This window comes from Melanaphis sacchari, unplaced genomic scaffold (genome assembly GCF_002803265.2).
Source record: "Melanaphis sacchari strain LSU unplaced genomic scaffold, SCAv2.0 Contig108_pilon_pilon, whole genome shotgun sequence".
NCBI classification, from domain to species: Eukaryota; Metazoa; Arthropoda; class Insecta; order Hemiptera; family Aphididae; genus Melanaphis; species Melanaphis sacchari.
Genome location: NW_020270415.1, coordinates 104,609 through 248,787, shown reverse-complemented (window position 1 = coordinate 248,787; position 144,179 = coordinate 104,609). Strand labels below are relative to the sequence as shown.

Genomic DNA, 144,179 nt, shown 5'->3' with positions numbered 1-144,179 from the left:
CTATGTATATATAACATGTACGTACGTATACGTGAAATGCATAAAATATATTGTAATGTATTGTAAATGTTGTAATGTTGCGTGTCAGATACTCGGTTAACAGTACAAAATATTGCAGTGCATATATATATATATAATATAGATTATAATATTACGGTTGTAGAATAGGACATAAAAACATTGTATAGTTTAAATAATGAGCTAATATAGCGAATTACATTTTTGGTGAGTTTACAGGTTAAGAAGAAACGGATGTCGATACTTTATATTATTCTGCAGTTTCCAACGAGAATGTAAAAATTTGTGTGAATAATGACATTTTAAAATGTAGGTATAAAACTCTTGGCATTCATTTCATATTTTTCAAGATAATGAGTTAGATAAAATTTAATTTGTGAAAACAAACGTATTAATATAGTATAATGATATAGTCATGCTACTAAGTTGTAACTGAATTAAATATAATGTGAATATATTATTACTATATTATAAATTCAGTCTAAATATACATAGAAATAGTGGATAACATACCTACCTACCTATTCTATGGAGCCTAAATAGCTTATTTTAACTTTATAATAATATATGTATAGATAAATTGACTTAATTAAACAAGTGTTTTTTTTTTTTTTTTTTACTGCAGTAAGCAATACCGAAAGAGTTAGATTTGTATGCGTGGAATATATTATTTAGTCTATGTCTCGATTGCACTATTCCTTCCTCGCGATTATTTTAAAAATATTTCTCAGTTGTGATAATTTATTTTAAACACGATAATATAAAATAACATAGCAATAAATATCCTTCTTAAATAAGTTGAATTGTATTATATACAATACGTTTTAAGATTTGTTAGTTATAATTTTAATATTTTATGATAATCGTGTATTGTTATTTGTTATTTTGACACACAACTCACTTCCGTCTGAAATAATATTATTTTCCAGATAGGTACACTCGTACATACACACAAATCGGTCACATCCAAAAATACTAAACCTTATCTTTTCTTAAATTATTTTTGTAATATTTCCATCTCAAATAAATAATCATATGAATGTACCTATATAATACCATTTGGAGTTACTCATTAGTCATTACACATAATTTAAATCATTATAAATCGGAAAAATTCGTTAAATTAAATAAAAACTTAGCAATTTGTTAATATTAAAATATTATGTTATATATATATATATAACATCCGACATGAAAAATATTATACGTACCAAGTATAAAAAAAATTCTCTTACTATGCATATTAATAGTTCAATGTGGATAACAATCGATGTTTACGAATTTCGGAAATCAAATAATGTGTTTCTGAAAATAATATTCAATATTCTTTGAACAATTAATTAATAATACTTATACAATATGATTTATCGGTTTATGGTATCACATTATACACAATTCGTCCGTAATTTATTGCTTCTGTAAGTTTGGGTATTGAGAAAATAATGTACAAAATGTTGCCTTATTCTTATCACAAAAACATGTATAAATATATATTAATATCTCCAATGTTTTAAACTAGTGATGTTCAACATTTTTTTTTTCGATGGGCCACTTTTATTCACAATTATTTTCGAAAAATGATAGAAATCGTTTAATAACTTGTTTGTTATTTGGAAATCATATGATTTTATTTCAAACATGACTGAATAATTTACCAAAAAAAAAAAAAAAAATATGTGAAATAATTAGTTTTAAATTTAAATATATACATATAATCAATTATTAGGTACATTATGAGCAGTTAATGAATTTCAAATGTAAATATTATTATAAACGTATTAAATTTAATGTTAACATTGTATTATAATAGTAAGAATTATTAAGAAACATAACATGTTTCTTATTATATTATATTGCAACTGGTGTAAACATTTTTAAATTATTTTAAATGAAAAAAAAAAATGTATTTTAAATATATTTTAACAGTTAAAGAATTTTTTTTTTAAATTTAGAAGGACAATTAACGATCTGTATACGATAATTAATAAGAGAATATTATGAGATTTTTTTCTCTAGAGCGTATTATTGGATCTCATGATTTTAAAATCTTTTAAAACCTAAAAATCTGCTCTCTGATTATAATACTCAGTACACGCAGTCCTCTATACTATAATACATAACGAGAACACGTACATAAGTGTTTGCGGGCGATCGGGCTATGAAGCATACACACACACACACACACTGAGTTACTCACATGCACATTCACTACATAACATAAAGTCGTATGATAATAACAGTCATACAGAAAGAAAAACGCGATTCGGCGGCAAGACGATAGTCGTTTAAAAATATTTTCGGTACTTCGGGCGCGAACGGTAGCGCCGCCTCCGCGCATAAGTAGAAGGCTTACTCCGGCTATATAATATAATTTACCGTGAACTATATATGTATATTATACGACAGACGGACTACCGGGCAATCGTAAAATTAACACGTCACCGGCGGTACCAATATATAGTCTGCGAGGCGGCGGCGGTAGAACCGTGTGAACTGGACGCGACGACTGCACTACACACACACGACCTGCTGCGACGTTTATGCGTTATACGTATATACATATTTAATGTAATAGTTTCTATTTTTTATACTCTTTCGCCGGACAAAACCAAATTACAGGGTACCACTGCAGTGCCTACACATCCGTCCGTATACACACGTACTGTTGCTGCAGTGCTTTTGCGGGGCGCGCGCCCGCTCGCGCGAGAGAGATCGTTTCTTAAATATATACGTCGTGCGTGCAGTTCGTTTTATATAATATTATTATATGGTTTTGTGTGAATACTTGCGCGGCGGCGGCGGCGGCGATGACTTCGAGCTCGGGTACCTGTGTGCCTATACCGTCGAATTTCCCAAGAAAATGCGTACAATATGCACACACACACACACACGCGCGCGCGCGACGCAGCTATACCATTATAATATACCGACTGCCGTTTTTTAAGTACATATTATATTATAGATCGAGCAAAATCGTCCATTCCGCCATATTATTTTATGACCCACGGGCCACGACTCTGTGTTGTATTATCGTATGCGTATTATCTAATAATAATAATAATAATAATAATAATAATATGTCATTATGTTGAAATACACTCGTTATACTGGAGTATTTACTGGGGTAATCCACTTTTCGTTTTCAAACGGTAAATCGTGTGAGCGCCGTTTTTCGATGATTACAAACTCAAAAATAGAATTGCGGAAAAGCCTGAGATCGCATAACGCACAAAGTATCGGCCATCAATATCGGGTCATATCAGTCGGGCGTATATAATAACATCAGGAACGACTTTTATATTAACGTACCTATAGACAACTTTCCATTCACTCGAGTATAATATTATATTATATTATATTAATATGTTCTTCCCAGATACGGGAATACTGCATATTATAATATTCACACTATATTATATTGTTATCCGTATGTATTATTATTATTATTAGCTCTTCCCGTCTTCCGGCGATCAAACATTTATCGTAGCAAAATGGCGAAAACGTTTTGAAATTCACTGGTCTGAAAAATCTGTGGAAATATCGTCGACGGCCGTGATTGTTACAGAATAAAGATAATGTTATACCGATGCATCCCGATGTCATAAGATTCGTATTGAATATTATTTATATTTATGTATATGTATATTACAGTAAGACGGTATGTTTGTATACAAACGTCGCTGAAGTCATCAGATATATTTGAACACGTATAAACATAAATATATGATTAAAATAACGAAGATAAACAATTACCACCCACCCAGCACCACCCCGATTCGCAGGGTTGGCAAAATTTCGATAAATTTCAACATAACATAATGTGTAAAATATTATGTAACAAAATACTATTAGAGCATTATTTACATGTTAATTATAATTTTATTTTACATGAGTATAATATTACGAATAATTACGATATGTTTGCCAACTTATGTAGGGAAAATGATGACACGATTTTTTTTTTTTTTATCCTAGTTCCGATACAAGAGCAATATTTTAATAACATTGTCGATTTGTGTTGTTATTCTGCCATTCCGTAAAATCTTGTCACATTGCAGTGATTTATTGTAATATTTTTAAAAGTGCCCGCGTGGAGACTCAAGGGGGGTACTTACTGAACTACTAGCAGTCTACTGCATAAGCACGCGATTTTAATAATTTGTCATAAACTTTCACGTAAGCGTCCATCGCGCCACCACAGCCCACACATTATTATTATTAAATTTTGCGGCTAATAATAAATCGTATATATATATATATATACATTGTACGTAGTTAATAATAATATTATTATTGTTTTTTTTTCTTTTTAATAAATATATTGAGCTATAGACATAAACGCGGTAAATGTCATGTTGTCTGTATATATATAATATTATATTATAAGAATCTTATGATTCTGTCACTACAGTAAATATACAATAATTTATACTGCGTGTACAATGTGTATAGTATAATACTAGTACAGATAGTATGTGTATTATAGTAGTGTGATATATTGATATAGTCGAGTTTACTGTTTGACATGAATTTATTTTAGAGCGCTGACACGTAGTAATTATTTTTATACCTAAATCTTCTCCTGGATAAAACATCTTTTGACGTGATGTGTAGAACGAAAATTTTCAACGAAATGTTACTTGCTGATTAAACAAAAAAAAGAACACAAAATCAATTTGAGGTGCGTGTTATTGTAACAGCATGAATCTAAGTATAATATTTTAATCTAGAATAAATTGATGGAGTTTGTAGAATTTTTTGATGCATTTAAGATTCTAAGCGAAGCAAAAAATTTATTGATTTTACACTGATATATGTGTGTGGTTTTTGTCTGTTAAGTTTTTCATCAGAGTCTTTTTCGTAGTTATGCATAATACTTTTATCAACAATTATTATATTTAAATTATTTATTTTTAAATACAACTTTCATGTTCTTTGTTCACATGTCCAACGGTTAATGGCGTCTGCCAATTTTTTTTTAAATCCAAATTTATAACTTTCTAATACGAGTAGTTTTTTATTTTTTTCATTATACATAAATTCTATATTTGCACAAATTTAACACTATATACGTTAACTCAACGGTTATTGCGATGTTGCGATGTTGCGATGTATTAGTGTATTACTAAATGTTATACCGACTTACGAGTAATGACTATCCATTCATATCGATAATGTAACAACGATTTTATCACGGTTTTTATCTTAATGACAATCTATTTCATGTTATACACTTATACTGATGGGAAGTATATGTTAAAATAATATTAAATATTTCATTTATATTATAATATCGTATTTTGTTTTTTAGAAAGTCTTTATTGGGAACCAATTCGAATGTCAATTTTCAAGTATGGGAACCGATTCGGATGCATCCGAACTTTAGTTATTTTGTTATAATTTAAAAGTATTATTCAGGGGTACTTGAAACTCTTAACGTAGGTACTCATATATCATTATGTTTTATTTACACAATTGAATTTTCAAATAAAAAAAAAAATGAATGAAATTCAACCTACCGCGTATTACTCTAATTGTAAAATATATTACTTAAATATCTATAAACAAATATGTGGGCATCGTTCGTAAAATACACTTAGCAATGACATGGCAGATCAATTATAGACAGTCCTTCGTTCGCATATACGGTTTTCGTGTGCAATGATTTATCACTAAATTTAATTTTGACACATACATTACAATAATTACCGATTCCTCGGTGATGAGATATATAGGTACACCCCGACGACACCTACCGTGTACTACCAGTAGACACTAACTTTCCACGATTATTTTTATTTTTCATCGAAATCCGAGCACTAATAGTATACGTCAGCACATTTGTCTTGCTGACCGTTTTCGCGAACCTGTAAGCGAACTTCAATATTTTTCATAGACGGGTGGAGTATGACGTGTCTCACGTATGCGCTCTGCGCGTAAAAACCGGATAAACGATTAGTCGCGTTCACTGTTAACTGATATATATCGCCCCGCACGTATGTGCGTATACAACAACAATAATAATAATAATAATAATAATATATACCATACGTATAGGTACGGATGTCGGGATGTATACCTCTATACCTACTATGCGTTGTGTACGACATGTCGCGCGGCGGACGTACGCGACGGTTATTAATTCTACAAATCGCAATAATTAGCCGCTCGCGGAACGTGCTTACGCCCGCAAAGGGGTTTTGAGACGTACAAGAATAACACATAAAACGAGTATACCAGAGTAAACTAGTTAACACACGTACAATAAATTATATACGTATATATATAATATATATATTTATGTGTGTATACAATATCATCGCACACACATGCACACGCACTTGTACGCGCAGACGATGACCGTCGAGCGATATAGTTAACGACACACGCGTAACTCGCACAGGTACATTACCTGCATTATTACCTATATTTATTGTTTGCGCGTACTGCAGCGGTATACAGCTAGGTATGCGTCCGTGTACATCATCTCTCGTCTGCCGCCTCCGCCACCGTGACGAGGGTATTTATTAAACGACGCTCCGCGAAAACGGCATCAATATATCGTGTGTGTGTGTGTGTGTGTGCTTATACAATACGCAATACTACGATATTTATATATATTAAATACCTACGTGGCATTAATAATAATAATAACGCGTACCTATAATATTATGTATTATATTATTGCGATGACACGATGGGATGACGACGGGCGGTTGATTTTTTTTCTCTACGTTTTTTTTTTTTTAATACGCATAATCTCTGCCCGTACACGCCAGTTTAGACTTCCGCTTTCTGTCCGAATTTCGTACAAATTATATTCCGTTTTTTAAATTAATACGTTATTATAATTTAACTTCGAAAGCTGTGCATTCGTGCAATGCCCGAACACCACGGGGGTGTTATACGCCCATAATATAATACCTAGGTATATAATATTATAATATATTATTATTATTATTAATATTATTATCACCGCCGCGACGGCGGCGGCGGAAATAAATTATGAATTAATTTCGTAGCCCGGTAAAATCGATTCGAAATATAAATTAATTTTTTTTCCCCAATATTGCATACACGTGCGAGAGACGCCGTGTAAATATTTATTCAAATATACGATGTTCACCCGAAGGTCGCTGTCGTATATTTATACATTACAACCCATCCGCCGCCATCGCGTATGGATATGACGTATGAAATTGAATATTAAATCGAATTAAAACGATAAATTCAATCGACCAATATATAATCATATTTATAATAATAATATGAAATTATATTATGATTATTTATTTTTATTCGAGACATTTAGTCTTATATGTATACGAGCACATGTATAATATATTCTTGAACACTTGAGTGTGATATTATTGTATTCGGTAAACATTTTGTTTATGACTTACGAAAAATGTCCGAGTCGTTTAATCATTTTTAATGAAAAAAAAACCTCTTGTGCCTGGTTCAGTATTCATCTACATCATATTTCTCGTGTCCTTTCTGCTGCTGAGACAGATATAATATATATAGTGCCGATGATGAGTATTAGATTATAAGTAGGTATGTATCGATATAATAATTTTACGACCAGACCGAGTCCGTTGCGCGTAACCGTAGCTTTCGTTTAAATCACCGGGGGGTATACCCCAAGTCTTGATCCCACGATTTAAGTGCTCCACATAACACCGCGGCCTCAACGTTAACCACTGTAATAGTGTATAGATATAAGTCATAATACCATGGTTTAAGTCGTCATACGATATTTAGTGTGTACCGCAGTAGTATATAAACCGATATTTAAATTTGAACGTGTATGCATCAGCATCTCAACGGCACCGACCTTGGCATTTCTAAACGTTTATTATACGATGGAAGCCCATAAATCAATCGATTTATCTATGTATACATACAGCACAGTTAAGTAGGAAACAGCTGAAGACTGTTGAAAAATTATTTTGTTTTTAAATATGATTAACTTTTCCACTCCAAACAATTAGAATCAATATAATTATTGACCATATTATACATGCAAATAGTTAACACTATCGATAATAATGACATCGGTTCAGCGACGAATACATCCTATAGTATTGTTGAAACTAGTGAAATCATTTGTAACTATTATAGAAACCCGTTTTTCAGATAGTAATAATTTTGTTTGTAAGTACCTACAATGATCCTCAATTTTCAAATTGAAATTCATAAAATACATTATTGAACCAATAAGTTATTCCTTTTTTCAAACATTCTATACTTGGATTTCGCGACTTTTTTAGAAAAATCAATATCGTTATTCCTCTTTACCATTTGTCATACTCATGTGAAATTGTTCAACTTTCAGCTACACAATAAATCTTAGTACAATTCTCCAAACTCAAAATATTGATTTGATCTCGGAACATTTAAATATGTAGATAGCGTGAAAAAAACATTAAAAATCCATCGATCCATAAACACGCGGTACCTAATAATATTTGATCACGAAATATTGTATTGATTCCATCTGAAGACGATATCTGTTGTTGCTGCGGCAGCACCGAATCTAAGGAGGGGGCAATCCGGGGCACGTGCCCTGGGCGCTAGTCATAAAGGGGTACAAATTTCTATATACATATAATAAGTAAAAAAAAAAGGTTATTGATATAAAAGGGCACCAATTTCATATTTTGCCCTGGGTTAAAAAAATGTCAGATCCGGCACTATTGCTGCCTACTCCAAGGGTTTTTTTTCGAATCCAAACAGCTAGACTGAAAACGAATGGCAGTAGTTGGTTTGTAATCTGCATTGATGAAATAGAAGCTCTAGCAGTAAACGTAAACACCATCCATTTCCATATGGAATCGGACAAAAAAATGCAACGCATATAGTTCCAGCGTTTCCTGCATTGTTTCAACATACGTAATTTAATAACGAGCAATCCCTAAGCCTCTAGCCCGTTTACCCATTTCCAGGGAATAAACCTTTATCAATTATTTTAATCCTTAAAAAAAAATATTATAAACCGGATTAAGTGTTAATTTGTTTTAATATTTAGATGCATGATTATTCAAATGTACTTATATTGTGTACAAAATCACATAAATAAGTCTCCGACACCGTGCGACACTGATCACTGCAACGCATACCTCACATAGTTGCTTATAAAATATAAACTATCTGGTTGTGTATAGGATGTTAGGCTTATAAAATATACTTTAACCCTTTTCAGAGGTTTTATCACGGTTTTTTGAATTCCAACAGAATCTTTTTTTGAGACTTTTAAATGAACAACATAATATATTTTAAGCAATCCGTATTAATTATACGTTTACCTAATAATATATATAGGTACAGAATAATTTAAAAAAATAATGTGTTTTAATATCGTGTCCGGTACTAAATGAAATCGAATGAGCAGTTTTTTGTTGGTACTCTTTTAATATACATGTAGTGTTATTTACCATATTTTTTTATAATGATATTATTCGTTCTAAAACTTAGTATGCATTGCTTATTAAAAAAAAATCGTATACCTTTTCATGAAATACAATAATATTCCCTGTTTATTATTACATTGACTCAAACAATTATAACAGTTTATATTACTATAATAACTAATATAAATATTGTAGATATGCATATATATATATATAGTAGATATTTAAATAAGAACTATTTTAATATTGCAACCGATAAAATAAAATAAATTGGGGGCGCTTAAATAAAATTTATAGGTACCTAGTATTTTCAAACATCTCACTATAGTTTCGCAAATGGCGGTGGTAATGTACGAAAGCCATAGCGACTTATAAGAAGTATAAAAGTATATGAAACCCACAAATTGCGGTACCGTGCCAGTCTCTTGGCTTTTCCACGGGCGGTCGTTGGTCCCGACCCGAGTAACCAGGTATAACATAATAATGGTATAGCAGGTATGATATTATATGTTCGAATATGTATATTGTATATATTTATATGTTATATATACATTACACGATTTCGGCGTGCGGTACTGTCTCACCGGCTCTCTCGTGTGTGGGTGGAAGCGCGCGTCCCCCGTGGCGCGATAAAAGAAATAATAATAATAATAATAATAATAATAATACAAAAAAAAAAAAATAATAAAGAAGAGAGCCGTGCGCGCGAGACTCAACCGGCTTTTATACATTATAATATATTATATAAAATGTAGATCGGTGCCTCGGGTGGTATAGTTTTGTTGGAATATACTCGCGCGCGCTCGCAGATAACTAATTTACATCCAATAATCGTGTTAACACGACGACAATACGCTCGCACACACACACCACACACACACACACACCACAAACACACACAGGTAGTCGGTCGGTTGATTCTCATTCACGTCTAGTTTTTTTTTTTTTTTTTATTATTATTATTATAATTATTATCATTGCACAATCTTTTGATCTCGTTTCGTACGCGCGCGCCGCACAGTCAGTCAGTCAGTCAGACGTGTAGATACCTGTATAGTGTACAGCATTTATACGCGCTTCATCCCCACCCCCTTCGTATAAAGTGATGCTCTTTTTGTACTGTCGGTAGACGAACAATAACGCACAAAAGCGCAACATCTGCTCTCTGATCTGTGTGTGTGTGTTTGTGAACCATAATCGATTGTCTAAAATCTAAATCCATCTATACACCTATGTACGTTATACTATTGTTACAATATTCTTTGCTCTCCGCATTTCGACTTTTCATTTGTTTCTTCTTTTCTCGCATGAACATAATATATAATATATAGTAGACATTATTAAATATCATAAGTTTAAAGACCTCTCACCCAAATTTCGTCGTCCGCACACACACGCTGATAATAATATATAAATATATATGTATATTAATATCATCCATACTGCTATATAGGTGATTCGCATTGTTGGAATGCGATACAAATCGTTCAATATAATATATAACTTATTTTGTTTCGATTCACTCATTCGTTCTGTCTCGCCTACTCTTCGAAACGCGGTAGGTCGTAGGTACAAACGGTTGCAAAAACGTCGACCAATTCAGGGTGATCAGTATCTATATTTAGTCTAAAATACAATAATACATACGTACTCTATTGTATTTAGTCTTATTTTTATAAAAATTAACAAATATTTTTCAGTTTTCAACAAAACTAAAACAATAAACTACTTTTATTTCATTAGAAACTATACTATTCTTTCTTTCATTTTAGATGTTGCTGAAACGCCGTAGGCAACTGAATAAGTGTTTTGAGCCAACTAATTTTAAGTTAAACAATACAAAATGTTTTACAGTTAAACATTATAAGGACAATAATCTTACCAATAAATAAAATGATGTAAACTGCAAACTTCTAAAATATATTAACATTAGATGTATAAGATATAAATCTATATATTATTATTTCGTTCAACTTATTTAATGACTAATGAGTAATAGCTCCATGTCTATATATATATATATAAATATATAAAAGCCTTAGAAAGAAAATAAAATCGCATAATTGAATTATGCGTCATACTAATACTGCTTGATATAGGCCAACAGCATCTACTATTTACTAAATTAAAACCAGACTATTCCACGACTGAAAAAAAAACTGTATTGATTTAACATGTATTTATTAATCTATACATTTCAATACGCAACTAGCTCATGCAATTACGCATGATGTGTAAAGTTCGAGTATATTAATAAAATATTGCACAGAATAGCATACATTTAATATGTATATATAAAATATACAATAATTATTGTATTAACAACTCAAAAAACTAAGAAAGATAGATCCTCCCCGTTGACTAGTTTCATTATTCTAACGATTAATGTGATTGAACAAATAATTGCAATTGCTATAAGGAATAGGAAAATATAAAAGGACCATAGAACTAAAATCTAGACTCCAGAAGTTAACTCTAGATAATTGGACAGGGATATTAATTTCACCGTCAATAGTTTTAGAAATTAAATTGAAATTACCCTGTTTTCATTACTTACCGGGGTAGATAGCAACGATATTGGCACATACTTGTGGGATGCGCATTCATTATTGAACACATATTTTTGATATGGAATGTAAATATAAGCATAATATTTTATGTTTTTCCACTATGGAAATAATTTACAATTAATTAAAATTTAATATCAGCCTGCTATCGGAACATATATAAACATTAAACATATACAGACACGAAAAATTACGTTAAATATTAATTTTGAACCACTTAACTGTCGACGCCCCTAAAATATGTTTCTCTAGACCAGGGCCTATATTTAAATATACTTAATTGGTATAATGCGCCACTGCGCGTGTAATATATATCGTATACATGTTTCATTGTTTCAGCATGCGTGTGCATACGTATATATCTATAATATACGCTATCTAAAAAACATAAACACTCGGAAACTTTATCCGTCGACCACTCGCCTCTGCCTGTAATCTCGACACTTGATCGAAATTATTCATAACCGACCGCAATTATAACTACATCTATGTAATATAGTCTCTATCAGACAGCTTTCCGCGCGCGCGCGTGTCAGTACTAACGTAAATAATACGAGTAAAAAAATGAGGTGAATTGACGGAATTATGTAAACGTGTACCTCTATACCTGTACTGTATATATATAAATATATAGCTGTTACCCATTTGTTGCTCCGGTTAACCTTGAAAGACGTAACGTTGAGTGCTATATCTAAGGAGAAAAATATGATAATACAACGTTGTTACTTTTTACAAATTATTCGATCGCGATTACTATTAAAATAAGATTTGATTAAATCGATGCCCGTGTTAGTAATACATATTAATGTAACATTAACGTACGTATAAGTCTAGATATTACACCGAGAAACACTATATTATTATTATATACCTGCAGGTGCAGTTGTAACAGTTCGTTCAGTGCATTGATAAGTAATATACGCTTGTCTGCCTCGTATGTAAAACGTCTTAATTACATAAGGATAATGATGCGCGTTTCAAGTATCAGATATGTGAATAATGCATTGTTACCCAATCGTTCAAAAAAAAAAAAAAAAACAGGCAAACTTTTTATAATTTTTTTATATTAATTACCACACAGAAACTCATTAAGAACAGTTGTTTATTTTTTTTTTTTAATCGAAGGTACCTATGTTCAATATACCACTGGAAGCACATAGATTAAAACCCTCGTCTCTCATATATAGGTACATTTAAACCGATTTAATCCTTTCCTAATTAGGAACCTTTTCTACGTCATCATTCATACCTGTCGCGGCACACGTTTACCTGTAGCCCAAATACGCAATATAATTAAAAAGCGACCTTTTGTTTTTCTTCTTGTCCGTGTACATCCACTCCATCAACACACGATATTTCTGTGTAGGTACAGGTATAGTGTAGTTCATATTAAAATATAATCACACTCGTTTTGTACTATTAACAATACGCATACGTCAAAAGTTTTTTCTTCGTAAACGGTGAAAAAACTGTCTGTTTCTCTTTAGATATGTGTTCATATGTATCTCATATCAATATATTGTAACAAATAGCAATTATGTAACATGACATTACACAACTAACTGCTGACTGATACAATTACATGTTCAAACACAATTAATTGTAAAGCCTTTGCCAATTCACACCATGTAAAAAAAACAATTCGTTGAATACATTAGACACACCATAAACCGATCACCATAAGACTACGATAAAGACACGTATACAATTGTAAAACTTAGAAGTTACATATTTGTAAGCAGTGATTATTATAAGTATTTTCAGGAGATATAATAATAATTACTGCCATTGAATTATGGTTATTTATATATATATTAGATTATTTATCTCTTGCTACCCCCGGTCACGGTAATTATATCCACAGATTACCATGACTCTCCCTGGATATCTTATATATTTAACTGGTTGCTCTCAAAACCATATTATAATACAATATAATATTGATTATTGCATATGTTTGTAGAGATTTTATTGTAACAGAAATCTATTTTTTTATTCAACTCATCTAAGACTTGTCGGTATATATAGATAAATCAAGTTGTGGATATTAAAGTCTCCAAACGTGCAGGTTTACATTACCATTATTATTTTATTATAATATTGTTGTTACACCGTGTGTGTGCTGAACGACGTTTGGTTTATATATATATGGTGTGTATGTGGTTTTTGTTTTTGGTAAAACATCACCGTTAGTATTATTTAGGTGAATAGACATAATTAGGATCCACTTGTTAAAATGTTGACGTCTCGGTGTCTAGACATAAATTCATCAAGATTTTTAAATGAAATTACCTCATGGTGAAAGGATTGCCGCTTCGTATATTTTTATAATAAGGTTTTCGTCCAGTTTCTATATTCAATTTAAGTAAAAAAATAAATAATACCTGACGGTATTCGTTTAATATTTTAATAAATAAGTAAAATAAGTTAATAAATTATGATTATTCAAGAACTTCTTTCGTACGTTTTCGTTAATCGTTATAATATATAATTATATTACTGTGTGTGTATATAGTATATATACACAAGTATATTAGTTATTTATAATAATAGAATCGCGTATTTTGTGGATTATACAGTGTAGTTTTGTAGGTATAGATATACCGCATGCGATATTATAAATATATTGCTGCATTAGTGCATCGTGTGCGACATCGGTTCGTTTTATTGCCATAATGACACATATAGAACATAACATTATGTGTGCATTTTTAATATTTTTTTTTTTATAAATTCAAAATGATATTACACTAATAACGTGAAATATTAAAGAGCTATATAACTAATGCGTTAATAAATTTTATATTCTTACAACATTATGCAATGTTGAACGTAAATTAAATATATATACGTATATACTATATACAGGACCGAATTTGAGTGTCGGTGCATCCGAATTGCATACCAAAAAAATAAACATAAATTGGAATGTCCAAATTGCATTCCGTGTATCCACAAGTTTATCTTTATTAATCACGTACTTATATCAGTTATATCATATATGCACATTGCACAACTTCATTCCAAATTACTTCATCATCCAAATCCTCTGCAAACCAACACTCAGCCACAATTCCAAATAACCTCCCTCGTCGCCTCAAAAGACGTTGGTGTCGCAACCTCCTAAACTGAAACACCTCTCCCTGTCTTAATTGTCACAACTCAAAAGGGTCCTATCACTGGATAGCTTCCCTTCACAAGTCTTCAAAGTCACTATTATAATTGTTAACCTATTTGCTTATTGTATTTTATATGTATAGATTGTAAATGTTATTTGTTAATAAAAATAAAAATAAAAAAAAACCTTTATTTTTGATATTTTGATTTTTTTTTTTTTAACGCATGAATAGAAACTGATTAGTTCAAGATTGAAATGTTTCTATATCTGAGTAAAAATTTTACCAAATTATAGAAGATGACACTATGAATATTAAATAAAACTATTGTAGTTTTAGGTAATCAATAGTAAATGTATATTTTACATTTTTACATGGCATTTCAAATAAATAGAATCATAAAATTTAGTAAAGTTTTTGACAATATACGATATAATATCATTTTTTTTTTAAATTAAAAAATACAAAGATAAAGTTTAAGTTGTTCACATATGTAGGTGCATTATAAATAAAGATAAACTTGTGGGTACATGGTATGTAATTTGGACATATCCCTTTAAATAAGTCAAAACGTAATTGATTCGTAATTGGAAAACAACCATCGATTTGCTTTTTTTAACTTAACTAAAAATATTATTCCTAAATTGCCCATGTCTAAAATTTCAATGTACGTTTTGTCAATGACAGTTGTAATGACCGATGTCACGGAAAACGCATGTACAAGTGGTTATTAAAAAAAAGAATAGGTATACGCAAATAGGTGAATAAATCTATTCGAAATGTCTAGAATATTATGTAAAAATATGCAAAGTACAATTTAGTATGCCGTCTTATATGACATTGTATCTCACTTAGAATAATATATAGTTTCTATGATAATATTTAAAAAATATTCGTGGTCATAAACATCGTGGTAGCAAATTACCGGTTAGGAGATTATCACCGCGACTGAAAATTACCAAACCAATTTTTCATCGTTCCTAAATACTCTGATGTTCAGTTTAATATATACAGTATTACAACAGTGTATACATACAACGCAAAACCTCGAGAACTCGAAATCGAAAATCACATGGCACCCGAAAGGTCTTTAAGCGGACTAATATATCTGCATGTCTTATGAAATCTGATGTCGTTGACAGTTTACAAATCGAAAATTATGCGTCTTAATACGATGATAATAATGATACACGGTCTGTATACGGGGGACGTGCATAACATCGTTAGTACAAATTTTCAAAACACATCCTACGCAACAATGTTTAAACAGGCGCGTTAGACATTGATGGAATACATTTCTTAAATTTGACGGAGCACTCCTTTTTAACAGATATACAATATGATTTACACTTTGTTCTTCACGTGGTGACAATAAAATTTCAATCAATACCGTTCGGAAATCTTCCAACAGTGTTCGTAATCGTAACGGACTTTACTAATATAACGAATTGTGTATACATTTTGCGACGTCCGTCGCACGGCGACCAATAATACTATTGTCGGTTACAGCAGCTTATAATATGGTCGATTGAAAATAAAACGCGCGTCCACCACTCGAGACGAATCGCGTGCGAATAACGACTGTAATTATTTATAAGCAACACGTATACAATACACACGTTCGTAGGAATCTATAGGCGCATGGTGCGCACGCCGCGCAGGAATATATTCTGTGTATAATAATAATAAATACGTGTTTTGTAAAATCGCCATCGATCGTTCGATCTACGTACCTATGTGTGGCGTACGACCGGCGGATAACGCAACGAAAAATAAAACAAACAAAACCGATCGCGTCTCTTGGGCGCGGGGAGGTGAACGTCGTGCGAAATTCGTTACGATTCCTGCAAATCTCTATCAGATTTCCATCGGCGTCCGCCCGCAATCCCTGCGCCGACTCCGCTATCCGTTCTTCAATTATTGTGTTATGCCGATCGTCGGACGACGGGAACTATATATATTTGTGCATGTATTTATAATAAACGCCACGAGCGTACTATGTAGGTATATAGGTGATACCTCTCTATACATACACGCGCACTCGGGGCAGATTGTAATGCTGCGAGTAACGAGTTCACGTTCGAGTGGAGGAGGTCTTGTTATATATACTGCGTGTGTGTGTGTGTGTATGTGTCGGTTGGCGAATTTCTTACGTACACATGCACACCGCAAAACCACGCCAGATAATTGGATATGGCATTTCGGTCGATTCGACCGAGTCATAAATTAGATCACGATCTATACACACACACACACACACACTCCGGCAGCATTCCTATACATATAGGTAAGGAAAAAAGAGCATATAATTATAATCTGCAACGGTGGTGAGAATCGTTTTGACACACTGCGCACGCGGTGGTATACAGGGGGGTGTGGAGGAAAAATATATCGAAAACAATCTGTATCATCCGCCGCCGCCACATTATAGGTGAAATTTAAACCGGTTCCCCTACCCTCTCCTCCGCGGAGATGGTAATTTATGCGCCGTCGGGTTTATTATAATATATTTATATATTATACGTTGTTATTTTTTTTTTCCACTAAATTTCTTCTTTTTCTATATTTATTCAAATTTTAATTATTATGTCATGCGACGACACGCGACGTCGCCGTTTTGAACGACCGCGACATTTCGATATATATGATCAGTTTAACACGATAGTGCGTGTATGCATGACTGGCACGACGGAATTTCGAAATATTTCGATGGTTATTATACGCGAGTACAGGTATAGGTACGCGCCACCGTACCGCCGCGTATAAACAGTTTTATTATTACACACTGTGCAGAGGCACTGATATTAATACATAATATAATATAATATGTATATGTATACGACTTCACTGCAGTGTCGGTATAGGATGAGATTCGTCGAGCTTACACTGCGCTGCTTTCGGATAGACTCGTTTTCGTCATCGACTTCGAGACAAACCGCGGTTGCCGCCATCCCGTATACGTCGCGATGTACTGTTTAATAATATTATTATTATATAATATAGCTATACGTATTATTAAAATATATATGTCTATAACTATTACTTTAATCTTCGTGTTCGGTTCTTCGAAGGTTGATAGGTCTCGTACTTATAAACATATTATACACTATCGTGTTCATGCAATACGCCTATACGTACGAGTATTTATGATCCGGCCGACTTGAAAATTAAAACGGTAAGGTGCATAGAGATAGATTATAATATAGAAGATCTAATAATAGATACATTATGTCTTATATGCATTATAATATTGTGTGTGCTGTGTGTCAATTATGAATGTTGTGTATTATCTAAGACCTAAGTACGAGAGTCGGAACCTTGGGGGGTATTCAAAAACTTCATCCGGAGTTCAAAATCTTAAGTCATCAAAGAGAATGTCAGCGATTTAATAGTGTCTTTGCAACCTATAATTCATGTATTTATAGTGGAGTATTACGGCTTTAGGCTAGGGTGCTAAATTTATTAACAAAACAAAATTTTATTTCTAAAAACATATCTCCAAAATTTTATAATTGTTATTTTTCTTTTTAACGATATTTTGGAGCTAATACCAAGACAATACACCTATGCAAAGAACACGTTTCATGTTTAATACGTATTACTGACAAGTTATACTGTTCGTCGTCATTCAATGCTCAGTACGCAAAAACTTTTGTTTATTAGTTATAATTTTATTTTTGCGTTAAAAATTTTACCAATTAGGCGTCCGAACTAGGCTTTCAGGCCTACTCTCAGATATAAGCACCATACGCAAAAAAACTTGTATAATAATATGGGGACGACGAAACTGTCTATTAAAAAACGTATCGGTCGAAGTTGGTCAGGAAAAAGGGGATATGGTGCTCAAAATCTGCAACTTAATAGTTATAAAAATATTATTGGTCACAATACCTTCTATAAAATAATTAAGAGTTTAGCCCTAATTATTATTTACAAAAATGAGGGTAGCAGACACAGTAAGTTTGTAAACAGCGCGGGGGCGCGAGAACTCCAAATTCACATCGAGTACGCAATAATACCGTGTTGTAGTGGTAATATTGATCGTGGTTGAACTTACGGTCTATATTTTACATCTCAAAGTGACATACTATTTCGGTGGTCTTAGATTTCGATTTACCGCCGACTAAGACGGCGACGACGGTGGAAATTCGGTGTGTTGCGCGTGGTACGCAGCAAGAGACTAGATTTTTTTTTTACGCGTATAGTGTGTTTTTTTTTTCGAACGCCTCTCTTCGCGCCGCGGTCCGATTATAATAATTATAATTATATACAGTTTTAGCGATGAGCATTAATAAAACCGCCGCCGCCAAGACGTCCCGCGCGTACTATGTGCATGTACCTATATAATAATAATTACATTATTATACATCCGTTTCCCGATCATCATTATTAATGAAGCGTTCGCGTCGCGTCTTTCTCTCTACGCGCGTCTATGTACAAAAAAAAACCCTTTTTTTCCCAAGACAATAATTAATCATAATTCGAAACACGGGTTCGCGCGCGTGTTAGCGTGTGTGTAGTGTGTGTGTGTGTTTAATAGTGTGCGAGATGCGTTTTATATTGTTATTATATTCTAACCTAGCGCGCATATAATCTAATCTATTTATAATAATAGCAACAACAACATATCTCACCTGAACTGAACCGCCGCCTTTGATGGATGATGGTCAACCGGTCGGTCGGTCGCGCGCGCTCCCCGGCGACTGTAATCGATTTGGAAAACGATTTTTTAAAACCGTACACCACAATAATGGTACGGCGGCGGGGTCGAGGGAATATCATTACTTGAACGTGCATGTAGGTGAAAATCGCTACGCTTACACCTAGTAAAACATATGTATAAGAACACGAGCTAGTCATACGTGACGCAACATAGTTATAAAATATTTTGTATTGTACGCGATTATCAAATTAAAAAAAAAAACGGCAGGCACGACCGTCCCGTTGAATCCATTGGTCTCCCAAGTCCAGAAAATCGAGATAACGAGTCTTTTGGTTTATTACAAAATCTATGTTACATATTATGTGTATGACATGGTATCGCTACGTGACATATATATATATCTGTGTTATTTAATATTTTAAAATTTTTCTCGATTTTAAGAATAATTTGTCGGATGACTTAAAAAAAATAATGTATTCAACTTCTAAATTCTATGACGATAACGTTATTAATCATAAGATTTTTTTCCTGCAGGTAGCCATTATCCTATTCATATTGCATTTAGTACTATATGATACATGATACATAATATTGGAATTACAATTTGGTTTCTTAATATCTGTGTAAATGTATCGGATTGTTATCGAGTAAAATTGTATTAATTAACACATGAACCTTCATACGAATAAAATGACAAAATAATATTTAACTGTTTCATTTTTATTCATTCTTCGTGAAAATAATAGGCCTCCGCCAAACATATTGTTCAGTTTGTAAATATGTTAAACGTGAATATTGTACGAAAAGTTAATTGAAGTTCAATCAAATATGCATATATTTTTTTAATCGATCATAGTCACTACAATTTTAAACTAATGACTTAATAACAATATTATAACTTGTATCTAATACAATGTAACTACTGTTATTAGTATACTAGTAATTTGTTATTACTTATTATATTTATATTTTATTCTGTATGTGTCGCTAAAGCACTGTATACGATAAGTATAGCTATAAATATTTAATCAACTTTCTTTCCTCGCCACGTTTCCTCATTCTACACTTAATTGGTAATAATACGAATTATTATTAGGTTAATGCATTATATTTCTTATGGTGACTAGGGGACCATCCACTAGCCTCCAAAATATTTTTCATTAAATAGGTACGTGCATTATTTTAGACATGTACCTATACATAAACAAAAGTTCACAACACATTTTGGTAACTTAACTGTATTAAATAACATATACAGACACACGGTACACATATAATAATATTATGTATATTTTTATTGTTATTACTTACTATATTATACTATTCGTAAGCCGGGCACGGGGTCTGCCACCGGTTTTCGCGATACCATCGTCGTGTGATAAACAGGTTTGTTGTTTTTGTTTTTTTAGACACTTGTATCGCTCAAATGTATCATTGTCGTATTTTAATTTATAATTGCGCAGTTTTCACCGTCTCTCTTGCGCGCGAGCTAAACCCTATTTTTACGCTCGGCGACGTTAATACGCCGATTACAACGTATTTACGCACGTTGGCTACTAGTTTTTCTGTATATATTATGATATAGGCACGTCAACAGCATGACAAATGTGCACGCGCCCGCAGTTCATTTTTTTTCCCTTAAATTTTTAATCACCTACAATATTATAAACTCGTAAATATATTTTTACAGTGGCCCATCGATGAATAACGTAAAATATTTTACACACTAGTATTCGCATCTAATGATAATAATGTGACAATATTTTATCTACTTTCAAAAATGCACGCTTGTAACGATCAATTTTTGGGTATACGTAAAAGTTTATATATCTCAAGTGTGGATATTATATTTTATCTAGCTGAGTTTAAAGAGGATTGAGTTTAACACAATATATTAAAACTGATGTCTGACGGTATTCATTTAAAACGTTGATATACCGGAATCTGGAACTTGCAATTTATACCATTGATTTAAACGATGTTTTCGATAATATAATCTTTTTCGTTAACTACAATATCACACCACGGTTGTTAACGAATTACGGAATGCCTACAATGTTTTAAAATTTAGAAAATACCGAGTTATCGGTAATCAACCCTGAAATATACTAGTATATTTTACCCATTCACGTGGAATAAAAGTGTTATTTCCGCTTTCGATTTGTCGGATGAAGGGTAGAACAATGAGAACTCAAACCGTGTAAAATGGCGTCTGCACGCACATCAAATGAGATAAAAGTGAACGTTTTAAAATAATACATTACCTTTTTCTCGTGATGTATGCGATACAAACCGTATTCGGTCTGCAACGGTTGAAGTAGTTTATATACAAACGAGAGACGTTAGGTTTATGTTTTATGCATTAGAGTGTGGTGTATTGTTTCTGTATTAATGCTATACTGTTATAGTAAGACTACAAGAGTCAAGGAGTGTTCTCATAATATATGTTTTAATAAATATTATGAATCACGTTAAAACGTGTATAAATCTTATTTAATATAGTAATTATTAAAACCACACTTTTATTATAAATGTTATAAATTATTGTAATCACGCGTTTAATTTGTATATTGTCGACGACGTTTTTTGATGATAAATACATATATATATATAGCAGCGTTATACATTTATTTATTATAAATTCGTGATATACAAATCAAACTCCAATGTACCATATTAAAAATATGTAATAAATTTCATTAAAATTCATTCTGTGTGAATGCATATGGTATATTATATGCATTAGTTATTAAAACAAAATAAAAATATCTAAATTATCTGCGTGATTTAAAAATTTGATGTATTTTATTTGTAATTGTTTATCAAGAAATCAATTCATAGACTATTTTGTCTATGTTTTAATTATAAGCGTAACGATGAATGTATAATTTTATAATGATGATTGATTTTTAAATTGATTTTTGTGTGTGTGTGAGCTTGAAGAACTTATTCTAGTAGATAAAATGCTCTAATCATCAATTCTGATGGAGAATTTTTGTAACAAATTAGTTTAAGTTTGCACTTTTGGAAGGTAAGAAATTAAAACTAAAAATTCTCAGTAATTTTAAAAGTAATTAGAAAAAACTAAAAAAAAAAAATCACGGATACTTATTATAATTTTAATACAATTAAAATTTAATATGATAGTTATATCGTCTTTGTTAAAAATTATTTTTCATTACATAGGTACTACGATTTCATATTAAAGTCAAATTTAAAACATAATGTCTATTCAATAACGAAGTACTTACACTCAAATACTTGACTACAAAGTACTAATGCACTGCAGCTGAGGAGTTAGCTATACTTTTCTACTTTTCAGTTTTCTTGTTAATATTTAAATAAATCTACTGTTTAAATATACACTAATATCTGAAGTGCTGTTGATCACTGATCAGTAACTTCTGCTAACCTGTAAAATTAATTCACTCAATGTTACTAATATTATCTTTTAATAAAGTATAGTGGTTAAGTACAATCCGCGGGCCAAATTTAACTCGTGAAAATTTATTATTCGGTCCGTCAAAGTAATTAAAATTGAAAAAATATATATTATGTTCTAAAAAATTAACGTTTGTATAATTAATATAAATGATTATTTATATTAAAATACATAACAATAATAAATATTAATATTTATTTATAAGTACTTAATATTTATATTTAATTTTATAACAATCAATATATTATAATACATTTTCTATAAACTTATACTCTGGTTAAAATATCAATTTCAAAATCTGATCAATTAGGATTGTTTATAATCGGATTAAAATATTTATTATCGTCCCTAATAAGCTAAAAAGTATACTGCATTCAGGCAGTTATTTTCTGTACTGTATAATAATAATATTTATAATTTGTGCACATCTAATTTTGGATAAGTTCTACAACTTTAATTAGGTATTATATTTTACCACCACTATTCATCATCATTTTCACTGTATTACACATATAATATTTGTAGGTTTTTTTATGTAAGTATACCTATAAATTTACGTGGTTTAAGCAATTTGATGTGCCATTACAACACAATATGTAGTTTACGACGACGTGCGATGGCTGCATCGAGCAAATGTCAGCGTATATTATTGTGTCACATGTGACTCATAATTATAACGTCTCTTCTGTTTAGTTCAACTCATATTTTTAGTGATAAAAACATCATTGTATATTTGCATTATAAAATATATGTGCCTGCCCGTTAGTCGCGTCGTTTAAGAATATCGTGGGTAACATCGCGACGAAATATTATTCAAACCACTATATATTATTATGTGCTATAATAATAAATTGTAGTCATTAATTTTCTCATCCTCGTTTCAAGTTGAAATACATGTATATATTATAACACATACCAATATACTAAATATTTATAATTTTATAAATATTCAAATCTGAGGAAAGTTGCAACCGAGAGTCGAACATCATCTAATTTATATAACGTACAAACTGCAATGGCTATTATTTCGTTATTTAGTATAGGCGAAGATAGATAAATTTAAAAAAATAAGTTAGTAAATTATAATATTTTACATTTACAAGAATACTTGACCCGTCGAAGTAACATTTTGTGCTAAAATATCAAATGAAGAATAATCTTCATTATATAGCCGACTTACCGGTAGTTGGTCATTTCAAAGCAAAACGTTTTGTTCAGAATAAATTAAAATATGATTATATATGTCACGCAGTAATGCAGTGTTATATATATTATATATAATATATTGAGTATATGTACACTTGACACCTGTAGGTTCCGATGCTGGTTTGTACACCGGTGTTGACTTATTTAAATTTTAAATACTTTTTGTGATAACTGTCTAAAAAAAAAAAAAAAATCTATCAACGACAATAAATTTAAATGGTCAATTAGAAAAATGCTTTTACACTCAACAATAATTTTTGAATGTTTTAATGACATCGAACGCGTGCATTGTGATAAATATAGTTATACTATCATTCATCGATCGTCGATACGATTTACGTTTATTAGAACCTTGGACATAATCGATATTATATTTAATTGATCATTATTATAAGCTCTATGAAATTAATTGTGATTATAGGTTAATTCACATTTCACGCGTATTTATAGGTATCTATTTAATAATATAATTATATTAAGATCATAACATATGGACCTTGTCAGTTGTCCGTTGAAAAACACGTCCAATATATTCGTTGCAGCGTTCGTTTTATTTAATATTCAAACGAAATCAATATATTATATTCTGCAGCAAAACGTATAATAATATAATCAATTATTTAATCATAAATAACTTCCTATATAAATTTATATAAGTACACAGCTAATTTTATCAAACTTAACCTTGTACTTTATTTTAACTTATATTATAAAATGCTATAAGCTTGATGCTCATATACCTAAACTAATTACTGTTTAATATAAAAAAATAATTGAGTTTTTATGGTATAGCATTTCTCTAAATAATGGAAATCGAGTTTAAATTTTACTGTTAACAGGATTGTACTTCTTATAATAGTTTTCTATAAACCTGTTTTTATCAAAATCTTTACCATTTTTGGATATAAACTCAACTCTGTTTGAACTATTTTTTACGTCAACGACAATTTATCACTGCTTTCAAATTTATGAAAGATACCCGCTACTGTGGCCCACCCATATCACGAACCTTTTTTTATATAATATGCAGATGATGTTACTACGTTATAAAGTCAGGTCTTAATATCGTTCTTTCCTCACGAAAGTTATAAATCTCAAACATATTATTTACCAACATGAATATTGTGTACTTGTATATACCTATATGGTCACCATATCGCCTATATCTCAGCAAAAGTAGGTATATACAAAAAAATTATATCGAAGCGAGTGAAAAAATGTCTGTGTTACATTATTATTAGTATGAAAATGTCCACATCACTGGGATAAACATATATATATATATATATATATATATATATATATGTATATATATATATAACCGTTATCTTGTCATCGGAGATACGTTGTAATTGTGACAAAAAAATAATATAAAAATATATTGAAAATTATATATGTATACGGTATACCTATATAGATGAATCGGATATAGTGACAGTATATCAGTATATTATACAAATAATATAGAGAATGGTTTTTAACACAAAGCACCCATCATCTTAATGAAAAAAATATTTTAATAAACATAATTTAAAGTTATTTAAATTCTACACTAAAAATAAATATTTTTATTTTCTATTTAACAGTAGTTTTTTAAGTTTAAACAATATCTACAATTATATTTAAAAAAAATAATAATAATCTTACACTAAAGACTGAAAGGTATACCTACTGTATAAAATCATCCTGTATATAGGTATACTAGCTAGTATAACCGTATACCTACCTATATGTAATTTATATACGATAAAATCTGTCTTTGATTTATTTCGTGATGTTTAACATTTAATTAGGTCGAATGTCTTTAAGACACTGCAACACTCTTATTATTATACATGCCATGTTAGAGTAAATACTGCAGTAAAAGAAGCAATGTATACTTTTGATACTTTTATACATAATAATAATATAATATATATTATAATGCGGTCAACGGATTTTAATCAATTTTTGGTAAATTTAACTGATGTGATACAATATAAGTGTGAATATGTTATAAAGATATACCTACCTACTTAATTCCGGTTTTCGGTATTTTTTTTTCAAAACTCTTCTGTTTTGGGAGTAAGTATATAGAATAATAATATAATAAATATTATTTACATTTATATATATATATTTTTTTTAATGGTATTTACCCTTAATAATGAAGCAAACAGAACACATTTTAACATGCAACGGTACAGACGTACATAATAATAATATGTATATTATAGTTCATGTATACACATATACATAAACTTGTACACGTTTACGTTCAACTGTACACATTATTATATCGTGCACTAAACACCAAAATAAGAAGTCGTTTTATTTATGTTAAAGACAAAAATATTGTATATAGCTGTATACGTTTTCAAACTCGTTTTGTTCTATACAATTTAAATATCAAACATTACCCAAATGTGACATAAAATAAATTATATGCAAACACTCAATGAAATTTATATATTAGCCTTATTAAATAAATAGTGCTAAAAGTATATCATATGATGCTATTATTATGTATTAAATTATATTCATTTAAAAACGGTGTTGGTGCATTGAAATGTGAGAATGTTTATTAAAAATATACTATTTATAAGCTAAGTTTTGGATTAAGAATAAGTATAATTAAGTGAAAAATAATCTACGATAAACAAATTGCTATTAAGATTTATTTACTGTTGTCTACTTAATCATTTTCTATTTTAAATTTGATAAATTAAATTTTTGATTTTGTATAAATATGTGCACATTTTTACAAACATTTCGTTAAATTTTTTAAATTATTTCATTAATCTCAACAGCAATAGAAACCGTTCAACTTTGTAAAATGTTGAAAGAAAAAAACGAAACGTAGGCCATGAGTTATTTAAAAAATGTCTGTACAATAAAAACATTTTTTCATATTCATTAATAATAATAATAGTAAAATAAACTTATTATGTAATTGTTCATTAACTTAATATACAAATTTTATTTACATAAATTGTATACATTTATTAATATTTTTCATTTATTTTACTAAATTAAAGTCCTAAACTTATAAAATTGAATTAGGTACTTAACAGTTTTAAATTTAAATGTAACTTTTATCATTTCTGAGTTATATTTAAGAAAATCTTTAATTACTCAAAAAGACAATCAGAAATAATATTTCTGTAATTGGTAAAGAGATAGTCTTTTGTTCAAATGACAGGGTTTCTGCAACCGGATGTTAGACCAGTACATATTAATATAATTATTTATTACTTATCATAAGACAATCGCTATTTCACTGAAAAATATCGATAGTGATTTCAATTTATTCTATATATGGTATGCTCAACTCGACTTATGTCGATAGTCAGTATAGGTATTATAATATACAGGTATAATACATAGATAAATCGAAATGATTTATCCGAATCTATGGGGTGCAGAGAAAATAAGTCGCTATATTTGCATTATTTCGTTTGAGAGCATATTATAATAATGAAATGTCGTATTAATGGAATATTTGGTATACCTCAAATTTGTGATATGGATGTAGTTATTTAATATATCATTGGCGTAATGTAATTTTGCTCGGTCGACGGATTTTCAACTTATCGGAGCGGCGTACTCGTATGTTTAAAATATTAAATGACAAGAAATGTATTTACACACTTTCGTGTGTATATTATTATAAGAAATAGGAAAATAATTTTATATATTATTTGAAAACAAAATCCAAGGAAATTAATGGTAGTACAACGCAATAATATTATATATTATAAATGATAATACTGTATGACGTATATAATAGAGTATATTATATCCTGTGTGCGGTAAATCGTCGCCCGTTGTGGGCGGTCGAAAACAATATAGTCATATCATATATATATATATAGGTAATACGCGCGTAATGGGTCGGCAGAAAACATACGTAAACGCGAGCCAGTATATATATATATATATACTAAACGCTACACAAGCAGTAAAGAGCAAATACAAGCACACACACACACTCACACATCGTACTTACATTTCTATACATAAATATACGTATATATGCATAATATTGTGTGTGAATACAAGTAGGTATACTACCTAAACGCATTTATATATACCTAATATTAATGGGTGCAGTCAGCGACGGCGGCCTTCCATTTATAAACAAATATTGAAAAAGAATATTGATGAGCCCCTTAACAGGCGTGTTATTTGAAACGCTTTGTGCTCTTGCGTATATATTTAATATACGTTTAGTAAACCAACAATATACTGAAAACCGTAAACTCTTTAAAGACTAAGAAAACGATTGGCGGGCGGCGCGTTCGGTTTGCCAATATATAATACATTAATACATATTTATGTATATATAATACACGCCGCACGAGAAGTCTCATTTGTATAGGTACACGTATATGTACTAATGCTATAATAATATTATGTATAATACGTGTGTAATATGCTCAAGGGCATTGACGAGTTAATAAGTTAAAGTTGAGTTATTTTTAACTTGTATTACAGCTTAACGAGTTATTTTGTTTTACGTATTATTAGGCACTCCACGACTTGATCGAGTACACAAATAGACTAAATAAATAACGTGTCTAATGATATTTGTTGAAATCATATTACGTATGTTCAATGCAGTTATTTTTATTTTTTATAAAAGTCGTAGGTACCATTATCTCAATTTTTTTAATTGATTTTATAAAAGTTTTAAAATTTGAAATGATATTTAAATTGTATTCTTATTTAAAACATGAGATTCAGTATAATAATAAAATGTATGTAACTTACCATAAATCTAATTACATGTTAACACTTATGCTTTATGTCATGACGTGGGTGTATCTGTATAATATATTTTACATACAATTATAGTGAGTGGATGTAAAAATAAATACTGCTTCGTGTACTCATCTTGACGTCAAAACCAAAAGTTAACGTCAATTTGACATAATAACATATTCAAGACTGCAAAGACTGCAATATCGAAAAATATATTTTAATTATAGAATATTCAAATATTGTACGTGAAAAAAATTAAATAAAGAAAACTATGCTTAAACTCTCAATGGTTATTGACTATTATGACAGATCTGTGTAAAAAAAATGTCTATATCTCTATATGTACATTACACTAGCCCCCCTCATGTTTTTTTTATAAATTACTCGTAAAAAAGTGTCATGCAAATTCAAAAATTAGTCGTGCAAATCCATGCTAATTAGTGACCTAGTTTTTTTAAAAAAGTTCAATGAGGGGGACCAATGTAATGTACGTATTCTTTACAAATTATTAAATATTATAGATAGTTAAAGCATCAGATTTTGATTAATTAATAAAAGGACAACCGTACCTGCATGTATGATGCCACCGTCTTACTAATATATTAAAAGCATAATTAGCAATTTCAAATTTAATAGCTCAAATATTTAAGTGATTAAACTGAATCCTATTATCAAATTTAAAGGTAACTAATTACTAAAGTAAGTAAGAATATTATTGTTGTTATTATTATGTGTTCTCTTGTTGCTTGTTACGACTATATGAGTACCTAAGCAATCAATATTTAAAAATTAGTTTAACTTATTTAAAAACTAAAATATTGTAAAAAATCAACGAAAAAGCACAAACAATGTTCTTACTTATAAATTTAATAATATCAAATCAAATTATTACAATCACTAGTTTTTAATCTTAAATGCCAAAATATAAAATTGAAACAGCTGGACTTTATGTTGTTGTCTAGTTGTAAGTTGGAGACAATACTCATGTGGGTGTGACATACCTATTCAACTATAATTAATACTTAATAGTAAATACCTAGTTATAACTTACTGTATTATAATTTATAACTTTAAGTATTACTACACAAATTCGACTATCTATCGAAGGTGAAAATTACTCTTTTTTATAGTTTTAATCCACTTCTACAAATTTATTGGTTGTAATTTTATAAATGCATTTATTTCGTTGTTGAGTTTTTTTTCAGAATGACTATTTATATATTTTAATGATATCACAAACGATTATTTTTTCTATTGCGTTGTCAGTAATACATTTTAGTACACAAGGACTTTGCAGTTAGTTAGAAATAAATTTTATTAAATACCATGATTAATAAATAGCGCTTTAAGTTTTTTTTATTTACCTCATTTACGTGTTAATCATTACAGCTGAAGAATAATATTAATAATGGATTGGTTGGCGGGTGATTATAGGTATAAATGTGTAATATTACCGCACGACACTATTACTAAAATTTATAATATATTATCAGTCATTATTAGAGTTAGCAAGCATTATATATTATATTATTAAAATATGTATGCTGTATAAGTATGTATAATATACTTTCCATGGGATTAAGTTTATCTTACACGTACGACGACGGCGACGGACGTGGCTTAACATAACTTTCAATCGACAGTTTTAACGATCATTACAACACGTTCAATGTCATAAGTATTTGAATATTTACGGTGGATATAAATTTTTTCATATAAATTTATATTATCAGTTGTCACGTGAATATAGAATTATGTGGAAACATTATGGTATAGAGTATAGACCACAGACGCGATGACGACGATGACGTAGGACGCACAATATATTATATGTGTATTTATGTTATTTATACATACAATAAAGCAAGATACCTGCATATCCATAAAACTGCAGCGCATATTAGTCCTATATGTTAAACACTATATAATATATACAATATAAGAGTACATATTATATAAATACGCGTAATGTTTAGTGATAAAATCTTTCGCACAATCTTGTGAAACCATATGCGATATAATAGGTGTAGGTATTTATGTATAATTATTGTGTATACGAGTAAATATAACAGGACGCAGGACGCAGATTGCAGTGGCAAAATTCGAACGAGTGTTATATTGTTTTATTATTATTATATTTATAAACTTACAAATACACGAGTATTTCTATATTATACCTTTTTGTTTTATATAACCATAATAACCATCGCGAACGGTGAAACCATAATTTATTCCTCCGCATAAACGTTAGGTACCTATTATATATATATATATATATATATATTATCTACACGTGTGTGCATTTAAATTTGGCAGTAAAACCGTTCGGGTACGACGTTAATTAATTTTGCGCAACGTTCGAAATTCGTGATATTTGTGGGTGGATTTTATAATAATGCTGTAATAATTTTTTTTTTTTGATTTTTGTTTCCGATGTGGCCATGCGGGTCGTCGTAATCGCGTCCTCGCACAATATAATATGTAATACTATTATACATTATTATCATGATACGGTTAAACGACGGTAATTATTATTATAAACGCAATTAACTGTATGCGTTTCGGTACATATTATAATTATTATTATTATTATTCATTAAAATATTAAACACACACATATTATTATGTATAACTGAACGGTTTTCCGAAGACGGATGCAGTGTGGGTGCCTCGGTAGTTTCATATATATATATATAATATATATATATAGGTACCTCACAACATGCAAACACATCATACATGATATTATTAGCAGCAACCACATTAATATACCTACTGGTTTATATGTATATAAGTTTCAGCCGTTACAGGTTCGCGCGATATATGCTTGATACATAATATTATAATATGTCTTTATCGGCTTGACATTGAGAGACGCGCACATAATATGCATATACATATAGTATATATACTTTTCCGGATATTGGTATGCTGTAGATAATAAATTCCTTTTAAAGCTATATATTAATTTAAATATATTATATGATATCATGACAAGCATGCGTTCTTGATTCGCAGAGTAGTCAAAAAAATAATTCGTTCTGCTTGTCTAATCACGGAATCATGTTAAGTAGATATAATATAATATATTTATATGTCGAACATATAGACTTATTCGAAACACAAGTTCAGGGCCCCATAGGCGCAACTAGACCTTTAAAATGTGGGGTGCTAAAACTGTTAATACCTCACAGAGCCATGGTATCTCACTAAAACAATAATAATTAAGTATAAGAATATAAGGGATACTAAGTTTGAACTAGGGGTGCTAAAGATCCTTTTTTATCCCCCTAGTTGTGTTAGTGAAGGGCCGGTCTTAAGGGTGGACGAGCTGGGCAATAGAATAGGGCGCCGATATATCATGGGCCTTGGGTACCTTCAAAGTTCAGATATTAGTTTTTTAATAATAATTTTTGTAATTCAATTTTTTTTTAATAATTCGAGTAAAATTATCACAACAATGTATAGAAAAAATTAAGTTATTTCGAAAAAAACTATAGCTGTTATAGACTAACAAAAATAGGTAGTCAAATCAATTTACGGGTACTTCACCTTAACGCGCACTACATTCGAAAATATATTTAACGCTTTTGTCTTTTTGGAAATCATGTTAGATTTTATTAGATCCAAATAAACAAAAAAACCATTTTGATACTAAATAAAAAAGATTTATAATGCATTAATACAAATTTCACAAACTTTTCAAGGAGATATTGAAACTCGTTATGAAGGATCGAATATAATAACTGATAAGCTTTTGATTTCAATTGTAGAGAAGTATTATTCCAAATAAATATTATTAGTAAATCTTTTCAGAGTATAAAAATGGATGTAGTAGTTACGGGTTTAGGACTACTATTTCACTTATGAATTTATGTGTAGATATATTTCTAAATACCGAATATCAGATTATATCGATGAATCGACGCACTTATGAAAATAAATGAATTAGCATATGTCTTTGGAATTGAAAAAAGTTCAATGATTTATCTCGATAGAGAAAAAAAATAAAGTTTGATTACGAAAGCGTACATGATGACAAATGAGCAAAATGTTCCCGAAAAAATATTTAAACGAAAATTTTTTTATTTGCTTTTTGATATAACTCTAATTATTATTGAAGACCGTTTTCAACAAATGGAATCCCACAAAAATATTTGGGGATTTTTATATAAATTTGATAAGTTACCAGAAAAAACAAAACTTGTTATAAGTAAAACGTACAAAACGTACTTAGGTTGCTATTGGCTAAGTACTGGATATTCATTAGTCATTCATTACGCTATGCTATATGTTATAATGTCTAATACACATTAAAGTATTACACAGTACACATTAGTACACTACTGTGTTTAATATTTATATTTTATTATAAAAGATACAGTGATTAAATTATATCATCAACTTTGGCGTCAATGCTTGGTGAATATGATTTATGACTCATGAGTAATGAAACGTTATTTACATTTAGGCAACATGTAACATTGAATTAAGAAGACAACATGTTTAGGTATTATTAAATATTTAAAATATTAAATCTTTAAATGGTATATGTATTATGTATAGTGGGGCTTCTGTTCTCTCAAATGTGTTTTGTTGTGTTTATTTTTGAAATCGCTGGCCGCTGCTCTATAATGTTTGAAGAGGAATATTTCTATTAGTGAGTGGATGGGTGTATTGACTCAAAATAAAATTGTCATAGATGTTTCAAAATGTATCGGCACCCCTCGGTACCACTGAACAAAATATGTACGATGAAAAAGTAAAAAATATTGCAACAACGCCAACAACCCAGTGAACCGAATCCGACCTGACCCAATAACAATGAGGGTATCTTACGCGCCCACCACATTGATATTTTCAAAAACCTGTTAAACAAATATTTAGTATGTGTTTGAATGCTAACGATTGTTTTTGTGCTTCTGGTTTAGGTGTGAAAATCAAAAATTAAGGGTTGGTTATAAACTCGTGTCTTCCTCCTCCCCACCATACATAAAAATATTTATTTCTGTACTTTTTTTGTACGAATATTTAGTATGTTATTTTTAATCCAATGGATAACGATAGAATTTCAGAACTAGTCGTGCAAATATATGCTAATTACGTACTAAATTTTGGCTAAAGAAAAAATTTGGGTATTTTGATATGTTGATATGTTGTTAGACACATGTTTACAGTCCCCTACTTTATTTTAAATATAATATCAAAATTAAAATCATGCTATTTACTAAAGTTGGCATACAAATACACGCTAATTATACACGCTAAATATATTTTAAAAAAAAATGACTAACCTGTTAGCTGTTGTATATAAGTTAAAGGTGGCTGTCATCGACAAATCGGTTTTCAAGTAAATGGTAATCAAACTAGAGTATAAATGTAAAATAATATATTTTATTTTTATATAATAATTCGATATATACATATAATTATTACTTATTAGTTTGTATTGCGATTTGTGGACCAAAAATACCAAAAATGATAACTTAATTATTTGCTATTATAGTAAGACTGGTTGAAAATTTGTCATTTGATATACACAAGCGCATCGATGGGCGTAATTTTCGGTGAGATTATAAATCTATAGTAAATTCACCCAACACATACCATGGTTCATACTATATTCCGTGAAACTTACTACGGAGTAATCCCGATATTGTCTATTGAACAGTCTTTTATGAACATAGCTCGCCGTCGCGTCCATTTCTGTGATCAATCGTTTTCAATTAGTTGTCCTGAGTATTTATACCTATGATTTATAATAGTTTATTGTGCTGTGTGACGATGACATTTCTTCCTATCTCGGATCCGACAAAACGTTTTCGCAAACCATTCCTATCGGCTGGCTATCGTTAAACCTGTAGAACTTGTAGATGGCGAAATCCATGATCCACCAGAGCTGGGTTTTCGTTGTACAGTAACGTGCAGTAGTGATGGATGTTTTATTCAGCTTAAAGGTTAGTGGTTACGTGTTACGGATTAATAAAATATACTTATATTTTAATACGTCACGGTGTAGTGGCAACTTGAATATTAAGATGTGTATTACCGCTGTGACCGCGTGGTAACCTTTAAAGACCACACCATATATAAAGATATTTTTTTTAGCCATCATTGGCTGTTCCCTTAGTGTTAAATTTTTAGTGAATTTCAAAAAAAAAGAAAAAACTTATCCATCTATATCTGCGAAGTGCGAGCGTGTTATTTGATGTAGGTACCTAATGGCTATTATTATTCAAAAGAGTGATTAGAGCTACGAAATTCCGGCGAAACAAGTTATCTGTTTTTTTGAGAATTCCGTGCCAAATATTGTATCAAAATTAGTGATGAGCAAAACAAACCAAGACTGTAGAGGTCTGCTGCAAGACCGCAACCATTAGACAATTTTAATTCATAATATAATCTCTATAAATATAACACACGCTGATCTAATTCTAGCAAATCCGTTTTATTTTTTTCACTAATTTTATACTAAATTATAAAATTTTAATGCAAACAAATAACAGTTTAACAGATCAACTCATTTGAAGTGTATATTTTAGTAAACTAACAACAATAAATAAGTTGAATGGATGTCGTAAGAAATGTAAAAGTGTAATCGAATGATACTCATATCATAATGACGTCTTGTTATATTTTTCAAAGTAAAAATTTATTTACGGACATAATTAATTGTATCAGTGACTTTCAACGTATGTTGATTTCGGGGAAATGAACTAACCAGAAGTTACTAATATCTATAAATACATATGAAACACCTATATTTTGTAATATTATTTCCAATTATTTTTAACTGTGTTTTTAATAATTCGTTATTTCATCGAACACCAATCGAAATTAATGGAATTTAAATTTCTTATAAATTAAAAGAATTAAATAATTAAACTTAAATATGCTATAAATGTTTTTGTCTGGAGTAAAAAAAAAAATAATAAGACCATTTAGATCTTGCAGTGTATTATTTTGATTTTGATCTTGAAATGTTTATGTGATTTTTGGTTTTATTTTGAAATAAGACCAATTTTATTAGCTAACCTAATTTATATAAGCAAATTTAGACCAATTTTGCTTATTCTAGTCAAAATAGAAATCTCCAGACATTAAAATGTATAGCACGTATGACATGTCATCTTTCAAATAAACAAACACATTTTAAAAATGTTTCGTCAATTAATTATCATATTGCCTTGCCATACATTGGAGTTTTTTAGTAAAATATAAGATGAATAAAAAGAGACTTCGGATATTAGCTGAAGATCGAGTGGATCAAAGTGAAAATAATAATTTTCTCAATTGAAAATATTGTACCTATTTAACGAAGCATTTAAGTCAAGCGTGTGTGTTATATTTTATTTAAAATTTAAATAATTTATAATGCAATTGTATTATTTTTTATTTCATTTTTTTTATATTACAATTTTATTATTAACTCTCAGATTTTAAAGAAAAGATTTAAGGGGTTAACGATCAGGAAGCAGAGCTCATTAATTAAACAGATTACTTCAAAATTTTTGTTACATCAATTTTATTAGAGAATAATATCTAATGGATTTGATTAATACAAAACTCTATGCTTGAGAGAAAATTAAAGTTTTAAAAAATTGTATTTTAAGTTGTAATTATACGCCATTAAATAGCGGAAACAAAAGCTCTCCTAATTTAATTTATATGAAAAAATATAATTGAAAAGTATATTTGGGTTTTTTAAATAAAAAAACTTGTATCGAACATTATTCTCTATTTTAAATATTTGTATGAAAAAAGCGAGGAAAAAATACTGTAACATAAATTTTTAATTTGTGTATAAATATTTTATGTTTTGATTTCGGTTGTAACAGTTATCCACCAAAAATAACAACCATACGATTGACATTAATTTCGTGTCGGATGCACCGTTATACATATATTTAAAATATACGCATATATGTATAAATATATATATACATTATACAATAATGTCGCATTCGTTCGGATTTGTAAGGTATCGTAAATGGAGCATGTGGATCATTGTTCTTACGCACTCGAATGCCACCGTCATATTATATACTTTCACACGCGTGGACTAACAAACCGCGAAAATACAAGAATAAATGCGCGAAGATGATCATCGGTTGTCACTTATCATAGACGTGCACGTCGTTAAACGCGTGTGTCTGCACTTTTTTATACATATATAAGTATAATATATTTGTATGTATAAAATTTACACATATATGCGCATTTAATGTATACCCACTGTAGTACTGTGTACACCGTAGAGAAAAAATAAACGCTGTAGATATATAATAATAATAATACTGTAAACAATGTAAACGCTCACATATCGTGGGGTAAGCGCATGTCACATGCGGACATTAGATTAAAACGCCAAATACTAACTTCGACGATGACGGTACATAATATCTACATCTAATTAACTTATGTATACACTTAAACTTCATTGAGTATACGTGATTGTTTCCTTTCTCCTATACCTATATGATGGGCTGTTGTTGTAGTGACTGATTCATTAGAAGGGCGAAGAGTCCTAACTGCCCATAACACAATATATGAGTGGGTATCTATAAATTCTAAACTAGAGAAATCATCGAAAGGGACACTGTATTTTCCACGACATACATTATTATCCATCATGTATTCTATAGCCCCTGAAAAAAATTATCATATATTTTTTTTTACCGTGTTTATAAGTTCTATGCGTTAAAAATTACTATGAGTGTGGATGAGTCCAAAAGCAAATTGCAAATAAATATATTTTAAATGTAATTTAAAAATAGCTGCTCAAATCAACTATATGAGTAGTCATGATTTTATTTTATTATTGTCTATAGGGTGAATCTTTAAGAATGCCCATCCCTATTTTACCTTTAGTATTGAATTTATTTAAATTTAAAATAAACCTACTTGAAAACTATATCTTCAAATTCTTGAGATTTTTCTATTAGCTAGTTGGTTAGGTACGTATGTGAATCATCTTGTAAAATATTAAATGTGTATTTTATTGAATTTATTTATATTTAATAAATGGTTGGAATGTTAATGATTTGTATCATGCATATATGTATGCAAAAGCGATACACAGCTAAATCTATCGCACTTATGGTTCTGAAATTTGGTGCATAGATACAATTCTATATACAAAGATGTAAACAGCAAGTCCATCCAATTTTTTAAAATTTGAATTTTAAAGAAAAATATACGACGATTTGTTAACTCACAAAAAAATATTATTTATTTATTTATATCTTATTTATATTAGTCATAGAAAATAAAATAGGTAGTTATTATGATTTTGGTTGGATATTGACTTATATTTTATATTTTATTAAAACATTTAATTGTGCTAAAAACCTGCGAGGCTCACATTTAACGTAGCTTAAAAAAGTGCAAATCTCGGACAACGTAAATGAACGTATATCTAATTTATAATACAAAAATAGAATTACGCAATAACTAATAGACGACTGATGATGATTAAGACACAGTATCTGTAAACTTACGCATCATGTTTATTTTAAATATACATATACTATTATTTAATTAATAGTTCTCATTACCTATATATTCAAAACATTTTACGAGAAGATGTAATAGCTATGAAGTCCTCTTAAAATATCATATCAAGAAATTCAATATTATTTTACACTCAACAATATTTTTTTTTGAGTAATTATAATCGCATATTGTATCATGTGTATTACTGTACACGATCGATGCCACGTTATTATATGGACACATGGGCACGCAGACGCTGACGAGTCCCTGCGGTATGTAAAGATCAACAGGTTTTTATTTTTTGATTTCGGACATTATTATTTCCGTAGATATTTCCCACAATATTTTTTTCAATATCACCCACGCCGTCAAAACTGTGTTCGAACACATAAATTACATAATACGATTATGCGTTATATGTGAGTTTATATACATGTATACTATTTATAAACTACAATTATTATACCTACTTACGTGTGGATACGTTTCAGTGTCGAATCTCCCTAATTATTATTTTCCCTATATAGTTATATATACGCCTCCATACAGCAGCTCGACGACATCTACCCGCCAAATTCGATGTTCGTTTTCCGCCTTCGATCGTAGTACATATAGTACAGCTTGAATTAATTTTCTATTATAAACCTATATATTATGTGTAACACCGCAACAGACCTACAATTTTACCGATTTACATATTACATTTACGCACACCTTTCGTATAGAGTAATTGCAGCAGCGTTTGGCTTATTATATATTTGGCTTACATGACAAACCGAATTGATTGATTCGATTATTATAAATTATAATATAATTTACTCATTACAATATTACATTATGTATGACCGTTCTCAGCAACACGCATATTAATAATTAGCCGTGTAAAACGCTAAATAGTGGTGACTGAAGTATAATCAATAATCATTTTATATCATTATTGTACCATATATCGCACTATTGCGTAAGATATATGTGCGTTTATTAAATCACGTTAATTGTATTTCCGAATAACAGTTAGGATGTCCCATCCATCGTATTGGCCCCATTAAAAAAGAAATTTTTTTTTTAAATGATGAATTTTATGTTACTTTAAATTTATATTGGTAAGTTTATGGCAAAATTAAAAAAAAAATAAGTTAAAATTTAATCGTTTTATTCATTAAAATTTTTCGTTGAATATAATATATACTCCTTGTAAAAATGCAATAGCTAATATGTATATATAAACGTATACTTATAGATATAAATGTATTAAAATAAATAATTAACATTTTTTGAACCTATTATATCTTAACGTTTTTAAATACTATGATACGCACACAGAAATTAATTACAAAATATATGTCCACCCAATACAAATATAAATAATTTTTAAAACTAAGACTTAAAAATAATGAATTGTGAAAAAGTTTTTAACGTTACAAAAACACGGGAATTACGATATTACAGATTGTGGATTTTATTTATATTTAAATTCTTAAATCTTAACAGTCTAGTGAGGTTTACAATCATTCGCGTTCAATGCTTTTGACGTTAAAACGTACTTGATATGAATTCTCATGGATTATTATTACATAAGTTCGAAGAACGGTTTCCGTATTCAACGAAAACAAAAATGTTTTATTTACATTTTTGTTTTTAAAAAACGTTTACGTGAAATATTATACAAAACAATGGATAATTGTTATAATATAAGTATTATGGTAATCTAAATATAATTATTACTTCGAGGAAATAGATAATATCTATCGTTACTTACGCTTATCACATGCTCGAAACATTTGATTTTGTAACAAAATCACAATTACCTTTTAACGACAATCATTAGCTGTGAAACATTATTCGTTTATAATTTATAATTTTTTTTTTTTTATTTGCATTTCAAATAAATTATTATTGTGGTTTTTTTTCTGTTATATGCAGACAAAACAATTAGTACATCAAAACTTTTCTATTTGATTCACACGACTATACTATAATATACTACATTACTACACATGCACGTTCCTTGTATTTTTCATAAATCGTTTTAGCTAAAATGTTCAATATTATTTACGGTTTTTACGACGCTCTATAACATTAGTGTGTGATTTAATATACCCCATCACGCTATACGTTTCCGTTTAAAATCTGTAAAATTTCTACGTAAGTTATTATGCTATTAATAATAATATCATTATTTCCATATATTCGTGTAGTTTATAATATTATAATTGTTATGAACATTATATACATAATATACTGCTGCACACGATGGCGATGAAAACAGTATGATCATTATACCTACGTGTATCAACCCAGAAAGGCTACCTGCAGGCTGATTATTATTTATAAAATCCGCGTGAATATTTCGAAATTTACCGTAACATTTTCAACTACGATAAATTATATTACCATTTTGTTTTTATTAAATATTATGCCTACATAATTGAATTAAATCAGAACGTATACTCGTACATAATATACCCATATTATGTTTTATGTGTATATGAATATCAGTGTATGTGTAGAAATATTAAACTAATTTGTGTATGGTCTGAATTAATTGTGTTACGGTGTATAGTTTCAATGTTTATTCATTAAACGTTACACAATATTTCTGTATATCCTTCATACTTGATTTAAAATGACATTTAGTAAGAAATTATTGATGCGATAACTTATTATTACTATTACTACTGCACAGACACACTGACGGATTTTCGCAATTGCAAGAATTACACAAACCGATATTGAACCGAAGCCGTTTGAATAAATACTAAGAAAAATCAATACATTAATTACAATGTACGATGATGACAACTCTGAAGACGAGTGTGTCTGTGTATAAAGTGTAACGAATAGTATTCACTGTGGCACTGTGTAAAAATGTTCAACTCTGTAAAGTGCCATTATATTGCAACTCGACGTATAATAGCATTACAAATATGACCTAATTAAAAAAAAAAAAATACACATTATAGGTTTTGAACGTACGTATATAAGTATACGACATTAAATGAACTGCAGGGCTATAAATGATTGCGATTTAGCGACTGCACAAGCTTAAATTTAAAAAAAAAAGCATAAACATTTTGTTTAATTCTCTTAAAATCTAAAGGTATTTACGTATCGATCAAGTGATAATTTGGGATAATATTTTGAACATTTAAATTCCATACAATTATTGTACAATTAGATTGTATTACATATTTTCTGCAGTAATACGAAACGAGAGATCGAGTATTTTCTAAAAAATTCCATGGATACTTATAAAATAATATAATTTCGGGGTACCTATGACAAAATAAAATAAAAATAAAAAACAAAAATCAAACCATTTAATTTTTTTTATTATTTGTTTTGATCGAAAACCAATTAGATTCAATTTCATTAGATAAACTGCGGTACCGTACAATAAGCCGTTTATCTTTACCAATAACATAAAATTACCAACCTATGTTTAATGTTCATATAATAACACTTTATACGTATAATGTATTAAGTAAAATCAATATTATAATATATGGACGAATATAATACGAGTGTATAGGCCAATGATTTGTTACGTGATCAATCAAAATATGATGTTAAGCTGTACTTGTATTGAACACATATTTCAGAACACAATTATTTCTTAAAAAAATAATAATTTTTTTTCTGTCTTACTAAATATATAGTCGAAAATATAATAATCAAAAAAATAAGTAATAACATTCGGGTCTGTCACGATAATTGCCAAGTGCTATAATCTAGAATATACACATACCTATGCTTTTCGGCCATACATAGCGTATAATTTCCGTATTCTTATAGCCGTACTGCAAATACTCGTTTGATCGCTTGGCTACATTTTTTTCTTAACCAATTTTCAATAACTCGAGCAGACAGTTGAGCGAACGGGATTGCTCGATGTTATCCGCAGTGACACCAAATTAAACCGTTTCATACATATTTTGCCATGCACCATTAGTTATATAATGTGTACATTATTACATATTATGGCTCTCTTGGATCACATGTAGAGCATCGAAGATTAAACATATTATATACAGATGACATGCGATTGTATGTGTATTTGATGAGTATCCACATCTAACACAATATACCTATATGGTATGTTTGAGCTAATAAATACCACTAAATATTTTATTGGATAACCTTGGAATGAAACGTAGTGGTTGTAGGAAGAGAAAGGGAGTACCTACCTAAATACACTTTAAGAAAATTTCAAATGTCCAACTCTTTTAATACGGTCGTATGTCATAAAAATTAATTTTTAAATAGCAATGACAATTTTTACTTAAATATATTCGTGCATATTATTTTTATTTGAGATAGATTGACAATAAGTTAATGTTTAAGAATAATTCTTATTTTTAACGAAATAGTAACCATACATATTTTATTCGAGGTATTTTCGATATTGTTAAATTGTCTATTAATTGTACAGTGAGCTGAAGAATCTAAATTAATAACTTTGTAATGTGTTAGTTTTTAATGCATAAAGGGTACCTTAAATAATTTTTATTTTATTTTAAAGGTAAAATTAGAGTAAATTATGAAAACATAGAAGTGTCAAAAATAGATGATAAATTAGTTTGATAATTAAATAGTTCATAAATTCGTAAGATCAATTGCCAATATTTTTGAAAAATAATTGTATTGTGCTTATGCATGCTACAAACAGGTTTGCAATTTGAAATTACCTCAATCTCAAAATCTATATTTTAAAACTTTTCTTTCTTGTACATCTCACGAAATCCAATTTCATGAAATATCTAGTTGAACTGTTTAACTCAAACATACTGCGCAGTGCGCAATATTATATAGGTATGGATACGAATGCATAATATTGTATCTATATGTAGGGCGTAAAAATAAACCTTCGTGAGAACAGTCACTTTAAGAAAACCGTATTTTTTCCCTTTCGCGTATCGTCTTTGTCGATGTTTTCTTCTTTTTTTATGTACGAACGATAATAATTTATGAACTGGTTTGAGAAAGACGGCGACAGCAGCCGTGCAAAACTAGATCATTCCCTCAAAGTCGGCGCTGCTGTGTAGCAACACAGCAGCAGCAGTATATATAGTGGACATGCTCGCAATTTGTTGATGGAGACAAATAGTCCGCGTGCAAAACGACGGCGACGGCGACGTGAGCAGATACCCGGCGGCGGCGTGCGGGGTAAAAAATAATATATATATATATATATAATTATGATGATGATAATAATAATAATAATAATAATAATAAATAAATGAAATAAAAAAATAAATAAAACACGGCATAAATCAATCTCGGACACAGCGAACGGTTGCGTCTCTCAACGGTAATATCTCTTTACGTGCGTATATATATACCAAAACTGGATCGATTTGATCGATATATACATATATGAGTAGTGTGTATATATTGTATACGAGTATAGTATAATAATATGTGTGTATGTGTAATATAATAACGCGAAAAAGAAGAAGAAATAATATAAGTGTGTGTGTGTGTGTGAGCGCGCGCGCGTTTATAACGTGATTGCAATAACCTATGAGAGACGAAGAGATATTAAAGAACCATCTGCCTGGAGTAAACGTCGCGATACGAATTCCTTCGCGCCGCCGTCGATGCGGGTCACTCTTCTTTATATATATTATTTATTGATTTTTTTTCTTTTTATACACATATTTTTTTTTTGCCCGTTCGGAATAACGCGCATCGTCGATAAATAACGAACGATATCAATTTGCTCGGCGACACGTCGTTTTGCTTTGACTAACGCCATACGCCAACTGGTTATCTCACATACAAGCATACAATACATATATACACATTATAAATTACGCACACACATACACAAACTATGGTGGTAATAAGTATTTGTATGTACAGATTATAACGGCGCGATATTAAATATGTTAAATTCACGGATTCGCATTTATATATAGCACCTATATAATATATATATATATAAACCATATATTTATTATGTATACATAATTGATATAAGTGTCGTAGGGCACCTGTTTAGCGAGCTAGTATGTACCAGCGATCGGTGGATTTATAAATTATTATAATGCACATAATATATAGTATGACTAAATAGGTACATTTTTTTTGATATTTTTCATTGTATAGTTCAGTGGAACACATTCAATCTTATTTTGCGCGCATAACTATAGTTTCACGAGATAGTCATTTAATCTACTGTCGTCTATATATTATTATATTTATTTATTTTTTTTCAAAAATGCGTAAGTCTATGTTATAATAATAATAATAATAATAATAATAATAGTATAATATATAAGCAATACTTATAAAAATTTTATTTAGAAAAGCTATAGACTAATTCGAAATAATTTATCTTAATTTATAGTTTAGTACCTATTTTTTAATACTGTCTAGTATTACATTTATTTTGAATTATGAATACTACAAGTATATAATAATATTTAAATGGAAAAATTAACACGAAGAATTGTAACTATACGCGGTGTATCACGAAAATGTAAAAATTTTACATTATAATTACATATTTTAAATTTTTTAGATCATTATTGTGATACATTCTGTTCATGAACCTACTATAACTAACACAGACGGACGGACACAACGGGGGTATAAGTTAGGGGTTCGAATTTAAAAATCTAATACAGTTATAAAATAATTTGACTACGATTAATACTTGCACTTAATACGTAAATGTCATAAAATGGACTTTTGTACAAGGTGTAATAATTATTGTTCAACCGATTATACGTATATCTAATTATATAATATTGTTTTCTTGGAACTCTTTCAAAACATGACATATTGCTTAGGCGAAAGTTATCATATTTTACTTAATATTTGTAAAGCATTCAGTGCATCAATTTGTACCTACTTATAGTATATATATTGTATAGTTTTTTTAAAACAATAATTATTGGTAATTAATACTCGAAGACGAATTGCGTGTATATTTTAAAGTAGTCATAACTCATAATATTTTAAACTACTTGTATTTACCAGATGTTATGTTTTTCTTCAAATTTCATCATACGTGTCATAAATATAACATATAAATCGATATAAATAATATTCTATGTACGTATACTCAGCAAGTTCTTATAAATTCATTAAACCGTCAGTTTGTTATATATATATATTATATAATATGTTCTGCATTGGAAATTTTTCTTCATTTTAATTTTCAATAATATGATTTGTATTTCTTTTATGTAGTGTGTTATAATAAGTAAACGCTTTTCTGTATGCACTATTCATATATTATATATATAAATGTATTATTTATTTTACAATTTTGTAATCTTTTTAATTAATGCTACGTTGTACCTATGCACAAATTCACAATATTAAGTAAATAAATAAATGTCAGTTACTATAAAATTTATTTTTATTTTTTAAATTCGTTTTGCCTTTATTAAATTGTTGTGGTCTTGTCAATTTATATGGTAATAAAAATAAGTATTTACATTTTTCTTGATACTTAAAATGCTTTGTTTTTATCATAATTCACTCAAGACAAGTTAATTAGTACCTATAATTTTGCTCACAATGCGTATCGTATTTTATAATTTTTAAGATTCTGAGAAGAATGATGAATGTATTAATTTATACAATGATGTATGTATGTTTTATATTTATTTATTTATCATTATTATATTTGTTTTTAAAAATAATTTATAAAAATATTTTATTTTCAACTTTGATAACTATTGTTTTTAGTAGCAAATTTGAGTTAAGCCAGTAGTACTTTTCGAGTGGGTAATGGAGAGGAAAGACAATTTAAAATTACAAGTACTTTTTAAAATTTTACCCAAAATCTATTTTTAATTTATTTTTTACTATTGGTATTTATATAGGTAATTCAAAAATAAATAATTATAAAGAATTTTATTTTCTACTAAATATGTATACTAATATTTTTTTTTTTAAGCTTTTAATGTTCGTAAACAATTGTATCAATATATTGTAAAATTTTGTTTACGTACTATTTTTTTTTGAAGATTAAAATATAAGCTCGATAGTACATTTAATTACTGGAATATCGTAAATTATTTTTTACACATTCGTGTTCAAACGATTTGTAATTTATAACTTTATACTATATGGTGTCTGCCAAAATGTCGTTCTTGATATGTTTATTTAGATCTGATATCATAGAAATGGATTTTACACTGAAACAGATTATAATATTGTCATAAATATGTAGTATTATCCATTAAACATGTTGAGTTCGCATTAAAACAAGCGACAATTATAGTTTAAATGTTAATGCGACTACATAGTATACACGTATACCTATAGCCAAACGTAGTACATTGATTATGCAAACTACAGTAATTTAAAAGTTGTAGTATATTTGATATATTCAGAAAATATCAGGTAAAAATTATTAATCAATTTACGTTTGGTGTATTATATGCGCATTTATACAAAAAAAAAAAAAAAAATACAGATAATAATATGTAATACGTACCTACAGAATATGTACGCGTACCTATATGAAATAAAAATAAGACACCCGATATTATTTTCTACTTAGCATGATGTGCACTTTACTTATTTGTTTATTGTATTGTTATATTTTTCTACATTGTGATTATTATGTAACATTGACCCTGTAACACATTAATTAATAAAATTATGCAACTCTATTTTTAATTCACTATAGGTATTCAATTAATGATATGAATGTATTTTTTTTACCGCAGCTGATTTGATATTATCACGGTTTTTTTTGGCAACAAAAAATAATAATTATCGACCTCTAGTTAATAAAAAAAAAAGAAAAAAACATTTGTATCATTGTAGCGTGGCCAAAAATATAAAAATAGGTGTGGTGAAAACAACTAAATTTGAACGACGACTTTTTTTTTATAATCAGCATACTGCAGTTATAATAATAATAAGAAGTAACTCGTGTAGGTATGTCGCTGTTTGTGTTGACACGTACAGGAAAATTTAGATTAACGTATTTGGCACATGTTATTAATGTTATTATACAACTCAATTGTGTTTGCACATGTTTCTAAAAATTTTAATATTTCAATAATTAATGATTTTTAACAAAAGATTAATTTAAGAATAGTTCGTATAAATGTTACGATTTTATTATTATACAGTGAATATAAACATTTATGTTTTCTATATTGTATATATATGTCATCTACCGGTTATATTATCTTTGTGAGCTATAATTTTGAGAAAATCACTATAGATTTTAATGCCGATGATTATAATATATATGGGTTACGAGTATATTATACTTGTACCTCGGCGGTATGGAAAAAAATTAAACGCATATGCATATTATATACACGAATAAAACTCAACAATATTGAATATGCGCACGGGCGTTCAAGTCTCTGATAAAATTGATATAATATTGAAAAATTCAGATCGATCTTTATTTCTCACCCAAGGGTATATATTATATCGTAGACCGGAACTTAAGATGCACAGCGGTGACGTACCAGCTATAGATGTGTAAAGATTCGTTCTTTCAACGGCGATTTCTCTGCAGTATATTCTGACATATTATTATAATAATATATATGTGTGACGCCCCCCGGGATGATGGTTACTTATATACATATATAACCAGTAAAAAGCGCATCGCTAAAACAGCGGCCGGATTTCTTGGCTCACGTGACCTTTGCCGGCGGCGTACATCGCCGTTGGTGTGTTATCGCGAAGAAGCGACTATATAATGTAATAATAATACGGTGCTATAAAAATCGAACTCAGGCCAAACGTCGTGACATTCTTAACCACGTGAAAGAAAGTATATATATATGTATACATTATAGAATATTATTAATATTACATAGGTACACTCTGCCAGCTAGACACATACACACACACATATATATATGACACTTTTCAAGATATTAATACATACAAACATATAGACATGTGTATAGGCATATATCACATATGTATATGTACATATACATATATATAAATACATGTACAATAGACTTACCTGCAGTTATAGCCATGCCCCGCGCGTTTGGATTATGACCCGGCGGGGAAATAAAAAAAAAAAACGGCAAACGATGTTCGCGGACGATAATTAAAATAAAAAAAAAAAAAAATACAACGAAGACCGGTGACGACAACGGCGACGATGGCGGCGGCGCTTAACCTTTTTCACCTATCTGCCCGGCACAGGGTCCAGTTTTAACGTCCCGCTCACGATTTCCCCGCACTCGTTCTATTACTCGGATTCACCTCCCTCACCCACCCACCCATACTATCTACCAATGCCCCCTCAGGATTAATATAATAATAATATAATACCGCCGGCAGCGGTCAAGAGAGATGAATACGCTTATAATATTATCAACTATGTATAATATATATTGATCGTCGAGTCTCAATTGCCGCATCTATATGGGTATATATCTATATTTATACAATATATACATATAATATTAAATACCAGACAAATATACGTATATGTAGGTTTATGTATGTGTTTAAAGGTAAGTGCCCAAGTCTACCCGTGAGTACCTATACAACACACATTATGTGCATATACGTTCGTCGTTCGTGTCTCGCAAGATGCTGTGTGATTTCTAAATCGGCTGCGATGCGTATATTATATCGATTTTTATAAGCTTGAGCGAGAAGGCTTTCTCCTAAATACGAAAAATGGTGTATGCGTATTTTTTTTACAGATATTTTATTTTTAATTTTAATCGTCGTCCGCGTGTGTACTTTCTTATTCGTTTGCCACGCGTCGATAACCCTTTTCTGTTGATAAAGCTCGTTCTTATACCTACGTTCTACGGCCTGTATAAAGTGCAAAATATCAATAACATTTGTACATGCGCATGTCTCTATTATATATTTATAGGTAGTAGATATAAATAAATTCGACGATATTTAGTTGATAAAAATCTCCAAATACCCGTCTGTGCAAATGTTGTAGCTGCTGCAGGTGGGCGCGATATGATTGCGCGCGGTCCTTATCGGCGGTACCTTTTTATGCGTACGATTGCGCGTGCTATATTATTTTTACTTTTAAGCAACGTTGCCAAATGCCAACTATATAATATTATGTTCATAGTAAATCCGTACAATACTATAGTAGATTATTTATTATTTATTATTGCCGATACCAGACAAACTTTCCATCACTAAGAAGTAATTGATTATATTGTAGATCATACTTTTATAATGGATCAGAATTATTATCTTTATTGTAAATTTGTAAATTCCCATACATGTGCGAATATACCTATATTCATGATGTGATTATACGTCTATACCTATTATTACTATCAGTTGTGTTCATGTTTCAATTGTGTCACAAACCAGTGTCAAATTTTGTATTTATTTTTTAAAATGGAAAATTAAATTCGCCGTTTAACTTCAGAAAGGGGAAGTGATTTGTTGCTAGTGAATGGACACAAATTTAGATACATCAGACAGCGGGCTGATGGACATATGAGATGGAGGTGCTGTAAGAAACAGTGTACGTCCACAGTTTTAATGACGAAATAAAACACCATAAAATTTACTAAAATATTAATCAATAGTTGGAAATAGGTATAGGGGCTTTAAAATTTAATTTAATCCACTTTTTTTAAATTATTAACTTTTTTTTACCTACATTTTTTTAAATAATAATTTTTTTTCTTTTATGACGGTATTATAACATTTTTTTAATATTTTATTATTCTTAGTTTCTGAATGAATGTATTTGTATTTAAATATTAAAAATAATTATTATATAACTTAATTTTTGTTTAATAAACAATTTGGCAACGTCGTACCCAATTTCACGCGCAATCGTACGCCTTTGGGTAGTTAAAATCATGTATTTTGTTATTTAGGCACTGCGCGCAATCGTATACCTAAATGATACAACGCGCGCAATCGTACTCCGCCGCTGCAGGTGTATCACAGTTGTCCCGAAATTGAAAACGACGACGTGGACGATGTACAGTGTGATTCATCAAGCATACGAATCCCCATTTTTTCATTTGGTAGTGAATTTATTTAAGTTATGATTTTTTTTTCAATTTTTAAATAATATAGATACCTGAAAACCTCATTTTTAAGTTCTTGAATTTTTTTATATCATTAGGTTAAGTAAAATAATGTTACCTAATCCTTAAATGTGGTTTAACAATATATATATAAAATACATATTATATCGGATCTATAGTATTAATAATACTTCTTCCTTTTTTAAAAATTATATCCTCCATATTTTCCAATCACATAAACACAGACTTATAATTTCTAGTTTATAAATTTATATAAATAAAAAACTACTCTTTCAGATTTTGATTTTTATCATTAAAATTTAAATTATCTACTAAATGATGTAATATAAAAGAGAAGAGTTATAATTTGAAAAACAAAAGCTTGTATTTCCACAACAGTATAGAATACATTATAAGAAGTAAAAAAAAAAATATCAAGATTTTAAAAATAAAATCTTTAACTTTTAAGTTTACTTAAAATTTCTATAACTTGAATTTTGAATAACTGTTTTATTATCGAAGAAAAAGGGGATGAGTATGCTTATGTTTGGTGAATCACACTGTATACTCGTATAACATATATAAATACAAAAAGGAAAAATAACACTCGAACATGCAAGAATATAACGAAGACGTATCGCAGCTGATCTTCTGCGGGATATTTGGTGAGAAAATGGATGACGGAAAGACGGTGAATATATATATCATTTTTGCGACTTGTTATTTGTAGGTATATATATTATAAGACTACAGTCACCAACAATTCGATATAAATTTTTTTTGTTTTTTGTTTTTTGAATTTAAAATATTATGTTCACATAATTTATATATTATATAATATGTACACCGAGTTTTAGGCGTATATCGAATTGCCAAAAGCAATCTGTCCGTTTGTCCGTCTTGCTTAACGTATTACATATATTATTGTATTATACATGTGCGCGTTCATCTACATAATATATAATACAGGTTCACGTGTTCCGTACGTTTGTTTAAAACTGAATGTTTTCGTCATTGAATTATTCGCAAAAACACGACAACCATGTGTATTATCTATATTTTAAATAAAATATCACATAGAAAATTTGAATGATGTATTATTTACCAACTCGATGATTGTCAATTCCTATAAGCAAATGCTGTAAATACATCATAATATTATTTTGGAAGAACGGAGTTTCGGTATTATTCGTCGTAAAGTGCTGTGAAAAAAATGTAATGGTAAAACAGCGATGGCGTTTGTGATCTTTAATAATTTTTAGTTGATTGATCGTCACAGCATTTAAAAAAAGAAGCGACGGAATCAATAAAATATGCATAGGTAGGTACTTATTATAACGCTCATTGTAGATGATAAGATTTTACAATTAAATTAATTTTATGACTTGGTTTGAATGAAACGTGCAATTTATAATAATATTTGTTGCAGTTGGTAAATATAGTAATATGAAATAATAAGGGCTATTTATATATAAGAACGTAATATATTATATTTTATACCTAAATGCAGAAACTTGAATATTTACGAATTTTTTTTTCTCTCATTTTTACGACTGTTTAACGAATTAAACAGAATTTTCAATTTCTTCGATTTTAATTTTACACGTATTTTTCAATAAAATAATTGGAAATATTACCATTTTTCATCACTAAATTATTTTATATAGGTAGATTCGCTGTTTAACCGCTGTTTAACTATTGATTATAAACCTATAGTCAATATGCACTATAAAAAACGTAAAAATAATTCTGAGTGCGATAAATATTAAAATGTTAATTTGTTACATAAAACGTTTTAGATAGAATATATTTTCGAAAATAAGCATGTTCATTTGTTCGTGTTCAACTTCAATAAAATTTAATAGAATACTTATCAGGCTACGTATTGGCGCCATCAAATTTTTGTGAGTCCAATTAGATAATTTAATGATATGATTCAAGCGTATTTGCATTGTATACACGTATCCATTACAATTTTATTGACTTGTAAGTTATATTATTTGTTTATAGAAGATTATTCATGGCGTCAAGTTTCTGCAATATACAATAAAGGTAATATCATTTCCAAATTCCAAATAGAAATAGATTAATAATATGTGTGTAGTTGAAATATTTATATGGCGAGTGCGATGGAAATTAAAATATGAATTATGTAATAACAAATTAAATAATTCAATCAGTTTATAGCGTATTTTATTGTAATTTCTTTTTTGAACATTTAGTAATTCGTTACATGGCATTGTATACATAGGACACAACCGTTTTTACAATATTACTATGATATACGTAGGTACTCCTCAAATCATATTACAACACACAGAACTGTCGTATTGGTAAAACATAATTAAAATGTGAAATATCATATTCATGTCGCGCCGATGCGTTTTGCCAGCCGACCAGCCAGCCGGCCGATCGATGTCATTGAACTTTAAATTGTACGCGTCTTCGGACTGATTTTTAATAGTTCCACATTGTAATATGTGCTCGTGTGTTTGTGTGTGTGTATTTGTCTGAGTGTATGTATTTTATTTTATATTTTTTATTCATATGAAATTTTCGTCGCATTAAGACAGGTTGTTTAGTGAAGACGAGAGAATAAGAAGAAAAAAAAAACTAGAACTGGAAATAATTTCAAAAGTACAAAACAGGATTTTGGGGCGAATCGAGATCGCGATAAACCCTGAAGATGATCCTAATTGAAAAACCGGTCGCCGCCGCCGCGAGTGGGCTGTGAAACAAGAGTGACCCGAAAATTTGTCACCTAACAACCGGATTTTGTAAGAGTTGATTTCTCTAAAGCTTCTTTTTGGGATCGAGATCGATAAATAATAGTCAACCTGTTCGTCGTCGTCGTCGCCACCGATTCTATTGAACAACACTCGGATTTTAGACGTACGTTATCTTTCTGTATTACAGTATAATACCATTATAATTATTCGCTTGATCGTTTCGACGTACAAAGTATGTTCAATATATTCAGTATAGGTATTATAATATGTATCTAATAAACTCAGGCCGCCGACAGTGACAGCAGCAATGCAGGTTATATTATTTCGTAGTGATCGTTGTTTTAAACATCACCGTCCTGGCCATGTTTATAATATATATGTATGTACTCTATATATATATATATAATACATTATAATTCAGTGGCTCGGTGAAGGTTATTTTTTGAAACCTAGTTATATCAATGGGCAGGTTCGGGGTGGTTCAACTGATCGATGAATATGAATTAAAATGTATTAAATTTAACTTAGGTATAATCTACAAAAGTATAGGTTATAGTATATTACTATAGATACTTTTAACCATGAATGCCGATAATATAACTAATAAATAGTGCTAATATAACTTACGCATTTAAGTTTTAGACTATTTATAATTATAGTCAACTACATATATTTAGTAGTTATTCGACTGAAGTGAACTTATTTTAAGTACTTAAAAATATTCAGTTTCTTATATCATAATAACATAATTTAATGATAATTTCAGTGAAAAAAAATGTAAATAATTAAAACTTAAATAATAGTATTACATCAGATTTGTTCGTATAAGGGGTGGTGGTGATAGGCACTATTATAATAGGTATAGGTGCGGGGTCTATACTAGAGACTAACTACAATTTCTGGACTTAGCCCGAAAAAATGTTCTACACGCCACGTCATTATGAATTACGTATATTATTGTTGTGTATAAATACAAGTTTTTGTCGAAATTTTTCGTTTGTTGGTATTATGATATTATTATTGTAAGTGCGCGTTGTCGTTTGTCGCCGTCATCGCGATCAGACGAATAAGTGTGTGGGTGTTCCGACGATGATTGGAGAAAGTGTGCCCATATATATATATAAATGATGCATGCATATTATGTTATTTATTTTATTCTTATATTCGTTTCCAAAGATATATATATATATAGATGATATACATCCCGCGTGTATATATACGACGATTAATTATTATCGTATCGGCTATATTATACACGTCGTTGTATAATAATAATATATAATATATGCATAATTAGAGGTGTCTTGCTCGTCTGTCGTGCAGGCATATATAACGGCAGCAGCGTGTTGCGTATAACAGCAGTGTATAACATATACATAGTTATTAGTAATGTATAATATTATGCGGTGGTTTGATATACGCGTATATTATTAATATTATGATATGGGCGCGAGCGCGCGCGCGCGAGGCCGCTGGGTGGCCTTTGTAGAACAATCGCACAACGAGTCGTAAAACATAAATCCGTTCTAATATGATATTTTATTGCAGTCGTATGTCATTTAGCGCCCGGCTCCTGGCACAATAAAACACAGTGTTGTAAAAAAAAAAAACTTCACACACACACGCTTAACCATATAATATATAAATATATATATATATATACAAATAATACACGTCTTTACGCAGGTGTATGATAATATATAATAACAATAATATAAGAATATGAATAGTGGGAAAAAAAAACGGATGACGGCGAGAATATAATATATATAAGAAGTCGAACGTCTTCTATATGTCGGGGGAGAGAAAAAAATTGTTTAACACGCAGCACAGATTATTATTATATTATTCGCCACCTCGATGGGTCACACGGCGGCGTTATAAACAACGCATTAGTTTTTCGGGAAAGGGAGCGCCTTGATAAATGTGGACAACACCCAAACCGAATGGCATGTATGTATGTATGTGTATATGTGTGTGTGTGTGTGTACGCGTATACTGGATCTTCTTCTCTCTGCGGGCGACTTTATGTATACGATATAATATATAGGACACACACACACACATATAATAGGTATGTAAGAGAATATTCCGAGATGTGATATTACGCGCCGGTTGTGTGTGTCTGTGCAGACGAAACTCATTTATAAACCGTCAGAGAACCGCGCGGTTCATGAATAATTTTCCTCTTCTAAATACACACACGCACACAAGCTTGCGATATTTTCGGAAACGGATCTGGTTCCAAAAACTGGATTTGTCGCCCGAAATCGATAGCAAAACGCATGTATATTATTATAATATGTATTATATTATAAACTCTTCCTCTCTCTCTCACACACACGTACACACACACACACACACACACCATATGTCCGACCTATCGATCGTCCGCGTTATACCCATACCGTAGTATGATATACAAAAACGTTGTGGCGGCGATGGTGGCGCGAACGAGCGGGCTCGCTGTCGTTAGTCTCGTAGAAAGTAAACCCGTAGTAGATTTGGCAACCGACCAAATGTATATGCCACCGACCGCTCCGATACCATCTTCGGGCACATAATTTTCGGACTACAAAAACACCAGAAAAAAAAAAATAAATAAATAATAATAAATAAATAAATAAAAAATCAGAAATAAATATAAATAATCGTTAATTAGATATTGTATAGGTATATAGTATGATATATTTTATATGGTGATGGTGGAGCGTCCGAGAATTTTGCAATACCTAGAAAACGCATAATGTTAAATCTGTTTTTTGCATATAGGTACGTGCCAATTAATAAATTATAACCTGTTACAAATATACGATAAATGTTTCGCTCATAATAAATATCCATGTAATTGTGACTATACGATTGCTATATATATATATATATATATATATATTGTATATTATACGTATTTTTTATAAGTCGTAAAGTTTCTTTTTGGTTTCCATAGTGTATTTTTTCGCCACCCCCGATTTTAATGATTTCAACATCAGTTTATAGGTAAAAAATTTACTGTTTTCTTATCATCCGTCATAATTATTATTTGAACGTCTTTTTACATGAGTAAATATTAATAATATATTATGCTGCTCGTCTGACTGAAAATTGTGAGTATTTTGAACGAGTAATGCAATCTGTTGATAACCAGCAATACGAAATTATAAATGTAAAACATGAATTATTATTGTACAATATTTCGTAAAAATGTAATACGTGAGTGTTAAAGTACGTACTAACCAGCTATTGTTTGAAATGTGTTTTTATTTTATTTTCGAGTATAGTTCCAAGTCGACGGGTGCACGTCTTCTTTGTCAAGATTCCCTTTCAGTGGCCCTCCCACAGTTCTTCGATCGGCATGTGCTTGTGTACAAATAATTTATATCACCTAAACGTTAAACGATTTTCAATAAAAATATTTTATAGTGTATCAGGAACGTTTTCAAAACGCAATACGAGGGTACTAAAATATGATGTTATTGTGTTCCTTCTTTGTTCAAAAATATGCATTATCTAACATTATATATTATGTATGATAGTCCAGTCAATTTTATAGTCATCATCACTCATTGTCAATGCAATCATATTATAATATAGATCCACCTGCGTTCCCTAGATTGCATACGATGCAACTCTTTCCCTTGTCAATCGATTGTATTGTCCATGCCCATCATCTATTCAGCAGTTATTTTTTTTTTTATCTCTTCCAATTAATATCAATATAATATATGCTTGTCGGTTAACGCTCTACATGCATACAAATTGTTTGAAATTACCAGTTTATTAAATCGGTACATTCAGCTCGTGGTGGTTGCAGCGCGGTCGGTGGCAACAATTGGTACAAATGTATTAGAGCTTTGAAGGGTTTGAACTTCCGCGCAAAAAATCAGCGAAAATCAAAGTAGCCAATAAAATTAGCAAGTATAAATAAATAAATAAATAACGTAGGTGCAATACGGTACCGAGTACCAACTATGGTTATCACGTGACTATAGAATAGAACTGGAATGCCTATATGTAAGAAAATATGCAAACGATGTTACCTGCAACGTAATATCAACATATATAAATGTAGAAAGTAAATAGCTAATACGTATTTCAATTTTTTTTTTTTATTATTATTGTTTATGAAATACGTTTAAGGAATTCCAAAGTTTCTAATTCATCAAGTTATATAGATATTGTTACTTATTACAAACTCTCGATAAAATTTAACAAACTGTTGTTCTCTGAAACATAAATATTACATTAAATTTATGAATTTTAATTAAAATAATTATCATGAAAATATTTTAATAAATAACTGTTTTTATTACGTAAAAGTTGAATTATATTTTTAAAAACTCGTCAGAAGTTATATATTTTAAATTTAATTACAATTAAATATAATTATATAATTTACACTAATTTTTATCTCCGTACACATAATTAATTTAAAAAAAAATGTTGTTCTCATTTACATAATTTTAAAATTTATATTTTATGGTCGACAGTTGGTATTTATATATTTTTCTTTAAATGGTGATTCGCTAAACATGCGTATTCTAACTTTTTATTCTTTCATAATGTATTTGTTAAAATTCTAATTTTGGATTTTGTAAGTATACTTATAAGAAACATATTTTCAATACCCAACAAGTAAAAAACAAGTGATGTGTAAAATTTAAACTTCTTTTTTAATGAAAATCGGCATTTGTAAATTGTGCGGCAGATAATCTTTTTGAAAATGTTTATACTTTTATAAGTTGAAATTCGAATTAAAAAAGATGGTTTGCAATCGAATAAAAAAAGAAGTTATATCAACACAAAAAACTCCTTAAATAATATAATAAAAGTAAGTACCTTATTAACATTATAGATTTTAAGAGTAATAGAAAAATGTATGAATCAGAATTTGAATAAATGTATAGTTGATGAAAAAAAATGGGTTATCATAATATGATATGATCAATTTTTACTAACAGTGTATTTATTATCCAATATAGGTATAAAACACAATAGTGTATCTATTTTATCCAGATGGTAGTAGGCTTGTCTCATTTACCACACGACCTTTTAAAATGCACTATTAATAATAGATGTTATATAATATGTATGATTTGTAGTGTAATAATTAATAAACAAAGCGACTAAAGTGGAAGCAATACTAACGAAGTTCTTATACCTTAGTTGCGATGAAATAAAGATAAAACCAATCAAATTTCATTAATTATGCTTGTTTTTTGGTTTTGCTCTGACTACGTACAATATCTTCACTTATCGCAACATAGCGTTGTAGTTTTGGAGTTATTATTATTACTTTTAATATTATTATGGTAACACTAAACTATTTGTACATTATAAATTTATTTATTTATTTTTTCGTACGAATACTCTATGTAAGTAGAATATAAGAATTATAGCGCTGTAAAAAAAATGATAACACTGTGATATACAAAAATATATTTTTAAATTATTATAGGTTATAAAAAAATTTATTGAATTAATTATAATATTGTCTTTTGCTTTGAAAGTTTAATACGCAACCATAAAACCGTATATGTTTTTTAATACTATAGTACCTACGTACCAACAACTCGCCTAATTGATGAAAATTAAACACTGAATAGATTATGTAATAATTTAACATTTAATAACTATTTATTAATTCTAACAATATATAAATTTAATTTTTGTTTTTATATATATTGTTGAAAGCGAATATTTATTTTGTCCATTTGAATTTATTTTCTAATTATTATGATAATATGACTAATCAAAATTAGACACTCTCAATAGTAACTAGCTAATAACTATATAGTTTATATTTATTAACAATGCGTATTATGATGAACAATGTTTCTACATTTTAACAGAAGAATACATAAATCATTGAAAATATAAGTATATGGGTATAAGCACTTGTTATAACCAATATGTTGATAAATTATTTATGAGCACCGTGTAAATACGTAGCTGACGAAACATTGTTGTAATGTGGGGGCTAAACGAGGGCATCGGTTATTTAGGCGCCATCGGGGTCCGAAACATTTGCACTATAAGTTGGAGGTGTACTCCTACACTAAATTATGTTTTTCAAACTATAAAAAACTATTAAAACAACTATACCAAAAAGCGAATGTATAGGTACTATGTATTTTCCAGTTTAAATGTGTTTTTTTCTATGCCCATCATTCTTCTTTAACATGATTCCGTATTTATTTTAATGGAAAAGTCCAAGGAGGAGGAACAAATAATATAAATTACTTTTTTGTTTTTAAATAAATAGCAATAGGTCCGAAATGTAATTTGCCATAAGGCACAATATAATGTTCAATGTTCGTGTATAATATAAACCTATTTTATAATAATCTATTGAAATTCTTATATATGTATATTGTATATACACAATATATATATATATATACATAGAATATAACGGCTTTTATAATAAATAAGATAAAATTCCAGTAACAATGATCAATAATATAAATTAAAGTGAAAACTTCACGAGATTGCTTATGGCTTGACTATCTATAGAAAAAGCATCATGAATTAAGTCAAGAATGTACTTTACACGAGTTCAAAATATATTTTAATCAGTCTAACATTAATTAATTAAGCAAAACTATCATGGTAGTCATGCACTTAGAAGTGCATTACAGTGTATCACGTGAATTTAGTCTACTTTATGTCACAAAGTCGCCATAATTTAAAAAATTCCAACCGCTAGTGATAAAAAAAAGGAGAAAGACAACTTAATATCGAAAAGCAATTATAATTAATTATATATCAATTACACTCTAAGTAAAAACAAAATGTAAATTTCAAACGAATTTTAATTCTCGTAAAATGTTAATTACTTTCCAGTCGGAAAGAGTACAATGCATTAACCTGTTTTATTATATTATTATTATTGCCGATATCATTAGCTCATTTCTTGTGTTAATTGCATCCCCGAGTTTTCGTGTTTACTTGTACTTAATATGTGTATTACGTATACATGGATAATATGTTAAAATTATAATGTAATGCGATTAATATGGTTTTAATATTATTATTATTATTATTATTATCATTATTATTATATCATGTATATTGTTATAAGCTGTTGTATAGGTCATAAAGGTAAAACTTTTTATTTTTATCTACACGAACAATGCCACGTACAGTATAATAATGATCTATCTACCTATATAACAATGAAGACGCTTTATAAATTACGAACTAGAAATAATTGCATGTATCGCATTTGCTATAATAATAATCATAATAATAATAATGATTATATTATATTATTCATTATATAGGTATACTGCGTGTACTGTCTATTATATAAACAATAAATGCGTTACACATCATATGTTTTTTGTATTCGATATAGAAGACATCTGCAACAGTCGTATAGTGATTTCATAATGAGTTTATTTTATTTTTATTTTTTCATATTCCAAACGCGTTGAAAAAGAAAAAATTGCGCCCGTACTGCCGATTGCAACTATATAATAGTAAAAAATAATATTAATTTGTGCACATTTACTACTACAGTGCGCGCGCAGGGAAAATTTTTCACATTAACTGACGTCGTAGAAAGAAGGAAGGAAGGAAGGAAATCGTTATTCTATTAGTGCATGTAATAATCACGACGGACCACGTGCCACCAGCGTCACTTTTTTTTTTACAGGAGTGCTTATACGACTGAGGAAGTCATGAGCAGTTTTACAAGCCATGTATTCATTATATTCAGTATTCACATATAAAAATACCCGTTAAATTATATTTAGTAAGGGCTAAGCATTAACTAAAATACGTTTATTTGGAATACTTATAACTAAAATGTGACATTTAATATAATTTTTTAATATTATAGTATATTATAGTTACTTTTCTGCGATTAACTTGTAATAAATTGATGGATGATACTTAACATTCATTTTTTTTTAAACTTAAATTTTATCATTTTTGTGCACATTGTATTGAATTGCACTAGCATAATACACGATAATTGGGAAAAATGTACACAACACAAACATTGATGTAAGATAAGTTAAAGATAAATTAATAATATTGTTAAACGTTCGCTATAAACTGTATATAAATTTCAAAAGACCACAAAAACTGCTGATATATTTTACCTTTAATTTAATAAATATAAAATATTAGAAAAACTAAAATTTTTTACCAACCAGTAAATTGTATCCGAAAAATACATTTATATATTATAGATATATAATTTTAGTTTTTCTAATATTTTAATGAATTTTCAGTTGAGCATAAAGTTAAGAAATTTTAGAAAGTGAAATAAACGTGATACTTACCCTAGACGAAAGACGATTAATGTGTCAATTATTATGAACATTATTACCTATGATAATAATATTGACTAATGATTGTACCCCCAAACGAACATTCAATGTATATATTAACTTAATTAAGTTAGGTAAGTACATGAATTTATGATATCATATTTGATCGTAATTAAAAAAAAAGAATACTTATTGAAAAAATAATTGATTTAATTTAAAACAAAAACGGATTTAAGTTTCTCATCTCAATTGACAGTTATAAACTATTACCTATACTATATAGCTATTTTGTGTGGTGTTTTAGATAAAATTCTGTATACTAGCTGTGATAAAAATTCGGCTGACGGAAGAATATGGTACATCAAGACAAAGGATCACCAAGACAATGTAGCACTACTTGATTTCTAGTGAAAAGTGAAAATTAAACAGAGTACCTAACGTAGGATTGTAGGTAGTAGTTACTACGCAAACTCAACCCGAAGTGACATAAAAACAAAATTGTGCGCGTGCCATTTCGTTGACAAGTGACAACCAATGATATTGAAGCCGTTCTAATTGACTACCACTAATTTTTATAACCGGTAATTAAAATATTTAATACATATATTTTATTATTATGAAGTAATTAAGTCTTTGGTTATTATTTAAATATTATAAACATTTGAAATGTAAATGTAAATGTTTGAATTAGCTATTCAATGTTATCATTCATAATGATCTTTAGGACAATAAAAAAGGATAGGTATACAATAATATCTAAACAATAATTCAGATATATGCATGTATAGTTACACCGATTTGTTTACGCCCAATCAGAGAATTCTATATTTTTCCCCTATTGATTTCAACCTAGTGATTTACTGTGAGCTATATTTTTTTATATAATATTAAATTATGTAGGTATAGGTGTTACGTATTTAAAATAATCCGTTCTCTAGATCATTATATATATTTAAGTATTTAACTTATTAATGTGGTTGAATTAGTAAATTCGATGCTCAATATTAACCAATAAATACAACGACGATTTTATATTAAGCTTCAATGAACACTAGGTAAACGATTAAAAAAGTTTTTTTTACAACTGAAGTATAATAACATTAATAACTAATAAGTGAATTATCTTTCCGTCCAAAAGACTATTGCAATTGGAAAAATTTCAAATTTCCAAGTACTCATTTATATTCTTCTTTTTAAGGACTTGATACATTTTTATAAGATATAATTATAATTTTAAAATAATCTAAAATACTTTTAATCATTCATAATGCACATCAATATGGCAATTAATTTACTAACATCTCAATATCTAAGATGGTTATTTTATTAATTTTAAAATCTCTTACAACTTTTAGTAATTCAGTTTTAAAATTTTGACGTATTGTACGAGTTGAACAATTTATTGAATAATTTATTATTTTTATTTTATTAGAAAATATTGTGTAAATTTTATTGTTTTTACGATGAAAATAAATAAATATTAATTTAAAACTTTGTTGTCTGATAATAAAAATCATGTTTTTAATTATAATATTTCATCAATATAATAATAATAAAATAAAATATCTAGTTCATAAATTTTAAATAAATTATGATTTTAACTATAATAAATAATAATCATTGAGTTAAGAAGGAAAAAATTCGTATAATTAGAAAAAAATTGCTTAAAAATCCATGTATAAAATGTTTTATTTTTATCATACCTCTCTCTCATTTTGTCAATTTTGATTTTGGAACATAATTTGATACACGAAAATGGCTCGAAAAAAATCGATCTATCCAAAAATGGTACTTAAAATGGGGGTAGAAAAAGAATAGTTGTGTCAAGCATGCTCGGAATGCATGAGTTAAAAAAAATTGTGAATCAAAAGAATGTATGATCCAATAGTCTAGTTTAATGTCCCGCAAACAGAATTGAAAAATATACACAAGTGTACTGAGTTATGAAGTGGACTCTTTTTTCGTAGACGCACGATACACTATTACATTTTATAATAATATATAATTAAACATTTTACTGAATACCAAATGTGTGAATAATACATGGACAATTTGTCGTGCTATTACAGGCAGTGGGGCCAGTGCCTTGCCGTAACAGTGTGAATTGGGATTTAATATTATACGTGTATGTTACCAACCACGTCTAACCTGGATAATTTATTCAGCATTAGCGCTTTTAGGATTTCCGTTTACGACTCTGAAACAAAAAAAAAACACTGCACAGTATATAATAATATAATAATTCTAATAATAAAATCTTACCGTCTAGTATTGTACTGTATATAATATATATATATACACACACACTCCCCATATATATGCCTAGTATATGTACAAGTGATGCCGCGCGTGCAAAGATACGTGACTGCTTTGGGGCCATAAACGGTACAGACAAATATATTGACACTTCCTGTTTGTGTGGGCCGAATTTCGTTTTTTGTTTTTCGTTTAGTTTCAGCAACGGTTTCGATGATACATTCAGTTATCATACAAACGCGGGACTCGTCTGAAAACCATAAATATTAACATTATAAATGTATTGTCTTACATTATAAGATAATTCATAATTTATTTTAAATAAAAAAATGATTTTGAGTAGGTATGTGTCAGTACTCGCTAAGATTAAGATAATTAATTGGCACTAAATTGTTAACACATAATCCTTGATGAGACTCGGGAAGTGTTTATAACTTTGTTTTTCAAACTGTATAGGGTCGCTACGGAGTGACTCATGCAAGAATTTGTATGAAAATCGAATTTTTTTTTATAATTAGGATTTTCATTATGGTTATAGAAACAAAAGATTCTTTTAAAGTTTTATTAAATTTATACATTATGTTTATAAATAAATGTAAGTTAATAGTTTATATTAAACTCAAAAACTCTCGATCAATTTTGATGAAAGTTTCAAAGATATCGGAAAATTTAAAAAAAAAAACAGTTTGAATCATATTAAATAACATGCTTGAAATGATATACGTGCTGCCTATGACAGGTGGTTATTTGTCGCAGTCAAATTGGTTCACAAATATAAGTACGCCAGTGCTAATTTACCCGTAAATTAAAGTATACTAAAATCGTGATACTTACACACACAAATAAATATATATATATATATATATATACATATATAATTATGTATTTTATATTCGTTCAATTTTTCCGAGTGAAGTCAAGTTACAATTAGTACCTATACGTGTTTATTTATCAGAAGCGCTCGCAGTAATTACTGATGGGGAGAAGGTATATTAATAACAATATATAAATATATGTATTATAAAAAAAGTAAGATAGTGAAAAAAACCTGAAGGAAGAGTTGAAAAAATACGTGTTTACAATTTTACATAGTTATATCAAAATAATAATAATAAATTGTAAAGATTATATAAATGCTATTGTAATTTAATACTCATCACACGCGATACACTTAATAATTCCTTTATATCTAAATACTTATACCTATCATATTTATGCGTATATTTTATACTCTACACCAGACATTGTTATCGCTAGTTTTTACTTATGCAGATATAGGTTTTATTTTTTGAGTTTTTTTTCTTCTCTTGACGGTCGAATTGGTCTAATTAAGTTGTTTAGCGCGCGGACCGATATTGCGCTCGTCGTGACCGGTCTTCCGATCAGTCGCGGACACGAAAAAAACAGTATATATATATATATAGTTTCGACGAGTGGGAAGGCGGGTACGACGAGAAAGAAGCCAAAAAATGAAATAAAAAAATATAAGGTTTTTCGATCATTTCATTTCAGCGCAAGACCCCCGATTGAATAATTACGACCATTAAAAGCAATTAGAAAAGACCGCGTGCACATGCGGCGACGGCTATGGCTGCGGCGGACATACCGACCACGCTATGAACTAGTTATTTTTCTCCGTTGCTCTTTTAATAATAAGAAAACGGTTTTTTAAAAGAGGATAACACACATATCATTAGCCGTTTAAAAGATTTCTATATAATAACGACGATCGAGCCCTGCGCCGCGGACGGTTCCCACGTTTGTAAGGTCACAGACCCACCGCTCCAAGGTTCAAACGCGCATCCAAGCTAGTTTCAATATATACACACTCGTACTACACATACGTGTACATGCATACGCGCATATTATACACACATTATATATACATATACGTAATATTGTGTACTATACACTGTTGGTGTATATGTGTTGCAGTGTACCGCGCGTTTACCGTTTAACCCACCACCGCCACCGCCATTGCCATCTGATCGATTTGAACCAATTAAATACACTTATATATACATATATATAAGTGTATACCTGTATATTTCATGTTATATATACGTGATCAGTTAACTTGGCGTTGGCGCGTTTGCGTAGGTATATGATACAATATGAGAAGATGGACCGCGACTCTCCAGGTATATTATATCCGTCGCCGCGTTATGTGTTAAAGTATAACAGACCGCTCGGGGAAAAATATTTTCTGCTTGTTATCGTTGTGACCGGTATCGGTCGTATGACTTGGTTGTGCGAGGAAGGAGAAGAGATGAGGCTATTATTTTGTATCTTCTTCGATCATCCAAAACATAATCACAAAGAATATAAGATTAATTATAAAATTTAAATTACTAATTGCAAATGTTACTCAATATTAATATTAACTATAAATAATAATAAAAAAATCAGTTAGTAATTTTAGACATTTTAAACACGATATAAGTAATACTACCGGATTCTGCTCCGACACCATTCTTAGGTGAGAATTCTGGCTCCGCATTGCATGTAGATATAGTTAAGAGGGATGTAGAAGACTTAGGAGATGGAACAAACTGGAAGGATTTAGTGATGAATAGAGATGGCTGGAGAATTGGTTGTGAGACGGGATGGTTCTACCGGCCGATTTACCCAAAAGAAGAAGAAGAAGAAGAAATAATACTAACTCTAATATCAATAAAAAAAAAAAAAACAATTTTTTTTAAAAGTTTAAAATAACAATAAAATATTTAATAGTTAATGAGAATTCTAAACTGTATAATTTCCGCATTTTCAATTAATGATTTTCAGTAGGTTGGTCGATTGAGACAATTAAAATGATAACTGCTACCGTGTCGTGACTATGTATTAATATTTTTTTTAACCTATGCACAAAAGATGTTTCTAGTTACCTACAGAGGTAATGATGTAACAATACTACTAGAAAATAATATAACAAAGCCATTGAGAGTTTATTGTTTTTGCTATCAGAAAAAATATAATTTTGATGTCAAAAAATTTGAATAGTTTTATCAATTTATATAAAAAAATTATTATTTGAATAATAATAATGTGAATCATTATTTTGTTTACAAAATGTTTATCTAGATAATAAATATGTTACTATGAACAATGAAATTAAAAAAAAACGTAATGTCAGTGATATATCTCCCTCGTCTTCTATTTATTGCCACCACTGGCCATGAGCTGTCGTTTTCGTTAATATGAACTAATATATACGTAGCACTCCTGCGTAGCAGTCGTTATAGTATTATACCCATATTTAGAAATATGATTTATTTCTTATACATATTATGGTGTATGATATTACAACCAGATCCGGACGAGGCATGGCCGAAAATATTATATCGATACGTACACGTTTTGTCAAACACGCGTATAGCAATTATATTATTACATTATATGGTATATAATCATATGTGCATATAATATATTATCACGTATATTCGTGAGAAAACGAATTTCGTTAGAAAAAATTCGAGCAAAATAAATCGGTTCGTGTTATTGCCGAATGGACGATTTCATGTTAATCGGCGGCGGTCAGCTACACAGATCAGCTTTTTGTTGAAGTTTTTTTATTCAAAATGTATTTTTTTAAATTATAATTCATTGTTGACTCCGCGAAAATAAATTGAAATCCCGTATGCGCGTCTTTTCCCCCTTCTATCCCGCGCGTGTACGCACAATGACAAAATTAATTTTCTAAGTTTTGTGTGTACATGTATGTGCGTGTGTATTTGTGCGTACACGGACAGCCCGATTAAATTTATGTCACTTTGTAAACGAGTTTAGCGAGAAGATTCTTTGGAACTAAAAAAAAAAGAAAAATCCATTAGATTATCAAATATAATAAAAGCCAAATTATTATTAAGACACGCTGCTGTTGTGTACTTTTTGAATATATTTATTATAATTTAATCACTCGGAGCGTTTTGATTCCGTGATCTTAATGTCGTCTGAAACAACGCGCGTAATACGTTATTATTATATATCTATATAGGTATAAAAATACTTTATACCGGATTATGTATAATAGAACGTTTACGTCCAAACCGAATGTATAATATATTTTGAATATTATCCACGCGTGCGCACACGCATCAACCGACAAAGAATCTTATTTGTTAAAAAATTAACTACTGTCATTCCAGAATGAAAAAAAAATAAGCTGTAAAATAACACAAAAGAATAAAACGGATTAAGGTCTGTTGCCAAACACTTACTACGAGGAACTGATGGGGATGGTTATTTCTTCGATAACTGTATTTAATGTGCGACCAATAAAACTAAACGAATTTAAAAGAGTATATGTCGCAATGGATGTGGAAGAAAAGTTTTGAATTTTGAATTGAAAATACAGTGGGCTGTAGTACAGGCGCCGTACGACTCGTAAGTGCTTTATTAATTATCAAAAATTTGTATGTATTAATATATGTACAATAATTTATGCGATTTACTATAGAAAAAAGATGGGGTTAATTATTGACAGGACTAACTTTACTAGTCATAATATATGTAAAGTTATAAACTATATTCTCGTATATTTCGAATAATATTAATTGCTTTGTATTAAAACGATTTCTGATGCTACAAAAGCCCCAACGTTACATAATATTTTACAATGCAATTTTACTAATACGTTTTGGAAGTGTTCTGTAGCTATATCTAAAATACATTTTTTATTGATTTTCACTCGTTATCATCACGGCAGCAATTACTGTGTCTTGCAATTCAGCCATATTATTATATAATAATATAAAATTTATAATTTAACTACGTGTATAATATGCATATAAGTACAATAGGCGAGCGTTGACACGCCAAATAATTGTTTTCTAAAGATATAATATAATATGTATATGCACATACCTATTATTTTCGTCTTGGTCGTTGTCTTTGCAATGCGTAAATATATAATATAATACGATATAAGTATACCGGTGGTGTCTGGTATATATGTATATAGTGTATACGTACACGGAACGTATCAACGATGTCCGACACGTTGCCGGATGCCTTAGCCCAGGCGTGATCTGTTACAAAATACGCTGTTTACCATTCGGTGCACATATCCGTTATCGGTTCATGCTTTGATTTATATATTTCGAAAAACAATAACAATGGGCCCGTCTTCTTGCCTCAGGTCTCTTGCGACGGTCGTCACCATCGTCGTCTATGTCGTCTAAGTCGCTTTTACCCGGTCACGTCTTATACATTATTATTATTATATGCCACGTATAAGTCGTAACCGGTCGGTGACGATCGAGCGGACGCGTCTCGGTGTTTGCTGCTGCAGTACGCGTGTTTCGTCATTCTTGTAGGTACGGCAAACGTCGTACACCGTACATGCCAACATCTCAATTTTTATCTGATGATTTTTTTCCTCATACCTTTATTACCCACCCGTTTGTGTCAAAAAAAAAAAAAAAATAAATAAATAAATAAATAATAATAATCATAATAAAATAAAATGTAAGCTTCGCATTTGTTACGTTAGACCATAAATCGCCAGTCTTAAACGCCATCGTATATTATGTTTATGTATAATATGGTCGGGATTACATTATATACGTTTTGTCTATGGTATTATGATACGTCGGCGATCGATTAATCAATCAAAAATGTATACATACCGTAACGCATAAGGTACGGCGTCCCCGTTCGGAAGATAAGTGTTGTAGGTGTGAAAGGTTAATAGGATTGTCATTCACGATTGAGTAGTGTGTATTATAATATTATACATCGACGGCAGCGGCGGTACGCTGCAGACGAAAATGCCCAAGACAGACAACACGATCGACGGACCAACAATAACAACGCCATATAATAATAATATACAAGACAGTCAAGTCGTCTACAATATATATATATATAAATGGGAGTTTGAATTTACTAGTGCGCGCGTCGGCACCAAACCAGAGTACTTAGGCTAATTAGATTGATATACGACGACGGAGGCGTAGTGAAATAGTCAAACGACGAGTGTCCCAACGTTGTGTGTGAGCGCGCGCGCGAGTGCGTTTCGATTAATTCATAGTTATTATAATAATTTATGCGTTCGTTTTTATTATTTAAGGGCGAACTGGAGAGACTGTTTTCAAACGAATCCGACAGCATGTTATTATAGACTACAGTGCACGTTAATGGAAAGCAAACACTCCGCGCGTGTGTGAGTGTATAAAATCGAAATTCGTTGTTATTACGATAGCTGGCGCGCAGCAACAGGTAAAGATGAGTGGATACTCGGGGAAGTGTTTAAAAAAAAAAAAAAAACGTGAACGAGATTTAAATGTTGAGTTATCTTGATCAGACGTGCGCAGTCCTTCGAAAATAGAAAATGATAATTGATAATGTCTTTTTTTGAGTAGGTATGTTTCGATCGAGTGTATCGGATTTTAATATATTAACTGATTTTGTCTGTGTATAATATGTTGATACCTATATGTCATTAATCCGAATTTTAGTAATTATATATGTACAAACATGTAGTCCAATATAAATGGATCAGACATTCTTTGAATTATATTAAATGGAGTTATTATCCCGAATCTTGCAGCTTGAATGAAGAAAAATGTTTGAGTTCCTATTCAATTGCAATCTATCTACCTAACCCTTTGATCGATACTTTCAGACCACCCAAAAAGCCGACTAAATATTGTACCTTTATAGTTAATACACACCGCATCAATAAAATAATAAAGCTATACCCCTGTAACATTACACACCTTTAGGTTTAAAAGTATTATCATTATTACTATTAAAGGTATACCTACCTCTTAACTTTATAGAACTGCGCATTAAGGTATTACAATTCATATCAATTGAACAAATGTACGTGCAAGAGCACGTTTTATGGTATAATTTTTTTTTCGTTCGTTCGTGGCAGTAAACAGTGATATTGATGTACACTGTACCTACAATAAAGTCATAATAATAATATATCAACACTGAATTTTTCCAACGTAGTTCAGTTCAATTTAATATACTGCAACGACCGTTTAGAAAACTGATCCAACCAAAATGTCGACTGGCTTGACAGTAATTCTCAAGAATAATTACGGTCACCTGGTGTTAAATTATGAATTTTTTACTTAAAAAAAAAATCATATTAATTATGGGTGTTAAATAGATATACTGTTAAGTATAATATATAATATACTCGTTTATAATATTATTTAATTACCTGCTTATAATGCAATATTCTTTTTGCTTATATCTTATATCACTATGAATTTATACGTTTGTTTTAATCTGACGTTTGTGACTGAGTAAAAAATGATAAAAAAACCTTTTATTCACTGTTACACGACCATAAAAAAATACGAATTTATAACATATAATGCCCTGTAGTAATGAATGCACTTAAAGTAAGAAAAACAATTTTATGTATTTTTTTTCCTGTCGATGAACGGTTTTAATTATATGATTTAGATGTTATCGTCTAGGGAAATATAAATAAAACGTAAAAAAAAATCAAACGACTTCTGGGAAACATTGAACAAACATACATACACAAACAATATACATACACATATATATGTATATATATAATATATGATGTACCGCGCGCGTGGTCGAGGAACACGAAAAACGTGTGTTCAGCAAAACAGTAGGACACACGCGGCAGACGGGTCCGCAAGCATTGCAATTCGATCCCAATATTCTCTGTTTCTATGCACATGCACATAATAGTCATAATATTATATGTATATTTTTTTTTATTATTATAATTATTATACACATAACCATCCGGTTCACGACATAATAATTTCGGTGTAATTAAAATGTACGCGCTTAGGTATTATCCGATTTCGCATCGTATTTCCCCGCTTCGGGGCGATGACGGTTTTAATTTAGACGAACTTGATCGATAACACCGTATCATAGTGTACAAGCACAAAACAATCGGACATGCGTGAGAGTTTTTCGAACACGGTCTCTCAGCATTTGGATTTTTTAATACGATTTATAATAGAGGGTTTCGGATATTTGCAGATAACTGTAATAGTTTAACAATCGTGACGACAACTCCACGCATACGATATACGTAGGTTTATCGTGGCTACCTATAAGTCTTCTACGGCGCGTAAGACCTAAATATTAACAAGTTACGTATTATTATTATTTATCAGCTATATATTTTTAATCTGTTTTTCTTCAGAATACAACTATGTGCATATTTTTGTGACTGCGATTAGTCCAATATAAGTGATCTACCAAAAATAGTTTCGTCCAATATGCAATCTACATTGGAAAATATATCAAAATTTACTAATCTTATGTGATATTTCTTATAGGTAATTGCCTCAATGCCCAGTCAATGAACAGAAATGAACTTTTTTCATGTTAAATCACAATAATAAAAATAATAATTTACAATCATATGACAAGTAGTTGAGACTTATAAGAACACAAATCATCCAAATATTTACAAAGCCACAAAGGTTTGAGTTTACTAATCGATAAATTAATGTTTGTGATTTAGTTTATTTATCTTGATTTATGTTTCTTCAATTGTTTTGAAACAGTAATAATACTTTGAGTAAACTAAAAAAACCATTGTACATATTTTAAAAGATCACACCATCACAGAATCACACGAATGAGTTTGTAGATCACATATTGGACCACTACCGCCGGGTTGTACGTCACGTATTATATCATGTAAATACCTATAAAATGCGTTAAACAGTTTGAACGTAATGTTATTATGAGTAGGTACTTATACGTACTTTCGTCGCCACTAAATGTGGCTCAGACGATATGTGGTCATGTCGACGATTGTCGATTGACAAACGATTTCGAAACTGTTCCCGTCGAAACAATATAATATTATATTAGGCATATAGATACACTTTATAATTTATGACCCAAATCGTCGTCGTCGTCGTTACTGTTGTACAAATCGGCATCGGCGCGGCGTGTCGCAGAGGTGTGCATTATATTATTATTATATTGTTGTATTATAATATTTTTCGTTGATCCCGAAACGTCGTCGATTTCTACGATATTATTATTATTATTATTATTATCATTATTATGCGTGCGCATGTATAAATATAACACAACTCGGTCGCCGGCGTCACGCCGAGTGAAATCTCCGCCACGGGAGCGCACCGCACCGGCGTACGCCGCCGTCTAGGATAGCGCATAATATAACGCAATATTATTGTTTTCGCACGCGCGACCGCGTGTATGGTTTAAGCACCAGTATAATATATACCTATATTTTAAATATATATATGTGTAAGTGAGCCAATATACCAACCTACGTACCTCCGTCTACCTACCTATAGAACTTATTATAATATATATAATATGATGTATGTATATAAATATATATTATTATTATTATTATTATTAATATATCGACGACGCGTTCTTCGATTAGTCTGCGCGCGCCGCGGGAATCTATCGCGCATATCCCCTCAGATGAATGAACGCCGCCTGCACGACAATACAATATAGAGATGCCTGTACACGTATAATAATAATATAATATAATAATAATGTATAATAACATTGTAATTTGCTTTTATTATTATCCTATATTTCCGTCGGGCCTCGCTGTCGCGCGCGCGATAAACAACAATAATTCACCGTTAAACCGCGAGATTTTTTTTTTTTTTTCATTCCGTCTTTCGTTTTCGCACACCCAACCCGTACAACGGAAAATAATCAAAACGACGGTCTACCGCTGTTAAGTGTAATTTACGCGCGCGCCCGCCCGTGTATACAGTTATATATTAACGCACGCATACAATATTAATATTACATCCCATCGAGATTGACGTCGTCGTCGTCGTCGTCGTCTTCGCTGTTGCGACGATAACATACATTATAATAATGTTATTATTAATGACCGAGTCTTGCGCGTCGCCGAAACGGTCGTGCGTGTAATTGACGACCCAGCTTCAGAGTCACCTACAGCGGGCAGACGCCTCAGATTACTCAATCTTCCGAAACAATATCGTAGTACTGTCTACATCGTCGTCATCCCATATTTTTGTTTCTATTTATTATTTTTCTCCTCCAATACAAGACCTAACTCCCACTCTACTGGTTAACATGGTTATATAACAGATTATATTATTGTATTAGGCCTAATATTATATAATAATATGTATAAATTACAAGTGTTAACACGATGTCGGGGTATAGATGCATTAGATACATTACTTTTTGTAAGTTGCTACACAAACATTATCGGAATTAAGAACTAGGTTAATAAAACGTTTATGTAATATTATATGTGACAACAATTATCATTAAGTCTTAGTCAGTAAGTTTTAATAAACTAAAAACAATTATGTAGTAAGATATAAAACTAGGTTAAGCTATAATATTATATAAGAGTAGAAGCAAACGGGAGTTTGTTCTTCAGCAGTGATCACTTGATGTGGTCACTGTATACTGTATAGTGTATAGGTACAACACCATCCATACAGCGTCAATAAAATGCTTATATTTTAATTGTGCGTGATTTCGATTTATTAATGTACTGAAGTATATAACAATATATTATATCTCGTATAATACATTACGGGCAAAACCTCAGAGATTTCCGGTCAAAACAAGAATTGTCTAAGAATTTTAACTTTTACCCCCGGACAAACCTAACTGTGAATTATGACTAATATAATTTGGCAAAATCGTATACCAACTATAGATTTTACAGAACTAATAAAATAGTACACAATAGCTTTATTTTAAGTTTCTCAAAAATATAATTTTATTATTTTACTAACTGTATATCCCGAATTGGCCCTAGAAAAATTGATAAGTATATAATACGACGCTATATCTATGTATCACAGTTTTAGTTTACCTAGGTTCACGCGCAAATCGAAGTCGATGTACCTTGCTTTGTGAACTAATTCCAACTGAGATAGACAATTGCACCCGTGGCGAATTAGATGTAAGTAGTACTTGAAATATTGCCGAACGTGGTCCAAACTACTTTCTACATTTTTCTAATAATATATCTAAGAATAATCTAAAACTTTCGTCAATACCGCACGGATAGAAGTAACAAGCATATTAAGAACATTGTATTTTATTGTATTCATCTGAATAACAGACAAAAATTAAATAGTATTTTATTTTGTTGAAGAAAAAATTTCATTTTTTCCTGTAACAATTTCCAACCAACCATATATTCATAAAAATGAAATTGGTGCGTTGAAACATACGCAAGTTCGTCAGTGTTACTAATACTTTTGCACATGAACATTAATTATTATACACAATTTTATTCGATAATAACTAGCTCGTGAATTTCTTTAAGATTTTGTTTTAAATTTTTAAAATTAACATTGAATACCAATATAAAATTATATTTATTTTGTCGCTATTTATATGTACCGATGTACCTATTATTAAAAAAAAAACACGATGCCTATATTGCTTATACTGTGGAATGCTTAGTTGCTAAGGATTTTCCTAAACGATGTTGGTCATCTGGGAATTGTTTTGAACTTAAGCCGATTTCCGATTTTTGTTCGTCATATATATATATATAATATAAAATAAATGAAAAATAATGAAGTGGTTTTAAAATATACTTAAAAATTCGCTTGTTTATTTTAGTTATAACTAAAATACTTTCAATTGTATGTATATACTCATATTAGACCACTCAATGATAAAATATAAATAATAAGTAGAAGGTACTCGGCTATTAAGTCTATAGCTTTAAACAGGTGCATTTTATTATTTTGTAGAGAATGAATGATGTGCTAATTTCGGAATAGGAATTTTTATGCAAGTCATGCAAATTCCTCGTTAATTAATGGCATAACTTAAGTTAATTTTTGATTGGCCGAGGGGCCGAGGGGGGCTTTCCAAACAGACGTTGTCCGTGAACAGATCAAATAACAATATTAGGCGGCTAGAGAGATTTAGGACTTATTTTTAAAATGAGATTGAATATATTTTGTGTACTTCTAAATGAAAATATAGGGAAACTGGGAATGACACTAAATTTGTATTGTAGTATAGCCAATTTGCACCATATCAGATAATAAAAAATAGGAAATGTAATTTGCACCAAAATTAAAATCGATTATTATAAAATAGGTATTATTGAAAGAATATTCTTGTAAATGTATTGTTATACTGCCTAAAGCAACTTAAATTTGATTTATTCCATAATTTGTTTGAGAAGTCATTCGATTTATGTAATATACTCAATGGCTGTATGTATATATTGTATACATATCTGTTGGAAAATCAGTGAGAACTTTAATAAAGTCGAACATTTGAAGATATGAATGATATTATTCTGAATTAAACCTATTGTTAATGATTCATAGACATTCGTTATAACTTATAAGTGTAAACAATAATGAAGCAACTGAAAAACTGCCAAATATGTAATGAAAATAGTGAATAATATTGTTGATATAAAAATCAATCAAATAGTCAACAAACATTTATAATTTAATATCGGCTGGTATTATTGATAAAAAAAAGTCATCAACAAAATATAAGCCTATACAGTACCTATTAGGGTTTAAAAATATTAACCCCAAAAATATGTATTACTCAACCATTATAACCTCGTGTTTTATTATTTTTATACGCGTTACATAATCGAAAATGTTGTATTTTTCTGTACCAACATTGCGTTAAATAAAAACTACATCCAAAAATATTATCAATATGCTAAATTTCTCGTGATGTAACTTGAATCGATTCTTCAAAATTGCATATAGCTGTTTTAGGTTTTAATACCAGACCAACATTTTGGCATTCATGAACCAAGATATCAAAAAAAAAAAAATAATGTGTATGTTTGATTTTATTAGATGATAACGTTAAAGCAAATGTAACGTAATGGTTATTAAAATATCCATGTAAAGTAAAAAGTTGAGTAAATAATTTTGACTGTAAATGGGATATTAAAGTATATTTGTTTATTTTTACATAAGAAATCAATATTTGTTTGACAAAAAAATAAAATTATATTTTTATCAGAATTATTTTATAAAATAGATGGTTTACCTATTTAAGTGTTTTAATATTTATAATCAGCAGCATTGTATGAACTTCGTTCAATGATACTGGATATTTTGGCAATATTTTCCTCATACTATTAAGTATATGTTTTTATGGTATAAACATCAGAAACTGTAGTTTTTTCATACTGCATTTTTATTATTTTGACTTATTTTTCGTATGGTGTTTCTTGTGCCTTTGTTTATGAAAATTATGTTTGTCAATGTCATAAAATTATGTAAAAAAATTTAAACTTTTCGAAATAACAAATATTAATAGTAAATTACACTAGATTCCTTTTATAATTAAAACTACCAATTAGAAGATGCGGTCGAATTATTGAATGAAATAATACATAAAGACCAAAAACTTTGTAGTTTGAAAATTCCATTGAAAACAAAAACCATATGGAGTGATTGTTATTACGTAAATCTAATACTAATGAAGGCGAAAAAATAAAACAATTCAAAAATACATTAATCGATTAAGTTTTAATTAAAAAAATGCACGTTTTAAACTTTACTACATACGTGATACGTGTAATATAATAGTGATATACCTAATAGGTACTTTAGGTTAGGCTTGAGTGGTTTTTGTCTCTGGACAACCGAAACACTGAATTAAAAATAATAATCATTTTATTGCTGTACGATTTTTTCAAATCTTCTGCTTAAATTTAACCGTAAATAATTATTAATAATTTCACTCTTGACAGGCTATTTCCGACGACTGTTATTATTATTACCGCATCGTACACGCAGAACCTATTTATCGTGAGGTAGTATTCTACAAAACACTATTTATGTAAATGCGAAGACGCGTTCCCATAAATATGTTTAAAGTAAATGATAACTTAATGGTTTATTGATATATTGGTATACAAAACACAACAACTGGAAACGAAAACTCATACCACTCTCTGACTCTCATCTCGTATAATCGAAACTTTCAATGTTGTGACATTTAACTTCATTACAGCGTTATTCAACGTCTTGATCACGTTTTATTATTAAATAAAAACGTTTTAATTTCCTCGTACATATATGTGTAATAATAATATACATCATCTAAATCGTTTTTAAACAATAAACGTATGATTATACGATATTATAGCTTACGTTGATCGAATTTTTGTTGATGTTAAAAAAAATAATAATAATAATAATAATAATAATAAATATTATACGTGCAAAACAAATATGAACACTCACACAGGTCAACGCAATAGTATTTTCTCTTCTAAAAAGTAAATCTTTCTACGGTATAGGCACCCATTATTAATATTACGTTTAGTTGTAGTAATAATTCCGAGAACAACGTTTTAAGAGATAAAAAAGCGAATACCACGAAGTTCGTTACATGCACATAGATACGTACTCGTACAATATACACGCATATTCCTGAACGTTGTTTCGTAAGTTCATAATGTATTAGAAAAAGAATATTTCAGCCGTCGTTGAGATCAGTGTTTACCTATTAGAATTTGCATAATACCCGCGCGTGTACAAATAATACAATATATCTAATAGGTATGCGTATATTATTGAATATTTTTGACCACCTCACTAGATTTAAAAATGTGATAGAACCGAACACCACGTCCTTCTATATAATTGAGAAATCGTATGTTGTATTGTACACTATATACATATTGAGTTTGATAATAATAATAATAATGATAATGCCTAATTATATTGTTTGACACAGAATTTCGACAAATTATTTATTTCGCAATGTCGACACTGCCGTAAACACACGTATGCGCGTGGTAGAGGATGGTCCGCGAAAGGATGAGTGCACGACTGTACGCACTGTGTTATAGGCCTCTGTGCAGCCGCGTTCATCATAATTCATAACATTATAATGACAACGTGTACGCCGGTATACACAGAAAGTAATGAATTTCTATACGAGGTCGTACCTGAAGACATCTGAAAAACACTGTTTACATATTATATCCATAGTATAATATAACGTATATAGGTAATATCTGATACGCGCGTATTGGTACGAATACAATGCAGTGGATATTTTAACTAATGTACTGGGCGACAACGATTATTTGTAAAAATGACAATGTTTAAAACTATTATACAATTATTTCTTATGTTTAATTTTGGTATTTATTTATATCAATATTATATCGTTTAATCATTTGAATTCGGGAGTACAAATAATTATTGAAATTTTCTACAATGGAAAACCCGTGTGACCGATCTCCTTACTCCTTAGGTACTCGTAGAATAATAGAGTACGCAAGAAGCAATTTATTCTATGCGACAATATGACATGTTTTATCTGGTCATCAGTCGTTCCAGTAAATATCTACAAATTATTTTCGATTTTATTTTAGTCCTAGTTCTTACAAGCTAATTATTCTTATATTTACTTTAATATGTCGTTTTTTATACTTGTATAACAAAATGTCAAAATGTATTGGTACTGTATGTTATTGATTCCTATTTTTAACTAAAAAGAGTGAGTTTAATACATAAATTATTTGTACTCATTTATGTATTGTGAGTTTTGATAGTATTGTTAGATATAAGTAAGGTTTTGTATATTTAATTCTGAAAAGTATTTTTTAGGCGCATATATTGATTTTGATTATGACGTGTGTACTTTTTTTTTTTTAATGTCGCCCAGTGATAATTGCTAAAAATATCCACTGATACAATGTGATACTGCAGTTGAATATTGTGTGCGCGTATAATACATATTGAATTACTTATTTATATAGTTTAATATGTACAATAATAATGTTATGTGTATTACGTCGAAAAACGGTATTTATTTATTTTTTTCACGGTCTTGCACGAAAATGTACACTAACGAAGGGAAAACGGACCGCGTGTCGCGCGCAAACTGGTTTATTATATATATTATTAAAAAAAAATAAAAAATCAACGCCAACACTATATTATAATATACACAATAATACGCGTGTGTGTTTGTGTGTGTGTATCGAGAAAGAGTGGAAAAAATTATACAATTGCGCGCGCTCGCGCGTGTGTGTGTGTAGCATGTATATTTTCGTGAGTTCTAATGGGTCCAGTTTTTTTCTTCATTCTTTCTTATTTTCCCCTACTTCCCCACCCCCGCGGTCCTGACAAATATTTTCCAGGAGGGTTTCTAACAGATATTCCCATTAATATCGCCCAGTCGTGACATCTCGAGCATTATAATACGTTCCCGATACGTACACGTACACACACACACACGCACTCACACATTTATAACATCTGAGCCAAATAAAAACGTGGTAACTTCATTATCGTGTGTATAGTAGGTGAACGCGCCGGCGTGATTTGTAAGCCTTATAGCTGCACACGCAGCGGGACACAAATTCAAATTTTATTTTACATTTTTTTTTTTTTTTTTATAACACCGAGACAAACGTGCTCAGATTGTTTATTGTTATTTTTTGGTAATTTAACGAACAACCGAGATATTATTAATATATACTCGCGTGTATATATAATATATATAATATTCAAACCTGCGTAATATTATTATATACATTTAGTAATTTAGATTTCCAACCTGCAACGACGACCGTGAGTGATCTCGTTTTCTTCGGGTCATATTGCTTTTATATATATATATATATATTTCGTCGGCGTAGGAACCGAAAAGGATACGATATTACATTAAAATATAATATTATATTATAAAATAAAAGAGCGCACAGGACGCGTGCAGCACTATAACACGTCGTCACTGGCCATCACGACGTATGCGTAACGTAGGTACGTTTGTGTGCAGTGTACGTATATATTTCTCCGTCGTCGTCGACACACTGCACGTACATAGTATTATTATCATATTATATAGATGATGATACAATACAAACAACGTTGTTCGTCCCCGGACAATATTACGAAAATGCACGCGTTCGCAGCTTACGTCATTATTATTGTTATTGTAAATGGTATTCGGAAAACGGCTACAGAAACCACAACAAACTTAACCGGTAGGTACGGCACGCGTTTCAATAAATTAGCAATTGATATTAAAATATCACGTACAGGTTGTTAGGTGATGTATCGCATGGATCATCTGTCCGCCGTTATATAATACATAAAGTTCTATACAGTAGGTGTTGGGTGTACGCAGTGGGGGATAGTCGAACTACATTCTACGAGTACTTAAACCAAAATGTTCAATTTTTCACTTCGGGTTCGGAAAAAATAAGTTTTCGAATTTCACTCAATCCAATTATTTCATAAGTCTCATAAATATAAATTATTTTTGTTGAAAATTTCGTAATAATTGTGAGTTGAACGTCGATCGATTTAGTACGTTACACGACGTGATGCGACACGGAGAACACCCCACGACCAACATAAAATCTTGTATTTTGTCAATAATTTTTTTTACAGAGATATATTGATATTATGCGAAATGCTAAAACAACGAGTCACATCTTTATTTATCCTATTTAAGCTCGAGAGCGTATATGATATAACAGTATAATACTTTCTTACTCCTCTGCAGTGTGATCATTATTTCGTCGAGTAATTTATAAATCGTTTAAATAAACGTGACCGACTGGGGTTTAACATCGTTTAATTTGAAAATTATACATTTTACGTGTAAAACGTGTATAAATGAGACGTCAAAATAAGCGGCGCTGTACAACACCGCGAGTGATTTCGGGGAGTGCACTTCGAAAACAGACGATATTCGAGGCCCGAGTGCAAATAATATTCGACCATCGTATTTGTTTGTTCCGACAGCATACGATTTAATGGAAACACTTGCGATTCGACCTTACTCGTTCGGCGTTGCCTATCACGCGCGGGATTAGTACCTGTACACACGATAGAGAATGGTTTTCCGTCGACATGGCCTCTGGTGTACAGCACGCAGCGCCCGGGCATGAGATGGTGTCCGCGTGTTTAACTAGCGTTGGTACAATACACGCTTCGCAATAATATATTATGTTATACTTACGTATATTATAGGCGAATGTGGTGTATTGACGTCATAATACGTTATTTGCGCGCTGATTTATTGCGAACGAACCACTAATAATACGTACGCGTGCACCACGCTCGAACACCACGCCACCGTCGCGCGTCCAACCCTCGCGCCTTTTCCGCCGCGCGCTGACGTCATTTTTGAGTTTTTCAACCGTCGATAGTCGACGTATCGTTATACACGTTACATCGATGACTGCAATATCGCCGATGTGCATCTACCTGCATGCAAATAATGCAAATAATGCAAATAATAATAATAACAACAACAACAATAATAGTAATAATAAAACAAGCGAAAACACGAGATCATCGTCGCGATAGGTATATAGGTTTACAGCAATGATATGTACAATATATATGTACAACCCATCGCGCGCAATAAATCGTCTACCAGACTGCAGCACAATAATATACCTACGTATATGTGCACGCGAAAGAGAAAAACGGCATTTGTGTCGCGACACGTTTGCCCGAGTGTGTTTGTGTGTGTGTGTGTTTTTTTCCGAAATTTGTAGAAAGCCTCTATAATATAGGTAGGTACTATATTATAATATAGCCCGTAGTGGTTAACTATATAACCTGCAACGAGTGAAAATCGGTTTATAATATTTGTATAATATAATATAATAATATAATGTTATTGTATGGGTACCTCTATACGCGTTATATTGTTATATTGTAATACTGTATAGTATCGTGCTGCAGTCGTCGGCGGAAACGCATTAACGCAGTCAACACACGTCCGCATATTTGGATTGAATATGAAATCTATGTATGGTAAATTGAAAATCGTACACACATACACGAATATCTACACGATTGAATCGTTATCCCGAACCGGGAACGGAACGCAAACGTCCGTGTATATACAGTATATTATATATATATATATAATGTATATACCACCTATTTATAGTGCCACATTGTATATATTATTATTATAACATACAAGGTTTATTGTCATCGTCCGTCCGTACGACGATGGTTGCGCGCGTGTGACTATAACGAAATCCAAAATGAACCGCTGGCGTAAGCTAATTTATGGACACTAGATGCAGGTATATCCTATATTATGTGTACGCGTATTGGAAACAACAGTATTTAGTTTTACAGCAATGTTTCACGTTCTGGCGATAATGAAACAACGATTTTTACATAGCGTTATTGGGTGTAACATAAAATAATCGACAAAACCTCAAACACGGATTGAACTAATCAAGTTTTTTTTTTTTTTTTGTCTGTTTGTACGATATATGTACATATATATATATATATATTATATTATATTATATTAGTTGTAAATGTGCGCGTTAAGGTTTTATACTTTTAGTGTAACACATCAAACCTGTTATTAAAGGGTTTAAGGAAATAAACATCGTTAAACAACACATATTTTCATTAAAAAGTATTCCGGTAATTACGATAAAACGAACATTTATACTCGGAACAGATATATATGTTGCAGGCGTGGGAGTGGTTTTACATCTTTTAAACAACATTTAGAGCCAAACAATCGCAATGCGTGTGTTCACATATATATGTATTTATAAAAGGAATAGAATTTTTATGACTTGGTCTCGGCGACACTTGAATAATAAATACAGAAACGCTGGGCTAAGTGTTTTTTTAGTCAACGTACAAATTTGATCCGAATAACACAATATTCGTTGTAAATAAATGTTATCGAACTCTTCATGTATAAATAAATGATCTAATTAAATTACTATTTGTTTTTGAAATCTCGTCACAGAAGATAGTATTAAGTTAATACTTTTTTTGTCACTTTAAAAGTAAAATATACAACTTAATATCAAAAATATCTTATTCGACTTTATAAATTATAATATTTTTTTTTATTACTAAAGTCTATAGAAGACATAGTTTGACAGATTTTATTTTATTTTACGATTGTTTGGATATAATACATCTTAATATCTTTTATCTATATTATTTATAAAAATCTGAACATTTTGTAAAAAAAAAAAAAAATATGAAATAATGGAAGAGGATAAAATATTAAAGCTATTTCATAATTTCATATCGCAAATAATAAAAGAAAAGTCAAATACAAATTAAGAACCGTAAAAGATACATATTTCCTAACAATATCACAATAAAGGAGAAATAGTTTCCTTGTTTCATAGAAACTCAACAAGGCGAAAGTGATTCTTCGAAATTATTAAAATTTAAACACCTACTCGTTAATAAAAAATTTAAAACACTAAAAATAAAAACGTTGTAACTACAAATACAATTATTACAGAAATATGAATTAAACGTGTTTCATAATACTGCATAATTGAAGTTATTAGCATATTCGTCATAAGGCAATTTTCATAAATGAACGAATATTCAATTATAAACTGTTACTCAATACTATCTTAGACTTTTCTAACCTTGGAAATTAAATTATTATTTTATTATTAATAACCTCCAAAACTAATAACTTCGAATTTATTAAGGATCTCCTTAATTTCGTATTTTAGGCGTCAAAACATTTTTTTTTCATTATTATCAATTATCGATGTCAAAATTATTTTTATTTTCAACTTTTAAGCTTTCAACACACAATTTAATACTTATAACAGTTATATAAAATTATTCAGAATGTTCTCGATTTTGTTTACCTTAATGACATAATAGTCTTATGAACTTGGCATCTTTAAAATCATTGTTTTAACAAGTGATTACAATTGTACAACAACATTTAGTCCATATCTGTAAGTCTTATGTTATTGTTGCTGGTGTTACATACATTCACATTTTGTACGAAAGATTAAATGTATACCGTTTTATTCGCGCAAAATAAAAAATGTAATCATATTTCTAACGACTATATTATTATAATGGAATGAATTATATGAGATTTAAACATCTGTATTTTATATGCATATATCTATATATCTATATGTGTATGTGTGTTTTATGTTCTATCGAATACCACATAATATAATACTTTTCTATTATAATTTGTCTGTCTCCGGCCGTTTTCTGGTTTTCATGTGCAATTGTTTCGCCCGGACAATATATAGGAATGAAATTGTTTAAAATAAGTTATTCAAAACGATTCATCCAGAAAATTTTAAACGGGGTTGTAAACTATCTAGTAATATATTCATAAATAATGCATGGTATATAATATATTACAAACATAACTTTGCAGAGAACCATTCAAAACCCTTTTTTTAATTTATAGTCGTTTCTTCTATGTATATACGCGCTGTGCAGATAAACCCGCATAATATGACCAACATTGGTTCCTTATAATAATTTTTAAAACGCAGCTTAACACTTAATATTCTATTAGACAACGTCCGTTCGATATTTATTACATCGAGCTGTGAAGTCAGTCGAGAAACACATACACATGTGACGTGCATGTGCAGATCTGATTTATGTATTATATTAACTGCAACATAGGTATATTACTATAGTATTACTACGGTGTGTTGGGGAAAATAATAATATTCCTGTAATTAAACCACAATACTTTTTCTTCGCGATATTTGTACACTGCAGTGTATCGGCATTACATAAACTAAAAACGAATCATTGTTTTAGTGGTCTCAAAGATATTATCCGTAATGTAAAAAATAACAATTCCGTAACATACCAAGTAAAAAAGTTTATGATAAGTGTTAATATAAGTATAATCTGAAACTATAATTTTGATTACATTATATTTTATAACATGTTGTATCATATAATATAGGCGTGTATGTAAATTTCCCAAGATCAGTTCTAAGAAGAAAAAAATATTTCCCATTGCCTCGGGGATTTTTCTACGCATGAATGGTATTCAATTCAAAATTAAATATCACGTTTGTTACTAATTTTATGTTACTATACCTAAAATGTATACAGGATATAGAACGGATGAATAGAAATACCACTGGTACAACAATATAAATATTTTATTATTTTACTACGGCTGACCTAAAATAATTTAATATTATAGCCATTATGAATTAAATGAAAACAAAAATACAATTCATACGCGATATAAAGACAATATATGTATTAAAAATAATTAATGCTATAATAGAAATAACTTGTGTTCAGCTAGGTATTTAAAAATTCCATTTTTTACACACTGGTTAAAAACAGTAACCTCATTTCGCACGTAATTAACGAATGTACAAAAGTTTTAATCGAAATTACAATCGATTGATTGCTATTCTAAAATATCTATTTAACTTAAAATATGCTTAAATGGTATAAAACTTATTTATTTTTGTTAATTTTTTTTTATTATTTATTTATTGTTAATTTGACGCCTGGTAGACCCAAGTACAGATTTATAAAACATTTAACAAATAACATAATATTACGGATAAGTTTAATTTTATAATTTAACACTGCAAGGGGTAGGAAATTAATATAATTTGAGAATTATATGCCATACTATAGATTTGAATAGTGTCGTTTTAGGTCTGGTAGAGAACAAAAGAAGAAATCTAAGTTAGATGGATTTCTTAGTGATAGGAATCTCAAGTGGGCTGTTTTGTCTATAATTAGTACAGTGGGTTCTTTCATGAAATGTAGGACATGAGCAAGTGTTGTATTGAGGTACGTGGAAATAAATGCGATCAAGAATAGGAGGCTAAAATATATATCTAAACATCTAGTAAATAACTAATTTATATTATATATATATATATATATATATATATATGTATAATTGTATGATGGATTGAGAGAAAATCAAGCTTTAATTTTTGGGGACTTACTTAAAGAATCATTTTATAAAGAATACTTTTAAAAATGTGTTAATATTAAGACTTAGTCCATTTTTTATGCACCATTTAAAGAACGTTTCGATCGCCGTGCGACAAAAAATACTCTTTTACGTGGTTAAATGTATAGTATAATTTAAGATCATCAGTGAAAAATTTGAATTTAGAACATTTAAAACAAGTTTCAATATTGAACAAAAATTCCCTCCTTGGAGTATGAGTACACCGGATGTTAAATTCAAAAAGAAAGATGGCCATTCACCAAAAGTTGTTGATACCGGTTAAATAAAAATGATTTAAAATTATTGGAGATTCCAATTATGGATGAGGAGATTCACTGAATCAAACGCTTTTTGAATGTCGGTATATATTGCATCAACTTGGAAATCGGTTTCAATTAATTTAAGTAGTAAATTGTAATAAAAATCAAATAAATAAATTATAGTTGACAATATGGATCTTAATTCATATTGGTTTGAAGTAATATATTTTTGAATGATCATAATTAGAGCCTCTAATAATTCTTCAAATAATTTAAGAATCGCTGAGAATTAAGAAATATGTTTATAGTTTGAACAAGTACTTTAAACTAGCTTTAAAAACAGGCATAACAAATCTATATTTCCAAATAACTTGAAGATATTATTAAAATGTCATCTAGTTACTGTATGTAAATCAAATTTAACTTGACAATCATATATTTTAATTGTTTTTGAACAAAAAAAAAAAATTTAACTATGATTTTATGAAAAATGATTTTAAAACATTTAAATCTAAACTTTAAATTATTGTATCATCTATAACTTCAAAAAGATTTAATTCATTTGAACTTGGACTGACACATAAACATATATAGGTATATATATATGTGTGTGTATACTATATAAGTATTTGGGTAGGTACTTTTCATTAAATATTTTAAACAATTTTTTTTTTTTTATCAAATATAATTTCAACGCGTGGGTAAGGCTGCTCTTTAGTAAGGTGAAAACAGGTCCCAAAGCTTTGGACATAACGCTTGTTAATAACTATATAACGTGTTATGTTAGGGAAAAACTGCAAAAGGGCCTCGATATAATATTTTGCCCCGAGCCTCGCAAATATTAAAAGCGACCAGACATAGAATAAAAAATAAACAAAAAGGACGTCTGCCATTGGATCTATAAAAACTTCTGATGAAATGTGAAAATCGATCGAAAGCTACAAACCGTGACGTCCATAAAGATACATCATAATATAATATGTAACAAAACGATTTATAAGTTGCAGCAAAGTCTGTGGTTCTGCAAGACCCGTGTATCTATTTAAGATATAAACATATAGAGGAAAATAACAATTTAATGCACGGTGTATGTACTGTACGCCGCTACACAACAATAGCGACAAGCCGCAGCGGAGTGTGCGTGTACATGAAAAGAAGACTTAACCCTTTTTGTCTGCTATGAGTTCGCCTTCGTATTCTTTCATTCAATCGGTCGTCTATGCGTATAATAGTGTATGAATATTAGTGATACATACGAGTACATAATATAACCATATTTCGGTGGTATACACGTTCGTTAATGTGTGTTACACGTATATACACGTATGTACTACAACGCACAACTATAACTGCGTACATTATATATCATAAACAGTATTAATAATAATAATAATCAAACGGGGAACGTGTGGCTATTGTCCATTATGCGCGGGATGTACCGAAATTAAATTCAAACGCAATGCAATGCCACATTATATATTGTGTATTAAACCGAGTTAAACATCAATTTGGTCCGATACGAATAAGGCGTTGGAGCATATGGTTCAATACATAATATATATTATCTACAGTAATAATAATAATTATATGCATATACCTATTATAATTTGAGTATAATTGAGTTTTGGTAATCGAGATAAATATTAATTGCATTTTTATATGTTTGTTTTCGGCTTATAACTTTATAAACAAGCAATGTAAATAATATTTCTTTTCATACGCTAACGCGCACTATATATATATAGTCTATAGTTGGACATTGTCGGAAACTTAACGCAAGATGTAACACTAAGAATGTAAAAAAATCGCAACACACTCATAATTCATATTATTTTCAACACAGCAATAATGTCGCAAAAAAAAAAAAAAAAAAATTAAAATTAAAATAATACTTAAAATGACTTCGGGGTTGATGTACACGTACTGTCCAAAGAACAAAATCCAAATAAAACGTAATTATCGTATTAAAACCGTCGGTGATTGCGGGTGACTATACTGATGACGGTCGTCGATTCGTAAGAAAACAACAACAAAATCACCCCCAATATATTTTAAATACACAATATGCGATATGGGCTGTACGCGTTATAATTAATAGCTATATTACATATTATTGTATACCTATACTATCTGCGAGTATACCTGTACGACATGGGTATAGGTTAAGTGTATATATATATATATGTGTGTGTGTGTGTGTATTAAAATACTGCACCACGCACGCGTAATTTATAGTATATATACACATATAAAATACGTATCAGTGGGAAAATCTTTCGACCTCGCGCACACACACACAAACACAACTAATGGCCCCCACGGCCCTATACACACACTATATTATATACACAGTCGCGCGCCACAGCTCTCCTATATCGCGCGCGCATTATAATATTCGTTACGTATTATTGATTCAACTATTATACACGTAAATATTATATATATATATATATATATATATATATACGTCTTAGATAAGTTTATATATATATATATATATCGTTGTTTTACGCGCAAACACACACACACACAGACCGTGTTATTATAACAATCGATCCCCCCGCGATGTTTGTTTTTATACCATGCACGCGCTTCGTTTATCCGTCGCGCACCAGTGCCGTACGGTTTGTGTAGTTGGTTTTTCGTCTTTTCCACCGTCGTCCGCCGCGCGTTAGCCCATATAATAATACATTAATATACCCTTCTCGCCATAGGTTTCTCCGCGTACCCACACACATACAGAATATTTTATCGTGCTATATATGTATACGTACTATAATACGTGTGTATATAAATTCAGCCGCCGCTCTGCACGAACACGCACCGGGTCACGACTGTGAACCATATTTATTTAACACCTCCGCCCACTAGTTGCGATAAATCAACCCGTTCGATGGATTCGGACGTGCAGTCTACACCACCTATGCGTACATAGGTATATACGTGTATATATACATTATAATATTATATATGCACATAATTGTATACCATGTATATAGGTACGCGTATTATATATATATATATATATATATATAGCTGTAGATACATAGGTAGTTGATGTATACATGTTTTGGTGTGTATACATAATGTATATTATATATATTACGTATAGGTATAGGTACATAGTCAGACCGCGCGGTATACACACTCCATCGTTGTGTTTACACTGCGTAATGATATTGTGCGTGTATATAAATATAATATTATGTATACGATGACGCGACCCTCTATTTATTGCGAAACCAAATATAATATGCCGTCGCCCTTCGCCATCGTCTCCCCGATCACACGACTCGCTCTCGTCATCATCATCATATTGGCATCGACTGTATGGCTCTACTGAAAACAGCGCTGCAACATCCGTTTCGTGCCAGACCATAAGTCTCGGCGTCCTCGAATGCTTCGGTGATTTCCCGACACATAATCCTAAAAAACGCGTAATACCAATGATGCTGTATTCAAATGTAGTACATTACAGCTATAATTGACGTTTATGGCATAAACAAGTAAAAAACAATACTCCGTTACAGATCGAGATGTATATTATGGTTAACCGAAAGACAATAATGAATAAGTAATCGTAAGACGACAACAACAACAACAAAAAACTCTATAAAAACCGTAACTATTTTGGTTTATAGGTATCCATATTAATATTTATATTTATATACGCATTGGAGACATGTATCTAATCGAAAATATAGAACTGGTTCCGATCTACCGGCAACTGCACTGAAAAACGATAGACATCGAAATACAATGGATTTCTAGTTTGATAGTTTAAAAGAACGCGAAACAGTAGAGAAATACAATGGTCTGGTATGATTGAAATCGCGAACGACGAACGGTAGAATTGTTTTGATATAGATATTTATTATTATTAATTTTTTATTTAAATATTTATTATTAAAAATATCGTGAATGTATCGTAAACTATGTATAATTTTAGCATCCCCAAAATTTAAGGTTGGATTGTACCAGTGTGGTGATTATACATATACAGCTCTCCGTAGTTGAGATCCAACAAAAAGGCATATGCAGGCAAACGATTATCCTGGAGCCATATTGCAAAATATATTATTATGCTGTAATACGAAATGTACGAAATGATACCTATCTAAAGATTTGTAATTCGAAAACACCAAATACCAGAAGTATTTGGCGATATAGATTTATACCAGCTGGCCTAAACGTAGTGATACGCCCATTGGGATCGCCATACCTATCCAGATGGTCTTTTGAAAAAAAGAATTTTATTAATGAATTATGTGCAGATGTTTTTAAAAATAATAATAATGTCTGGAAAATTCGATAATAAAAAAAATATATGATGCTCTATGAAATATTTAGATCATTTTTTTTCAAATTCTTTTTTAACAAGGAAACAATTGAAAACTTTTTTCTGTACTTCTTTTTACTTTGTAGAATGCGTAAAAATATTTATAAACAATTATAATTCAATAACCACTATAAAAAAATATTGGAAATAAAAAAATTAATGAACCACTTGCTACCTCCTAAAATTTGTCACTGGCATTAGACTGTTTCTTACTTTCATATAATATGAATAGTGAGTACATATTTTATTATGTTTAATAACATTACAGTAATATCCTATTCACCACCTTCTCCCCAAAAGCATTTATTTTATTTAAGCATCATCAACTATTCAATAACACTGTACATAGCAAATAATTTAATCAAAGTTATTTACTCAAAATAAAACGAATTAACATACTATTATATTGTACACACTATGCACGATTTTTTTGTATGATTCATCAGATGACAGATATAGAATGTATTTCACTAAGCATTCCCATTCTTCTTTATTGGAGGAATTCAAATGATTTTTCAAACATAGTATCTTGGACGAATTCAGGGAAGAGGTTAAACTACCAAATATTTTCATAGCACCCACAAATATACGTATTAGATTGTAAGTAACAAAAAAATATTTTCTTCAAAAAGGTAAAAAGTTAACAAATCAAGAACAAGTATTCTGCAATTTAATTATTCTCGACATTGAAAAAACCTCAATAATACTAAAAATTGACAAAAAAATCAAGATATATAATTTAAAGTTCAAACATTTGTACTGAAATAAAATGTATATTTTATTATAATCCAATTATAAATATACAATCTAAGCAGAGAGGTGCGTAAACTTTACACGAATCAAAAATAAAAATATGAGCCCTACAGCTTCTATTTTTAATAACAGTATACTACAATAGGAAACAAAATTAATAATTATAGGTATTCATTTTACTTGAAATTTGAATATGTGCTGGCGTACTAGCGTAGGTACTGATATAATTATGATAAAAATTATAAAAGTATCGAAAAATATTTATAACAGTCACTGAATAATAAATTATGATAATTGGTCATAAAATTATCATAACTATTTTAGTACCTTACGTAAAATACAATCGGAAGCAAAATTTACCTCTAGCTCTGCCAAGAGTCAATAAAATCTTATCAGCTTAATGCGCCATGCGATTTTTCCATTTTATTTTTATAATCTATATAAGGCAAGTGAATATCGTTTTAAAAAATTGTATAACTGTTGCAAGCATACATAATATACATCATGCCTATCATATTGTGATACAAAAATAAATATTTCTTACTTGTTATCATGTAAAAGTACAACATTTAAGTATAGTTGTATTGTATATTAATGGTGGCGGAGACTCAACCCCATGCATGGTGAATCACTCATTTTATATAATGGAAAACCATTGGTTCGATAACTTTAAACAAATCTATGGTATGAGTATTTGTCTGATCTTCAATTACTTAGTACGGCCAAACAATGGTGAGCTTAAACATAACTTTTTATAAAATCATAAACAATGTTATACTTGAACGTCGTTTCATTTCCGAAATGAAAATATTAACCCGTAAACGATGTTTAAAATATTATTATTTTATTATTACCCAAACTATCTACAATGAATTAACAATGTTGCCTTTTGTTGATTAAAAAATAAATATTCGATTTTAATAATAAAAATGGCCGAAGATCATCTGATATGCAATACGTTGTGCCGGGTTTATACGCATAGGCTGCAACTACGAATGCAGTCATAATATACTCTTATGGGCGGCAGACGTTTATAAATATTATTACCAAACCCGAGAAATGGATCAGTAAAAATATTATATGTAAATTAAAAATTATAAACTTACCGTTAATATTCTATTTATGGAGCATATTTATAAACCGACAGCGATTTTCCATAATATGCGTATAATGTATATGGAACGATGACTTTTTAGAATGACGATAAATACTTGTAATAAACCACTAATACGTATTGGTCGGATCCGATAGGTCGGTGTATATTATATACCATGTATAATAGCTGCAGCAACCATATTCATTATTGTATATTATACCTACTATGTCACGTGGTACACTAAAACGACGATTTACACAAATTATATTATTGTATATGCGGCGTTTAATATAGGTATACGGTATACGTATAGTAATAAACAAGTAATAATAAAATGGAGTAAAAAAAAAAATCCAGAGACGATGGTCGACTAAACGTATAATGTATATTGTATAAATGAGACATGGTCCACTTTAATATACTATATAATATAATATAATATACATAATAGACTTTATATGGACAAGTATCATACCATTCACACTTACAGAGAGCAAACTACACCTGTGACGCCATTATCACACGTACATATTTTAATGCAGGGAGATATTCGTTTCTGGTTTCCAGCAATATAATGTTAACCGTTTCTGCCCAAAAACGGTTTAGAACCCTTTTTGGTTTAGTTTCAAAAACATAACAATATATTTTAACAATAACCGTGCCTAACAATGTATTTCAAAAGTGTAAGTTAAATAAGAAGTTGATAGGTTACAACTCTAGTAGCGTAGCGTGGCTACATAATCCCACACTAAAATTTTAGGTTCTTTATATACGTTTTTTACCCTGAAAATAAAAATAAGATTCTACCGAAAAAACGAATTAATTTTTTTATCAACATTTCAAGTTTAAGGTTTTACGACATTGGATACCCGTATAAAAACTAATTTTTTCCAGACGATTTTTGTTGTTTGTAAACAAAATCATAAATACTCCACCGATATCGTATACCTATACTCACTATACTATTTTATATGACGCATATTACAAATCTGAAATAGAAATGCTGCTGTCGATCGTTCTGGGTAAAACGCGCGAGAAACGATTTCAATATTGTATTACACCACGACGTACAGGTATATAATACGGTACCTGCACTTAAACACATCTAATAATATTTTGTATATACATTTTTGTTTTTTTTTTTTTTTTTTAATACACAGAGATCGTGACCCGGGGGGTGTGGCCGAAGCTACGAAATCTATAACATTTCGATCGTTTGAATAATTTATAATAATCCGTGCTTGTATATAAGATATCTGGTCCACCTTTCACTCAGAGCGATGGTGTATAGTACCCGCGGTGTATAATAGGCATTATGTATATTCAATATTGTGTTATAATATAAAAAGTATACTTACCCATCGCGCGCGATTCGGGGACGTTCCTGCGTGTGTTGGCCTCTCGAGGGGGTCATTTATATTATATTATACGCGAATGGCCAGCGAGCGCGCGCGCGATTGTGTACGCGATATGATATACGCTCACCGTGCGGTACAATCATGCGCATGATATTCTATATACCTACGTGTGTATGATATCATACACTACGAACTAATATGCATCATGAACTACTGCTGTAAAATAAAATAATTTACGAAAAATCAGGTATTAGCCCATTATGATATACGTATGTACAGAACGATTCAGAACGCAAGCGCAGCATTCATCCCAATTTTTCCACTTAATTATGAATTTATCCGAATCCTGGTTTTTGAAATTCTCAAGTAATGTACTCAAAGGTCATAACTTCAATTTTTTGAGAATTTTTCGCACTACTTAACGACCGTTCTATTGTGGTAACAATACTCTTCTGTTTTTCGGCTGAAAAAACTTATCTTTTTTTTACTGTAAATTATTTAGTGTTTAGTGTTTTTTTTTTTTTTTTTTTTGAAAAATGTTGATATACTTACCTAAATCGGTTTTTGATTAATTTTTCAATCGTTAAAATGCCAATACTGCAAATAATAATAGTTTTATCTATACTTAAAAAATACAAAATAATTGTTTTACTGAATCTATAAACCTATACATATTATTTATTATCTTATAATTAATTTTACAAATTGTAAAAATTAATGAATGAATGTTAGCTACTAAAATTTTCATAATACCATACAACACCATATCTTCTTAACTAATAAACCTTACTATACAAAGTAAAATAACTAAAAAACATTCGTTTGAATTTTGATTTTGATTGTCCACCAAATAACTTACTGTAAAAAATGGGAGTTGTCATTTGAAAATCAGAAGTTTATATCTCCTTCAGCAGCACAAAAATTCTCAAAAATCGTCTTTAAGTATCTTCAAAAATTTCAAAAATTAGATTTTGAATAACTGCATTATTAGAGGAAAAAAGAGAGTGAACATGCTTGCCGAATCACTCTGTATATACCTCTAGGTACATATGGATATAAAAACATTAAACCTGCACGCGGTGCGATCCGTTCACGAGTATGTGGGTTCGTATATATATTAATTTGTGTGCAAGAGTGTAATATATCGATCATTAGTTCCGGGCGGACTTTTAATATTAAAATATTCAAAATTGATTCACGCAGTGTATTCTACGGGCTATGTAATATCGCGATGACACACGGGACCACCCCGTAATACTGATCATCGTAATAATATCAAATTATATGTGTATTGCTTATAATATATACCTACGCCTACCTCAATACTTGTAAGTTATATATTATAATATGTATGCGTTATGTTCTTCACAATCACTAATTATAGAATAGTTCTTATACTTATAATATACATAATGTGCAGTGGAATCTCTAACTCTGACGGTTTTTTGAAAAAATTCATTAAATATTAATTTCTTTAAAAAGAAACTATATTAATAATACTAATGATAATGTATAATTAAACCTAATAAACTAATTCAAATAAAATACAAAAACAATAGCATAATACATACTGAATTTATAACATTTTTTAAATCAAATTTAACGAGGTAAAATTAGGTACACGATTGTACGTTGGATTGACGATTAATGTGTACTTCAAAAATAACAACAGTTTAAGATGTATTTAAACATTTCTGAAAATAGATTTTATTATTATAATAAGAAAATTAATTAATTAGTTAAATAAAAACGTTTTTAAATGAAAATTTCATAATTTCAAAACAATCATTATTTGGATAACTTAGCTGAATAGTTTTCTATAAACTATATACTATGATGCGTGTAATTGTAGTAAAATTATTATACAAGTATCCGTTAATACGTCTATTCAAAAGTCTGTAACATCGACAATAAAATTTTAAGTAAAGTCACTTACAGTATATAATAAAACAGTGACTTTCGACATATGACATTTATATAATAAAAATATGGTATATTATACCATTACCACTTTCAATTTTTAAAAAACTTCAGAAAAATCCATGTTTGCAAAAAAAATTCCATTTCATACATATAGTTATGAACGTTCATAATGAGAAAATGGGGAAAAACGAAAACTTAGCATGAAAACCCGCAAAAAATCCATCCACAGCATCATTACGTATATTAATAACTGTATTAAAAAATCAGTTAATGCACTATTAGAAACATTATTGTATACCCACATATTACTTTTGTATAATATAATATGACAATGTATAACATGATATTGCGGGTACGACTTTAACGAACGGAATTTATTTTAGTACACATGTATAATACGCCATTATGTGACGATTGCGCATAAGATACTATGTATTTTATTCTAATAATCTTAAATATTATTCACTTGGATATCTATTTTGAAAATCGTTAATTTCGTAATGAAATCGCTAGACGATACATCTTCCAACTAACGAATAACCACCATCAGCCATATAATCGCGAATAGGGAGACTGCCCTCGGACAATATACGTAATGGTTTGAGGGAGGCATGAAAACGATAAAAATAAAATGTTTATAATGTACAATCTTTGGCAAGAAAACAAATTTATTTCGTTTATTTTTTTTTTTTTTTTTTTGAGCTTCATACTAAATTTTCCCCCGCCCCACTCGTCCCTTGAAGTATTGACATTATAGCTGTCCGCCTGGTACTACAATACTTATGTTAGGAATTCAAAATATCATTGTAGACGTAATAATGTTGCAGTGTAACCAGTATATACAGGTACCTAATAACATTATAATAAAAATAATGATATGCGAATAGGTAGCACAGTACCTATATAATATGAAAACGACGAAAAGAAACGCCACGCACTACATAGGTACGTGTATGTATTATAATATGCGTTTATATGTGCATAATGCCTACTTATCGCCGCCACTGCTGTTCGAAGAAGAAGAAAGGATAAAAGCTAATCGAAATGCTATACATACATAATATTGTAATATGTGTGTGTGTGTTTTATTAAGACCAAAAGTCACGAACCAATTTTCTAAACGATTTCATCGAACGGTTTCTCTACGATATATATATATATTATTTTACGTTGTGTGTGTATACATAAACGACATGTGAAGATGGACAAAAAAAAAAAAAAAAAATTGCAGTTACATATTATAAACGTACACACACACACACACACACACTCGCTCGCATAAATATACATCGCAGTTGTACTGCAGCGGTGCGGTGTGATGCCTTTTACGGTCTATGGGATAGTTACAAAAAACAACGACAACGACGACGACGACGACAACAGCAGTGGCAATATAATATACTATATATATTATTATACTTAGGTATACACAAAACACACTGTACACACGTTGTATATATTTGTACCCGCGCAGAGAATTCGTGTAGACACGGAACTGGAGCAAGGATCGTCGGTATTGCGGCTTGTTTTCACGAGGAGCCGCGTGCGTCCGATATATATATATATATATATGATACGTACCTGCGCGTATATATAAATGCGATTTGTGCAAAAGGCAGACGATACGCGCAGTTGCACGACATATGTCCTTCACGAGTAACGGCGGGGGCAAATAATACACGGAGCCAATTTCGTGACCGTTTCTCGTGTAGCACGCCGCAGATTGTAAATATATATATATATATACTTATGTAGGTATATGTTTATAGGTATATAGGTTTTAATGGTTTTATCCTCTCAGTGTTCGCTGTATATAGTCCGCTCCCAGCGCGTATATTGCAGAGCGCGCGCGCGCGGGCACACTCACATGGTATTTATATATGTTTTTATGTATACATAATATACACACTCATACTTATAATCTATACGTACACACACACACACACACATATACACACATATATAGGTACGGATATGTACGCGTTACGATCCGATGTATATTATATGATTATTTTTTATTTTTTTATTTTACAATTATTATTGTCGTCGTCGACGTTGTTCCTTTTGCCTTTTTACATTATTATCCATATAAACTGTGTGTGCGCAGCAAACGGGCCCCTGTACAGTATTATAATAATATATTATATAGGCATCGCGCGCCGCGCTCCTCCCTCTCGTCCGTCGGAGAAATTCCAATATAACGACATGTATCCAACTAATTTCCAAACGATCCTTTACATATATATATAAATGCGTATATTATTCCGCACACTGAATAATAGAATAATAATATAATACATATATGTGTGTGTATGTGTGTGTGTGGATACAGGACCCGGGAAGATGTATATAACGAGAACGCCGCGGTCGACCCCGCGAACTGCTGCAACGATGACTGTGTACAAATATTGTGAGATTTTTTTTTTTTTTTTTAACGGCACGCACGACATACAAACGTCTATTGATTTGTCGCCAACGATTGTTATGAAACATATTTTGTGGATCGGGTTGGAAAAACTGTAAATTGGACCCCTGTCAGCGGTGCGGTGACGAACGACGCTACGATGATTTATAACGACGTGCGCCGTCGCGTCGAGTGAGAACCGCGTAAACGCTGCACGCGATCAGCTCTCTACACTATTATATTATTGTACATCATACTTATTAGACGTCCAATTGTTTCGTCCGAAAACCTATCGTCATCGCTTTACCACGGTTTAACAACAACGTATATTTGATCACACAACACATTTTTATTCATTTATTATTACGTATTATCACGCGTAATATGCGCCCTAGTCTCCATAGCTGAGCAGTGGGAATTTATAAATAGGTACATACAACGCATGTATATAGACTTGCGGGTAAACGCAATGACGGCAACGACCATATTATTATATAATAGTTTAGTCTGTCGTCTTGGCGCTGTTGGATAAAATAGTACCAACGGGTGCAATGACATAATATATGTAATAATTCACATTGCAGATACACAACGTGGGTACCTATATACATATTATAAGTACTGCACGCGTAAATGGGAATAATATTCACCGTGTATAGAAGAGTATACCTACATCAAAAGAAGCAACAAAAAAACCGTATCGAACAAAACGAATATCTCGGCGCGATGTGTTTGTTCGGCGGTTTCCATTGAGGTTTGACCTCGTTCCGCTCATCCCCCATCTCCCGCCACCCGCCGAGCTACGGCGACGGCATTTTTACACCGCTACCGTTTGGGGGTAAGGTTAAAGGTTTAGGTAGCTGAAAATTAAAATATATAATATATACATACACATATGTATCGGACGAAAAAATACTACGCGCGCGCCTTTGTTCCCGGCAATAAAATGGCAATAAATCGCTCGTGGTAAAGGGCGAAAGGTGTCGTCGGATTGCTATGGTAAGTGGTCGTTGCCTATATTTATATAGGGTTTGCATTTTTTCTCATGTCTTGAAAACACATATTATTATATACATACACAAACCGTACGCGTATTTTTCAACCCCTATATACAAAAGAGGGAACAATTATAATAATATTATTGAGATGTCGCGGCGCATGCATATAATAATGTTATATTATTATAAACTCGCGAGTACATTGTTGCGCGCGCCACTTAAAATTTATGGAACACGCATGTGGTAATGAATAGACTTGGGTATGACAGTGTTTGCGTGTGTGTACGCGCGGTGTGAAGTGCCTTAAAATAAACTGGATCTATTGTGTGTAACACATACACTACAGGTACACATATATAACATTTTTTTTAAGTATAATATTATGTGCGTGTGTGTGCGGTCTTTTCTATATTCGTTGGTTAAAATGAATGAAAAAAAAAATGCGATGTATATGGTATACCTACGTATAAACAAAAAAAAAAAAAATCAAAACAAACCGTAACAACGGCCGCTATAGCGTTTAAAATATACTCCCATCGTTAAAGTCTCCCGTATACAATATATACATATAAGTTATAACTCATTATAATATTATATTATGCGGGTCGGTGACGACGACAACAACGACCGCGCGATGGACACATAATATGTGTACGCGTCATGTTTGGCGATCCAATAGACGGTATTGTGTGCACGAAAGGTGTGGACTTGTGGAGTATCGTACTTTAGCATCTTGACAAGTATATGACAATTATTATTATCATAAACGGTTATCGGTCGCGTCGTCGCGTTTATTGACATTTTTACTTAAAGGTTAGGTAGGTACTATTAAAAAATATCGCACTGTTCACCGTGTTTATTGTACATCGTTAGAAAGTTTAAAAAAACCGTGTACTAAATTAAAAAAACAAATTTTAAAAATACCTTCAGATACACAATCCGTGATAGTCGTCAAAGGAAAAAAATATTATTAGTCATACAACATATTTTAATGTTTGCAAATAGTTATATACATATATATACGTTAAATACGTCTATTATACTTATATCTATATTTCTATATAGTATTTCGGCTTATCCTAATACATGTATAATTTATATTGTATGTATATAATATTCAAAACTATATCTAGATTTCCTACGATGATTATACTTTCTTGATATAAAAAATAAATATTACGTATTTGAATATTTGATATATATATATTAATCGTATCCTACACAGGCACTCGTAATACAATGTATTAGGGTGAGAGAAAATTTTAATAACGGTCTCAAAGTATTTAATTGAATATTAATAGATATGAAGTGTATGACACCAGTTGTTGACATAGTTTATCGACACTTAAAAATATTACTCAACTTTTAATGCATTATAAATTATGAATAAACATTGTAAGATGGTATAATGTATTATGTAATACAAATCAAAAACCATTATAAATTACCAATATTGTCCATTTAATACATTTTATCAATTAAAACATCACATCATAATAATTATAGAAGCCACATAATTATCATTATCATCAGGTATTTTAAAAGTTAAACCTTCTCTTTTTACTATTAATTCATGCTAAGTATCATAATTCGTAATAATAATATCATATCGACTATCATATAATAATAAACATTATACTATGGAGCATAAAGTATAGTTAATACGCGTTTAACATTTGGAGTACTGCAGGTATGGCAGTGATTAAAATTTAATTTAAGCATAAACGCATTTGATATGTTTAAAATTACAAAACTAAATTAACTAAAAGGAAATTAATATGTCATTGGATATTTGTAATAAATGTTAATATAGATAATATAAAATTAAATTAAATTAATTCAATACGTTATACCAAGTTGAACTAGTATTTAAACAAAAAACTACTGAAATTATGTCAAGTTTGATCACAATCACTATACCTGCAAGTAGATGATATTTTTATTTACATTAATCATATTATTATGATTAATTTCGGTGGCTAAAGTGGTGTATGAGTATTTTATAAGAGACAATTTTATGTATCAATATCATTAGATAGCTATAGATAAGATATCTTTCCGTGTATTATGCGGATTAGTATTTTGTATTTTTTGTAAAAATAATCAAATAATAATATATAACCTAACCTGTTGTATAACTATATATATCGTGTTAATAAATTATTAGCGGACTAAAAATCGAAACTATTACAGAATATAATAATATTATAATAGTTCTCTTTGTACGGAAAAATATTAAGGCGACGTTCATCAACCTCGTAATACCGAAACGTCCGAAACCAGTAATGAACGAAGGTATATAAATTATAGAACGGTGTAGTCTATCCGTAAAAAAGTCTTCGATAATACACACGGCCAACAAATTATGATTAACTTTTGAAGGGATAGATTATACGCGTATAACCATTAATCACCGATCACGAATAAAACGCCGACATTGCGGGCAATACCGAAAGCCGGTAAGGTTATTCGGCCAATTTAACGTAACGTAGTGTATAATATAATATATCGTCAATGTTTTGAGATCAAAATAATACGTTTTGACGTTTACATAAGCGTGCCCGCGTGTAGTGTATATGCATTTATATATATATATATATATGTATAATGTACCTACCTATATACAGTATTTAAATGTGACGTCCGTATCAAATGAACGCTGCTAGCCAATCACTTTTGCCCTAATTAAAAACCTCCGCCGTCTTGTACCGCGCGTTTAAGTGTGCCTATGTGATGATGATAATGATTTGATAATACCCAACATGCGTAAGAATATTGTAGGTACTATATGCGAGCAAACGGCGGGCTGAAAAAAAAATAATATGATGAAAAAAAAAATCACGATGCATGTAAAAACCACAAGTGGCTGTTGAATGTTCGACTGTACAACAGAAACCCAGATCGGGGAAGCTTCTCGAAAACATAATGTTATTGTAATTTTTCTGGTTTCAATATTACGATAATTATCTATACACACACATGCAACGACAATGATCGATCGTCAACTGCAGTAGTGGCGGTCAACAACTGTAAATAATATAATGATGAAACGCGCTAGCGTATATTCAAATATAGTTAATATTAGGTAGGTATATACATACATAGTATAAAGGTACCTATATACACGTTCGTTTATTTTTTTTCGTGTTCGTTTCAAAATCTTACCGACAAATTTCCCCCTCACCGGCGTACACCCCCTCCCACACCCCTGCCGAAAACCACGAAACGACTTACGCGTGATGTGCACCTATATGCGCGCACACATACATAATATACACCACGGTCGAATATAATTTAATATATAATAAAAATATAACATATTATTGTGATTCGGCACGGTCGGACGATCCGTGCGGTCCGGAAAATTTAGTCTCAGCACGATGACGAATGCGTATACAGGGTGTGACCGCAGAGTAAGAACTTGCGAACATTTGGTAGTAGATTATTAGGTATTAGACCGCACGAGTACACGACCGACGACACCGACTGGCACGTCGTATCGACTCTACAATAAAATAGTACCCGTATATTGTAGGTATACAGTGTTCCGTTCGAGACGTCATCAACTTAACAACCGTGTTTTAATGTTTAATCGAACCAATTTATATAATATATAATAAATCTCTACCGATTTTCCATCAATAATAGTTGCGTGTAATATTAAAATAATAAATCATTATGTCATTACACGGTGTCTATTTGCGTCAGACGCGCAAGCGGAAATTGAGGAGGTGCAGCTTGAGGGGACTTGGCCTCTCAAAAGACCCGAAAGCCACCCCGAAATTATTGAACATTTTTCAAAGTATTAATTAAATATAGATTCTTATTTTGCCACAATGCAAAATCAAGACCTCCCTAAAATTATTCAATCAAATATCCGCCCATGGTCACAGGCGTGTTCCCGCAGCGACACAGCAAACACACTCTGTATATAACGCACAGATGTAGGTATACGTGTATAATATTATAATATATAGGTACACAGCAGCGCACTCCAGGTATATATATATACTATCATATCGGCCGTATACCGCGGTATACACAAGTACGGCGGCGGCGTGTGCACTAGAGCAATTTGTACGGGATAATACTGTGTGTCGTGTATGTAAATCCGTCCGTGATTTATTCGGTGCCGTTAAATTGAGCATTAATGACGTATGTGCGCGTATAATACGTGTAATACAGCCGGGCCGCGCTCCAATGTTTTTAATAGCAGTCATTAGTCATATTATATTATATTATACACAATGTTAATATGCGTTCTGGTAGCCACGTGATGTTTATTATTATTATTATTATTTTTTTTTTCTTTTTTGACTCATTTTCATATTTCGCCCGTTATTACAAATTAGAATAATGTTATATTATCATAGCGGCGCACACTGAAACCCACGCGAGAAACCAGTCCTCCCGGTGTAATAATACCGCGTACTCTACGACGAAAACGAAATATTAGAAAAAAAAAAAAAATAAAAATAATACCACCGATCGCACAGTATATGTCATACATCCGGCATATACGGAAATCGCGGGCCGATTACTGTACCTACTCGATGGCGGTCGAGTTGTGCGCGAAAATCCCGTAGTATGCAGCCCGGTTGCAACAACTGTATTATTATTGATTGGGCAGTGGGTTGGCGACAACTGACGGGAAACCAGATCATATTTCGAATTCCGCCATTCCGAAGCTTAATGTCCGTTATAAATTGGTAAAGGGGTGACACACAGGTCGCCGAAAACTACAACGAAATCAGTCATTGCTAAAATCACTAATAATTATCGTTCCCTGGTCTGCGTCTTTCTTATCGTGTTTGAACATTTCGTGATGTATAGTATAAGTACCGCCAATTCTCTTAACATTAAACACTTATTATCACTCAATATTTTGAGAAGAAATTTTTTTTAAATTGTTTCACCATTTTAAGTCACCATCAAATAAAATATTTGAAAAACAATTTTCTATATCGTTTTATTTTTTTCAAGTTTTTACTTAAATACTAATCAAGTGGAGTGAAGTAGTAAAGTAAGGGTACGCCACAAAATAATTAGTCATCTAAACTTTAAATACTTATTTATAAATAATTGATAAACTCTTTCGAATTTAAACTAAAAAAAAATTGATAATTTGACTGGAAAATTGAATGGCTGTTATTTAAAAAAGTAAAACTTGAACAATCCAATTATAAAAAATTTAATAAAAATAAATATATGTATATATTTTTTTGATTGTGTTAAAAAAATATTTTCTGAAATATTTTTTGAGATAATGAAAGTTACTGTTACGTAAGTTTTACTTAAATTAAAATTGTCAATAATTATAACTGTTTAAACACTTAAAACTTTTACTCTGTTTCTATATATCGATTACATCATAATGTTAAATTCTTTTAACCATGCGTTTCACAATTTTTCGGCGGCCATCAATCGATCGTCAAGTACACAAATAAAGCGTCCACTATAGTTTGTTATAATCATTTTCTACTGCTCGAAACATAAATCCATTTTGCCCGTAACCAACATGACACTCGTATGCATATTATACATTTATAAAGAGACTACGGTGCTACAGTACGTCCGTTAAGTTCCGTTTCAATATGCGTGACAGTAATTATATTTTACGTGCATACTAAGGTTATATGAATGGGAAGTCAATTAAAATTCGATCCATTGAACGCATATAATATGTGATAACGGAATGTCATAGAATGACCGTTCGTAGTTCACTCGCGCACATCTACATATAGAGACAAAATAGGTAAGAATGGTATATTTTATATGAACGTTGACCGGATAATAATAATATTAATTTTCAGCGTGGTGCTTTTATTTAACCTATACGGTATAATTTTTTTTTAACTCCAATGGTTTGTAACCAATTTCGCATATTATAAATTTAAACCCATAGATTTTCACGGTCTTAATACACAATTACACAATAAATTACTAACATCCAATTTTCAACCTAACAACTAATTTCTATACTCACGCAAGTCACAAGAGTTGTATTTCTTTCAAGGCACAAAAAAACTCTTAAATCAAATAAAATTGGCCAAAAATCTACATGTCTGACTGTTTGAATCGTTGATTGTATATATCATACCTATGAGTAAATAAAAAATAAAAAACGTGTCCATATTTAATTCTTTCGAAAATTATTAAAAATTAATAATAATATCCTTACGTGTATTTTACAATATTCTAATCAAATGTTTATCATAATACATTTATAGATATTTGAATTTGGTTTATACACAAATAGAATATTGTTTGCAAATTATTCACAAACGATCTTTATACATTTTAGCACACTAATCGAAAAAAAATTATTTATTAGAACACGTTTTACCCGTTCGATAATCGTACTATACGTAAGTACGTTTCAAAACTTATGTGCTTAACCTTAACACTTTAAGTGTATAAGAAATAATGATTAATTAAAAAATAATAATTAAATTATGATATTCGTCTATATAATAACTATCTATATACGTATAATTATTGAAATATTAGATTCATTATAAAAGATACGAAATTATTGATTTTACGCCCTCCGTTTTATTTTTAATCCGGTTTAATTTGAACTTGCTGGTAAATCATTTTTAGTGACGGCATATACATGGTAACACGAATCATAATTTAATATATAGTACCTATCTTACTATACATATAATATTGCAGATCTGACAAGTTTTTTAAAATCAGAAAACTTCAACTAGGTACCTACTTTACGGCACATAATATAACCAATAACCATCGTAAGCATATTAAAGAAATAGGTACTGTAAAGTTAATTTGTACTTTTTTTTTTTTTTTTGATATTCAACAACTATTAATATGTTATAAATTATATAAAATTATCCGTAGTTGCATCATGATTTATCATAAGTTCTTATTTGAACAATCGGTTAGAAAAAATATGCATATTTATTATTTACGATTTAATAGGTCACTCAGATATGTTAGATAATGATATTCGTTAAAAATAATGCTACATTATTAATAATAAATATAATATAATATGCACAATTAAACATGCAGTTTACTTTTATACGAATTATTATATAAGCTCAATGATTATTATATTCAATAAGAATGATTTATTAATTACTTGTCTATCGCCTAAAATAAATAATATAATAAATAATAAATAATAAATAATTATGCACTACATGAAAGCGTATGGTATTATTATTGGTAACAACAACTTAGCTAAAGGCGGAGTGTACCAAACACTGTAACTTATTTTTCACAAACATTTAGTTATTATTTTTTGCACGCCAGTTTTTATTTCAATAATAAGCAAAATTATTAAAACCAGAGTAACCAATGTATGATTACATTTAACGATAAATTAACTGTTCTCGATCAACTTTTACTTGCCAAGCATTCGATAACATTTATTTTTTTCAGCGATTTCCATTTTTAACGAACTCTTCGAATACTGGTTAGTAAAAGTATGTTATACCTTAAAACATAAAAAACAAATAATTTTGAAACACCTTTGACCCTTCGCTTCTATGTAAGGGTCACGTTTAATACATTATCCTACTAATTTGTTTTCTTATTGGTTATTTTTGAACATCAAAAATGAATAAAGATATTTTTCTTGATTATTCGTGTATAAGTACGCTACGTATGTACCAATAAAAATCAATTTACACGATTTTCTAATATTAATTATCTCATATATTAAATTTAAATAGATATAGTCGTCATTTTATTTATGAAGTCAAATGAAATTATTTTACGAAAAATACCCCATTTTTCTTCTATAGAATCTAGAGCAAGTTTAGATTAATAATAATCAATCATCTAATCCAAACGGAATTTAACATTTGTTTAACTCAAACATTATTTTAATAATTTTAATTTTTTATTATTCAGTCTTATTTTTCATTTCATATTGCATTTTTTTCCCATTCATATAATGATAATATGAATTATCTATTACCAAAATTTGATCATCGATAACGAATACACGCAACGCACTGATTTTTGATTTGAACCACTGTAGTTTTGAAAACTAATATTTAAGCATTTTTGCTTCCATTCTTTCATACTGAAATTCATAATCTAGACTTTTTTTTATTTTTATAGTGATTGTTTTTTACAGATTATTAATAAAAATACCTTCAAAAAATATTAATTATGAAATTTAAATGAGTTTTAAATAATAATATTTTTCTATTTTTTACTTAAAAATATCGCATTCAACATAATTAGTCAATTTTCTTTGTTATTAAATAGTTAAATAGTTATAATATTTGTATATTATAACATGATCTCTATTGTGAAAAAACAACTTAAAAAAAAAAATTAATTGAATATTCTCTAGAAAAATGATAAAATTCTTCATACTTTTATAGGTTTCTCTACTGTAATTATTATTAGCTCAATAAATTTGATTGTAAAAATATTTTACTATGACTTTTTATTATTACATACAAAATATTAATTAAGAAACTACTTTTTTGACTTACCTATTAAAGTTTATAGTATAATATAATGTCTTTGTTAAAATATCATAATATTATTATTTTGAACCAAAAAGTATTAATGTCAAGTGTACACTGTTTTTTATGAGATATGTTATTGTATACATATATAATGAATCCAAAAGAATTGCGCTTTATCTTTATAAACATATTAAATTTATTTCATTTATTAAGACTATATATTATTATATTAATATGCAAATTGTTTTTTCGTAAGAGGATTTTGGAATGCAAAAAATTTCCTTCTTTAAGAAAATAAAACGTTTTGTCACATAAGTTATGGTATATATATATTTCTTTTATAACCTGTTAACAGCGGGTATGCTCCCAAGACAGGTCTGACAATAAAATAATAAGATATTTAGAGATGGGTACCTACTTTTTAGTTATGAAAAAATAATATTTATGAATACCATAAAAAAATATAACATGGGGGTTGTCCAATTTTATTGTGGCCATGTACTACCAATATCAATAACTGGAATAATATATTATATAATCGTTTAATCATTATGTTACTGTATGTATAGTTATTGTTTGTAATTAAACTCGGATCCAGCCACAATGAGAAATCTAATTTTTATGTTAGTAATTATACCTATCCGATTAATTGATGGATGTTCCATTATTTATTTACGAGTAAAATTTAATAAATAATGTAGACTCGAAATATGCTGTTGTAGTAGTTCTCTGTTCATTCCATTCACCGCGCACATACACCACACACACACACACACATACACACACTAACTAAACCGACTTGGTTTGCTCACTTGTGTATAGGCTTATAATTTTTCCAATCAAATTGATTTCTACGAACCTCACGCGACGTACAATTTAATTTAATAATATTATTATGTAGTATGTACGAACGCATGATCGCGGTCCGAGACATTAAACGATTGCACACACAAATAATTATAATAATATAATGCAAACAAATAAGTCTCACTATGTATTTAGATTGTACATGTAATACATTATTATTATCAATGTGAAATAAAAAAAAATAAATAAATAATAATAATAATAATAATAATAATAATAATAGTAATGATAATAATAAGTACATTTCGTCATCGCCGTTTTAATAATAATTATAATAATAGCAATAATAATAAACGTTCTGATGCTACGTGTTTGGGCGGAATCGATATATATATATGTATGTATATTTCGAGCACGTATAACGTGGAAGAGGTGTGTCCGAGTCGTAAAACAAAACGCAAATCGAGATGATATCAATGCAAGTTTTGTTTGTTTTTCTCGGGTATATGTTTCCATTCATATCAGATAATGACAAATATAAACGTATATACATATATTTATTAATATTAATTACTGGCTGAACGGTCTCATACACCTTCGGAAACTCCCACCGGGCCATGGGCTATATTGTGTACGACGTGCGGCGTGTATATATATATATAATAATAATAATAATAACTAATAATGTACCAATAATCTTTCGACCGGATATCCAATATCGTGTCCGAAAATTTTATAGACAAATTACATCGACCATTATTAAAAGCGTTATATAGACGTTTATTAAAAAAAAAAAAAAAAATCGTATTATTATTATGTGCCCATGAAATAAACTGGGTGGTCAATTCTGATTTCGTGTTAAATCTTCTCACAGCGTTCTTGTCTAAAAATTAATAAAGGTGGGTACCTACATACTATCATTTTTTTTACTCATCGCAAACGGACAACAGTCATCGAGTTTAATTTAAACAACATTATCAAAAATTACTCCATGTTCCAATGTTACCAATTAAAAACGTATTGTACGCATGTATGTCGTATATTATGACGTACCTATAGTGCAGCGTACTATTGAATAATAATAATAATGATTAAAAATTAAATTAATACGAACACTCGACTGCATGACATATACGTATACACCGAATATATAAAATATATAAATTAAAAGTCACGGATATTTTAAATAAAGTTACATGTTATGTAATATTATAATAATAATATAATGTACTTATAATACCTACCTGTAATTTATAAAATAATAGATGCGAGTCGTGTGGTACAATATAAATTTATGACAACCTACATTTATGAGCATTTTAGAAACAATTTTTTTATTATTATTCACAGTGTGCACTGTGCAGCGATGCAGATAAGTACACGATCAGTGATATAACTACTAAACTATTGTGAGATAATATTTATATTATTTATACACTTTTACCGTAGGTATGAAAATCGCCGCATAGATTATTATTTAACGTGTTGTTATAATACACGCGAAGCCTAAAGGCGATTCGTTTATTTATTTGAATTGTATCTCACAAAATAGATTTTTAGCCAACAATTTGTTGTTTTGTAATTTATCCTTTGAAACACTAAACATTTAAGGCTCGTGTATTATCATTTATCACGTATCTATATATAGGTAGGTATAAACACAAAATAATACTTGAAATACACGAATTGATTGAATCTTTAAGGACAACAAAATTAAACATATAAAGGAAAGATTGATAGTGTATATTATGATATTCACTAGTTCCAAAAAAATTAATAAATAAAATAAGCATTTATTGCCAAATAACACCGTCACCATTTGATACTGAATCGATAAGTATACCTATATACACTTAAAAAAACTTAAACTCCTATATGACTATAACATCAGTAATATAATTCAATATATCCGATAAACTGGTTTAGTTAAAATTAAGTACTTATTTATCAGATTGCTCTGATGTTAATATATTATATTATATATAGGTGTATCAAATTTACAAAAAAATAAATAAAACCTTGCTTGTAGTTATTAAAATCTAACTTATTCAATATGAATTATACGTATAAATCGTTTTAAAGTAATTTACAAACTGTTAACTGGGAAAAATCATACCCAATTATGCATAACAGAAAAATATCGCTATAGTTTAATATTCCCACGGTTAACTGAATGAATTATATAGCCATATTCATATGTATGTAATTTATACATAGATGTATACAATATGTTTAACCGCGAAAATTGAAATAAACACATTAATATAGTAACCTATTACTAATATAAATTAAGTTATATTATTAATATTTCGAATATTAGTTACTCGTTTAGATTACAAACAATTGACATATCTATAAAATGGTGATTAATTATTCCAAAATTACAAACGAATAATGTGTACCTAAAAATTATTACGATAAACTTGGATTAAATAATAAACATAAATACACAAATATATAATTTATAAATATTATATGTATATTTCTTTAATCATAATATTATATATATTTTTGTATATACTTCAAGTCTACACAGAATGTTTTCTTTTTCATATTTACTCTGACGAAATAAATTGCCATCGTTGTACAAAGTACAAGATTTTTGACTGTGCAGTATTTAATATTTAAATTTTTCCTATTTGCTATGGGTACTTAGATATATAATCTTCATTAAAAAATACGAATGTTTTATTGCATACTATATTGATATGTGTATGTCTTATATAATCGGACTAATAGTTAATAATTTTATAGTTTAAAGTTTAATATTAATGATAATAATAATAATTTTAAGTTTAGATTTGTGAAACTCGAAAACTCATAGTAGGGTAATTTTAAAATAGATAAGAAATATATACACATGTACCTAACTATCTCCTCGTTAATTTTTCTGTGAACCGTGTTTTTATGTCCGTTTCATTTGAAATTTTACACTGCTAATAATTTTGAGTTATTTAAATTCGTAAAACGTTTTAAAGTTTGTTTACCTATATAAAACAAATGAGATGTTCTGATAAAAAAAAAAATTAGTTCTATTAAAAAACACTTTTACTGAAGAAAAAATTGTGAAAAAAGTAGGTTTTAGTTCGTTTAAATGTTAACAAAAAAAAAAAATTACATCACGCAGTATTCTTTAGATTGACTGTTGACTACCCTCGTCGATACTTGAAAAATTACAGCATTATTATATGGTAAAATTAGTACACTACCAACCACGTATTAAACGATAACATATTTATACGATTATTATTCATTTTATGATTATTACTATTCAGCTGTGATCACATTTCAAGGATTTACAATAATTCTTATTTATAAAATATTCCAAGACAAAAGTATAATATTTAAACAGTAAAATTACAACCGGCAAGATTTAAAATATTACTGCATTGCGTGTTTACTCATCATAGTAACACTCCGAGATCTAGTAAAAAAAACCATTTCTATTATAATGTGAATATGTCGTGTATCTACTCTAAAATTATAATTTCGTTATTTCTCTTTTTCGTATCTTGAAGTACAAAATACAGGTCATGTTTTTTTTTTTTTTTTTTTTTTTTTTTTTTTGTTCATGCTCGCGTAACCTTCATTATAATATAAGTCGTTTACGGATAATGAAATATTAATTTGTCAACAAAAAATATAAGTATTAATAAAAAATAAAAACATTTTAAATTACTGAAAATTAAAATACTGATAGACATATTACATTAGGTTAAATAATTATTCTTATTTGTAGTCTGTTTGAAAATGTTTGTAGAAAAAAAAAGAATATTTTTGTATATTATTGAGTCAACGATTTTGCAATATTATCTTTGTCGGTATTTTATAATATTGAAAAAAAATTACAAGTTAGCACATTCGTGAACAAAATATAACGCGATGAAATATGGCAAGACTATAATATTGTTACAAGTCTTATTAGATATAAATAAATTAAATTTGAACTCATTTAAGGTTTAAGTTGAATTTTATATTTGTATGTTTGCATATACTATACTGTCTATACTGTCCTATACTCATTATCTGATTAATAGTCTATACTTTGACCGTAAAAGTGTTAATCGATTTAACTCTGTTGTCAATGCACACGTCATATATTGAACCGGGCCCGTAACTGTTATAATAAATTAAAACATACCCATACAATAACATATCTGATAAAAAATAAATTGTTTCATTTTTAACATTTCTCGTCATTTCAATAAATGTTGTAATACTATTTAATATTTATATAATTTTTTTTTCAGTATTAATAATCATCACTTTAAATCTGAAATCTCACTAATCTCAATATAGGTACGTGTTATATTATATTTCTATCATAATATAAAAACACGCGCACTGCACTATACAATACTATAACATTTCACAATTAGCAGTTTAATTATACCGTTTCACATTTGAATAATATGTTTTATTATAACAACACTGCGTCTGACATTAAAACCTAAGCTAACAACCCGAAGCCGACTGAAGTGGGGCACATCCATACATCGTGTTAATTGGTATGTAGGCGTATACACTTTATATAGATAAATTAAATTTAATAAAGGCTGTTACATTATTACTCGCGGTCACAGGATTCATTACCACGCGTACAATATAAAAGTATTAAATCGTATAGTCATAATAAAATCAGACGAAATTAGAATTATAATATAAACTCAGATATAATCCATCACTGTTAACTCAAGTTGAACAAACTGTTTAAACGATTACCGCCAAATCCTTTGAAGTCAGCTATAACTGGTTTATGCTTAACTCAACGTTGTTATACATACATATTATATATATGAAAATACAGTAAGATTTAAAACTAACTCATTTAAAATTTAGACATTTTATACTTTGTCATTTATGTTTTTAAAAACTATGTATCTATATATAGCGTTAAGAGTTTAATCGTATTGAAATAGTCTTTGTACCTCAAAAAATCCCTCAAACCTCGTCTTGAATTTTTACATGACGCATGCGGAAGTGTTTTAAATAAACAATAGTCGTTAGCAATAACGTTTTTTTGTTCTTAGTTTACCACAAATAGTATTTTTAAAGTCGCACAAGTATAAAACTTTATCTAAAGGAAAGAATATCTTACAAAATTTAAAACGACTGAAATTTATAAATATGATTGTGGAAAATTCGTCTTACCATTAATCCTTAGGAGCGTGCCTTATTTTCAGAGTTTTAATGAGTTTTGATTTTTGTAAACCTTAATAATGTTTTTTGATCAACACGATCCATGTCCATGTCGATAAATGCTAGTTGATGTAATTTTACAAATTATTAATCGCATAATAGATGATATTCCATAAACAATTTATAGCGAATAATACGTATAAGAGGTTTTGTTTATAAATTTTCATTAATTTTATGATGAAGTAGTAGGACTACATTAACAAATTATAGCTTTTTTTTCTTTTTTTTACCAAAATCTAAAAATTGTAATAACACATATGAAGGTTTTTTTGTCTCAACGTCGATGTCCCGAAATACTGGATAACATTTAGATACCAGGTAACTATATTATCATACCTTTTACTATTATACGCATTATTATCATCTTATAATTAGGACTCGGATTTAAATATCCTAAAAACTATCAAAAAATGTTCTAAAAATAACCAAAAGTGTCCCAAAAAATATTTTTTACTATAAAAAAATCCCTTAAAATGTCTTAACATTTTTTTATAGGCATGCAATCACCCAAGCGATAGGAAAATTATGGTTTTACTTTTGACATTTTTAACACTTCATTTTAACTAAACTAATAATAATACAAAAACAAAATAACAATACTATACGAACACACAATAAATAAGTGGCAAACTTATTATAAATTAATATGATTGAACTAATTAATATTAATTTTATTTGTGCGAATAAAAAATGTCTAAAAACTATTAAAGCGAATTTATCGAAAACAGTATTTCTTAATATAATATTTTGAACTAACACTAAAAGCTCTAACGATGTATTGATACGTACGTATATGTCGTGGATGACGAACCTTTTGATAACTGCAGCGTGTCAAATCAAAGTTTTTGGTTTGATTTAGTTTGCCTCGTGTGTGAAAAAATTTTTAAACCATTTTTTTTTTTTTTTGCTTAAATAATAATTAATTAAACACATAAACGTGATTTTATTTGCTGTTATATTTAAACTTAATAGTATTTACTATTTTACATTAATATAAACACATAATTTTAAACACTAAAATGACAACATTTTTAGAAATATGTTTTGATAATTACAAAAACTAGTTTTTAATGAGAAATCTGTTGCTGCGTTTTTCCAGCCAACGAATCAATCCTGGGATTATAATTTTTTTTTGGAAAGTGAAGTAAAAATCACGAATTATATTTTAATTGGCGTATCACTGTTCTGTGACACGCGTGTGACACAGGTTCGCTATCCCTGGTATATATCAGGCACTATAACGATTTGAAAATTTAAAAAAAATGTAAAATTAAAGTGTCATCTTTGATTCGTCTGTTATCTTAAACGAATCAGGCAGGTACTTGGGGTGCATCGTCCCAAAGAACCCGAAAACTAACGCGCTTTGCATTGAAATCCGGACGTCATGCGTTAAAACGTATAAGGATTTCGTTTTATTCGCGTTTCGCTCGGGCGTGGTGGACACGATTGTAAAAAAAAAAAAAAATTGTCATACCACATTCTACCGCGGTAAAGTCCGCGAGTTCGCGTCGTAACGATTTTTATGTCGTCGTCGTCGACCGTTTGTCTTATGCACGCATGTACGAGATAATATACGCGTGCATAATAATATATGCAAGTCGGCCGTCGAATCACGCGTTGTGGTCTTCGTCGACAATTGACGATGGGTTTGTACGATAACGTCGGCTCCCCGGCAAAGAAGGTATGATCCGGAGTCCGGACGACGACAGCAACGTTTGTTCGTATGACAGATAATATTATATTATTGTCGTCGTCGTTGTTGTTGCCTACGCGCGTACACGATAATAATATTGTGCAGGTACACTACCGTGTCGCGTGTACAGGGTAAACGGCCGGTAGACATACGGCACTACGCGTACGCCTATTACTATTATAATATCGTAACGCCGTAAAACGAAGTGTATAATTTTTTTCGACTTTAGTCCGACCACAGGCCATTTTTTTTAAAAATTTTGTCTTGTCTTCGGTTTTTTCTACGATCGCTGTGACATTTTGCGTTATCCGTTTTAGAGCAAATGCTATATGTAATAACCGTAATGTACGTATAATATAGTGAGAGGAGGGCTGGTGAAAAACGAATATTATCGACATTATCCGCCGGTTTGCGTTCGTAATAATTATTCGTATGATATTATCTCACCGCGTCGTCGTCTTCGATAATCGAATTTTGAACGTTTCGACTGCGAACCCGTGCACCGCCGTCCACCATTGTAGGTATATACCGCTCACGAAACGCGTACCAATAGTGTATATCAACCGTAATTTCAGTATTTATTACTAAACAGTAGACATTATTGCATACCTACGTATATACGAATAGTCGCGTATAGGCATCGTTTGAAACATACTTTTTTGCAACAGCGGGGGGGGGGGGGTAGAGTCTTCATCTAATCTCGTTAAAGTTTTTTACGATTTCTGTTTAATATTTCTCAGAGATTTTCGAGGTTCCGGTGTTGGATATAAATACCGAACACCCTGTATTATATCGTTTGCACGCATGAACAGATCTCGGAGCAACGACGACGGCGGATGAGTGAAATACGCAGTTGTGACGTATTGAATTTGTACTGTTTTCACAATGCAGGGTAACAACTCCAGCACGCGCGCGCGTGTGTGTGTATTGTGTATGTATGTGTGTGTGTGTGTGTGTGTGTGTGGTTATTCGAGCACGCAATCCAAATATCTCTCGTGCTGCTTCCCGTTTCCCAGATGATATCTCCGTGTCATGTTTATTGGCCACGTCGCGGGACCTCCGCCACACATAAACCCTTTTCCGTAAAGAGGTATACGTCGCGTACCTATATATAATATGTATAGCTTCCTTCCTTCCTCCGCAGTCGCCGCTTCCTCGCCGCCATCCTTTTTGCTCTCCACTCACTCCTCCTCGCCATACCTCGCGATCTAGCGTATATTATACGTACGTATACCCGTATACATATATTATTATTATTTATACTCGCAATACGTATTATTTATTTATTACTTTTTTTGTTGTTGTTTGTTTGTTTCGCATCGCGACTATAATATCTCGCCGCCAACACGAGTACAATACGAATACGCACACACATAATATATAGAATATATATATATATATATATATATATAGCGACCGCGTGGGCCGAACCGGAATATTCGCGATCGGCCGCGCTGGAGGTATCGTGTTTTATTTAAAAGGGTCGTCCGGCTGACGTTTTTCACCGAAGATATTGTGTTCACGTCGCAGGTGTATTAGTAGTAGTGATAGTAGTTAGTAGTTATAGTTGTTGTAGTGGTAGACAGTAGTTTAGTGGTAGCTGTAGTAGTTGTACAAATATAGACGACGACGATTACACAATACAATCGTTCGCATATTTTATTAACGTTTTTTTTTTCACCTCGGCACAGGTTTATTACAAACGTACATTATCCCAACGTAAAGAAGTACTTAGGTATTTTATACAATGCTCATATAGTCCATTCCGTATCGCGGTAAAACACCGTTTTATATCACGGCTTTTCTCGCATACCCAGAAGTGTAATATACATGTTTAAGTATAATGCTCGTGCAATCCTTTATCCATTCGGTACAAACATCCGCTTTTAAGTGAACCTATTCCAGGAATGGCAATCATTATGATGCGCGCGTAGGTTATTTAAGTTATTTCGATACAACCACACAAAGAATTATTATCATATTGAATTTCATCGAAAAATAAAAAAAACAACGGTTTTGAAGTCTTTTTCACCAACCATAACCGTAGACACACTTTTATCGCTGCAACTACAAATGACGACTGTATAAGTCTTAGTACACCAGTTGCAATTGATTGGTTCTAAATTTAAAATGTACAAATATGGACTATTGGTATGTATACTGTATAAAAGTACAAGGGTGTTTAAACACGAGTTACTTATATTTTGATTAACCGATTTCCGATTTGGCAATATAATAATATCGTATTAAGCAATAGACAATAGTTCAAATGGATTAGCAAATAGTGTAATCGGTTCACAGCTATTAATTTTACCACAGAATTCATTTACTTAAATTAAACAAATTACATTTTTCGTTCCACCTATGCATGCAACGAAAACTATCAAGGTTATCAGATAATTTCTCTTTCTGATAATTAAACGAAGGCGTACTAATTTTTAAATAATATGTTTTCCTACTTGCACAAAATACTGATTTTAATTTTTTTTTTTTTTTTTTTTAGGTTAATTCTAAGTGAAAAATACTCCATACTATAAAATAAATAAATACAAAAAATCGCAGTTATCATTAATTAAAATATATCGAAACGTGTGCTATGTGTATAGAATTGATAGTCAAATATTACATAATTATATGATATTTTTTTTACCATTTACGCAAGACTCGACTCCGTGTGAATTTGAAGTCGAAATTTACATAAACTATAGATACAACATGTCATTCAATACACCGACTCTGTACAGTAATTTATTATAATGTAAATAGTAGTACAACTTATCGTGTGCGAACTATATAATCGTTCGACAATCAACGATAAATATAGTGTATACCTACTATACCTACTAGTTATAACACAGCTGCGGCAATCGGCTATTATTTCAAAATATTGTTCGTTAAGAACACTACAGAATTTGACGAACCTTATAAATTTGCTCACATTCGCCAACACCATAAATGGACGATAGCATAATGTCTCAATTTTTCATTCGTCTTCCAACACCGAGGCACGATATCGCGCGCGTGATTTTATTACGAATCGTTCGTATTCGGTTCGCTGATAATATAATAATAATAATAATAATAATAATATATGGTTTGGCATCAACTTCGTTAGTAATGCAGGAGATTTCATTTATCTTGCTCTGTTTTCTATGCATATTATACACGTATGGCTGTATATTATTGTAGCACAAATAGGTATTATACGTGATGTATACGTTTAGACTATACATTATCAATCGTCGGTAAAAATCGGTATCAGACATTTTTTTTTTTTTTTGCATGTGCCCTTGACAGTCATTACCGGCACAACGGCTATCAACCGCTATATTATTATTATTTTATTTGAATATTATATCGTCACCGGTGACTTGAACAGTCGTCAATGACAGACGCGAATATTACTCGCTCCCACTTGGACGTCCGGCCAAACGTTCTCCGCCCGCCGCCGCATATCTATCGGGACTGCAGCGCTTTTCCGTTTCATTTCATCTCAGCGTCACTATACGCTTACTAACTAATCGTAATATTAAAACAAATACGTTTCCGAATCACTTCCACGACTGGTCATTTGATTTTTGTTGTCGGTGAAACTGGAACATATTCTGGCCGCCGCCCCTGGTTGGTATGTAAAACGACCACACCGCTGTCCGTAGAAAAATCACACGCACGGCGCCAAAATTAAAATCGAAAAAGAGAAAATATCGAAAACGAGGTAAGTCGTCTCTAGAAATCTACTGTTTTCAAAATATTTGCGTGCTGTTCAATCGTTATTTTGCTCAAATCCGTGATTAATTCTTATGACATAATATGCACCACTCATCTGCAGCATAAGATTATTTTATTTGGCAAACATGTGATTTAAACATGTTTAAAATAGTGCAAATAATTGATAATTGACAATTTTATTATTATCGTATAATTTCAATCACTATCCACGCGCGCAAAATATCGTCCGATATTAAAACAATTCAATCGTATTGTATACTCAATTATACACGCTAAATAAAACGATACATCAGCATTCTTAATATGTTCGATGAGCATCGTATTACTTAGAAAATGAATTATTTAGTTAACGCTCGAAAGTGATTAATATGTACGACATAAAACACTTTTTGACATTCAATACATAATCTAAATTAAAACTTGTTCGATAATATTCGATTTTCGTGCTGATTAATGTTCTAAAAAACAATGGTTAAAACACTGCCAACATTCTCGATTTTAGAGTACTTGATGAGTTGAATACCGCATTGTGATTCTTGAACATAATATATTATACGAATATTACTATGATACACGTGTTTCTAACCGGGCGCAGTGCGTCAATGCTATTATGATTCTTATAAACTATATAATTCATATTTATTCGAATAGGTTTTTTCAATAAGATTGAAAAATTTTAAATTTAAATAACATTTTATAACGATAACAAAATAATAATAGTATAAATAAAAAATACTATTGTTATTAAATAGATATCTGTAGTTGAAATTAAATTTAAAAGATTCTAACATTCTACAAGACGTCCTATATTTTAACGAAAAAAGAATTGTTTTAAGTTACATGAATTAGTTTAATTTATTGCCTAATCCTTAAATAATAAACAATAATAGACAATAACATTCTTAAACTAAACTTAAAATGTATCATAATTTATTTAGTTCCAATTCTTAACATTTAACATAATCATATTTTTGATGATTACATTAATTGTAGTGATATAACTTTTTATTTTTATGGTCTGCGTCACATTTTTATAATTTAAGCTTCAAGTATACTTTATAACAGTAAGTAAATAATATGCAGTACCTATTTTTAATTTTTCTAATATAACTTTAAAACTATTTGAAAAAATAATCATTTAGTTTTACCACTTCACACTTATGAATAATTTCATTGTAATTTTTTTATCTTTTATAATTTATTAGAGTAGTATTAAATATTTATAATATAAGACTATAATTCGATTCCGTAAAAAATATACGAGTAGTTCCATTGGTCTGTATATAACCTACATGGTTTATAAATAATTAATAATTTGTTTAAATACAGCATAGTAGTATCTTTATTGACAATACTTTTTTGATTAATTTTTCAATTGTTACAAAAAGTTCAAAATATCCGATAATATAAGTAGTTAGAGAAACCAATCGCGGAAAACTTATTGTGGTCTAAGAGAGAGCACCATCATTATTGTTTTAAGCATTTATGACGACCAATATGAAATGATTACGATATTTTTCTTATGCAGATAAGGAAATATTATACAACGGAAGGATATAAGAAAAGCTCATAAATCATAATACTCGTAATAACACTGATGGTTGATGAATAATTACGCTATTCGATTAAGAAATCAAAATCGTACTATAATTTTCGAAAAATACATGTAATTTAGTGTGTACGGAAAAAATGCTATACTTATTTGTTCTCTCAATACTTGGAAAAGTACGACGAATGCATAATATTATATACATATATATATATATATATATATAGTTCAGTAGGGCTCGCGCGCAGTCTTTCAAGGTCTCTCGTAATAATATCAATAATTAGGAAACCGTTTTAATAATGTCTTGCAAACGCAATAAGTGCTGTCGGCGAACATCCGTAACGAAATAAAAAAAAAAAAAACTAAATAAATAAATAAAAAGGAAATCGACTGCGTTACAGCGTTGGCCAATCGTGCGAAAAAAAAAAACTAAGACAAAAATAAAAAACGCGTGACACAATCTTTGATTACAGCGCGCGCGCGCGCGTACTTGTCATTCAACGGCGTCGTCCCTCCGACGGTCGACGGCCGTCGGGCCGATGCAAATCTTTTGTCGGGCCGATGCAAACCTTTTGTCGGGCCGATGCACGCAAACCTTTTGTCGGGCGCCGCCGCCGTTCTTTTTATCGTCCGTCTCCGATCGGCGGCGTTGCACTGCACGTCGTGTTACGCGTACATCCCTTCTGTTGTGCTCGTCCGTAGGTGCATCGTTATTGTTATATCACGCACGCGAGCGCGGCATGGACGATTTAGTATTCGTCGAAAATATCGTCTCGGGACACCTTGAATGATGATACTGTTTTGGTCGTTAGCCAAACGCTATTATAACATTATTTTCCAGTGCATAATATCATACACGAACGTATAAATATATATAATATAATGTGTGTGTGAGTGCGCGTTTGTCGTGTGCGTGCGTCTGCGTGTTATTGTTGTTTTTCGCAATCTATAAAAACAAGGAAGAAGCCTCGGGGGCTCTCTCCGACGTGGAAGGGGTCCGCCGGAGTCGGACATGAGTTATTGTTCGTCTTGTATAACGACAAGGCCGCAATCATCACGAGTCCTATTTACCAAATGCGTTAATTGTAACACGGCCGGTACAGCGCCCGCGCCGCCGCTGCAGTGGCGCTGAAGTGTGTGTGTGTGTGTGTGCGATGCGTACCTACGGTACGGAGAAGCGCACACGAGCGTCAAATTACAGTGATTACAGAGACGACGACGAGAGAGAGTGAGAACACGCGCATCGCCCCGTGCGACCTTGGCAACCAAAATGATTTGTCAGCGAGATCGTCTATAGCTGGAAGTGTAGGTATACCTACGAGATGTAGGTATAATATGCCTAACCGGCACACGAAATCTCATTAACGGTGAACTATATATAATACGCGTACACATTGAGCGGATATGTTAGGCGAGGTACCCACAATCCATATTATAATATTATAATTGGGGCTGCATGTGAATGCGTGTATAGGAAAGCGCATTATTTTTTGGCGATCGTGAAGCTTATAGCTTTGTAAGTACACATAATTCGAATTATATGTTGTTACAACGAATCTATTTATGAGAGACTTTTATTTTGCATTTTTTTTTTTTTGACGTTTTTAATTTTTTAGGTCATGTTTTCCTTTTTTAGTTCGTTCTCTGGTATTTTTTTAATTGAATTTCGTCAATTAACATCTTCAAAAACTTAATTATTAACAAAATAAATACACGGAAAAAATTTTTTAAAAAACGTTTTAGGTGAATATAGCATTATACAAATTTCAAATTAAATCAGCATTTTTAATATTTTTATTTTTATTTAATAAACACAAGTTTATGCTTGTAAAATGTACGTAATGTACTAAATTTATAATATCCTATAATATCAATATAAATATAAAAATTAAAACAAAAACCATTTTAAATGTATCTTATGCTATAATTTTTGGCATTTTATACGTATTGCATTTTTTGCATTTTAAGTGCATATTTTGCTGCATTTTTTTGAAATTTTTAATGCGTTTTTCTAGATTTTTTAGTGCATTAAATTCACTGCCCTAATTAAAATATAATCGTAGTATAATATTTTACGCGTTTTGTATATTAGCGTTAAGATGTGTACGCCTGATGAAAATTTGCCCGCGGATAAGATGCGAGACGACAGACAACCCAGTGATAATATAATAATAATAATATAATATTATAGTAAAGTATATGATTTCGGACGTCGATATGCATACCAATGTCATACGTTTATTACTATACAAACTCACAGGGTCACTTATTATACCTATTTTTAGCGTGTAAGCGGTATCATCGGTGTAGTACTCTCGGTAACTCGAACCTTGACACTCGAAATTCTTGATATATCAAACGAGTAAAATTCCCTTTCAAATTGCTATATAAACGTCCTGATGTTCAAATAATCTTGTCAACTCGAATATTAATTGGACGAGTTTTCAATAACTCAAATTATCTTATCACCACGATCGTTTGTCGCTTACGACTTGATTTATTCACATATTTGATTCGTAAAATCTTCCTTGCCACTTACAGTAGAATTCGAACGATATTGAACACGTCGACAAAGACCCACAAATGCAACCTGAGTAAATAAAAAGCGAAACTTGCTTTGGAAACATCATTATGTAAATTTATTTAAACTTAAAAACGATGAAGGCATGGATGAAGCCACTCGGTCGTTAACAGAATATAACTGTTACGAATGTATTAAATAAACAAAAATAATGACCTAAACTTACAATAATTCTTCAAGTAAAATAGCATGTGAACATTGTAAACTATTTAAATATACATTATACTATAAATAATATAATTTTTTATGATTTTTGATGAATTGACATTTTTAGTAAGTCGATCTTTTTCCTAGCCTGTGAACTTCCGTTGAGTGAATCGACTGTATCATTATATTTCTAATTTTTATCCGCGTCCAAGTGCTTAGTGCAGCGCATCCGATTCACAGTACTTAGTACCCATATATTATTATATCGCGTATTAAATCGTCGCCGTATAATCTTTTAACATATTTTTAACACATCGGTCTACCGGCCATTTAACCATCGATCGTCGTCTACGTCTCGTAGTTGTCTTATAATAAAAACGACGTTTGGCAGCGAACGTGCGCCCGACCGGTTACGACGATAAAAACATTTTTGGAAAAAAATATCGAATTTAAATATAATATAATTAAGACGTGCTACTTAAAAAATCATAATATGCATTATGTAACACTATGTGTATATTGTAAGTATATATACACCAATTTAATTTGACATTCAAATTCAGAATTGTGTTCAATTATAAATCTATATATATATATATATGGCTTTACAAGTGTATAATACTTAAGTGTAAATAAACGGACGCTGGAGAAAAATCGCGTTGCACAGCTAAGGCAATAATAATCGTCGAGATAATTTGCCAACATAATTATAAGCCGGTTCAAAGCATGACGTCTGTTGTAAGTTATAGGCGCCTAATACCTGTACAAACACGTAGGTACTGTACACGCGTGAGAGTCAACGTAAAAAACATATTAAATTGAATTCGAGACGAAGCTTGTATCACAAACAGTTTAAAATATTAGATTATAATAATTTATTTCTGTTTTCATGTAATAAATACATGTTACAAAACAAAACGACATTGTGCTCCGGACTGTTGTTATTACAAATTATTGTGTTCATTCGCCTTGCTGTAAAATAATATCGGACGGTATCCACAGTAGGTAGGTATACTGTTTATTGGCCTATATCACACTATTAGCGCAAAATAGATTAATAATACTTCGGAAAAGACGCCGTCTAAGACTATCGGAAGACGAGATACATGACCTAGAAAACGGAGCGTATTACCTATGTTTAGCGTCGAAAATATAATGACTCGTGTTCGATTATAGATGGTTTACTCTATTATTACGGTGTTGTGCCAAAATTAATATTCTTCAGAGTGCAAAACTGCTTTGGAAATATTATATTTACAGCATAATATAACGATTGAAAAAAATAAACCGATTAACTATAAATCAAGAAGATTTTATTGAAATGCCCCTACCCCTCCCCCCGATAACCATCCAAGTTGTATAATTTTTTCATTGCAAACATATTATAATAATAATGTACTCGTCGAGTACTGCACGACCGCAATTGAAATATTATATCGATTTTCAACGAAAATTTATTATTTCTCATCATATTGATGAACACTTTATACAACATAATATCATGTTTGTTTTGAACGTTCGCGGTGTGTCATTTTATTTAGTATTACATAATAATACATTGGAAAAATAATTTTACAACAGTTTGCAAACTATACGCTATTTTTATCAACAAAGTCTTCAAGATTTTTTTCGTTGATTATTTTATACTATAGGTACACGATATACGTATTTCCATATTATGCACTACCTAAATCATTTTCTTTTCTGCCGATATCATACAGTACATTTTATCACCTTTACCCGACAAGCTTAATTATTTTCCGGCTAAAAGATTGTCATAAAAATAGTATAGTATAAAATTAACTTAGAACTATGCATTGGATATTTATTATTTACATGCATACAATCAACCGAAAATTTAATTTCAGTTATAAACATATGAAATGTGTGTTTATAATTTTTATATCGACAATTTTTTTTTAGATTTGGTTATATTATAATTCTCCATTTTCAAGAAATTTAATTACCTTACTCCCTGCTGTTTCATAATGTGTTACATTATCCTTCCTGAACGTGTTGGAATAAGTTTGTATACTTTTGCTGTAGTCGACTGTACTCGAGACGTTCTGTAATAGAATATATTATGTACAATATTCAATTTTATACCTGAAAGTACAATTATAATGAATAAATAATTCGTTCACTTCAAAGTTACACAATATAATTAATATTATCATTTATGTCAATAGAATTTCTATCATTGATGTTAAACAGAGATGGGCTGATACCACTTTTTACGACACTGGATACTCCTTTACGCGTATAACTCATGAGTAATGTTACCTATATTAATAAGTAATAATCGATATCCGATAATACCGATAATATAACATATTATAACTTATAATAATTGTGAGCATTTGTGGAGATATACTGGTGGATTTTCATTGTTTTTTTTTTTTTGCGATATCAGATCAAATATCCGTTTTGAAATAAAACCAATACCACGGCATCGATGGTATCGAATTCAAGTATTGGCTCGGCCCTAATATTAAACAATATTTTTCTCGTTGAAATCCAACACCTCCCGTCGGGAAAATGATCGAAACGCATTGGCGTCGATGTGCTTACGCGTGGGTATTTAAAAAAAAAAAAAAAAAAACAATAATCATCGCGTAGCAGAACGGGTTTTTATCGAGACTATTTATGAATTCGTCTCCAAACGTCTAGGCCTCGGGACGAGAATGAAGCGCATATACCACGTCACATACACTGACGTTATCTTTGACGATAAGGTCGCTGCTGTGTATGATACAATATCGTACCTATACGTAATAATATTACCTATTCAATATTATTACCGAACGTATATTATGCATAATGTACAGAACACCAACGAAATCTATTAGCGTGTTTTTCGTTCTCATTGCGCGCGTGCACATTGTATACGTATATATTATTATGATATTATATTATACATCATATTATAATAATATATAGGCCGCGGAGAAGGAATCGTATTAGGTCGTCACGACGGGTGATTTATTCGTCCGCTCTCGTATTTCGTATACATACACACACATATGTACATACATACAGATATATGGATAACTCTGGTGGTGTTTGCGTATAGCTGTGTATTTTTTTTCTTCCTCTTCTTCGCGCATAATATATAATAGCTATACTAGTTAGTATATTACATATATATATATCCTACGCGTGAGACGCAAAGACAGCGGTGATGACGAAAACTACACACACACACACACATATATATATATATATATAATGTATACTCGGCCGCCTTAAAATTAGATCGGATCACGATCCTATCGATCATGTCTCTGGCAGTATATATTATGTATAAATCCTCGGCCGCACGCGCGTTAATAATCATATTTAGCCATGGCGAAAAGCGGAGGAAAAAGAATAATATTACTTGTATATTGTACATCTATATGGACACGGCGATGATAATCATACTAATAAAACCCGTCGCGGACGCCCTCCTCCCCCCCCTCGAAATAAAAAATAATAAAGACCGAGTGAAGTAGAGTGAGTGAGTGAGAGAGAAAACGAAACGAAACCTGTCCATCATCATCATCTAGATCATATTTATTATATATATAATATAAATAGGACGATGTGGTGCACGTCGGCGTGGTGGCGTAGACGAGGAGGAGCCGCCGGTGAACGTCGAACGGTCGGACACGAACGCCCGAGTTTGCGGTCGAAAGGCCAAAATCAATTTGGACTATTATTTAAAACGTCACCTTTAGAGCTGCACCGGTAAGTGTCGGTGCCACGAGCGCGAGCGCGAGCGGATAGGAATGCCCGGAATAAAAAAAAAAAAAAAACTTTAAAAACAAAACTAATCATTATATACTGCTGCAGCAACGAGATCGAGATCGTGACTCTGACAGAGCACAACTCGTTACGATTTTTAACGCTAACCTCGTGATGTCCGTACCGCGGTGTTGTTGCAGAGGAATCGTCCGACCGCTGCCTCCGCCGCAGTAACCGGCTCGAACGTGGCGACGGTGAAAAGCACGCCGTCCTCCATATTATTATTGTTATTATTATTATTATTGTGCGTATCTGGATATACCCACAGTGTATAAGGGACACGTCGGAAAATCGGTTACAACAGGCCACAATAAGGCATTACACGATGTCAATAGCAATATGCGATAAAAACAAAACGACCGATTTTACGTATTTTTTTTCGAACACGACCACCATTACTGTTTTTGTACATTGTATTATATTATTATAATAATGTCTATATTTCGATATGTCATCCACGCGAAATCGTTTTGGAAGAGTTGAGATATTGCTGCTGCTGCTGCTGCAGTAGCATGCTACTGCTGTTATATAGTGGTAGTAGCACACGTCGTGAATATATAGAAATAAAAGAAACATTGAAAAATAATCGCAGTTGTTGGCATTATTATAATACACTCATACGCGTAAGAGCTACACAAATCTACACTGCGCGATCTTATATTAAATTATATCTTATATTTATTCAATCGTATATGAATTTTAATATTTACCATACAAAATTACGATAATATATATTATATTCAAATATTCAATAATGATAATAAGAATGCATTCGTTTCCACACCACCATTGAGGTAGAAGCATGGTGCGTTTTTTTTTTTTACATGGTTTCCCCGGTAGGCCTAGTCCATGTTGTGATAATTATATCTTAATTATTATCAAATCGTCAAGACAAATTAATTAGTATTACATTTTAATTATAAATTATCAACTTCGCATTCGTTTTACTTTTATCTTGTGTAAATTTTGAGTCCATATGGCATATTGTGACGAGTCATAGTTTTCTTCTATTATTAGTTTTTTTTTATCATATTTATTGGCATTCGTGAGTTTTGATTCCTTTTTCAGTAATTATAACCATTTTTCTTTAAATAATGCCACTGAGAGAATAATTTATTCATACCACGTAAAATTACAGGCCAACTAATAATTATGATTAGGGCTGTGAATTTAATGCACTAAAAAACCTTAAAAAATGCATTAAAAATGCCAAAAAAAATGCAATAAAATATGCACTTAAAATGCAAAAGAAGGAATATAAAATGCCAAAAATTATAGCATAAAATTTGTTTAAAATGATTTTTAATTTAATTTTTATATTTATATTAATATTAAGTACAGGATATTAAATATTAGTACAAAAAAGTGTTTATTTAATAAAAAAGTTAAAAAAATTGACATATACAGCCTGTGTAAAATAAAAAAAAGTTTTCAAACAAGTTAATTGACAGAATTTGGTTAAAAATACTAGAAAATGAACTAAAAAAAGCAAAATATGACCTAAAAATGCGAAATATGACCTAAAAATGCAAAAATATGCAAAATAAAAGTTTCATAGATGGATTCGTAATTACATTTACATAATTCAAATTATGTACTTACAAAGATATGTTATACAATGACAAAAAAAAAAAAATGCAGTTTCCAATAAATTCACAGTCCTGATTATGATAATTATTGGTGTTATAGAAGTTCACTGTATTTAAGAATGATTTCATAACTTTTTTTTGATAGCTTTTTGTACATACAATTATAGCTCAACAATTTTAGAGAATAAAAATTATACAATCAATTTAGATGCTAAAGCTAAGTAAAGCCAGACTCCAATATAAAGACTATAATTTGATTTATGACTATTTCTGATTTAGAGTTAAAAATAGAAAAAAAGGTTTGTGGTGGTATGAATGGTTTCAGCCGAAAATAATGTGGAATAAATCACAAGGACTTTCTGTTAAATGTCAAGTTCAGAATGGAACGTTATTTAAGTCCAGTTTGTATGCATGGGCAGGTAAAAGTGTGTGACCTGAACATAGGTGATTAAAATATACAATGGTCATTTTAGATAAGTAGTAGACAAATTCTGCTGGAGATTTGACCATTGGGTGGACCAGAGGTGTTTAATGTGATGACATATAAATGGAGGGAAAACAGTATGAGGAAGTTGGATAAGAGAAGAACATATTAAGTTGGACGTAGACTTGGCTAGACTAACAACTACCTCATTACCAAACATCCTTATGTGACCAGGGATCCACAGAAATCGAATGTAGTAATTTGACTGGTGAAGTGTGAGGGTAATTTGTTTAATGCGAAGAACTAGAGGAGAATATGGGAGATAAATGGGATGGATTTGAGAGCAAGTAGGTAAAACAAAAAAACAAAAACTGGTTAACAGATTCTGAAGTATGGGATACCACCATTATAACCGTCGATTTTGTTTTCATCTTCTAGAACTTAGTAAGAATACTATGAAACTTATATATAGACAATAACTGTATCTGTTAAAACACCAATAATTAGATTACCTATAATTTTACTTGGTATGAATAAATTATTCAATGCCGAAATTATTCTTTGATTCTTTGTCTACGCTTGTTCTTTTTTTTTATTCGTGATCCCATTTTGATGATCAAAATTTTTTCAGTAAGTTTTTTGACATCGAGCTGTTTTTAGTAGTGAGGAATGATGTGTTTATCGATTCGATATATACCGCAGAAGACAGAAGACGCATAAACTACCTTCAGCGAAACATTTGTCTCAAACTTTTTCTAGTCCGGTACCATAAACTACGACGTTTAGGAGTAGCCGTTGTTTCAGGGGCCTCATTTTCTTCTAAATTATTCTCTCCTATCTCTGCGGGTAAATTTAATTCTGAAAATTGATCTAAAATAGTAAGGTAAAAAATTATTTTATTTCAGTTATATTTTAAAAAGATGTTGATAAGGTTAAGTATTTATTATTTTTTATTACTATTAAGATCCGACGAACATGTTGTAACGTTTTTCTTTTCTAAAAAAACATAATATACAAAAAAAAAATAAATATTATTATACTACAATATTTATTACAAATACACAAGTGTGAAAAATGTATATATGTTTTATGCGCAAATATTAAAAATTATTATGGTTCAAGTACCTATTTAATTCATAAAACAAAATTTAAAAATAATAACCTTGTAATTTCGCTAATTGACATTCCTGGAGGGCATTTATTTTTTCTAATTCATTTATTTTTTCTGTTAAATCTGATATTATTTTTTTCATTTCTTCTAAAAAATGAAGATAAAATAATTAGTTTATAAATACTTTTATTGTTCTATATTTTATATTACTATTATAATTCATTGAATACATCTTATCACTTTCCAAGTCTAAAAAAAAATATAATATATGAAAAAAACAATATTAATATAATAAATTAATTTGAGTGATATTATAATAAAAATGTTCAAGGTTTTTTATTTTTGTTTTACCCTTAGAATTCGATGGCTCTTGTTCACTCGTACTTTTTTCTGTTTCTAAAAAAAAATATAGTATATATGAAAACAATATTTATGTGTAATAATGTTAATCACAAATAAACAATTTTTTAAAACTGTAGATATGTATTATGTGCAAATATTAAAAATTATTATAGTTCAAATATACGTAAATAAAAAAAATGTTATGGTTCAAATATTATAAGTAAAGTAGAATTTAAAAATAATATCGTCTAATAATTTCACGGATTGTTGCTTTATTAAGACTTCATTGTTTTTTTTATTCAATTTGTTTTTAAATAATAATGCGTTTTTATTGTGATAAGCTATGTTTGAGTAAGTTACCACTGATGAAGTATTAACCGAGAAAGTTAAAGAAGTTTTCAAATTATATTTGCGTAATTTTAAGTTTAGGCGGGCAATATGATCCCACTAAGGTTATTGCTTATTGGTACGTGATTTAATAAAGAGGTGTGAGTTGTATAGGTGACTTGATAAGAATCGCTGCGCCTGCATGGGCAGTGTTATCTTGGTGGTTTGCGAAATTGTTGTGTTACCAGGAACTGAGAATTTGAAGTTGCAAGTAAAATAGGTATCTGAGATTATAGCTAAATCGATTCTTTTTTCGTTTAGGGTTGTTATTAATTCAATTTTGTGGTTTGCTAGACCGTTAGCATTTTGTAATAGAATGACTAGGGATTGTGAAGTGAAAGAATCATTTGACATTTTGGATAAGTAGATGGTCGAAAACGGTGCTGAGGAGAAATAAAAGTAATTTATCAACGCTTTAAATCAATTAATAAAAGTGGTCAAAGGAGAAAGATCGTTTGATTGGGTTGCAAGAGGTGAATGCAAAATGTAGTTGTTTGTGGCTCGTGCGTAAGAACGAGAGAAGTTAATAGCAGGCATTTATTAATGCGTGATTTTACAATTGTTATTTAATTTATTTATGTGTTGAGTGTTAAAGTGAGTACCTTGTCTTTTAGAGGATGTTCTGAGTTGATTTATTTGCTTGTAAACCTCACAAGCTTTACAGTTGGCCGGATGGTTGCCTTTGCACAGAGCGCATGTAGCAGGTGTATTTTTAGGTTTCATGCAGCTGGTTGAAGGATGGTTTTTCGCACAGCGAACGCATCTCGGTGGGTAGGCACAGTACGTCCTAGAATGACCGTACTCTTGACAATTTAAACATTGGACTATATTTTTCTTATTGTATGGTTCTTCAATTTTAACGGTTGTATGGAGTAGTGATGTTAATTCGAAAATATCATGATTTATTTCTGCTGGTTCAAGGTCGACAAAAAATATAGGTAGCTTATTTTTTGTCACCTTGTGTGTAACATTAACTACTTGGCGTACTGTGTATCCCTTCTCTTCAATAGCTGTTTTTATATCTACTGTTGATGTTGATGGGTTTAAATTCCGAATAGCGATGCGAAAAGGTTTTTCTTCGCGTGGTTGGTATGTGTGGTAATGTGCTTTTTTTTCCTTGAGGAAGTTGATAACGATATTATGGTGGTCTATTTTGTTTGTCTGTATTTTTGATTTGTCTGTAGATGATTCATAATGAAAGTTTTCTAGACCAATTAGCTTTACAAGCTCATCACGAAAATCAATAGATTCGAGCTCACCACGGACAAATATTGGAGGAGGTGAAATTGTTTTAGTTGGTGTTTGTTCACAAGATCTGGTGGTAGAATTTGTTTGGTCGTTAAGCTCAGGTTTTTCTCTACTTGCTTCTTGGCTGTCGGATTTTGTCAAAGAGAGATGACGTTGGGTAGATTGATTTGGCATTTCGTAGTCATCGTGTCCTATAATTACTGAATCGTTATGGTCATCTGAAAATTTAAAATGCAGTATAATAATTAATAAGTTAATTTGAATGATATTTATAAAAATGTATTATTGTTTTACTGTTAGAATTTGGTAATTCTTGTACACCTGTACTCTCTTCTGTTTCTAAAAAAAAATATGATAAATATAAAAATAATATTTATATGTTACAATTTTAATCACAAATAAACAAATTTTAAAAACTATAGATGTGTGTTATACGCAAATATTAAACATCATTATAGTTCAAATATTAAAATTTAAAAATAATAATCTAATAATTTCGCCGATTGACACTTTGTGAGAAATTTTTTTTTCTAATTTTCTTATTTCTTCTGATAAGTTTGAGATTATTTTCCTCATTTCTTTAAAAAAAAATAAAATAAAAATCCATAAATCTTAAAACCATTAAGCTGCAATATAGGGATGCTATTGTTTAAATAAGATAAGATCCTAGAATCTTATCAAGAATGCAAAATCATGGATAACGAGAAAATTTGGATGTGTTAATTTTAATCAACACAGATGTTACCCGAGCATGGCTGTTTCCCTGACTACTTTAAAGTATCAAATAGTAACCATTGTCATGACTTTAACGCTCCAATTTATGAGGTCGAAAATTCACTATTCCTGTGTGATATGTATTAGAACTTAGAAGTTAAGAAGAATAGTTAGTTATATACATTGCAGTGTCGTGGTAAATGGAACGATGTCATGAATTGCTAAGAAGACAAAAATGGTCTATATTGCACTAGAAGAAAATAAAGTGTGGAACTATCTTATTTAGATCTTGCCAAAGCCTCCGATACCGTAAACCATGATAAACTTTTATATAAAATGCATGAAATAGGTATAACCGGTTCTACTTTATTCCTATTTGATTTTTATTTAAAAAATAGTAAACAATAGGTAAAAATAAATAACTGTATCCCTAATGAACGAGTAATAAAATATGGTGTACCACAAGGTATAACACTATTGCCAGTTCTATTTGATATTCAATTAAACGTCATTAAATTATTAAATCTAAAAAGCCACATAACATGTTACGCTGATATGATACTGTCTTGATCTGTATAGGCAATACCTAGAATAATGTGCTAAGATATATTTTGGATGATTTAAAATTTATTGTTAACTGGCTATGTAATAATAATTTATCCCTTAAATTCTAAAAATTAGCTATCTTACTACACTCTTTATCTAAACACACATTACTACCAATAAAAGATATGAAAATTCATGAATACAAATGTAAAATAACAAATTTATGTTACTGTAAAACAATTATCATAGTTAAAAACTCAGACATAAAATAGAAAATATAAATAAATTTTATGACTAACAAATTTAAAAAAAAAATATATACATGATAAAACAATTCAGAGAGATATTACCAATGAAGGTAATTAGAAATATATACTTATTTAACATTATTTGTATTAGTAATTACATATAATATAATAGGGTGGGTAGGGGCAGATGATAATGTTCTATTGAAGCTTCAAAAATGCCAAAACGCAATTATTAAGGTTGTGAATAAAAAAAATTGGAGATATCCAACAAAAAAACTATTTCAACATTCTTAATATAAACAACTCATATAAATTATCATCACATACTTAAAAAAACAAAACCAATTATCTCCTGTTAACATGAAATTAACACTAGACACGTAGCTTATAACTTTTCTTTAGACTAGCCAAATAAAATCGGATACCGTAAAGTATACCATTTCTTGGGGATTCAGATATACAACTTAATGCCTATTCATAAAGCTAATATGCTTTTACCTGATTTAAAAAAACATATTATTCATTGGCTCCAACATGAATATACTGCGAGTAAAATTTGAAATGTTATATTTTAGATATACATATATTATTTTATTAAGACTACTATACTAAGATAACCCTGGGGCTCCAAATGAGTTTTCTCAGTGAGGCTCAGTAATCTTTCTGATTTTAAATGAAAATAAAAAAAATAAATAAATTATATATTCCTATAATAATCAGATAAAACAATTTAAAATTATACTTTTGTTTAAATTAAAATATTAAATAGAGCATTTTTTATGCTAAAATTTTTAACTATATAATAGTATATTCAATGAACGTTACCATTTGTTACAGCTTGTTCTCTGGCGTTTTCGTTCACCAACACCTTTATATGAAAAATACAAATGTATACATCATTATTAAGGATAATAAATTACTACATAATATTAAGAATACACAGATTTTTCAAATATCCGTACACAGTAAACTAGGTATATATATTATAATATATTATTATTCAATAAATATATTAATATTAAGCTATTAAAATCGAATAATTCAATGATAGAGTAATAAAATTAAGTACGAACCTTTCTTACTGGGTTATAGTAGAAGATCATGCGTCCGTTTTCGTCTTGCATTTGCATGCACCATTTGTATACTCTACCTTCAAATGTAAATGTTTTTTGTAATATTGGCATTATCACGAATGTAGAATTATAAACTTTATAAACAATATAAATAAGCTTGAGAATAACTATTTACTAAGAATCAAACAATAGATTGAGAATAACCAAGAATTAAATAAACTTTAATTTACTTTGAAAGCTAATATGAAATATCTAAATACTATATAGCTCATACACGTAAGGGCTGTCCTGAAGAACTGATCGTTTTTTAACATTTAAGTCAACACAGAAATATTTCTGTTTATATTGAGTTGCTATGCGATTTATATTTTTTATTTGAGCCATGGACTTAATGAGTAATTAAGCTTAACGAAATAAAAAAATAACTAAATGGACTATTTTAATCATAATTTTTTTTTTTTTTTTAATTTGAATAATTTGATTATACAAGTCATGTCAAGAATCCGATGGATAGCAAAATATTAAACTTATTTTAAGGATATTAGGTATATCATACAGGGTAATTAGTGGTAAATAGTCTATATTTTAAAAACTAACACTATTTTTAAAACATTACATTAAGACATTATTTTTCTATTTTTGATGAGCTGACAATATTTAATTAAATAAATAATTGAAAACATGTTGTTGTTATCGTCAACAAAGGTATAAAAGGCTTTTGAAATGACTGTTTGCATTTAGTATCGTTTCAGAAAGTACACCATACGGTTTACTCCTCGTAACGTAAACTTTTTGTACCTACATATTATTATATTCTTATTTAACGATGGAAAAAATGACAAACGAAATGAAGATTACAGCGATTTCAATTGAAACTATTTCTAAAGAACAACTCAACGGTCTGGCAATTAAAGTTTTGAGAAGTCAAATACTCTCGAATCCAATAAATAGAACATATAGTAAGTCGATGCCAAATATACATATTATGACAACTGGCTGTAATGGCGATAAAGTTGAACCCGTCGAAGTCCCAGTGCAATAGTCACCAATAGCACCACCTTATTGTCCATCACCGGTTCTATTGCCAAATTACGCCGGCCCGCAGATGAGACGATTGATAGCCATAGTAAATGCCACAATGATGGCCCCAGCCGCACAAATCAAGACCCATACCCCCCTCATTCCTCTTCATCATTACAGCAGGTTTCGGGCGAAACTAGCAAAAACCGCTCTGATATCATCCGTCCACCCGCAAGAAGGTGTTTATCAATGCCAATTATTTCAATAAACTTGCCGCCAACAGATGCTATAGAAATAGAGGACATCTCTATACCAATTTCACCACACATTTCTGATATCGAACCTAGTACAGTAGTTCCGCCTGTTAACAAACCTAAAAGAAAACGCCGTTCCTTTTTGGAATAGAACAAAAAAGTTTTCGAATGTTGTGTTGCGCATAGTGCAAATTGTTATTGTTTACTTATGTAATATTATATTACTAAAAATTGTGTTTGACGTAAATAAACGTTTTTGTTACCTTTATTATTTAATTGATTATCATTATTAAATAATATATAATTACTGTGAAAACTGTGATTATATTGTAAAGAGTTTATGGTTTTTTGTAACTTGAGTAAAATTTTTCACTAAGTAGCTGACGTGGAGTATTAGACCTTTTGACGAACGAATAAAAAATATTATTGAAAAAAAAAAAAAATACTACGATATCTACAAAATACGATGTGCTTATTTGGTTTCCTACGTTCTTTTCGTTAACACTTCTAAAATGCTAAGTTTTTATATTTTTGTTTAGTTCATAATACATTGAAATATATCGGGTTAAATAAAATCGTCAGAATTTTTATGTCATGCGTTTTTGCCTCTTGGTATAAAAAAATATAGCAAATAAATAAAAGTATAGCAATAGTTTTACAAAAGTCCAAATAAATTCATTTGAAACTTTAACTCACTCTCAATCAATTTTAAATCAAAAATAAAAATTTTTTGAACAAAATAAAAAAATTCAAACTTAAAAGAAATTGGAATTCGAAAAAAAATTTATTTTTCTACGGATTTAAAGCATAACAATAATTATTAAACATTTGTATTTTTTCAAAAACAAAAAATATTTTGTCCCTTATGTAGGTAGTAAAAAACTCGTGAAATATTTTGTGTTTTCTTTATCAAAACATCGTATAATAATTAATATATTTAAAAATTTAATTTAAACATTTATGTAAGTAAACAGTCAATAATGATGTATTATCTTTATATTTAGATGAACCAACGGTGTAAGGTATGCGAGGAACCGGCGGCCGGCTTTCATTTTGGAGCTTTTACGTGTGAAGGGTGTAAGGTGAGATAAATAAATATTACATGATTTTTTTGTTACTTTAAAGTTCAAAAGCAAATTTATGATATTATTTTTATTAATAATGTATCGAAACATATACCTAAAAACTCAATTTTTTATGAACAGTAAGTATATTATTATATTATCATTGTTTTTACTTCTGTAAAGATTTTGGTAATTTGTTTTTTTGACTGATATTTAAGGTAGATACTGTATAAGTTGCATAGTACAAGAACTTATTTTTATGAACAATATTTATTATAAACCTGTGCGATTAATGCGTATTGTATATTTTAGTTTACAAAAAGTTTTATTTATTTCAAATGAATTAATATTCAAATAAAATCCCAAGAAATTCATTCATTTTAACTCATTCAAATTTTATACATTTTACATAACATTTATAAAACACGATAAATAACTCAATTGTTTAACTACATTATAATATAGAATATGACCTTCTAAGTTTTAAGATATTATATACGTATAGTTACTGCAATTGCATATTATCTTCACTTTAGTTATAGCGAAGTCCATTGTTTTGATTTCTATTTGCATCCAAAGTGAATTTACAAATATTATTTATTTTTTCCATTGTGTTACTTCTCTGTTGCTACCTATATTATAATAATCATTATGCCCTTGTTATTATTCAAGTAACTTTTTGAAAGGAATCGTTAACATTTTGCATTTTCTTCATCGCGTGTATATAAATATTCATTTAATTTTGGTTTCGTTGTAGGTATTTTCTTTCCAGTATAATATCATAACTATTTATAAAATATTTCGTCCACAACCAAATTTTAGAACTTAATATATTTGGTCGTTTAGTTTGCACTCTCACGTGGAACGTAGGTATATGGTATTATTAATTGAGTTTTATGATGGTAAATTTAACATTGTCTTATTGCGTTAAGCACCTATAATTAACCACACTCGCACATCGTTAATCATTGTTTTATTTAATATAATATAAATAATTTCTTATAATTAACGACAGTGCAGGTGTCGAAGTTTATTTTGTGTAACCAAAACAAATATTTCGAAAAGAATCTACATACCAATGCGGCAATGCACCGATATTCGTGTTTGATAGATGCGTACATTAACATATGCGGTGTGTTAGAAAAACGTCCATCAGATTTTTTTACTAATATATAACGATTTGCACATATATCACATGAAATCCTAACAATTTGTTTATGATCAAAAATGTTTCTAAAAGTTTGTTAATAACAAGTGGTCAAATGCATCCCTTTCACCCCTAGTGTTTTAAAATTATATATTAAATTCTCTTGTGGTGACGAAATTTCCAATTGTTTTCCTCAATACTTTTCTCGTGTCTTTAATCCGTTTTCTACTGCGTTCCATACTCTTGTTACTATAATGACTTGTCTTTAGTTGGCTTTCATTCATGCTCTGTGTCTTAAACAAACATTTTCAATGAACTTAATACCACCTTAGTAATAATACGAGTCCTATTCCTGATAATAGTCTCACTATATTTTTACCGAATGTAAGTTACTCATTATATATGAAAATGATATGAAAATTTCAAATTTTGGCCTACTACTTTTTACTGATGATTTAAAAATATTTCGAATCATTAAATCTCAAATAAATGCATAACTTCTTCAAAATGGCCTTGATCTACTTAATGATTGGCATATTTCTAATAATCTACATTTTAATGTTGATAAATGTAAAACTATGACATATTCAAAAAAGCGTATAACTCAATATTAAAAATATTATTAAAATGACATTGAATTGACTAGTTTCTCGCGTCAAAGACCTTGCAAGTATATATTTTGACTCTTCCTTATTGTTCAATGATCACTATGCACACATCACAAATAAATCATCTTCAATGTTAGGCTTTGTAAGTAGAACATGTTTTGACTTCAATAATCTAATAGCTCTAAAAGATATCGATTATTGTTCTATTGTTTGGTATTCTTACATATCTGGTCCAGCTGAAACTATTGAACAATTTTCTAAAGATTTTTTGCTTTTAAATGTGGTGCAACGACACTCATCTAATTCGCCATTATTATCATTAACCAATTTAGAAGCTCTTAGAACAGTTAGAACAAAGAGAATTGGATTTGATCTTTGTTTTATTTTTAAATTATTAAATAGTATCGCCGATTTTTCAAAATTACTAGTTAAATATAATTTTTTGATTTCTGGTTGTCGCACTAGGCAATCCAATAAATTTAATGTGCCATTCTATTGTACTAATTATGCACAAAATATCCCCGTTATTAGATTAATGTGACTTGTGAACAAGTTTAATGTAGATTTGTTCTTTTGTAATAATTTAATATCTTATATTGTATTTCTATGGTCTATGAGATGATGTATGACTGATACTATGTAATTTACCAATATGATCATTGATTTTTGTTTCTGTATATCGGGCTTAGCCCATTTAAATTTTTAAAATAAATAAATATGTTACATTATAACGACGAAGTATCTGTTCTGTATACATTAATTATTATTATATACAATAAGCAGGTATTTTCATAACTTTATTATTCAGTTACGCGCTTATTTATTTAAATGATAATAATAATAATGTTTTTATAGTAAATTTAAGTTGATGATTTCATTAAACATTCTGATATGTCTAAACCAGAGTTTAAATGTGTAATTTCCGCTATAAATTAAATTTTACATACTAAGAATAACAGTTTAAATAATAAGCTTAAAAGATAAAATAATACATAAAATAATATTTATTATAATACCCACTTGTTGTTGTACTTTTATTATTGAGTTATGACAAATTATAAAACGCTAATAAATCAATAATAATCAGTAATTGATTATTAATGACTATAATTTTCAAATCATTTTATTTACTCGTTTGGACGTCTGTTTAGATATACTTACAATTTTTCAAACAAATTACTATCTTCTTAACAATTTACAATAATAAAGGTTGTTTTGAAAATAAAAAAAATTATATCACTACAGATCACTCCTTAAATACTATAAAAAATTTAGTATTCCAAAATTTGATCTTAGATGACCTAATTACACCTACATAAAAATTCCAGAAAATCAATATTTATATAATACATTTTTATATAAAAATAATAATCAGGTAATCGTGACCATCTTGACCTATACCTGAATAGCTAAATACTTTACAGAACGAATATTCGCGTTTTGCCTTTTTTCTACACTGTTAAACAAAACATAACGTCAGAAAATCATTGTTACGATATATAAGTAGGTACATCATAGGGTAATTAACTAAGTATACTTGCTACCATAATTTTCCTTCAATAAAGGATTAATTTAAATTTTGATTTTTTGAAATTTTTAAATATATTAATATTTAGGACCAGATTTTTAATTACTTGAATTATATTATATACCATAAATGTGTTTATATGAAACGATTATCATAACAATCTGCGAAATCGATTTTCTTTAATTCGAATTTTTCTAGTCATTTTTCGGCCGGGCACACACCAACCCCGCGACGGTGGTTTCAGCCAAGTGCAAATCGGGCGGTGGCCGGTGCGTAATCGACAAGAAGAACCGGACGTCGTGCAAGGCATGCCGATTGAAGAAGTGTCTGGCCGTGGGCATGTCAAAGAACGGTTCAAGATACGGCCGTCGATCCAACTGGTTCAAGGTCCACTATCTGCTCCGTGAACGGCAACTTTTACCCGGCAACGACGACAAGGACCACTACGATAAGGGTAAAGTCGGCACTCCAACATCGCAGTTGCCACGGAAACATCACCCACGTATCGCGCTGCTCTCGTTACCGGTACCGTTGCAGCGATGGGCACCGCCATTCTTCCAATTTTTCGATTTCGCGCCGAACGGTCGATCTCCGTTACCGCGGTCCGAGTTGTCGGCCTTCCGCGAGACCACCGTCTTCAAATCCGTAGACGAAGATGACCGACCTATAGATCTCACCGTTCGTCAGTCGGCCAACAACGACGACGACGATTATAACAACGAGACAACCACCTGGAAGATAGCCAAGTTACGATTGCTGCAACAGAGCAAAATATCCGAAAAACCTCTCGACCTATGCGTTGGGAACATTGACCACCGGAACTTAGAGGTGGGTAAAGTCCGACGACGCAACTACGTGTAATAGTCCACAAATGTACAATGACAATGCTGCATCTGAGACACGGTACAACCGGGACTTGAGAAAAACTAATTACCGATCTCGGACGTACCCAAAAAAATATAAACAAACGGCATTCTCCCACCGATATACCTTGCCGTTCAACAGTTATCACCGCTAGATTAAGAATCGGCCACACCAATCTCACCCTGCATATTCATCCGATGAATCACGAAGTAAAACCAAACTGCGGCTAATTGCGACGAACTTATTATTTAACAGTGCTTGAAATTCTCCTACGCGTCACTGAGACAATCTTATAAAAGAACCCTCTGGAAAACAACTCTAAGAACAAAGTACCCTCTTTGTACGTGATGAATTTTTGAAACCGCGGTATTGTTACCAAAATAAATAATATTACGATGTTAAAAATATACATTCGACGTAATATAATAAGTTAGGTTATAAATTAATTCAAAATAAGATAGTTGTATTATAAATGAAGGCTTAAGCCTAATATTGTATAATCTGGAAGTCTTGTTGCTGATGCATGTGTTTTTAATAAAAATAAATGAATGATATAATTTCTGTTTGCGAAAAAACAATCATTATCATTTTAGAATAAGAATACCTACGATTTTCTGGTAAATTAAATCCTGTTATTGTGACTACTGCAATTACCTGCGTTGCATCGTATATTGCATATGTTTCACAATAATTTATTTTGCAGCAATTACAGCTTAAATATAAACAGGTCCGTTTGACGAAACAGAGCGTTAAGTCATATTGAAACGATATACGGCTACCGGGGGATAGTCCCAATATTCAACGCGCGTATTAACTATTGTCTATTAAATTATAGATAGACTTAAGTTAATTCTCATATTACTTACACTTTGTCATACAAAACTTGTATAAACTGTTTAAAAATAAATAAATTAAAAAAAAAAAAAATAGTAATAATTTTAAATTTCAAGTACCTACGTAGACGTTTACTTGCACATCCCATATAAACAATAAATAGTCTTTGTAATAATTTTCTAAAATGACTTTCTGTCTCTATACTTACATAAAATTAAAGTGACTTAAAACGAAAATACTTACTATTAAAATATTATAAGCACCCTGTGTGTATTTGTTCATATATACCATATAGTTACCTCAAGCAGGAATATATTGTTGGTTTACGCTGGTCATGGACTGTATTGTGTATATATTGTATGTATATACGTTTATAAGTGGCAATATCCTCTGCCCACCCACGCTCACTTAATACTTGCCGACACGGTGCACGATTTATTGGTTTATTTTAATTTCAACCTTTTTTATACACTCTTGTAATTGATGACGTTCACAATAATGACCTCTGCGTTAGTACAGTCACGTGTTATTTTTAGTATAAAAATATATTATATACATATAGGTAAAGATGTATCTGCTACTACGAGTATATAGATGGATTTGTAAATTACATCTTCTGAATTGCAGCACATCATTGTTTAAAATTCACGCAATGATAATATGCATATACGTAAATGCATATTGCAAAAACTAAAATTTTAATTTAAGTACTATCATAATATTTAATATGGGTATCGTGTTTATGATTCATTAATCGTTGTAGTGTAAAATAATATATAGCTATGCTTTGCACAGTAAACAATATTAATGATTACGAAGATTGAACGTAATAAAATGTGTTCGAGAAATAATTATTGGTTATTACTTATTATTATTAATGTCGACTACAGGACTCGGACGGCAGAAGGCCGCGCCTACGAAGCTCGTCGAGGTTATGCGTGTATATACATTGTGCATACGTGCTTTTTCGGACGATGAATTTATGAAACAAATGCGCAATTGTAAACATACGGCAAAAACGCGCGCGTGCGATTTAATATAAAGACATTGACCTAAGGGGACGGATCGGATTGACCTATCGAATTAGTGACTTTTTTTCCGTTTGTAATTCGTTTGTATACCCATCAACGACGGCGGCGGCTCATTAATCAAAATTTGAATTGACATATAGCAAAGCAGAGATTTTGATAAACATATGTCTACGCGCTCAAACATACACACACACACACCACAGGAAATACGCGTGTAAGGATGCACTACGTATTAAGTTTGATATTATTCACAGCAAATTAAATCTTCGACGACATTTTACGGTACGAATCATTAACAAGCGATCGTCAATTTTCATCAAACAGTACACATTTTAAACAATACCACTAAAAATAAACACACAATCGTTCACACACATACTTTATTGGCAGTATAAAAAGTTGTATCTTTGAACATAATCGTGTAATCTTTGACCTAAAAAAA

General features: G+C 30.2%; 1 protein-coding gene across 2 annotated transcripts; it reads left to right on the top strand.

Moving 5' to 3' along the window:
• Window positions 1-62,122: 62,122 nt before the first annotated feature.
• Window positions 62,123-142,320, top strand: LOC112603469 (estrogen receptor beta-like). 2 transcript variants are annotated; one of them, XM_025352032.1, is made up of 3 exons: window positions 62,123-62,233; window positions 137,666-137,743; window positions 141,207-142,320. In XM_025352032.1, exons 2-3 carry the CDS (start codon window positions 137,666-137,668, stop codon window positions 141,867-141,869), a joined length of 741 nt encoding a protein of 246 aa, XP_025207817.1. In that variant the 5' UTR covers window positions 62,123-62,233; the 3' UTR covers window positions 141,870-142,320. The 2 variants fall into 2 exon arrangements, with proteins under 2 accessions (XP_025207817.1, XP_025207816.1); XM_025352031.1 differs by lacking the exon at window positions 62,123-62,233 and adding an exon at window positions 119,331-119,628.
• The last annotated feature ends 1,859 nt before the right edge of the window (window positions 142,321-144,179 follow it).

What these genes read in the sequence shown, in the direction of transcription:
- LOC112603469 (XM_025352032.1), top strand. Translation starts at nt 137,666, where the DNA reads ATGAACCAACGGTGTAAGGTATGCGAGGAACCGGCGGCCGGCTTTCAT. An exon ending in TTACGTGTGAAGGGTGTAAG is followed by an intron (nt 137,744 to 141,206) that starts GTGAGATAAATA and finishes GAATTTTTCTAG; the next exon opens with TCATTTTTCGGCCGGGCACA.